This window comes from Sciurus carolinensis, chromosome 12, assembly GCF_902686445.1.
Source record: "Sciurus carolinensis chromosome 12, mSciCar1.2, whole genome shotgun sequence".
Classification (NCBI taxonomy): domain Eukaryota; kingdom Metazoa; phylum Chordata; class Mammalia; order Rodentia; family Sciuridae; genus Sciurus; species Sciurus carolinensis.
In genome coordinates, this window is record NC_062224.1 from 3,995,284 (window position 1) to 4,117,179 (window position 121,896).

Sequence of the window (121,896 nt, forward strand, 5' to 3'; positions counted from 1 at the left end):
TGCCTCACCCTCAGCTCCCGCCTCTGCAAGGAGACCAAGCTGTCCACCCTGCTTAGAGTCACCGGGAGACGGTGCGAATGCTGCATTAGGTCATAACGCGTGACCTAATGTAAAATCTCTAAAAATGAGATTGAGGCCAGCCTAATTCCAGGTGTAGGGGAATCCGGGGGATGACGGCCTTTGCTTATTTAATAAGCCTGTGGCTGCAGCCTCAGAGCCAGGCACGCTGCGGAGGGCAGCTGTGAAAGATGTAAAAACACTTTGCAGATTGCAAGGCTCTTGGGCTGAGTCCTTTGGAAAGTCGAAGGCATTGTACAAAGAAAAATACCGTCATTTTGCTAAATGTCAATTCAGATTACACCCTAGTGCTTTCATTTAGACTATAATCCACAGCAGAGACAAACCAAGAAAGAAAATGCCCTCGCAATATTTTGTTGACTATAAAAAAAAAATAATAAAGGTAGTAAGATTGCACGACCTTACCTACACGTATGTACACACAACTCTGGAGAAAACACAGTAGGGTACTCGCAGAGGCCCTGTCGGGTGGGGGAACTGATGGTTTTCATTTTCTTGCTCATATGTCATTTTTACCTTTTCTACAAAAATTACCTATGAATTTTTTCAGTTAAAAATAAAGAAACAAAAGATCTTCATTTATTCATTCATTTCACAGAACTGAGTTTGGATTTGAGAGTATTCTTTGGAGGTGATCAGGTTTCCTGAGATGAGAAAGCGGAGGCCCAGGAGATGAGGTCATGGAGCAAGGGGGCCTCTTCCTCCGAGTCTGGCACCATCTTCTCTCTCTTTCCAGAATGTTTGTGGAGCTTTTGCTTATTCGTCTAAACCCATATGCTCTGTAACTAGAGTCCCATCTTTAATTATCTTTCTGACTTTTTGATCTATCTACTTATTCCAGTATGGTGTATATATTTAATTTTTTCCTTGTATTTTAGGTGTTCAGCTGACTTCTCGGGTTATTTGACTTTTCTCTTGCAAGACTTCTAAGGTGAGAGTTTTTATCCCAGTCAATGGCTTCTTTAATTATTTTCGTCTCGCATTTCCCTTCTGGTCTCTACCAAGAAATTTCTCAGAAATTTCCAAGAGTAACTCATAATTCCTTCAGGTCAATGTTCCTGAAATCAGAAAGTTTATATTTCTTTGATGTGCACCAAAACGTGAGTTTGAGTTTTCCACATGAGGCCCCTGGACCTCAGTGTTTCCATCTGCTGAGTGGATGCTTTCCCAGCTGCCCTCTGCCCTCTTGTTGGTGAAAGTGTCCTGGAGGGTCTGCAGCCCTCCCTGCCTCCCTGCCTCTCTGTACAGACACTTGACTGAAGGCTGCACGGGGCCAGTGGGTCTGTGGCCAGAGGCAATGATGCCAACAACCTCCCAAGACCTGGAGCCGTTGGCCACACACATGGCAGACCCAGGGAGGAAGAGCCACAGTCTGCACAGTCAAATGTGATCTTGCTTTGATCAAGTGGCTCCTGTGACATGCAGCTGCCCTGCTGGGGCTACTTGCAGTATAGCTGGGCTCTTCATATGTGGTTCCCAAGAAGAGTGTCAATCACAAGTGTCAACACATACACTTATTAAATGAATTGATAAAATTCACATTATTGATGAACGAATGGATGCAAGCTCCCAGCTTCTGAGGACAAAGAATAGGGCTGTCCAGTAGAAGTACAAAGCCATAAAGTGGAATTACATATTTAATTATTAATATTAATTATTAATATTAATAATTTAATAACTTAAATTATTTTAGCACTTTGTACATTGCAAAGCTCTTAGGCAGCAAGTCCTTTTTAAAGCTAGAGGTGTAATACAAAGAAAAATATTGTTTCTAAACCTGCATTTAGAAAATCTGAACTCACTCAGGTCTGCACTATAACACACCTTGCAATAAAGACGATACCCTGATGCTTTAAAACAGTAAAAACACATGAAATTAATAATGTGAAACATTATTAAGAATTTACTGTCATGCACTTATCAGAGAAAACATTTGGCCTTTGGTTTTTTTGGGCTTGGCCTATTTCACTTAGCATGATATTTTCCAACTTCATCCATTTACCAGCAAATGCCATTTTATTCTTCTTTATGGCTGAGCAATCTTTGTTGTGAATTCCATGATCTAGCTATTGTGAATTGAGCTGCTATGAACATTGATGTGGCTATGTCTCTGATAGTATGCTGATTTTAAGCCTTGGATATAAACTGAGGAGTAGGATAGCTGGGTCAAATGGTGGGTCCATTCCAAGCTTTCTGAGGAATCTCCACACTGCTTTCCAGAGTGGTTGCACCAATTGCAACTCCACCAGCAGCGTATGAGTGTCCCCACATCCTTACCAACACATCATTGCTTGTGTTCTTGATAATAGCCATTCTAATTGGAGTTAGATGAAATCTTAGGGTGGTTTTAATTTGCATGACAATATATAACGAGGGGGGGGTGGCAGGGAGAAGAGAAGAATGAAGAAACTTTGGATGGTGTAGAGGAAAATGGGGTGGGAGGGGGTGGGGGACAGAAAGATAGTAAAATGAAACAGACAGTATTACCTTATATATATATATATATATGTATATATATATATATGTATGTATGATTACATGAATGGTGTGAATCTACATTGTGTACAACCATAGAAATGAAAAGTTGTACCCCATTTGTGTACAATGAATCAAAATGCAGTCTGTAAAAATAAAAAACGATTTTAATAAATGTGATATTCACATCACATAAATGAAAAAAAGAATTCACCGCACTCAACATTGAGCATTGTTGTTACCGAGGTCTGTTACCTTCGTCCTTTTCTTCCGAGGCCTCAGACCCCAGGGTGCATTGTGCACCAGGGAACCCTCAGTTCTGACTTGCCACGTCCAAGTGCTCAGGAGCTACGTGTGGCCCGAGGCCTCCCCCGTGGACAGCACAGGTCCAGATGTCGCCGGACAACCTGCCAAGGAGGGGTCCAGCCACACCTGGAACTCCCGAGTGGACTTGATCTTCGTGGTTCAGGACACCCATAGGTGGAACTGGTGTGGGAAGGGACGCTCTCTGTGCTGAGCATCCTCACGGACACTGCCGTTTGGTGTGTAACCCAGCGCTCCAGCAACACTGGGTGAGAGGAAGTGACACAGAGACAGCACTGGTGGGTGGCATGTGGGAAGCTAGAGTAAAATAAAGGAAAGGGGAAGGGAAGAACAGGATAACACAGAATAAAGGGAAGATCGGTACTGAACAAGGAGATGGAGAGGCAGAGTGGATGGTGAGGGGAGGCAAGGCAGAATTATTTCTGTAAAAAAATCATGTCATGTGCATATACAGGATAGGGAGCCTCATCTTTAAGCATAGGTAGAAAGAACCAATTGAATGTAAATTAACAACCAAGCAAAAGGAAGTCTAGTAGAGGAGACGAAGGAGAAGGGGAGCGGGGAGGGAGGATGGAGGGAGCAGGGGCACATGAACCGAAACCGAATTCCACGCACTTATGAGTTTGTCAGGAGGAACCCAACTACCACGCATAACTCTAAAGCTCTCATTAAAAAAGAAAAAAGAAAATAATCCTCAGCCATGGTCTCAATAGGAATCTCAAGGATAATGGCAGCTTTAGGGTAGAAACATTTTCTGTTACTGTGGGTACTAACTGGTGTACTGTACTCACAGACTGAGGGGATCAGAAACTCAGCCCTTGGAGGCAGGTTGCCTAGAGGATCCAGCGGGAAGAGCCCAGATCCTGCCCTCTGCAGAGGAGTCGCCTCACGGGGAGACCAGGATCTGCAGTTCTCCAGCAGGCACACGACTCTCAGCAGCGTCCAGGCGCCCCTGACGCTTCCAAGAGGACTCGAAGGACACACCTGTGGATGTCAGCGTCCCCGGATCACACAGACGCCCAGCATTTCCTGTAGTGGAGATGGGGAGAGTCTTAGTTTTACACGAGATGAAACAGAAACAGAGGTATAGGGTTGGCTCTACCTGAGACGAGTTTTTGAGTGAGATATGGAAGCAGAGCTCTGTTTTGGTGGCTCTCACATCCTCTAACGGGAAATCCACTAAATTCGCCAAATCATGAGACAGTGCGGGAACCAGCAGGCGGTATTGTTTGGAGACAGATCTCCGCGGCTCTCTTGCGTGTGTGCGTACCTCCTGGGTGGGCGCACTGGCAGCTTCGTTCTGGGTCACTGTCCATGTGTCTGTGTACAGAAAGTGCCCATAGAAGAGGGGACTGGTCCCTCTCTGGGGCAGGGAACCCACCGTTTGCCTCCCAGGGCGATAAATGCATCCTCCTCTGGGTGGAGGGTGTGCCTACAGGGTTTTAGAAGACAATATTCTCAACTGAGGTCACTCGAGATTGACAGAAGCCTACCGCCGTGCTGCAGACCTGTGGGATTCTTTGCATTCGTACTAGAATTGGGGGAAAGGGGAAGCCAAGACCAACATTACCTGGGTGCTGCACTTTGCTATGAGCAATTGAAATTTTTGTCTCTGAAGAAAGAAAAAGGTCCTGACCTTCCTGCTATCAGCATCCTCTCCTCTGAGGGGCCTTGGGAGTATTAAGACTTCCAGAAAATTGCTGCGGTCTCCTAGTGATCATAGGAAAATGAAGAAAATAAAGTGGGTGTTGTAATCCCAGACCTGGGCAACGAGGATTCTTATTAGAAGGCATTTTATAAACACCCCAAATTGGAGTTCTCTGAAAGCCACTGTGGCTACACAGGCTGGGACCCACCCCATGTGCTAGGAGAAGCGGGGAGGGGTGTCAGGCTGAGGATCTTCTGAGCAACCGAGGTGACCTCCTCCGTGGTGGCCAGTGGGGTCCCCAAACTCTCGATCACTGAGTCCTGATGGCTCACGAGACCTGCCCTGCTGGTTAGGGCCTCCCCACTGCCGAGGACTGAGGAGGATGAGGCCAAGCAGCCCACAGGGCTTGCGGCCAGACTGCCCCACCAGGTGGGCCACCCCCATCATCTTCCAAAATCAAAACTTTGAAATGAAACTTGATTCAGTGCTTCTGCTGGTGGGCGGGGTCTGCACACGCTGCGGGCCCCCGCAGCCTGGAAGTGCTGCAGTTCTGGATTGTGGGCGATACAGCCAGTGTCGCCCCGGAACCCAGAGCTCACCCCCTCTCGGGATTCTTGTCTCATAAACTAAAAAATGAAATCCACAGATCAGGATGAGTGAGGATGAGCAGGACTTAGTGAAGAATAGAAGTACAACGCTCACCATATGAGAGGCCCCAGGAGCAGAGTTCCTCAGCTGTGCTAGTCTAGCGGGTATGTAGCATGAGGGTCCCTGCTATGGGTCCAGAATTATGCTAATTAAGGTTTGGAAAAGTACTAATGCTCTTGGTCCCACTTATAATAATTAGGGTTTGGAGACATACTAACCCCATTGGTCAACCCTGGAGTCTGGACTTCTAGTCAGGTCTGTCCAACTTTCATTTTCCCACCACAGGTCAGGAATCAGGAGGTTGAGGTCATCAGATGGTGTGTGCTTGCAGGTTCTAGGTCATAGCACTGTGTGCAGCAGACTTCTGCAATAGGCATCTGTACCATGCCCAGGCCTGCCACCGAAGGGTGACAGGTCAGCGTGCCTTGGCTTGCAGTGCCTCGGGACCCCCACGCGTGCATGGCAGGCTGCACACTAGCTACCATTCCACGGCTCAGCCACTCTGCTGTCACTTCTCAGCGGGGCCCGGTAGACCAGCCACATGGCTTGGTTGCTGGGGAGCTGTGTTGCTACTTTGCTGTGGGTCACAGGCATTTCCTTCTCCAAAATCCTCCACGTATCTTAATTCACGTAATATTTGCCGCCACATCAGTTAGAAAACACAAGATTTCCAGATTAGGGAATTGAGGACCAAAGAGAAAAAACAACTTGTTCAATATTGAAACTGTATTCCCCACAACTGCTGGCAGGTGAGACCAGAGTCTCTCCACTCCTGCTAGCAGGTGGGGTCTGCATAAACTGCAGGTCTCTGCAACCAGAAGCATCGTAGCTCTTAATGGTCAGCCATGTCCTTCAATGTTGCTGCCGACACCATTGGCTTACTTTCTGAGCTTTCATCTTATGAATTCAAAGAATGAAATCCACAGACCAGGAGGAATGAGTGTCATGGAAGAACTTATTGAAGAACAGAACCAGAACTCTTACAGTGCAAGACAGGACCCCACAGCAGCCAGTCTAGGGGTTTATATAACACCTGGGTCACTGCTGTTGGTCCAAACTTATACTAATTAGGGTTTGGAAAAGTACTAGCACTGATGGTCAGCCCTGAATCCCGTTCAGGTTTGCCTTACTTCCATTTTCTCCCCGATTCAGGAAGCAGGAAATTGGGGTCACTGATTTGTACATGCTCAGTGGGTTATCTGGAGCTGCAGAGTTGCATGGAATGCACTTGTGCAAACTGCATCCCCACTGTGTGCAAGCCAGGCTGCTGCCCAGGATGAAGGATTGGCTTGCCCGGCTCACCAGGATGCAAAGTCACCCTGGGCCAGGTCGGCCTGTCTCCCTAGGCCACATCTACCCACTTCCATCCCCTGCCCTGGCAGGTCTTCATTTGGAGTCTGCTGAGCAAATCACACCCAGCCTTGTCCTCATCCTTCCCCATCCCACGACTGTGCAGCTCAGGTCCACTTTACTAGGTGGTGAATCTCTGGAGGTCAAGGGGCTCATACTGCCTTGGTTTCCTCCCAGGTTGCCTGGTGCCTTGCCACACAAGGTTCTGCCTCCCACCTGCAGGTGTTCCAACTCCCTTGCTCTGTGCCCTGCACTGAGTAAATCTTCAACAGGCACCGTGCTTGCAAGCAGCTACTGCCTGCCTAGCTGGGCTCCTTGCTGGCCAGGCCTTTGTCATAACATCTCTCAGAACCTGCCATAGTCACCGACATGAGTTGCATTTAAGCAGGCGGTGAGGTCCGTGTGGCTGTCAGCCTACAGCGGCTGGGCCCTCAGGTCCCATCCCAGGCTGCTCACAGAGGTGGCAGCTGCAGCCTGGCACCTACCCCTTTACGACTTACTATTGCAGGGTGGGCGGGGGTTGGGAGGATCCAGACCAAGGCCTGCCCTGTGCACAGCTCAAGCTAGGATGCCAGTGCCAAGCAGTCAGCGGGAGCAGGTCTTGCTGAAGCAGAGCCGGGCTGGCTGTCACTGCTCCAGGGCTCACCGTCCTTCCTGGACTGACCAGAGTCCAGGGCCTGGTTGCACATTAAAGGACAGCAGGGCAGTGGGGAGTTGTCATGGTAAAGTCATTGACTCCAGGGGCCACTGTATGTCCGAGTGACCAGCAGAATCAACGTGGTCTTATCCCAGCCTGGGAGCTGGTGACCACCTCCTGGCTCCTTGGGCAATGCTACCCAGGGGCCCAGAGCCGACACAGGGTTTCCTAGGCCAGCTCCACCCTCTCTAGCTGTGAGGCCATGCAAAGGCCCCTAACCTCTCTGAGTTCCTTTTAATTATTCACGAGTCGGAGGGAACAGGGAGGAAAAAACACTACATGAGAGAGTGTTTTAAGCCTAACATCTTAAAAACGTTGCTTTGGTTTGTTGGCATGTTGGCTTCCTCTAGCACCTTCCCACCCAGGGAATGCAGGTCTGGCCCTGCTCACTCCACGTGCTCAGATTCTGATCCTTGGGGCCAATCACGGCCCTACTTGCTCTCCATCTTCCTGAACCCTCTGCTCTCCCATTTTCGGCTCTTTTTCTTGTCACTCTCCACTTCCTGCTGTCCTTTGAGCTCTCCCTAGTTCCACACCTCCTCCTCCATGCCTTTGAGGTGATTACCCACCTGAGAACCACATGTAGTGGCATAGAGGAGCCAGAGAGGAGGAGCCCGGCAGTCCACATCCACCCAGCACGCTGGCATCCACCTGTCCACTAACACACGGGTGGCTCTGGGTCACTGTCAGCACCCCTAAGCTGCCTACCTCGGTCAGCCCCCTCACTTCCAGCTGGTGGTGTGAGGAGGGAATCCTTCTCTCCACCCCACAGTGCTTCCCAGGACAGCCCCTGTTAGCAAGTGAAAAGCGAACCAGTCTGACAGGCACAGCTCTAGGCCCCCGGGGCCACACAGAAAAGGAATGGGAAACCAAGAAAGGAGGGTGGGTGCCAGCTGGACACCTGGAGTGGCCCAGGAGAATTGAATGAGCAAGGGAAAGCTCTGCCTGCGGAACCCAGCTGGGGCCTCCTCCGTGGAGACGACTCTGACTTAGTCGTCCTGGTCTTCCTTATGGAAGGGTGACCTGCTCTGTCTGTGGGGTTCATCCCAGGTCTGCAGTTACTCAAGTAGCCCTACACCACAGAGGTGCGCCCCGGGGGCCTACTCTGGTCTACGGTGGGCACCTGCGTTGCGGACGTGGGCTGAGCACGTCGTCCAGGACTTCATTTCTTCCTCACGTTGGCTCTCTGAGGTCCACTGCCAAGTCTGGACAGGAAGCAGGGTGGTGACCAGCCAGGGTTACCCCACGCAGGGAAGCCAGCATGTCCCGCCCCAGTGCACACAGAGTCCTGGGTCGCTCAGCACTCTGCCTGCCTGGGGGTCCCACCTGGTTCCAGAAACTTCTCCAGCTCAAACATCTACACGGCTCGCTGACAGGGGAAGGAGCTGGCTGCTCACTGACCCTGCTGGTGGACTCTCACTGGGCTGCTGAAGATGGCCCCCTGGGGCTTGCTTGTGGAGGGCGTCAGGGCAGAAAGCTGGCTGCGTTCCAGCGACCGGCTGTGCTGAGGCAGCACGTGCTGGTCAGGCCACCGCTGCTGCGGCCGCAGTGTGGCTCTGTGCTCTCACCGTGGGCAGAGAGGCAGCTGCTCAGCCTCCACGACTCCCTGAGTCTCCTCTAGTACCACCAGGGAAGAGCCTGGCTCCCCCTCCTGCCCTGCTAACTCCTTCTGGTCGGTTTCCCGTTATAAGAGGCCAGCAGCACAGCAATCCTCGTGGAACTGCTGTCCCGGCTGCTTTCCTATCATGGAAGCAGGACTAGCACACTCCATTCAGGATCTGCCTCTGCCTGCTCCTGCACCAGGTCTCCATCTGTTCTAGAAGGTCATCGTCTGTTCCCGGGAATCTGTCCACGCAGTGGCCTCTGCTAGTCAAATCTTCCAGCCCAGAACCCCAGGAGCCCAGTGGCTGCCCCCGAGCCCTGGGGCTGGGCTTCCTCACCTGTTCTCTCCCCCCTGCCTTGGTCCTCAGGCAGGGACACAGGAGGGCTAGCCTGCCAAGGGTGCTCACTGGCCTCCAGAGCTCATTCCCCACTTCCCAAGCCCAAAGCGGTCCCTGAGCTCTGCAGGCAGAGGAAGATGCCAAGGTGCTCTGGGTGGGGGAGTCCCTGGTGCCCAGCGCTGGCCTGCCTTCCTCCCCAGGGGGCCTCCTTTCTCTGTCAGTGGACCTAAAGGGGAGCTAACATAAAGTAACTCACAGCTGGCCACAACAGGAACATGGCAACACATCGGGTAATGTCGTGACTCCAAAGACTATTTAAGATGAATCGCTGGGTTTGGGGGTGTAACTCAGTGACAGAGCACTTGCCTACCACGCATGAGGACCTGGGTTCTATCGCCAGTATTACAAAAAAACAAAAGCAACAAAAACAAATCAATCCCTGTACAAGACTGGAGATGCCCTGAAATCCATGAATCATAACTGAAAACTCATTGAAATTTCCCTGAACTTGAAAATAACTCCAGAAAGCCACATGACTAACACGTTACAAAACTGAAAAGACCACTACTGAACTTCAGTGAGAACGAAGAAATGGGATCCATCATGCTAGAGAGAATAATTCTATTTCCTCCACGGAAAATCATACTGTAGCATCGATCTTCCGTGAACACCAGCGTGAACCCACAGAACACAGGGAGCAGGTATGTAGAGATGACTCGGGTAGGTAAAAATAGCACCTTGCTCTTCCAGATCTCCTGACAGTTGGAATCAATCAGCTTCTTAGGATGTGTGTACTTTGTTGTCTTAAATGAATAATTACTCGAGTACCTGATTTGGGGTTTGTGATTTTGTTTCTTTTCTTCAAGAGAATCTCCAGTGTTGAATAAGCTTTGGGACTCACAAACCTGGGGCTGTGCAGACTCCTGAACAGCTTTTGCCTCTCACCTCTGTCCCCTGTGCCCTGCAGCTGCAGGTGAGACTCCTGCACGGTTCACTGGAGCCTGGAGACCTCACACTGCAGGTGGCCAAGCGTGCCGTGTGCAGGAGGATCTGGTGCAACCACCACAGCTAATTCCCCTGCAGAGGGCAGGTTTCACACCCTGCACAGATGGTGCCGCCGTCTCTGGAGAGCCGCAAAGAACCTTGACAGTGCCAGGCAGCCCACACCCCTCCCAAGAATGCCTGGTGAGGACCCAGTTTTCTCTGCACCAAAACTCGAATCACTTTCAATGACATCCCTAGAGCAGAGCGTGACGCTGATGTGCTTCCTGGGATCCACTTGTAGTAACAGTTCCGTTCTGTCTTCAGACGAACAGGAAACAGTTCAGGCTCTTGACCTCTGTGGATCCCAGCTTATACTAAGCCACCTCCTTCTTTAAATCCGAGAACCACTTAATACGAAGTTTCAGTGGAAGTGTTGAATCATTAAAGGAGCATTTCAGAGCTCTGACATCTGCCTTCTTGCCTGGATTCTGGTTAAGGAATGTCCAAGATGTGGAGTTTACTTGAAAAATTCTACTTGAATCCAGACCTAATCCACTTATTACCAAAGGAATGCCAAGGGTCTAACAGCTTCAAGACAACAGTTGCACTTTAAAAAAAAAAAAAAAAAATCAATGAATTGTGTGGATTTTGACTCAATTAAGTATTTTTTTAATCTGGTGTGCTTAATAGTCTTTCACTTGAGGAGTTGCAAGCATGAGATTAAAATAATCAGTATGAAATTCATGTATATTTCACAAAAAGTCTAACTTATCATTAAAATAGGAACTTTTAAAACAAAAATTCAGGCCTTTACATGAGAAAAAAGTTAGCCTGTGAAACACTCTTGTCATTTACGTCATTTCACCTACTTCTGAATCCCAGGATGCCTAAAACCTTTGAAACTCAGCACCCGAATTCTAAGATTGCAATTTAGACCAAAAAGTCCACAAAAAGTGGAGGCTTTGTTTGGAAGCAGTACAGCAAAGCTACAGTCAGCCCATCAGCTGCTCATTCAGCAAGAGCCCAATACCCCACGTGCTCTGATGACTGGAACCACAAGATCCCCTTTCTCTTTCCCTAGGTTTGGTAAAACAGGACACATCAGAGCCCAGAGCAGGGCAAATCTCTTTCCTGGTGGCATCTGGAGACCAGGAGTCACATGATACTAGGGCTTGGGCTTTTACAAGGTACAAAAAGTAATTCTGTGGCTGCTGTAACCATTGAAGGTATTCTCATCTGACAACTCACATCTCTGAATGCAAGTCAGCTCTGCTGGTTGATGGAATTCCCTACTGTTAGGTAAAGGTTTTCATTGTTGAGGTGACCTGCCTGCCTCATGGACTGAAATTCCTTTTAGTTAGTGGGCTCCTTCTAGAAGACTCTTACTATTCTAGACTGAGCAGGCTGTGTTTGGTTATGGACTTCCTAACCATAATTCATTTCTATAGCCAGAATCAACAGAAAAGTACAAAGTGTTTTTTCCCAAGAAAATATTGGCATGAGTTTGTTTATTGGAATGAGCTACTTGCTGCCTTGAGATTCTAGTCCCCTGAAGTGAAGCACAGGTAGGTGCTAGGTAGGGACATACAGGTGCTAAGTACTAGGGGTACTAGGTAGGGAGAGTGGGGGAGTTGGCAAAGACCTGGGACCCATGTCCTGTGGTCGGTAGTCTGGAGCAGCTTTGCACAGGGTTTCTAGACACCTGAGTGCTCATTCAGGGTACAAGGTTCAAAGCTGGGCAAACTACCTGGTGGAGCTGGGTCTCAGAGACCAGCTGAGGAGCAAAACAGACCCCTTATTTATCCTGCCTTCTTCTTGCCTCTCAACCATTTAAAAGGAAGCATAAACAAATTCTGGGGACAGATAATTTCATGCAAAGGGCATATTTGTTGTCCAAAGTGTTAATGTTTCACTTTGAACTGCACACATGAAACAATCTGAGAAGATCTATAACAATATGGCAAGATATCTGTCTGGCCTTCCAGCACGGGAGCTCCCCCCACCCCATTTGGGGAATTCCCTGTTTTATGAAGTGGCAGCTCCCACCACAGGAGCTCCAGGCTCCAGATTGTCAGCTTCCCAGTCATTCCTGGTGCCAAGAGGTGGCACCCGTCCAGGCTTTGCCTATCAGAGTCTCCTGCCCCAGAAGCTGGACATTCAAAGAAGCACAGACTGTGTGCCTGATCTATGCTGAGGACTACTCACCCAGCATCCTTCACCCCGCCCCAACTCCAGAGGTCAGCCAGGTCAAGCGAGTCTCTCTAGGCTTCCTCCATAGAGGGGCGCTGTGTGGGGCGTGGGGTGCATTTCTGGCCAAAGAGAGGCAGGCGGAAGTTCAACTTGGGATTTCAGGTGATCCCTTGCCATCCTGATTCAGAAACCCCTGCTTTTGCCTTCTCCCCGCTTCTGCCTTGAATGTGAATATAATGGCACAGCCTGCAAGTCCCCATGAGGGGACAATTTAAAAATTAAAGTCACTATGCAATGGTCAAGAAGAAAGAGCCAATCAGAATCCCTGGGGAATTTTTTGGACAGTTGATACAATGTTTGCAACCATCAATGTCTAAGTAAGTCAGAAAAAAACCATGTATTGATATTCTCCTATTAGCCAGATTTTTTGCTCCCTGCAGCTGTCTTCTTCCCTAAATGCTGTGGGCTGTTCCCAGAGTCCAGCATCTGTACTGTCTGAAGCACAAACTACCAACCAAGAGCCAGTGGTGGCCTACAGAACCCCCTCTGCAGTGTTACTCAGGAGCATCCCTCTCAGTCTCCAAGCTCCTCCAGCCCACGGATTTTGTGAGTTCCATAGTGTGCCTTAAAAGAATTATTTTTCTACTTAAATTAGCCAAATCTTATTCCTGTTGCTTGCAATCTAGGACCCTGGGAAATACAAAAGAATGATACCTGGAGTGTTGGCAGCAATACAGCCTCAGAGAGTGGGGGGAACTGGATGGATTTCTGATCTGGTTGGGTCTGAAGTCAATTCAGTTCATGGCACAAATGATCACTGTGGTCACCTGCAGTGAAGGTCACCCAGTGCTATGAAGATCCCACTGGAATTCAAACTTTGAGGAACAGGAGTTGCTGCCAGACAGCTGCATGAAAGGCACAAGAATTCCCACAAAGAACTGTGGGGAGAAGTGGCCAGTGAGTTGAGAAGTGAATAGTAAGGTCTTAAATTCTAGTTTAAGGCACGGATCCAAAGCCAAGGACTTTCAGTGACTATCTAAAAGAATTCCTTATGTTTCGCAACCATAGCCAAATCCAAAGGGACAGCCCATGGGTTTCTGATACAACATCTGCTAAATGCACAGCCTCCTCTTGTCTTTTCCTTGACTGGGGGATCGATGGACAAGAGTGAGATTGGGAGGCTGGACATGGAGCAGATAGTGCTGAGACCTCAGAGTAGGCAAAGCTTCTCTTGTCACAGGAAGCGTCCCTTCTACCTCCCCACTTTTTATTGTCTTCAGACACAAATAGAGTGTGATGCCGATGGAGCCTGTGATACAAAGACAAACACTGATGGAGACTCACACAGCCAAGTAACTGCAAGATTTTGAACTTGACGTTGGAAAAGGGAATGGATTCTGAAGGTGCTAAACCAGGAAAGGAGGGAAAGAACACTGATTTTAGCAAGTGAGGCTACCGCAGGGTGCTTCCTGGAGCAGAGGAGCATTCCACTTGCCTGGTTGGTTGGTTGCATGAAACCTGTACTTCCCGGCAGCCCATGCCACCCGAGAGAGGCCAAGATGCCCGACATTCTCCAGCATAGGAACCCAAGGAAGCAGGAATGCTGGTGTGGATACACCCTGTATCCAAGCCCCCAGCTGCTCCCCTGAGAGAGACCTGGAGACCTTCCCTTGTCAGTGGGGAGAGAAGTGTCCCTGCATCTCAAAAGCCAAGGCTATTGGATGGACACATGGCACTGTTGAGGGTCGCTGTGTTCAATGGGCTCCTTCTTATTGCCAGAAACTTAATGGCATGGTCAACAGTAAGGGAGAGGCTGCCATGGCAGCAGGCAACATGGTCATGGCTAAAACTAACTGACCATCATCCCCTAAGACCAAAATAGATGGGCGACCTCCATGATCCTGTTTAATCTATATGGCAGTCAAAGGAAAACTCTTGAAGAGATACGAGGCGTCTCAACAGTGTTGTAATCACACCCCGCTCTTGGACTTGAACTTGAGTGCTACAGTCACTTCCGCATTTAACTTTTTGGTTGGCATGGAAAATGGAGGGGCCTTAGAGAAGGAAAGCCGGCATCAGAAGGCTCCTACAGGCTAACCCAACAGCCCACACTGCCCCGCCCCTGGAGGAAAACGCTTTTCTCTCTTTTCCCGTAAGTGGAGAACTTCCAGAGCTGCCTTATCTCATTTGATAACATTCCTTTTCATCTCACCCACAACCTAGGTCACCTCTGGCTCCATGCCACCGTTGAGACTGCAGCGATCTTAATGACCACAATGTTCCTCTTCAGGACACCAAGGTGCCTAGCACACCAGTGACATCATGCCACAAGGACCTGCAGAGCAGGGCGCGCAGCTATTCTGGATGTGAAAGTCGTGCACGTGGCCGTGCGAGAGTGGGTGTCCGGAATCCGCAGGGGCCTGCAGTTCACTCCCGCTCCCAAGGGAAGAAGAGGCCCAATGCTTGCAGGCCTCATTGTGGACGCAGCACTTGTCACAGAGGGCGTGCTTCTCTGGCCCACTTATGGGGTGACTCAAAAAGGTGCTCGTGTGGAGAAGGGGCCCAGAGGTCGAGGAGACTTTCCACCTTGTTCAGCGGCAATGCATCTGTTCGGTCATCTATGACTCATGGTGTCACGCTCCCCAGCCACCAAGCCCTGCAGCCAGCCCACCAGTCTCTGCTGAGAAGCAGCAGGGGAGCGAGAGGTGGCAGAGGGGCAGCGCAGGCTGCCACGTGGAGCCTGCTGTGAAGGTGCGGTGTGTACGCTGGCCCGCCACCCGCAGCAGCCTGACCCGCATACTAGGCGGACGCCCCTGTAGACCTGCCCTCCGCGCAGCGCCAGAAGACCCACTGAGCATGCGCAATTCAACGACTTCACCCTCCAGCTTCCTGCTTCCCAAGCAGGGAGAAAATGGAAGTAAGGCGAACTGAGTGGGACTCCAGGCTAATGGCATTATTCCTTTGTCAAACCCTAATTAGCATAAGTCTGGACAAATAGCAGTGACCCAAGTGTGACTAGCACACCCAGGTGGGGAAATTCGGGTGTTTAGTTCCCTCTCGAACTCTTAAGAGTTCTGTTCCTGTTTCTATTTCTGATAAATCCTACTCATACTCACTCATTCTGGTCTATGTATTTCTTTTTTTTGAAATTTGGTTTAAAATTTAAATTTAATTTATTTAAAATTTAATTTTGGTTATAGATGGACACAATATCTTTATTTTATTTTATTGTGGTACTGAGAATTGAACCCAGCGCCTCACACATGCTAGGGAGTGTGCACCCCCTGAGCCACAACCCCAGCCCTGGTCTGTGTATTTCACTTTTTGAATTGGTAAGACAAGAACCTTGAAAGAAGAAAAAATTGATGGTGAGCTGGTAGGTCTACTATTAAGAGCAGCAACTTTTCTCCACTGCAGAGGCCTGAAGCTTGTGCAGCCTCCACTTGCTGGCAAAGCAGGGAGTCAAGTTTTTCTGGTTTCAGTGGGGCCTACTGTTGCTCAAAATGTCAGACCAAAAGGAAGAGGAGGATGGGGCTTGTGGCGAGCCCTGTGAAGAGAAGCACAGTGCCAACTACAAAATTTGAAGAAAATACACACCTTCTTTCTCAATCAACTACTTTTGAGAAAAAGGTCTGTCTTGTTACTGGATTATAGAAGAGACTGGAAGTCTGATCAAGGAACTTGAATGGCCAGGTAGCTGAGCTGCCCATCCTGAGATGGATGCTATTGTAACCCATCAAACCTCCAAGTCAGGTTCACCAAAACACTGGACATTTTTCAACATTCAGGTAAATAGGGCAACCTGCCCTATGATTTAAATCATTTTCTATTCCCAGCCAGCCCACTGTTCATCGAATTGTAGACACAGTGAGTGCACAGGCAGGCACCCACTTGATCCATGTTCTGGACAATCCACCTCCCCTCTCAAAGCTGGCCTGCTTCTCACCAGCATGATCCAACAGTTTTGAGTCTTCCAAAATGTGCTAAAGTTAAGCGTGGTCCTAGATGACTACCTGGAAGGAGGTTAAATGAACCTCTTCTACTCGTGGCTATCAGAGACTTGTCCTCACTGTGGTACAGCGCTTTTGAACTTGGATTGACTTTCCTTACCCACCAGGGCCTACACTGGCATCCTCAGACTTGCCCAGTGAATGAGCATCTTATTCATCACAGTACTGCTCTGCCCAACGACCTCGTTTTACACTAAAAGAAGAACGATGGTGAGCTAATTTCTGTCCCTCAGTAGCAGCTGGCTTTGCAGAATGACAGGATGACCAGCTCTAGCCTCAGCCACAGTGCCTGGTGGAAGACGCTGCCAGGAAAGGGAGTGTCACCAACCTACGGCACAGACTCTCCTGAGCTGGAAGCTGACACAGAACACATGCCTGTAGGAACCAAGCAAGAGCGCCTGTCACTAACATACCCAATGACCTACTTGCAGATTTTTTGTTTCTGTTGCTTCTCTCTCCTCTGGGTTCAGGAGGTGTTGGTAACAAGAAGGAATCCCTCCACTTTGGGGATTTGAGCATAATTTCCATTGAAATGAAAATTGAGAAGCTGGCTATTTCAGACTCCTCCTGACAGTGGGTGAATTTCAAGTGCTGGCTGTGGTGACAGGGTGGCTGTGATGGTGGGGGTAGCTGTGACTTCAAGGGGCAGTAGGGTTCTTCTTATATGATGGGTCAAAAAAGGGGAATGGATAAACTCCAGCCATGGCTGTGAGTCTTGCTACCAGCATGTCCAGCAGCAAATAATAAACTCAGATCCCTCAGAAATGAGGGCTGCTCCTAGCTAGGTGAGATGTCTGATAAAGGGGAAGGGAGATTATGTGATGTGCCTTAGGAGCCATAAAGACCAATTAGTTGCCTTCTGATCAGTCACAAAACAAGACTAACTTCTACTTTTCTTCCCTGTGTATCATGCACGTCTATACAAAACAATCACCCTTTGCTGTTTAGTCCTTTTCTGTTTTATATAGGACAAACCTAGTGATGGATATCTTTTTTTTTTTTTTTTTTTTTTTTTTTTTTTGTGGTACTGGGGATCGAACTCAGGGCCTTGTGCTTGCAAGGCAAGCACTCTACCAGCTGAGCTATCTCCCCAGCCCTGGATATCTTATTAGCTTGACCCATGAGATACAAAATGTTGAGATGGGAGGCGACAGGTGAGGAGTGACCATCACTCAGAGCTGCCGAGTTTGGAATTGGACACAGAAAAGAAAGAACAAATGTGTGTTTCAATTGTTAAGAGATAGTGCATTATATTAAATGGAAGTATCTTTGTTGTACATCATCTTTATCTTTAGAATTGTAAGGATGGCAAGAAATACATTGACACTTGGTAGTCAAAGAAGAATACTGACGTAGACATCTGGCATTCTTTTTGTTCGCTTTGAAGGTGCAATAAACATTGCTCATTCCTCCCCCAAATCCATTCTTCCTTCATGAATAAGAGCAGTACCGTGGCCGTTAGCTGTGCACGGTACGGTATGGAATAGAAACATCTCCTGATCTCTCTTGTAGGTAGCCGACTAATATGTTTAAGCTCCATCAGTGAGCTGAAAGTGGATGCATTGCGTGCTACCTCTGGGAAGTCTCCACAAACAGAAGATGGGTACCCTTTAGTCCTCCTCTGTTTTCCCTAATGCCCACCTGAGATTTGGACACAGTAGCTGGAGAACCAGTAATCATCTAGATCATGAGGTAGTCTTGTGAATAGAACCCAGGTGCAGTGCAGGAGAAATTTTAGAGTTGGACTTCTGATGGCAAACTATATTCTTTCCATATAATAAAATGTGGACAGATGTTTCTCCGATGTCCCAGGGGAAACACTGGTAAAGAAGGCAAGTGCTTGGGAGAAGAAAGTTCCCCAAGGAGACTTGCAAACAAGTCAGGTGACTAACAATTAGGCAAGGGTGGTCTGGAAGCATGGGTGGCGCTCACCTGATCTCAAGCAAGCGCATGTGGCTGGTGTGGTCTGTATAGACCTTCTGGAGGAAGTGACACCTCGCAAAGGGAGAGCCTGGGAGGAAGGTGTGGAAGGGTTGTCTTGCCTAGGCAGTGTCAGCAGCACCAACACTGCTTGTCCCTCTTCAGGAGGTGAGTCAGGGGTGCGCTGGGGGAGGGGTTTAGCATTTATCCTCAGAGGAGGAGGAGCAGGTGAGGGTTTTTAAGCATGGAGCCACAAGGGTAGATGTATTCTTTAGAAAGTTCATCCCAGCTGCTCTGCAGAAAGGGACGAAGGGAGCAAGTTCAGAAGACGGGACTAACTCCCTTCTTCTCTTTCAGTAGTGACAGGATAGGAGAACTAGACAAGGAACTCCACTCCAAAGGAGCACCCGGCCTTGTTCACTGGGGTGGGGTGTGGGGTGGGGGTGGAAAACAACAGGTGTTTCCGAGGAACACCCGATCCTGGCTCCACCAGTCTCTCAAGACAAAGAACACACTATTGGTCAGGAAGTTGAGTTTCATTTAAGATGAAAAAAGGAATCACAAGAGATCGCTGGAGCCCTAGAAATTCTGGACTCTTTCTTCTGTTTACTCGAATTGCTTGCCTAGCAAGCTTCCACCCTGCAGCCTGGCTTCTCTGCTCCGCCCAGAACATTCTCCAACTCCCAGTACTCCCAGCGTAATAGTAGTGCGGCGCCTGGGGGAGTAAACTGAGTCAACTTCTCTGTCTGGGAGGAGTGGACAGGCCGCGCCACCGGGTGGGCTGGACCGACCTGGCAGGCTGCGCTCCCCAGTGCCGACACCCGGGCGCCTCCGCCACCAGCGGGTTCTGAGCCGGGGGGGTGCAGCCGGGCCGCGGGGCGCGTCCCAAGGGTCTCTGCGAGAAGAGCCCAGTCACCGCGGCGAGCACCGGCCCTTTCCTCATCCGGAGGTGCAAGCGACCCCAGTCACAAGCCCCGTCTTTGGCATTCCTGGATTTAGAAATGACCATCACTCCAGACGCTGTCCAGTTCGTAGCCACAGGGTCCTTTCATTTCTAAAGGGGGTGGGGAAAGAGCTGGCAAAGTGTCTGCTTTAAAACGAAAAGAACTCCTGCAAGACCAGTTGTCATCAGCAGACTACGAGGAAGAGAGCGCGGCCCCCACCCCTGGCGCGGCGCGGGGCGGGGCGGGGCGGCGGGTCCCCCGGACGTGCGGTGCTACAGGTGGGCGGCGGGCTGGACCCTGCGCGCCGTGCGGTGCCCGGGAGGGAGCGGGCGCGCGGTGCGGTGGCCGGGATGGGCGGGCCGGGCGCGCCGTGCCGTGCGCGGGCGCGCGGTCCTGGGGGCGCGGCGCTGCCAATCGCAGACAAAGGCCGCCCAGGGAATCATGTGGTGCCGCGGGAGGAAGTGCCGCTTGTTTTCTTTCCTCCGGCCTCGGGGCTGCGGCGGAGCGCGATGCGCGGAGACCCCCGCGGGGGCGGGGGCGGGGAGCCCCGATGAGACCCGAGCGCCCCCGGCCGCGCCGCAGCGCCCCCGGCCCGATGGAGGCACCGCCCTGGGACCCGGCGCACAACGACTCGCTGCCGCCCACGCTGACCCCGGCCGTGCCCCCCTACGTGAAGCTCGGCCTCACGGTGGTCTACACCGTGTTCTACGCGCTGCTCTTCGTGTTCATCTACGCGCAGCTCTGGCTGGTGCTGCGCTACCGCCACAAGCGGCTCAGCTACCAGAGCGTCTTCCTCTTCCTCTGCCTTTTCTGGGCCTCGCTGCGGACCGTCCTCTTCTCCTTCTACTTCAAAGACTTCGTGGCGGCCAACTCGCTCAGCCCCTTCGTCTTCTGGCTGCTCTACTGCTTCCCCGTGTGCCTGCAGTTCTTCACCCTCACGCTGATGAACTTGTACTTCACGCAGGTGAGCCGCGGGACGCAGCCCCGGCGCCGGGCGCCTGCAGGGCTCTCACCTGGTGGAGCAGCCTGGACCTGGGGGTGGCGGCCGGGGGCGGTCTCCTTCGCCGCGCAGACGGGAAAGGCGCTGGTTCTGGGGCCCTCTGAGCCGGTTCCACCTGCCTCCCTCCCTCCCTCCTTCTGAGTAACCCGCTTCGTTCCCGTTCCCGAAAGTGGCGAGGAGACGGAAGAGGAGGGCTGGGGCCGCCAGTCCCTCGCCCCCTTAGCTCAGCACCACTTGGTGGGTACCTGAGCGCCTCTGCGCACCGTGCGAGGCTGCATCTTCTGCATGCATGAGATTCGGTACCGATGGAGGGTACACACCAGGGAGGCTTGACCTCTACAGTACCCGCCTCACCCCTGTCTGCCTGTCTGAAGGCCCCTGAGCCCGACCTGAGAAGGTCATCTACATATCGGCCCCACTTTGAGGCCGGACACTACCTTTTTTGAGTAATGGCAGGGTGGACCCGGCCTGGTTTTGATGAGGTGTTTTGAACCTCAGGCTTAGGAGCCTTATTGAAGTGTGACTGACCAACTCATTCCACAGGATTGCCTAACAGCAGTCTGGGGTCACACCCAGCTCCCCAGCTGTGGCAGGAGGTCAGGCTTGCTGTCTGAGCTCATCTGAGAGGCCCCAAGAAAAAACCATAAAGGTTAACCGGGGCTCTTTTACAGGCGCAGGATTCATTTTATGAGGCATATTGTTAAAAAGCTAATAGGTTGCATGTGAATTCATTTGGCTGCTGATTTACCTGTTGGCTTAATGAAAGTGCACTAATTAATGTAAGTACTTTGCAAGTACAATGCAGAGCCTTGCACAGAGGTTTAACAGCACTGCCACCATCATCATTATCTCTATTCCTATTAGCATTCCAAGTATGAAAATGTCCATTCTTGCTAGGACACTGCCCAGGGAAAAGGCTCCAGCTGTGTCACCTGGTGAGGGTAATGTGAGAGCTGTCTCCTGGGCAGAGGCCACACACACGCAGACCTTCCATGCCTTTTAACAGCTTGTCTTTCTCAAAATAAAATGTCATTGAGTAAAAAAGAAAGAAAGAAAAATAATTGCTCTGGTGTAGTGACAGTCACCAACTGAAAATTTGGAGGAAATATTTTTGGCTTAAGATGGCAGATGTGATGTTTAGTTGATATTAACATTCAGTGGGTCTGGCTGAGAGCCTTCTCATGCGTCCGGTGTATCAGCATATTTTCCAGTCCAGGAGTAATGGTATTGTCTGTCCAAATATTACTTTTAAACTTGCAAATTGATTCAGGCAGTGGGCTACATTGCAGACACTGGGCTTTGTAATTGGATCCAAATTGGGTGGTTCCTGCCAGATGCAAAAAGTAAGTTGGTGTTCCCTTCAAGAACTGATGATAGCAATATCACACATTGACATCTTGACTCCTGACCCTTTTGGGAAGGAGGAAGAATGTGAGGAACTGCCATGGGTCTCTGGTAATCACATGCAAATCCTGAACTTAGAGCCGGATCAGGGACTGGGCTGCACAGTTTTTGCACTGTCTGCTGGTTGGTGAGTAAATGCTGAGCAAGGGAAAAAGTGACCAGGCAGACAGAGCCACTCTGGCCAGGAGGCCCAAAGTCATGGCCCTTGTCTTCTTTTTGTCTCCCAGGCAGGCAGGTGTTGTAGCAAAGGGCGTTTTCCTGAAGGTCTAGGGAGGCAGGCAAGAGGTGGCGGCACTTAGGGCTGCATCTCAGACCCTGGCAGGCAGAGCCGTTCCTGGCTTCCAGACAAGAACGCTGGAACTTCCGGGGGTGGTGGGTGGCTTTAAGAGGCTGACCCCGTGATGCCAGCCCAGCAGTGCCCCTGCTCTCCTGCTGTTCCCACACACTTACTGTCCTGTACAGCATTCTTAGCCATTGGCAGCACCTAAAATGGGGAGCTCCATCTCAGACCAAGGCAATCTGATTCGGGAGGGGGAGGGTGGCGCGCACTGTGCGCTAGGCACCGTTCTGAGCAGAGTGTCTTCGTGCTTCACAACAACCCTCTGAACAAGCCCTGATATTGTCCATTCTACAGACAGGTTAGTGATTCAGCCAGGACTTACACCCACATCTGTGACATTGAATGTAAGGCTTGTCTTTATGGTGCATCGGAAGTCTCTCAGAATGGGAAATGTACCCAGACTAAATGCAAACACCTTGTTCTCCAGGACCTTAAGATTTGGGGAGATCCAAAATATATCTATTACAATTAAGTAGGGGTTCAGTTGCATTTAGGGCCATAGAGACTGTACATCTGGTGTAGTTAAGTGGTGGTTTGGGGGCAGCTGGGTAATAAAAAGTATACATATGGCATTAACTCATGATTCAAGGGATGGCAGGAATAGATTTTGAAGCCCTGGGGGACTGGAGCAGGCCCTGAGTCTTCACAGAGGTGGGTTCTGAGGCGGGAGGCCGGCTGGGAAGGGAGGGAGCAGTGTGGCAGAGGTTTGGAATTGGGAGCTTCCTGGAGGCAGGGTCCAGGAGGTGGAGGGGGCTTTTTTCTGTCCTCACATCCTTGGGGCTGGTACACTTCCTCATCGTAACCCCTCCAGTAGCCCATAGGAGGGCGCCCTTACCCTCCCCCTGGGACTCAAAGATGAGGCTTTGCACCCCCCTGTGCGGTGGATGGGTGTGGAGCCGTGCTCTTCTGCCACCCCTGCGTCCCCTGCATCCCCATGATGCCTCTGTGCCTCACATACACACTGCACAGCTGTGGACACCTGCGCCACCTGCCCGTGGCCCACATCCTGCAGCAGGCTGATCGTGGAGCAGGCTCCCCTTGCTTTACTTTCCCCCACATTCCTGTTTTGAAACTCTTCCCCGTTAAACCTCTTCTTCAGCCCCACTGAACTCTCGGGCAGATCTGCGTGTTCCAGTCACACTCGGTTATTAAATCGTTCTGTCCAGTTTAAATCTCCTTTCCGACTCTGCCTTTCCCATGAAGCCGGGGGGCTACGTCGGCCTCTCCTCCACTCAGCTGCACAGGTGACTGGTATTCACCAGGTCTCCTCCTGGGCCCACCCTCCCGCCCCCTCTCCTTCCCTGCCTGGGAACCTGCTGAAATCCCAGGTGGAAGCAGGCGCCACCCTCCAGGCTCCTCGTGCCCAGGCTCTGCCAGGCCTCCCTCTCTCACCCTTTGCTCTGATGCCCACGCCCTCTAGGCCTGCAGGTTCCAGCTTGGCAGGTGCTTGTCCAGGCTCCCTCGGTGACCTGGCCTGAGGTGCTCCTGCCAACAGGCTGATGAGCACCCTTTCCTGTCTCCACTCAACCTTCTAATGAGCCCGGGTGGTGGGGAGGCGGCCAGTGGCAGGACTGGTTCTGCTGACTCTCTGCAGGCCCTCTGTGTGCAGCATGGGTGTCGGGCACACAAATTTCGAGCTCTTTCGGGACGTGGAGCATTAAGGACCTGTTGTTTCCAGCAGTGGGCCCTGGCTCCAACTCTGGGCACAGCTGAGCCCAGGCCGTCCTTCCCCTGGGGAAGTGGCGGGACCTGGACGCCTGAGGCCTCGCGCCGTGCTGCGCTGCCAGGATGTTGGATGGCCTTTCCCGTGGGGCCATTGGAGTGGGACAGCACATTCAAAACCAGGGCGTGTACAGGGTCTCTGCCCACCGGGCCTCATGCCCTCCATCACCAGGTCTTGGGGAGGTGCTCAGAAGCCCACGCTGCAGCTGCTGGGCAGGCAGATAGTGAGCGGGCAGGTCTGCTTGCACGGCGGGGGGCAGAGGGGCGTGGAGTGGCCATGGGCTTCCCAGCACCTCTGTGGCCACGTGTCAGTTGGGTGGAATGGGCCCAGCCCTGCTCAGTCCAGCCCCCTGACAAATTCCTGCCCTTGCTGGCCAGTGGTTTGAGGCACACAGTGGAGAGGTGCGGCCTCTCAGTGGCAGAGAGGTGCTGTGACCTCCTCACGCCTCGGGCCGATTGCAAGCTGACGTCTCTTGGGGTCTGGGCGCTCCTGGTCTCTGCTAAGACTTTCACAGGCTTCCACTTGGCTGGCGCAGGGATGGTTTGTTAGTCACGTGCTCCTGTCGGCTGGTACTGGGGGCCCCTGGGACACTGCGCTCGTCGGGAACGGTGGTTTCATCCTGGTTACCTGAGGCTCATGGTGGGTGCCTGAGGTTTATAGGGGTTGCTGGGAGCTCCTTAAGGGCACAGGGCCTGCAAGGGCTTGTGTTTGGAAAAGCGGGGAGCCTGTGGGCGGTACTGGGTTCAAATCCTGGCTCTGCCGTCAGTGACTGCCCTCCCTGAGGCTGCTGCTTTACCAGGGCCGCGGGAGCCAGTGTTTATCCTGTGGATTGGAGGCTCCAGCAGACGCCGTTCGGACTGGAGCACAGAACTCGCTTGTCCACGTCCTGATGCCTCTGAGCCCAGGTTCTTGCGTAGTCGCCCTGCCCTGCCCTGCCCCGGCCCACCATGCCATCAGGATGACTTGCCCCTCCACGTCGCAGTTCTCCTGTTTGCTGAGTGACCTGCTCTCAGCACACCCTGGGGAGGATATGGCCAGTCGGCCATCGGCTGCCACCCCTGTAGCCCCTGTGCCTGCTGCACATACCACGCTACTCATCCTGTGGACCTGGACAAGGAGGCCACTGAACGTTTAACCAGGGGCTTTGTCTCCACCCTCGACCCCAGAAGAGGGAGGTGGTGGTGTTAGGAATAGAGGCTCTGCTGTGGCCCCTGGCAGTCAGTCCGTCAAGAACTGCTTATCAAGTACCTGTCACGTGCCGGGCCCTGCGCGAGGCCTGGGAACAGGGAGGCTCCAGGCCTTTGCTGATTGTGAAGAAGTAGGGTGCGCTGGCCCCGAGGTGTCTCATCGAGGAGCTGGGACCACAGAGGCACATGGGGCAGGGACAGTGCTCGGCCTGACCTCTAGCACCATACCCAGGCCCTGGCCTGGCACCGGCTGCCTTGGTCACTGTGTGTGCTGCTGGGTGTGTGCATGTGGGTCTGAGTGGCCAGTGGAAGGACTGGCTCTGCCAACTGCGAGTCTGTGTGTGGATGCGCATGCATGCACATGTGTGTACTGTGCCTGTGTGTGCCTGTGTGTGTACCTGTGCCTGTGTGTGCCTGTGTGTGTGTACCTGTGCCTGTGCATGCCTGTGTGCCTGTGTGTGTGTACCTGTGCCTGTGCATGCCTGTGTGTGTGTGTACCTGTACCTGTGTGTGCCTGTGTGTGTGTGTGTACCTGTGCCTGTGTGTGCCTGTGTGTGTGTGTGTACCTGTGCCTGTGCATGCCTGTGTGTGTGTGCCTGTGCATGCCTGTGTGTGTGTGTACCTGTACCTGTGCATGCACATGTGTGTACTGTGCCTGTGTGTACCTGTGTGTGTACCTGTGCCTGTGCATGCCTGTGTGTGTGTGTGTACCTGTGCCTGTGCATGCCTGTGTGTGTGTACCTGTGCGTGCCTGTGTGTGCCTGTGCCTGCCTGTGTGTGTGTACCTGTGCCTGTGCATGCCTGTGTGTGTGTGTGTGTACCTGTGCCTGTGTGTGTTCGTGTACCTGTGCCTGTGTGCCGGTGTGTGTGTGTGTACCTGTGCCTGTGCATGCACATGTGTGTGTACCTGTGCCTGTGTGTGCCTGTGTGTGTACCTGTGCCTGTGCATGCCTGTGTGTGTGTACCTGTGCCTGTGCATGCACATGTGTGTGTACCTGTGCCTGTGCATGCCTGTGTGTGTGTGCCTGTGCATGCCTGTGTGTGTGTGTACCTGTGCCTGTGCGTGCCTGTGTGTGTACCTGTGCCTGTGCGTGCCTGTGTGTGTGTGTACCTGTGCCTGTGCGTGCCTGTGTGTGTGTGTGTACCTGTGCCTGTGCGTGCCTGTGTGTGTGTACCTGTGCCTGTGCGTGCCTGTGTGTGTGTGTGTACCTGTGCCTGTGCGTGCCTGTGTGTGTGTGTACCTGTGCCTGTGCGTGCCTGTGTGTGTGTGTGTACCTGTGCCTGTGCATGCCTGTGTGTGTGTGTACCTGTGCCTGTGCGTGCCTGTGTGTGTGTGTGTACCTGTGCCTGTGCGTGCCTGTGTGTGTGTGTACCTGTGCCTGTGCGTGCCTGTGTGTGTGTGTACCTGTGCCTGTGCATGCCTGTGTGTGTGTGTGTACCTGTGCCTGTGCATGCCTGTGTGTGTGTGTACCTGTGCCTGTGCATGCCTGTGTGTGTGTATACCTGTGCCTGTGCATGCCTGTGTGTGTGTGTGTGTGTACCTGTGCCTGTGCATGCCTGTGTGTGTGTACCTGTGCCTGTGTGTGTACCTGTGCCTGTGCATGCCTGTGTGTGTGTGTGTGTGTACCTGTGCCTGTGCATGCCTGTGTGTGTGTGTGTGTGTGTGTGTACCTGTGCCTGTGCATGCCTGTGTGTGTGTGTGTACCTGTGCCTGTGCATGCCTGTGTGTGTGTGTGTGTGTACCTGTGCCTGTGTATGCCTGTGTGTGTGTGTGTGTGTACCTGTGCCTGTGCATGCCTGTGTGTGTGTGTGTACCTGTGCCTGTGCATGCCTGTGTGTGTGTGTGTGTACCTGTGCCTGTGTATGCCTGTGTGTGTGTACCTGTATCTGTGCATGCTTATGTGTATGCACATACCTGCCGCATGCCTGTGTGTGTGTGTGTGGAGAGGCTGCGTGTGGTCTACTCGCCCTGCACCTGCTCTGTAGAAGGAGCTTTGCGATTGTGCAGCACGGGTCCCCAGGCCTCTCTTCTGCACAGCTGCTTATTCTCTGCTGGTTGTCTGCTCGGGTGCCTCAGGACCATCCCCTGCCAGCTGAGAGGGGCTACTTTTCTTTAGTACACTCAGCGTTCTGGGAAGGAGTCGACTTCACAGCCCATCAGAAACCCAGCTCTCGACCTCTGCTCCCAGCGGAAGCAGGGCTCTGTCACCCCGGAACTCCCTGCAGTTGGTTCCGTTCGCCTTAGCTCTTGCAGCGTTGGCTGTATTTTTTTCTCCTTTACCTTTCTGTGGTCAGACAAGCAGAGGCAGGGACAGACCACTGTCCTAAGGCCAGTACCATTGCCCAGGTGTCTTTAGGAGCCCAGCTCAGGCCATGGCTGACCACAGATGCTGTCCCCAGGCTGTCCTTCCCAGCAGCTGCTGGACTCTGAGTGAGGGGGAATTGAGGGCAGGGGCGGGGCAGCAAAGGAGGACTGACCAGAGAGGACTGTCACTGCGAGGCTCTTGGGGTTTGGGAACAACCCAGTCATGGCATCCAAGGGCTGCTTCCGTCAGCCAGCCCCTGTGACCTTGTGTTTCCGTGGGAGAAGGAAGCCTTTCTCTGACCGAATGCCTGTTGGTTCTGACCTTCCGGTGGCCGATTCTTTTAGGACAGGAATAGCCATGGCAAACAATTCCAGCAGTACCTGGACACGGGCATTACAGAGGTTTGCAGAGGCTCCTAAATGTCGCTTTTTATTTGTCCTGCTGCTGAAGTTTAGCATCTTAACCTGTGAGGACAGACAAAGCCTGAGCAGGTCACTCCGCCAGAGGGTTGATGCCCTCCAGCCATGGGCGTGGGACGGGTCATGCTGCAGGACTCCGGCCAGCTCTGGGCCTGTGAGCCACCTGCGGTCTCTGCGTGTGTTTTTTTCCTTCTTTTTAAAATAACCTTTGAATGCTATTCTTAGCTCACATTTTGAAGATGGAGTTGCCCTGGGGCTGTGGTTTCCAAGATCCCACCCGCCTTTCCTCTGTAATCTTGCTGGCAAGTGCTCCAGGCAAGTCAGAGGCAGGCTCTGGCTCCTCCCTGGGCCGAGGGGGCACCCATGCAGGGGTGCCCGCCTCCCCGCCCCTCCCCCCTGGCAGCCGCAGCGTGGCTGGACCTGTCCTGGAGACTTCCATGGAAGGAAGCACTCAGGTCCTCTGTGCCTGGCTTCTCTCACTTAGCACGTTGTTTTGAGGTCGTCACATGGTAGCTTGTGACTGAACTTCCCAGGCCTCTTCTTCTGTGGCTGATGGACAGTGGGGTGGTTCCATTGCTGCCTCTGTAGCCGTGCTGTGCGCAAGCTCCAGTGCATTCCCACCTCCGAGGAATTGGCTTTGGCCTGGGAGGACGGACTGCGTAGCTGGTTTCTCCTCGTGCAGCTGGCTGGTGTCCCTCAGCAGCGGCCTCTTCAGTGGCGACTCCAGACGCGGGGTGTGGGATATTGGGGGCTTTATTCCTTCACCTCCATGGTTCTCCCTCAAGGACGCTTGTTTAAAACAACAGTGGCTTTGATGTTATTTAAGTATAAGTCAAATCCATGTGCAGTAAGTCTTGTTAGGATTAAAAAAACTGCAGGAAAATGAAATAAAAATATTTCCAAAACCCAGATATCCACCAAGAGAGGCTGGGGGACAGAGCTCGGTCAGAGCTGCTGCCTGTAGCTCAGGCCATTGCGAGTTCGCCCCATCACCCTGGCCCTCCTGCTAGAGGCCATTTCTTGGATGCTGCTGGCATGGGGATGTCTTCTGACAGAGCTGGGTGACCAGGTCAGCTCCCCGGCTGGTCTTGGGTTGTGGTGGACAGTGTGAGGCTGTTTCCTCCTGCACCTGCTACAGGTGGGCTGGAGCCTGGGCCCTGCCCACATTGGTTTGGGGCAGCTCCTGGGGTCCAGACCAAGGCGAGGGTGAAGAGTGGCGGGGCGGATGTCTGCTTGGCGCCCCCCCACCCCGGGCCGAGCGCAGCACAGGAGGGCCTCCTCTGTGACAGCCTGTCACTTCCTCCCGAGTCCTCCCTGCTTGGGATCAGCCATCCTACTTCCTTTCCTTGTTCCGGACAGGGTGAGGACTTGTCCGTCACCCTCCTGACTGCTGTCCCTTAAAGCCCTGCCTGCAGTGAGTTAGGGGCAGCGCTGGGAGGAGCCGCGCTCTGCTGCACCATGCCACTCCCCCCACCAACCCAGGTTCCCATGGCCCTTCTCCCAGTGGAAGGACTCGGGAGCATCGTCTAATACCACGGCACGTTCGGCAAGGGCACAGGTGCTCTGGAAAGTCTCTCTTGGAAACCTCTCTTACTTCTGAAGCAGAACGTCGCTTGTGGGAACAGGGGGCTCAGACATTTTTCACTGCTAACTTCCTTGGTAGATTTTGCATAGTTTGTCCTCAGGGATCCAAAGGCTACTGCCTCTACTGAACTGGTAGGGCCAGCATGGCACTGCCCCCTTCGAAGCCAGGCGCAGGGTCACCTGTGGGGCTCCCCAGGGCAGTGGACTCAGGTCCTGGAACAGGACCTGGAAGCTCTCAGGAGGCCAGAGAAGGCTGAGGATACCCCGGGGAGCTCTGGGGTTTGAGTGCAGAGGATGTCACGGAGGGCCCGTGATCACACATGGAGGAAGCTCCCCCAAGGGCGGTTGTGTGTTCTGAGTCAGCACAGGACCAGGAAGTGAGCAGGACCCGCCCCTTGGGCTCAGGAGTGGAAGCTGACCCACGAAGACCCAGGACCTGGGCGGCCCCAACAGAGACGCGGCGCACTGTGGCTTTGGGCTGCCCGGCCCGGCGTGCTTCTTTTCCTTTAATGGGGTCCGTGTCTCCGGGAACCCTGGGTCGTCTCTGGGTGGGTTCGTCTTTAGGACGCTCTTTGAGGAAGTTCCAGGAGGAGAGTGGCTTCACACCAATTCCTGTGTGCGCACGGACGCTGATTCCAGTTGAAGCAGTGCTGTGGGATCCCAGCCCCCCGCCCCGTGTCCCCTGTGCACAGCGCCAGCCCCGGGGGAGAGCCGCTGGACCAAGGTTGCATCTGGCCACACGTAACTGGGCCGTCCAGACACAGGGAGCAAAGAGGGCGTTCGTTTTTCACCCAGTAAGAACCGAGGGGTCCAGGGTGGGAGCAGCGCCCCCTTCCCTCAGGGTGGGGTCCTCCTGGTGTCTCAGCTCACTGCAGTTGGGAGGCACTCCATCCCCATCACCCCACATTCCAGACGGGGAATGTGAGGGGGGAAAGCAGAAGGCACGTTTCTGGAAGGCAGTGTCCTCAGAAATCCCTCGCGGACCTCTGCTCGTGTCTCGCTCTGCCAAGAGGCGCCAGGTTGTGGCTGCTCGCTGCGGGGCGTCCCGAGAAGGCAGCACTTAGCCCGGTGGCCCGAGGCCCTGACCGCGTGGGGTTCTGGAATGGTAGGAAGGGGAGAAGAGCGGGGCGTCAGAGGTCAAGTCAGAGGTTCTGCCACACGGCCACTAAGTACTGCCCAGTGAGCAAGACCCCACCTCCCAGGCGGGCATGGAGGACCTGCATGGGACACCTGGCCATCTGCTGGTGACCAGCGTCCCCATCACCGGTTGCATGTGGAGAAGAAAACGGGAGATCCCACACAGCCCTTGACTCCTTTCTTCCTTTGCGGCAGCTTCCCGGAGCTCTGGCTGCCGGCCCGTGGCCAGTGGAGTCTGACTTTACTGGGGGCTTGTGAGAGTTGGTTGGTGTGACCCCCAGGTGGGTGGAGGGGAGGGATATGGCTGTCCTCGGCTCCCAGCGCCAGCTGCCCTGTCAGCCCCCGGCCGGCTTCTCCTGCGGGGCTGTGTGCACGGCAGGCCTGGCGGGTCGGTCGCTCAGTGCCTCGGACCCTGGAGTGTGCGTGGGCGGTTCGCTTGGCCAGTCCTTAGTCCCAGGACCCGCAGACGGTATCTGACATTTGGAAGGAGAGAAATGACTGACAGCAAGGAGGCAGTCCTGCCCTTGGCCTCTAGGAGAGACCACCTCCAGGCAGAGCCCTAGGACCGCCTCCTTTTCTTCAGGGAGTCCTGCAGAAAGGGAGGGTCCTGTGTCTGGACTTCAGGGACGCTGGCTGTCCTGCCCCACTGCACGGCTGACTCATGACTGGCGCTGGGGAGACCAGGGCCTCGGGGCTTGCCCAGTTCCCCAGTGTCTCAGGAAGTGGGCAGCCAGAGGAACCAGAGCAGGTGCTGAATGCGCATCTGTGTTCCTCACCTTTGTGAGCGTTAGAGTTCCTTTTATGGTCAAGAAAACATCAGGCAAGTAGTTGCGAATTGAGAATCATGGTTGGGAACGTGTGAGGACAGACAGTCCCAGCAGCCACGGCATGGGGACAGCAGACAGAGTACTTGTCAGGGTCGGGTGTTTGTCTAAGTGCTCTTCATAGTTAATTCACCTCAGTGTCTCAAAAGCCCACAGAGTGGGTGCTGTTATTAGTCTCCTTTACGGGGGAGGTAGGTACTTGCGGCATAGAGAGGTGTGGTGACTGTCTCAAGGCCACACAGCTGATAATTGGTGGAGCCAGGATTTGAGCCCATGTAAGGCAGCTCTGTTGGAGGTGGATACGCGGCATGGCCTGTTTAGATGGTGGGACCTTTGTGAACATGCGGGAGCAGAGCCATGTGTTTCCACAGAGAGCTGTTGTGGGAAAGCCGGCAAGTTGCAGAGGGCTGTGGAGGCTCTGGCACCTCTGTGAGCAGAGTAAAGCCCTGTGAGACGTCCTGTAGGTTGTCTGAGTCACACACCTAGCAAAAGACAAGCCTGCTGGGTATAAAAACACCAAGGTCGAGAGGGTGGCCACTGTGATCACCTGGGAGAGCGTAGAGCCCAGCGGGGCTGGACCAGGTGGCTGCGCCATTTCTGTTGAAAACAAAGCAGGGGGCACAAAGTGCAGCGCTCTGGGCTGGTGAGGCTGAGTGGGGGTCCCCTGGCTTAGCAATTCCTTTCTGTACGATGGTGATACATCGTACAACGTTCAAGGGGCTGGGGTGCAGCTCAGTGGCAGAGCGCCTGTCTAGGGTGTGCCAGGCCCTGGGCTCCCTTCCAGTACCAAGAAAAAAAAAGTCCTATCATCAGTCTGCCGCATTTTCAAAGGTATTTGCATATATGCATTTAAAAACCGTGTGAGAGAGGCTGTTTCTTTGGCCTTGAGTTTGCTTGGCACACTCCATTTCAGACCCCCTTGTTCCTGGAGGGTCTCCCCTGGGGGCCTCAGCCTGCAGGCAGGACCACGAGCCCATGGGTCAGGGTGTGAGAATTCAGTGTCCCCGTGTCTGTCCTTTTCTGGGGGCAGCGTTTCAGGAGGTGGGTCGCCGACGAGGGCCTCTGAGGAGGTCACTGTGGGGTTTACAAAGCAGAATGGCCACACAGAGGGACTCTGAACCCCATGCAAGCCTGGAAGCACAGAGCTTCATTCAGTCGGGCTGCCTCGGGGACAGCAGAGGTTTCTTGTGCTGAGCTTCACTGGACGCATGTACCCACAAAGAGCAGCGTGGGACGGTGCTGCCAGAAGCAGCCGATGTGACCTTAGTGAACATAATTGTAAGACGGCAAATGCCAGCTTGAAGTCACAGAAAACATGGGCGGCAGGAGCTCAGAGGGTGGGGAGAGGTCGGCCAGGCAGCGGGCTGTGATTTACGGGGTCAGGAGGAAAGTTCAGCGGCTCACGGGCCTCTCCGCGTCCATAGGAACAAATACGTCAGCGGCTGTGCTCGGGAGGGCTAGGTACAGGGCTCGGGGCTGCTGCTGGGGCACCGCAGCCACCCGTGGCGGGGGTGAGGAGGCCACTGCGTCACCTCACAGGGTCCCCAGGCTCCCTCCGAGGCAGGCCGGGGCCTCTTCCAGCGGCCACAGGGAAGCCCAGTCAGGCTGCCGTCACGGCCCCCGAGGGCCTGCAGGGCTCTAACTGGGACTTTAAGGAGCAGGGGTCGTGATGCCAAGACCAAAAGGAACTTGCTGGGGCAGCGGGAGCTGGATTTGCAGGGCCTCCTTGGGAGCTACTGCTCAGCGTGTCCCTTAAGCAGCTCCTGCACCTCCCCTGTCCTCTGTCCCTGTTACTGCCACAGGGGAGCCCCTGGAAAGACCTGTGCAGACTTCCTGGGAGGGGAAGAGAGGGGAGGAGGCAGGGCTCTGTTCTCACCATCCATTTCTAAGCCCCTGGGAACCTGCAGCGTGACCTCGCCATCCCCCCGTCCGTCCTCCCTGCGGCCTCAGTTTCCTGGCCTGCTGGGCGCTTGCTTCCCTCCTCCCTCCCCGGGGTGCCCTCCGTGGGCCCTGCCTCCACCTGCACCACCCTCCTTGGGTCACCCAGACTTAGGAACAAGGTTCCCGCACCCTTCAGTGACCTCTTGCCTGTCAAGCACTCAGTTTTCAAGAGGAGCTGCGCCTAGAGTCCACTGGCCGCTGCCACTTCCGGCGCCGCAGCCCACTGGCTGTCAACTTCCCCCAGGGCCTCCCTGGCTGCCCAGAGAGAGGCGGAGTGTTATCCTGCCTCACCTCCTACGGGTCGCCTCCACCCAGCAGAGGGGCCACCTCCCGGACTTCCTCCCTGTCCTTTTATTTTTAGCGGCTGACAGCTGTACTATATTCTCAGAGATTGCCACCATCTCCACGGTCAGTTTTAGACATTTTTTACGGATTAGCAGTCACTGCCCACCTCCCCTAGCCCCGGGCCCAGGCTGCCTCCAATCTACCATGCCTCTGATTTGCTTTGAACACACACCTGTGTTCACCTTCTCTGTTGGTCATGGAGCTGGCCATTTGCTCTGGCCCCACCCGACTCCTCTCTTTCTGTCGTGGTGTTAAGTTTTCTACTGAGGATCCTTAGCATCTCTTACCAAGGGTGCGCACGTTCCTGGCCTGGCCTGGCCTCAGGCTGCCTCCGGGCACCATGAGCCCCTTGTACCATGCATTTCTCTTGGAGATCGACAACATATTCGCTTTTCAAAGAGAATTCCTGGAGGGAAAATAAGTGCATCCCTAATGGTTTCTAAGTCTGTTTGTTCACATGACATTATTTCCAGTAACATTTATTATTAATTTCCAGTTCTGTCGGAAAAGCTTGAGAAACAGTAAATTCTTACAAGTGGAATTAGGGCAAAGCCTGTGAATGTCTTACAGACTCAGACTGGACCAAATCCTGATGAGCATCCCAGGAAACCCTGTCTTTCACTGAGATCTAGGAAGGGAGAGAGCTGCAGGGGCCAGGGACTGCGGGAAGCAGAGAAACGCTTTCTTTATAAAGGAGTGGGGGAGGCTGGTGGTGGCAGGGCGGGGTGGGTGGGCTACACTGCCCACGGGACTGGCCGCCTGTTTTGTAGCTCTTGACGGGGATACCATTCTGCAGGTCCGAGGCAAGAGACACAGCATTGTCCCAGCGGTGGGAAGGAGCAGAGACTGCATAGGAGCCATGGATGAACCCTAATCCACCCAGGCCCCCTCCTTTGTCCTCCTGTGACCAAGAGCTACATCTGCAGCAGGTGCCAAGGAACAGTAAAGAGCTGATGTGGCCAACCCAAGGTTGAGCCCACGACCTGCAAGTCCAGCTGAAGCCGGAGCCCTTCGGCGACTGCTGCTGTGGTTCTGGGTGTGTGGGTCCTGCTTCTCCAGGAACGCCACGGGCCCCCCGAAGGCCAGGCTGCTCACATCCTCTTCCTCATTCCTGAGGGCACTTGGCACAGAGCCCAGTCCCCAGGACATTATTCCCTAGCTGTCCCCTGGCTGGGGCTGCCACTCCCTTGGAGACCCCGGGTGATGCCCTGGGGTGACACAGTTGCAGTACAAGGGTGTCAGGTAGAGTGGATGAGTGAGTTGGAATGAGTCCCCTGACTCTAATGAGCCCCACCGTGGCGCAGTCTGGAAATAAAACCCTATATCTCTCTGACAAGGTGGAACGAGTTTTTAAAAAAGGATAGTGTAGTTTCTTCTCCTGGCTTTGATATTTTGAAGAAGCCTCTGTTACTGAAAACGAGATCCCCCTGTCCTGTCCCACAGGAGAGTCACGTATGAATCTGTTCCCTGCTCCTTAGTGAGGCTTAACTTTCCTCCTTACTGTGGGTGGCAGGGACATACCTCAGGTGATGCGGCTGGCCATCAGGACGCGGGCAGGGACACTGGCTCTGCCACTGTGGTGCCACTACCAGAGCCCCTAAGACCTTAGTGGATTTCTGGGTGAACCCCTAGTTCCTACCTACTTCCAAAGGGACTTAGGATGGCCACAAAGCTCACGTCAGAAACCCCATCGCTCCTCCAGGTGGCTGGCCGGCTCACCTGCAGAGCCCCGGGCAGGTGGAGAAGCGGGAGGTGCTTGCCTGAAACCTGTGGGAATACCTGCGACCCACCCTCAGTGCGGGCCTGGAGTCCTCTGTGGGGGCACGTGAGTGTGGGTGGGGTGTCTTCCCTGGGCCCCCTTCTCCCCCACCTGGTGACACCACTGACTGATGGCAGCTCATTCTCTGGGCTGGCATTCCCCAGGAGCCGTTGCCTGGCACGGTCGGGATCACCTGGAGAACTTACTGAACTCGAGATCCCTGGGCCTCTCCCCAGCCTCCGGACTGGGATCTCCAAAAGGGGGGCTGGGAGTTGGTTTTTCACAAGTTCCCCAGGGGATTCCTCTGCACCTGAAATTCCGAGAACTGCTGAGAAGGTCATCAGAAGAGTGTTTTCTAGAATGGCTGTTCCTGTTCCCCATGTGTCAGCCCACAGTCTCTGAATCCGCAGGCACCTGGGATCCACTAAGGATTTCCTGGGGTTCCCCTCAGATACCCATCCAGCAAACCAGTTGCTCCCACTTCCTCCTCAGAGGAGGGACAGCTGTACCTAACTGTGCCCACTGTGGTTCCAGGGCTGCCTGTGCCCCGCACACACCAGAGCCCAAGCTTCTGCTGGGCGCTCTTTTACTTTGGCCCCAGGCGATATGCATCTGTCCCTTAGAAAAATACTTGCAGGGACTGAGCAGATCCTCAGAGGAGGCCATATGCAGAGTGCTGAGCAGAGGGAGGCCCGGTGACTGGGGGATTCCTGGGGGGGGGAGGGGACAGGAGGGTGATGCAGGTTGGTGGCGGGGGGGCTCTGGGGAACAGGGAACCTTGTGGCCTAGGGAGGTCCAGAGGCCAAGGGCAGGTTTAGAAGGTCCATGTAGAAGTTCACTTAGCAGCAGGGAATGAGTCCTTTTTGCCCAGCTTTATTGAGATGTAATTGACAAAAGTGTACTTCGGGGTGTGCAATGTGAGGTTTCGATGTGTGTGTGTGTAGTGAAGAATTCCCACCACCGATGATGGACACTCCGACATTGTACATGGTTACTCTCGTTTTCTGTGCTGAGAACGCTTAAGATCTACCTCTTAGCAGAGTTCGAGTATGTAACACAGTACAGTTGACTGTCTCCACCATGCTGGGCTAGGTCTCCAGGACTTGCTGACCTGGGGGTGGAGGACGTCCACTGAGCGGAACAAGCACCGCTGTCACCACTATGTGGGACCTAGGAGCCAGACTCACAGAAGCAGGAGGAGGGCTCTTGGGCGGGGGGTTTGGTCACAGGGCCCAGCCGCTGGGAGGTGGGTCTCCTGAGCCTCCGTGGATCACCTCTGAAGAGAGGGCCTCTCCCCTCACTCTTTCATCCCCCTTTCCCTCCCTCCGTGCACCCACCACCTTAAGCCTGGGGGTCCAGGGAGAGCCAACACAGGAGCCCATGTGCTGTTGCTCTGCCGGGCTCCCCAGGGGCCTGGTGAGACTGGTCTACGCATCTCCTCACTGCCAGGCAGTGGCAGCCGTGCCCGCCTGCAGTGGGAGCCTGGGTGGGTTCCTGCTCTCTGCCGCCTCTCCACCTTCTGGAAGGCTCTGCCAGGCTGAAGGCCACACCCATGGGCATGAGTGCTTCAGCAGTCCTGCGGGCTTCTGGCGCTCCCAAGGGTACTGAGCCGTCAGTACTTCCGCGCGCCCGAGCTGCTTTGTTATCTTGACCGCAGACGTGCAGGACTGGGTAGGTGGACACACTTGAGCGATGCTACTTTGGTGCCAGTGGGAAGGGTGGACTCTTGATCCCAACCACGCACGTAAAAGAAGCGAGGCGCCTGGCAGGAACTCGTAGCTGCCTCCACTTTGGGTTTTTTTTAAACCATTTTTAAATACCTCTACCTCAAACATTTAAAACCACACGCACAACTTGAAAAGCGGTGCACGTAACAGAAGTTCTCACGGAAGGTGGCATCTGTGTCGGGCACGGGCGCAGGCCTGGGTGTGAGGGAAGGCGGGCACCGGGCAGTGGTGGCTTGGTGTCGGTGTCAGCCCACTCAGCGTCCTTGTTTCCTGTCATTGCAGGTGATCTTCAAAGCCAAGTCAAAATACTCTCCAGAATTACTCAAATACCGGTGAGTGCCTGGGACATTCCCTCCATGGCAGAAGGTGCACGCGCTGGCGCCTGACCCCGGTTCCCATCCGGGAAGCACACGTCACCCCTCTGTGAGCCCCTGGGGTGGTGATGTTTGCCTGTGAGACCATCTGTCTTGCTCATGAGAGTCGACCTCTGAGTTGGGACTTACTGGGTCTCGCAGTGGGTGCACTGTGTTCAGCAAGAGCTGTCTTGGCTGAGCAAGGAGGAAGTAGACGGGAACCAGTCAAGCCCTCTGTCCACACTCGAGGGGCACTTGAGAGGTACAGGGCCTCCGCAGAAGAAGCAGGTTTCCTGTGGGCGCCCATGCAGGGCCAGGTCCCCTCCCTCCCCACCTTCCCTGGTCAGGTGCCACCGCGGCAGCGCCCCTCCCTTACAGCCCCATTGCTAGCTGCTGAACCCCTCCTTCCCTTGCCCTGCTGCTTACCCTCCTGCCAGCCTCCTGCCGGGGTGCATCCACATCCAGCAGAGATCGGTTTTGACCCCTCAGTACTCAGAGGCGGGAGCGTGGATGAGAAGTGTACGCTCTGCTTGTAAAGATGTCCTGAGCAGCACAAAACCTCGAGGACCAGGACAGCAGCATGTGCACCTTGCCCGTGGCGTGGCCCATCTCTGCCCAGGCTGCTGTGGACTTGGGAGGCTCAGACATTTTTGGAAGAGTGGCTTTGACTGAGATGCCCAGGAGAGGATTAGGGGACCCCTTCAGTGACACACCCGTCTTATGGGAAGAGGTGGCACCACCTGCTTTCCTGTGGGGAGGGCCTGTAGCTTTCCCCAGACTTTCAAAGATCGGCAACTCCCCAAAGCCAAGAGCCAGTGGCTTAAAGAATGGTCAGGCTTGGCTGGAGGGCAGTGGGGGAAAAGGCCTCCGGGGGAAGGGCTGAGTTTGGGGGCCCTGCCCAGAAGCCTGGTTCTGGAAGGCAAGTCACCTTCCCAGGTCAGGATGAAAGATTATTTTGTTACTTGAAACATAAGCTAAAGTGTACATGTTGTTTACTTAAATACAGTTGGTCCTCCATATCCATGGGCTCCATGTCCATGGATTCCACCAACTGTGGATCAAAAACATTCAGGAAGCCAGGCGGGGTGGCGCACACCTGTAATCCCAGCGGCTCAGGAAGCTGAGGCAGGAGGATCTCCAGTTCAAAGCCAGCCTCAGCAAAAGGAGGTGCTAAGCAACTTAGTGAGACCCTGTCTCTAAATAAAATAAATAATAGGGCTGGGGATGTGGCTCAGTGGTCGAGTATCCCTGAGTTCATTCTCTGGTACAAAAAAAACCCAGGAAAATGGTTGCATTTGATCTGAACACATACAGACATTCCCCCTAAACAACACAGTCTAACAACTATTTGCATAGTGTTTGCCACGCAGTAGGTGTCAGAAGTCCTTCGGAGATGATTTAAACCACGTGGCAGAGGTGCAGGTTCTGGGCAGGTACTGCGCACTTGAGCAGCCATGGGCTTTGGTACCTTGAGGGTCCTGGAACAAGCTGCCTGTGGACATGGAGGGATATGTGTGTAATCTGAATTATGTTCATCAACACTTTAAAATTTCGAGTTTGGTGTCGTCCCCCTCAGACTACATGCAAGGCAGTGACTTGACTTTCTCTGAGGCGCAGCGAGTTGCATGGGGCCAGCGGGCAAGTCCAGGGACTGCCGGAGCTGCCTCGGCTTGTGGTCTTCCCATCTTGCTAGCTCCCTGCACTGCGTTTTGGAGAGTCAGTTTGCATTTCCAGCAGACTGTTCCGCTGGAACTTCAGAGCTCACTAGGTTGGTCCTGAGGAGGCTGAGCATTCCTAATCTGAAAATCCAAAACCCCAAATGCCCTCAGAACTGAAGCTTTTTGAGCACTGTAATGCCTCAGGTGGAAAATGCCACACTTGACCTCAAGAGAGGGGTCACCGTGAGAATGTAGCCATGCTAAAAACGCTGTAGATTACCTTCAAGCTATGGATATAGGTGTATATGAAGCACAGTGAATTTTTTGTTTGTTTAGACTTGGGTTCCATCCCTAAGATATTGCATTAGGTACATGTGAATATTTGAGAATTGAGAAGTGTCCAAAACCTGAGACACTTCTGTCCCTTGCATTTCAGACAAGGAATACTTGTAGTGAGTTCAGGTAGTGGTTCTCCCGCTTCTGGTGACAAACCAGCCAGCCTTTCCTCCACCCCCTCGACCAGAAGTACAGATCAGCCGGGGGCCTGGAGCAAGGAATGAGCGAAATCTGGAATGGGCGCGAATATTCCACCTGGATCGTGGAGCTGATTCCATCCTGGAAATGACCGGTTGAGGCTGGGCAATTAAATGTCTCCCAGAAGTGGGTTATGAAAAGCCAGTAAAGAGGAAATTGCTAAAAAGCTTTCGGCCTCGTGTATGGGACTGGGGTTGGGGGGCAGAGTACCTGCCAGAGGTCAGCTGTGCAGACCCTGGAGACTGTTCTCACTGTGAGGGGGACTCGCAGAGATGGAGGGAGATGTGGGTGGGGGAGTGTGGTGGGATCCAGATGTTGAAAGTGAATGTTTGGGTCAGAGAAGGTAGAAATTGTCTTGAAGCAGCAGTGAGAGGCTCCAGTGGGAGAAGCCTGTTAACTCAGACCTAATAATTTAGTCGCCAAGGTAATGCGGTCCCGGGAGTCATTCCTGCTGAGGCGCAGTCTTTGTATCCTCTGTTGAACTCCCCATTTCTCTTAAAGTAGATGCCACTACAGACGTTTCAAGCCATTGTTTGTCCCCAAGATGTTTGGGTCTGTGGCTTCTCCACAGGCTGGCTTCCCTAAGTCAGTCATGACTCATCTGAGATGAAACATAAGCCATTAGTCTGGAACTCGCTTAAGCTTCCCATCCCAAGCCTTTCCTGCAGCAGGTCTGTGTTGGAAGATAATTTATGTCAACCCAGCTGAGAACCATTTTATTTTTTGACGAAGGGCCCCCTTTCCTAACACTCGAGCTGGCTCAGAGTTTCGCTGGGGCTGGTGCCAGCTTGATTCAGTTCTCCTCTTTCTCATTCTGTCTTTTCATCTCTTTGGCTCAGGAACCGCAGTGCAGGGCAGGGGAGTGTTCAGGAGCACTTTGATTTTTAAGGGTTTCAAGTGTTTTCTCTCCGCCTCTGATTTTTAACAAGTTCAAAATGTAATGAGCCTGGTTTCGCATTTCCCTGTCTTAGGAAATTTGTGACGTTTGGAGAGGAATTCAAACATCTGTAGTCCATTGATTTTTCCACCCCCTCCTGGTAGCGGCGATGTCTGGGCCGTGCTGTGCATGCCCGCCTCCCCGAGGCCAGCGGGCAGTGTCCTGAGTGGTCCCACACACCCCTCTCCTGGCTCACCAGCCACGCTGATCCTTCTGGTCTCACAGAATGATCCCCCCGGACGCTGGCTCATCTGATTCTCTTCTTTCATCTTTTCTCTCATTTTGCCGGGGTGGGCTGTTTATCCTGACTGATTTGTGCTGATGAGAAGTAGTTTCGGGCAATGTCACAACTCCGTCCTCGTGGAACATGCCTTTGGACGGCTCCTCTAGCCTCCTGCCCCACACACTGCCCGCCCCAGGCCCTCTGCCACAGTGCAGCCCACAGGGAAGCTGAGATGTCCCAGGTTTTGTGAAAGTCAGGCATGCTCGTTAGAGAGACACTATCAAACAGAAAATCTGTGCACACAGGTTGAATGTCTCTTCTTCAAGGGCTCAGGATCAGAAGAAGTGTTTCAGATTTTGGACTGTTTGCATAGACTTCCGTGCTTGAGCATCCCTAATCCCCAAATCAGAAATCGGAAATGCTTGAAAATCTGAAACGTTCTGAGATGTCACGTTGGTGCTCACAAAATTTCTGATTTCAGAGGTGGGTGTGTGGCTCGGTGGCAGGGCACGTGCTAGCAGTTGAGAAGCCCTGGGTTCAATCCCAGCACTGCAGAGAGGGGAAAAAAAGTTTCTGATTTCTCAGAGCCTTTGGGATTTCAGGTTTTTGGGTTAGAGATGCTCCAGCAGCATAAACGTACAAAAAGAAAGAAAACAAATCTACAGAGCCCTTCCCCCCAAGGCGGGCCCCCCACCCCAAGGGGACGCTCTCACGCAGCCATCACAGGTGTTTACACACAGTTCCCCGGACAGAGCTGCTGCTGTTCACCTGGTAATCTGCTGTTCTGCATTCTGACTTACATGAGATCATACATATCTTTTTCCAAATTGTTTCCAATCTCCCAACACAGCCTCTTTCTTTAAGATGATAACAGACTTTTGTTTAGCAGGCTACAAAGCCTCCGAGGCTCAGAGAATAGGATTCGATAGGAATCAAGGGGGCGTGGCTGGCAAGCAGACCGATCAGCTTGCCTGAGGATGGTGGTTGGAGCTTGTCCACAGACCACCTGCCTTCGGTGACTGGGCTAGGGTTAGGGTTGCTTAGGGCTCAAGTGAGTTAGAAAAGGACATGAGTTCTGGCCAGAGCCAGGAGGCAGTGTGGCAGCCGTGAGGCTGGCAGAGGAGGCTCAGATTGGAGAAGTGGGTGAAGAATCTGTTGACCTGGACCATGGCTTGTACAGGGGGTGGGAATCAGAGGCGACCTTTACAGCTCCGTGAAAAATCATGGCACATCTCACAAAGGAGGAAACTCAGGCATGTTAGGAACGTCAGGAGCTGAGTCTCGGACACGCTGGCGTGAGGCACGGGGCCTCCTAGTGCAGGCCATTGGGGCCTGAGTTTGCTGAGGGCAGAGGCAGGGGCCCGAGATGAGTTTCGAATTTGGTCGTAGAACAGTTGTGATGGAGGATGGAGAGAGTGCACTTCCTCAGGCAGAGCCCGGGACAGGACGCTGCCTTAGGAGAAAGAGCAACGGAGCGCAGGGCTGCAGGGGATGGAGGGATCCCCAGCAAGGCTGGCAGGCCTCTGAATCTAGAGACCAGATGGCAGAGCTATTTGCATGCTTTGTCACGAGGCCAGGAACGGTGATAGCGGGAGGAGGTGAAGACTACAAGTTGTCAATCAAGCAAGGCAGACCGGGGCCCATTGTGGAGGCCCTGAGAGTCGAGCAGGGACAGAAAGCAGGGAAGGGAGGCTCTGGTCCTGCTGAGTCCCCCAGGAAGCAAATCATCTTCCCTGCAGAGAAGAGGAGGAGACCGCAGCCCAGAGTGGCCTAGAGACCCATGTCGTGTCGCAGCTTGAACTCGGGTCTACCACCTACCACGCCACGTCTTCTCCTTGTGCACAGGCAGAGGGAAGGAGAGGGGATGACGGGGTGGAGTGGAGGCTTGGGCCTGGCGTGGAAACCCGGGTGGGAAAGGGAGCGCTGGAAGCAGCTCTGGCAGCAGTGGTGCCTCTGCAGTGGTGCCCAGGGACGCTGGGTGGGGCCGTGTCTGCCCTCCTTGCCCTCTACCCCGGGGGTGCTTTCCCCGGGTGCATGACTATTTTGATAAAAGGGGAATAAGAATTCACATCTGCAGTTTAATCATTTGAAACCACCACTCTGCGGAGTTGCCTGGAAATGTCCACGGCCACTCTGCTGCCCCAGGGGCTGTGGTACCACAGACGCACTGTGTGCGCGACCCTCTTGCTGCACCAGGGGGTTCTCCACTTTGGCAGTGCGTTCTTCACAGAAGCTCAGCAGAGCACAGTGAAGCCTGGAAAATGGGTTTCCAGGAGCCAGAATGCAGATGGGTGACTCCCAAGTGGCCCTGATGTCCCCTCCCAGGAAACACAGAGGAGAACAGACAGAATCTGCAACAGCTTCCTCTGAGCCTGGCAGTGCCCGGCACTCCACGGCCTTTCAGAGATGGCCTTGAGCGCCTGCCTTGCTCCAGAGAGGAGTCGGGGGCTGGCCTGAGGTTCCGCGTGCATTTTCTGGTTTCCTGACTCTGACCCAGAGCACATCACAGACTTCAGGAAGAGGACAGAGGCTCCCTGTGGCGAGAGGATCCTGGTAGAGACCAAGGAATGGAAAGCAGAGCCCTCGTGGGCGGGAGCGGGAGCATTCTGTGCCTGGCTCAGCCAGTTGTGGTGTTTGGGCTGGGGAGCCGGGAGGGGTCTGCCCCAGTCTCACTGGGGAGATGCTGGAGTGCAGAGGGAACAGCAGGCTGTGGCAGAGGGGAGAGCAAGTGGATTCAAAGGGCCTGATCAGTGACCGTGACCTGGAGAGGAACTTGTCCTTGGCAGATCATGCAGTTCCCTTTTCCAAGGACTTCTTCAGGTTTCTACTGGAATAGCCTTGAGTGCATCGTGACCCACAGTGGAGTCCCTGAGACACCACAAGCCCCCCACGCACAGCTCCAGGGGAGGCCTGCTGGGGTGGCAGCTCTCACCACGCCTGGGTCCAGGTCCCCGGGTCCTGACAGTGCCGCCTTCCTTGGCCAGGGACCCGGAGCGCCCCAGAGTGAGCTGCATCTCTGGGCGCCACCCAGGTGCTGAGCTGTGCCCCTCGGCGGCTTCCTGGGTCTCCGGCCCGGTCACCTTGGTGCTCCTCCGCTCCTCAGCCCTGTGTGTCCCGCACCTCCTGCCCCTACCCTGTGCTCTCGCATCCCCGACTGGCTGCCTGTGCCTCTCAGCCCACGGGCCGCACACCTCGTCCCTGCCTGCCGGGCGCACTCGGTCTTGCCACCGCACCTTCCCCAGCACCCGAGCACAAGCCCGATGTGGTGCCTACGGCCCTTCCTCTCCTCCTGGAAAGACCCTCCCCCAGCAAGGGACCGTCCAGGAGCCGTGACGGTGTTTCCAGGAGACAGCAGGGCAGACTGTGTTCAGATGCCCGGCAAAAGGTGCTTTGTGAGCCTTTCTCTCGCTCTGGGAACGCGTGCAGGGAGCCCCATCCCTCCTGTGCATGTGGGGGCGAGAGCAGTCTGAGCCTGGGTCTCGCGGAACCTGTCACCTAGGTGGAGGCAGGTGTGGGCAGGTGGTGGTGCCCCCTATTGTTAGGAGCTGTGTGAGTCTGGGAAGCTCAAGTTCAGGGACCAGGGAAGCAGACGTCAGAAGTCGTGGGTGCGCAGGTGTAGGGGGAGTTGGCACAGCTCCGGGGTGACGCTGCCAGGCCGAGGGCTGCAGCTGCGGGAGTCAGGCAGGCCCAGCACTGGGTAGGGCCCAGGGTCCGAGTCCTGGGAGAGACTTTGCTGGTAGGTATAAAGTACTCATTTCAAGACATAAAGTCCCCTTCAGCTCGGCTTGAGTGAGCGGGGTTATTTCACATGGCAGCTGCAAGCAGGAAGCCCATGGCTGGGCACTGGCCTCAGCCGTTCTCCCTCTGTCCTCCGAGCTGCCCCGTCATCAGTGAAGGCTGAAGCTGGGACTAGAATCCGGGTTTCCAGCGTCCTGGTCTGTGGTGGCTTTTGAAGACATCATCATCCCTCTCTAGCTTCAGAAATCTTTTGGTCGAAACTTTTTGTTTTCTGACTTGACTTACGGACATACTCAAACCAGTCCTTCTGCGCTCGAGAGGCTGATCCTCATCTGCACGCCTCCTGGGTGTGCCCACTTGCAGTGCGTGCATGTGGTGGGGACAGTAGGGCCCAGGGAAGTCTGAGGCTGCTGGTTTCAGCGTCAGCCGTCCTGAGTCATACTGACTGCACACAGGTCTCAGGCAGAGGGTGCGTCCAAGAAACTCCAGTTTGAAAATAGCCGATGAAATAGTTGGTTATATCTGTGTAGCTGTGGCACATTGGCAGTCACATTAATGGACTCCATTAATGACTTTTGGACTCCATTAATGACTTTTTAGAGGATAAAGTGCATTGTTCAAATAACAGCATCACATAAGTAGCCATTCTTTGGTATCAGGGGGACTGCTTCTGGGACCTCTCTGATACCCAAATCCATGGGCACTTGTCTCTCCTCCCACTAGTTTAAATCATCTCTGGATTACTTAAGATACCCAAGATAATGTAAATGCTATGTATAGTTGTCACATTGTATGATGGAGAGAGAGATTCTGTATGTGCTTAGTAGAGACACAAAATACTTGGGCCTTCGTGTGGTTGAGTCTGGGACGCACACCCAGTGGATAAAGAGGACTGACATCCTCACAACCAACCTGAGGTAGGAATCACGTGGCCTTATTTTCAGGTGAAGAAACAAGGCTAAAAGAGGTTACGTTTTGCCCAATTCACCCATAATTGGTCTAACGCTGCAAAATGGCCAGTGCTCACATCAGATCCTTGTCTCTGTGCCTGAGCTCTTTACTCCCCTGTCCCCATCCCTGTGCACAGGGTTCTGGGGCCATTCACGTGAGCCAGCCAGCACCTGAGAGCTCTCTCCAATCCTCCCAACCTCCTGGAGATGGCGGACATCATGAAGGACCCTTGGGGGCAAAATACGGGGTCCCTTTGTCATTTGTATCTGGGGATGTCTACTGTTCAAAGCCAAGCTCGTCAGTGTTACCTTTGGTGCCTCTATTTAGCCATCAGCCAAAACAGCACGACTTCCCTCTGATGCGCACCCAGCGTGCGGGAACTGGCGCCTTCAGTGTCCCTCTTATTTTTTCCAGGTTGCCCCTCTACCTGGCCTCGCTCTTCATTAGTCTCGTTTTCCTGTTGGTGAATTTAACCTGCGCTGTGCTGGTGAAGACGGGCAACTGGGAGAGGAAGGTCATCGTCTCTGTGCGAGTGGCCATTAATGACACGCTCTTCGTGCTGTGTGCTGTCTCTCTCTCCATCTGTCTCTACAAAATCTCTAAGATGTCCTTAGCCAACATCTACTTGGAGTCTAAGGTAGGGTGGGACTGCGCTCAAGATTCCTCCGTGAAATCTATTCCAAAAGTCGTTTCCTGGTTTGCAAACAGGACCCAACAAATCTTTTTCACGCCTGTCCTCTGGCAAATGATTAACCATACAGTGGTCACCAGAACACAGGAGTGGGAGTTCAGGGAACTTTGTATGCAGGAAGCACTCCACTCCAGATGGCTCAGGGTGTGGTGTGCAAGTCTGGTTTGCAGATAGAGAATTTGACCAGCATTTTAAAGGGCGGAAGGATGGACTGGACCAACAGCACTAACGGCAACGGTCAAGTGTACAAGCTCTGTGGAGCAGGCAGACTCTAAACTCTACTTTATGGATAAGAAAACTGAAGCAGGGAGAATTTAAGTAGCTGGCTACAGTCCACACTACTAGCAGGTGCCAGCCGAGAGCCACGCTGGCAGCTGGGGCCAGGGTCTGTGGCGTCAGGCTGCTGTCGTACTGCTGTGGACGCTCAGAGCCAGGTGGATGCTGACGACCTCCAGCAGCCTGTCCTTAGCAGTAGGAGTTGCTCCTGAAATTCAGAACATCCCTCTCTTGACGGTTATTTAGAGACAGCTGGACATGAGCAGGAGCAGGACATGGCCTGTTATTTTCTCCATTGCTGAGCTTCACAGCCTAGACTCTCCTTTTTCTTCTCTCCTGTTCCCAACTAGAAAGAAGGGCAAATATGCTCTAGTACAACAGTGCTCCTGGTCAGCCGGGTCCCTCAGATCTCCCTCATTAGCACACTCTGAACCTCAGCCCAGGAGCTTGGTGGGCATGAGGCTGGGGGTAGCACTGGGCCCTGGCCCCTCACCTTTCCACTCACCAGATGGTTGAGTGATGGCTGGCTGCGCCTCTGCTTCTGAGATGCAGTGCCCAGGCGTCCTATGGGGTACCTGTGACCACCTTTTCTTGGGGCACATCTGCCAGGATATGTCTGGTCTAAGAGGGCAGCTTGTCTCCCACAATATCATGTCTTCAGAAGGGATCGGATTAAAACCTGTGCCTCTAATTTCAAAAATATGAAGCCCTCGTGAGCGTGCTGTAATATAGCTGATTTTGCAAATCTTGCAAGTTAGTGTGAATTATTTATAAATTCTGATGAGTTTCAGACTTGATTTTACATTTATGGTTTCATCTCCCATGTTGGGGCTATTTCAAGGCTTTTAAAAAATAAAACAAATTTTTAACAGTTGCTGTTAAGTTGTAGATTGTCTAAATGCCATTTAGTTCACTCATATGACACGCAAGCTAACAAAGAACTGGAAAAATATTAACTTGGATTTCATTAATGACTGACAAATGCAAAACTAGAAAATCAATTTTAGTTTTTTTGTTGTTGTTGTTTTGTTTTTTTTTTTGGTAATGTTAGCTATTAGCTAGGGCCCTTTAACTGACTTTAGAAATTGATAGCACTCTCAGATGGGGGGAATGGGGAGTCACAGATTTGTGTGAAATTCCAGGATCACACCAGGACTCATACTTGTAGCCTGGAGGGCTGTGGATTTTGAGGGAGAACTCACATCTGGGGCACGGTGTGCAGCGCATTCTCTCCTAGCTGGTCCCCCCAAGACTGTTGTGCCTTCAGCCTGACCCAGCCTGGGCTCACCTGCCGTGCAGTGGCCCTTAGGTTGAAGAGGAGCTTTGTTGTCTTCAAAGTCTTGACCTTGGGCAAAGGGCTAAACCTGCTAAAAGCTCTTCCAACCAAGGCCTGGGTCTTATCCGCAGGGGGTTGCCTGGCATGGAAGGCGAGGAGGGGGAACCCGGGAGCCTGGGCTTGGGCTCTGACAGAGCGCTGAGGGTGCTGCTGCGGTGCCTCAGCAGGTGAGGGAGGGAAGGGCCAGCGTCCTGGACCTGGTGTGGCCCACCCCTGCTGGCTCTCTTCCAGGGCTCCTCTGTGTGCCAAGTGACTGCCATCGGTGTCACCGTCATCCTGCTGTACACCTCGCGGGCCTGCTACAACCTGTTCATCTTGTCCTTCTCTCAGATTGAGAATGTCCACTCCTTTGATTACGACTGGTACAACGTATCTGACCAGGTCAGTGGGGACACCACAAGGGGTTTGCTTTGTGGCACTCCAGGTGGCAGAGGGTAAGCCCCTCGCTTATGCTGAATAGCTGGGTGACCTTAAGAAAACCTCTCGTGTAGCACCTGCATCATCTGTCAGATGGGAACACAGTGCCTGCCTCGCTCCTGCAACGTGTCTGAGCAAGCTAGGTGAGCTGTGTGTGTACATGCACACAGGCACACACCTGAGTACACGGCGTGGGTACACATACTCCATTCTCCTTTCCCCCTCAGGGTTCTTGTCAAGAAGTACTTAAAATTTTAGCATGCTCCCATATAAGACGGTGTTATTAAGGGATAAAATTTGCTAAGATAAATTATATTCAGGTTCAAGAAAACATCCAAAACTATGAAGTTTTGAGAGTTTTTTAATGGAGTGTGTACACAACAGTGACAAGGATATTATGGTTTAGTAAAAGCTCACTGCACCAGTGGCCTAATATGATTCTCTCACATACATTTTGTAAATTTATAAGTTACAAACTGTAAAGCAAACACACACACACACACACACAGGTAGTGACATGTCTGACATCCATGCTCATAATAGCTCAGGAGAGTCGAGGAGACTGAACTGGCATTCACTCTTGACAGATCCTGGCTTTTGGTGTTAGACCTGTGCAGAGTGCCAGGACACAAACATGAACAGACTCCTCTGCCCTGTGAGTTCATGGTCCTCAGGCAGACACACACACACATGCCATTCTGGTACAGAAATGTATCTCTCTACTAGAGAACTGTTGGGTTGATTAGGCAAAGGCTCCGTAAGTTTCCCTGGAATAACAGTGCACACTTAACTACATGTAAATCCATTGCTGAAATCTCAGCAGTGCTCAAAACTGGAGGTGAATTAAGACAGCGGGGGAAAGAATAAAATGACCATGAAGAGCCAGTCATGAGGACAAGGTGAAATGTTAACTAGAGGTCCATGCGAGGTGTCATCATTGGGCAGGACTGAACAGCAGCAATAACCCAGCATCCAGACTGAACCCAGAGCCACAAATGCAGGCTGGGAGAAAGCTGGGCCAGGCACTGGCAAGGTGTGTCTTGTTTTAACAAAATCCAGCATATAAAAACCTAAACTAAATAGTGACCAACTAGAGATGTATTCCCAACGCACAGAGGATTTGCTTATTGTAGAGTGTGTGTTAAGCATCCTAACTCGTGTGCAGATGAGTGCACTCAGTGTTCACAGTGCTGTGTGGTTATCACCATCCACCGCTAGAACTTCTTCATCTTCCAAACTGAAGCTCCATTAAACAACCAAAATGTAGTCTTAACAAAACATTTGTTTTTCTTTTGGTCAAGAGCTTGTAATTACCATGGATTTAGAGGAGGATTGGTTTTAAAAATGTTTTTGTTCTTAAGAGATATTTTGTTAGGATGGTCTAGACTGGCATGCTGCAGCCCAAATAACCCAGGAGCAATAGAACAAATGCCTAGTTGCACATGTTCTTGGTGCTGACTGGGAAAAGCTGGCTGAACAGGTGAAATGAAGGATGCAGAGTATGAACAACATCCTCTGGAGAGCAGGACGAGCAGTTTTGGTTTCTTTGTCTTCGACATGATGCATTAGAGAAGGCCAAAGGAGGAAGTTAGGTGCCTGACCCTGTGGAGTTTGTTTCCAGTGCTTTCTCCTTGTTTGAAATGTTCTTTCTGGAGTTTTCCACACCCAGCTCTCCTTTTCTTATGGCTCTTCTGTCTGCTGAAGGGAGAACGCTGTGTCACTGAGCCTGCTGACCACCTCACTGGGCTGAATCCCAGTGCCTGGTGCTACAAGGACCAGACCGCCAAGCTAGCCTACAGTAAGGTTTAAAGGCTTATGTGAGGCTTAGAAAGTGACATGTTTATCCCAGGGATGAGACTTAAGGGGTAACAGTTACGTGCTGCTTCCAAGAACTGGGGAGGAGGCAACCCAACAGTCTACTCAGTTGTTGAAGAAAATTAGCTTAGATATGTGAGCAAGTTAATTTGGACACACAAGTTTTGGGGGATGAAGTAATAAAACATCAGAGATCAGGAGGTTTGAGTATTTTGTAGAAGACAGTTATCCATTCCTGAAATGATTTCAATAACCCTGAATGGCCTGGACCATTACTTGATTTCACTAGGCACATTTTAGGGGAAAGGAATTCTACCCTATTAAGGTTGCGTTTAGGGCAGAACGAATTGAGTCAAACGTATTTCCTCTGCCCGCAGTCTGATGCCATGCCTCCCCTGTCCACAGGCAGACCTGAAAAATCAGCTGGGGGACGCTGGCTACGTGGTGTTCGGAGTGGTGCTTTTCGTGTGGGAACTCTTGCCCACCTCCTTGGTGGTTTACTTCTTCCGAGTTAGAAATCCTGCCAAGGGCCTTGTGAGTATGCCATTTGAGGTTAGCAGAAACGCCAGTTCTGCTTATGAAATGTGCAGTTAGAATCTTTTCCCAGCTTCTGCATAGAGGAGAGAACCGCCTCCATCCCATGGTGATACAAGAAGTCCCTTGGCTATTTTGGGACTTTTCCCTAATGTGTTTATTTTATGAAAGAAATGCATCTTGTGGCCTGGGGAGTGTGATTATTTTTCTTTATGCAACAAAGCTTCACTAGTATTGGAGTCTGGATTTGCTGTGCACCAAATGTGTATGCTTTTCTTTTAGCAAAGGAAAGTTTTTTCACCCTACAGCATGGGGGAAGGGACTGGGGCTAAGTCACTCCTCCAGTTTGGTCATATTTCTGCTCAACCACCTTTATATATATGTCTCTATGGGGGCAGGACAGAAAATGCAGAACTACATAGAGAAAGCTTCTGGGGCTTTGCATCAGATTCCAGGCCACTCAAACTAGTGGTAAGATTTTACCTTCTATTATCTGTAACCGCAGAAAGGTGATGAGTGGATTTTGGTCACTGTGCGTACAGGGTGGGTGAAAGCATTGAATGAACCTGCAGATAAGCTGGTCCTTATTTCATACCCAGACAGCACTGACTTGTTTCATTCCTATTCATCTTTGGATAGTCACTGATGATCCAGGACACAGTGGGTGGGGGGTGAGGCACGCCCTGGTCTCTAGGCCCTTGTATAGAGAACTAGCAGGGGTGAAATTCAACAATGACCATTTCAGAGTTTTTGAGAAATGAACTCAATTTGGGGGCAAAAACGGGATGAAATGACTGGAGACAGGATATAGAAATAGGTTAAGAACCTTCCCAGTATGATTGCTTCATTGTTTTATCTTACTATGAATGCCCACAGGATTATATAGATTTATATCCAAGTAGGACTACGAAATTTGGCTAATTTAGGCATTTTTAATGAGGGATTAAACAATGACAACTCACTGTTGAGAGCAAGACTGATGGATTTTATCCATGCTGATGCACTGATCACCCCAGCCTAAAGGAACAGCCTCCATCTGGATGAGGGGAACTTTGGTCTCCTGTAAGGAAGCGATCTGACCATCCTAATCTCAGGTGATGCACAGTATTTGGAAGGATGCTGAATGATTACCTGTCTTTCTAGACCAACCCTGGAATGGTCCCCAGCCATGGATTCAATCCCAGATCTTATTTCTTTGACAACCCTCGAAGATACGACAGTGATGACGACCTTGCCTGGAACATTGCACCTCAGGGACTTCAGGGCAGGTAATAGCCTGGTTCACATGTAGGGCTCATGAGGAGGCAGACGGCTGCACCCCTGATATGGTTCCTTCACGAAAACCATGCAGCTAGAGGAAGTGCGGGACTGGGTAACGAATTATTTGACATAAGTGAAATATGAATGGAAAAGGACCGACACAAAACTTTAAACAATATTCCATGGATCAGCACGTCTGTCACAGCTGTGCTGTGCAGACGCAATCGATGGTTTAAAAGAAAATCAACTGCAGAATTTCCAGAGCCTACAATAGGCTAAGGTATACTCTCACTCCTCAAGAGGGAAAGAGAACACTTGGTCATGAAAACACAGAATGGAACATGAGTTGGGAAGGCAGACTAATCAGATGTTCTAAAGTCAGTCGGAGACTAAAGTTAATGGAATTTTTTTATTAATCTAAATTATACACCATAAAGGTCACATTTTTAAAGGTTACATTTTTAAATTTGATGCTGATTCTCAATTGAAGATTTCATTTAAGGAAGAGAATCCGTATTGGTGTTAATTTAGGTGAATAAAACTAAAGTGTCATATATATGATAACTACTGTGTCCTGGACACTGTTAAAAGAGATTCACAAGCATCTTAGTCTGATGAACCAGAGGCATCTGGAGGTAGGATGACTTGTCCCAGGTCACACAGCTAGGAAGTGGTTAAGCTGGGCTTCCGGCATTCTCTTTGGATCTGTTCTGTGAGCTTCTCTACCATGTAAACAGTGTGTATGTACCTTGGTTTTCCATCTTAGTCTCACCTAAGCTGTGGTGTACCTCCATGTGAATTTTAACAGGAAGAGGGTCCTTTCTTGAAAAACCACTTGCAAATTTGACCCAGAGTATTTCTTGAAAGGGCAGTTAACTATAATGAGTTCAAGCAGTCATATGTGGAGTAAGATAACATGACCTGCCATCTGCCTGTAATGATCTAATTTCTAGTGAGCTGGGAAGCCAAATAGAAGAGGAGGAGGAAGGGAAGGCCCAAGTACCTGCACTCACTGCAGCCATAGAAGGATGCACCCTGGATTCCAAGCCCCGTGTGCCCTCTGCAGCAGGACAGTGGTGGCTGCTTGGATTCCCTCCTCCTTTCCTTAGCATCTTGGTGTTTCAGCTATGCTCAAAGCCCAATGATCTGAATGTCTCGGGGGTTGGGAACCAAAAGGGCTAACCTAGTGCTTGCTGAGCCCCTCCTGTTCCTGGGAGAAGGGAATGCTTACCCCACGCAATTCTTCACGAGTTTAAAGACTTGCCCTATTTCAACGTGAAGCTGATAAAAAGATATGTCCCCTCCCCACCAGGACTGGGGATGGAACCCAGGGCCTCAGATGATGCTAAGCAAGCCCTCTGCCACTGAGCTCGACTCCCAACCTCAGGCTTGCTCTTTTACACCTTATGAGCAATAGGAAAAGTCTTTAGAAACTCTTAAAAGCCCTCTGAAGAGGGTCCTTGCCTTAGGGATAGGAGAACTGAGAAAAAGCTAGAGAATACACTGGATCAGGGGGATCAGGGAGGAGAGAAATCCTGATCAGACGGAACAGAGACAGTGGCTGGGAACAAGGAGAAAGCAAGCCAAAGCACGAGGACTTCTTGAGCCTGGTTTTCCTGCAGGTCACTCAGACCAGAGCTCCCCATCTTCCTGCACGCTCCCACCTGGTTCCCTCACTGAGTCTCCTGTTAGCTCACCTGCCCTGTAAGCTAGCTTGCTGCTGCAAGGCCTTGGCCCCTCACCTGTGAGAAGTGGCCGAGAAGCGAGGGGTCCTTGCCAGCTCTATGGGGAAGGAAAGACCCCTTCCCCTTCCACTATGGAGAGGAAGATGAAGACAGCTCACTGCACTGCACTAACCATATGCTGGGTACTGCCTAATATGTGTATAGGGGTCACTTCAGTCCCCACAATTAGCCCCATGAGGAAGGTGAGGCACAGTTATTTGTCCAGACACAGTGAGCTGTCGTCCACAGAGGACTCATTCGTTGATGGAAATGTTATACACAGTGCCTGGTTCCAGGTTCCAGTGACGCTGGGCTCTGAATAATCCAATAGACCAGGTACAGGCTACCAACACGGTACACAGGATTATTTTAAATGGGCTTGGTCTACACCAGTTCCATCTCCCTAACCAGACATGTCACACATACAGAATATGATGCTTTAAGCCAGTGAATTTTTCTTTTCTTTTTTTAAAGTTTTGCTCCAGACTACTATGATTGGGGACAACAAACTAACAGCTTCCCAGCACAAGGAACTTCGCAAGACTCAACTTTGGATCCCGACAAACCAAGCCATGGGTAGCATCAGTGACATTTTTACTGAAGATTCTGTTGAAAAGCTTCAGAAAGACAAACTTAATGACCGCTGAGATTTTAGGGCACTTTTCTCCAAGAAATAGGACTTGATTTTTATTGTAGGTTTTTTCCTAATGGCTCAATAGAACCAAGCAATAATTTAGATTCATAAACCCTTATTTTCAGTACTAATAAGCGAGCCTGGCTATTTCATTGGCTATAACTTAAAATCTGTACTTTTATAAAATTGTATTTTATATAACTTAAATAATAACGCTAAAGTATACTAGGGTTTTTCCTTGAGAATGTTACTGCAATATACATTGTAGTTTGCACATCCTTTATGCATAATTCACTTTAAAAGTATAGAATACATGGTCTAATAGTTGAAGGCTTTTGAACTGAAGTTCTTCTCAAATCCTTACCTCTGAAGGTCACACAGATTCCTCCACATTAGTAAACTCCTAAGTTACAATTCATGTCTAGAAAGCCAATTGTGACTGCAGTGTTAAATGAAATGGAATTATCAGTTTTTAAGATAACTGGCTCTTTAGAGTTTTCTGAAGACCCAGGTGTTTGGTCTCAATCTTACATTTTGCCAAAAGTCTGGTACTTCCTTTCATCAGGACACCAATGTATGTACTTCAGTGATAACAAGCTGATTACATTAACAGTGTAGCTGACTGACACTATTAAATCACTTCTGCTATATTCATAGTGATTTTGCATAATTTTTACATTTCAATGAAATTAAACATTACTTCAGGAGTATGGCCAGATCCCACCTTTCCCAACTCGGTGAACATTGACTTCTTAAGGAGAAACCACGAGGTTCCCAAAAAGGCGTTAAATTGGGCTAAAATTCTCTGGAATCAATTTTTCTGTAATCTCCAGCCATGTTTAAAATGCCTCGAACAGCTCCATAAGCAGCTGGCTAGAAGCTGCAGGTTTGAACCAACAATGGGCTGCAATATGCTATTAGGGTGGGGGGCATTTTCCAAACAATTGCTGAAAGTTATCTTCATGAAACACATCTCGAACCAAAAGTGCCATCTTAAAACCTCCAGACTTCCACTGTTTCCTCCCAAGCTGCCCACGGGAGGCTGAAGGTGCCCATCTTCCACACGGCGAGCCTCAAGCTCTAGAGGAAGTATCCCTGCCACAGAGAAAGGACCATTCTATTCCACCTCGCCTGCAAAGTCTCATCTTGGGACAGAGGGAAGGACAAGTGAGAAGGATTTGTGACTCCTACTTCCCACTCTGGTCTTCAGGAATAACTGATCTCTGGACATTAACTTCACAGAGACAACTCTACTTTCCCTTATTCTGATGGTATTTAAAATCAAGATCTCAAGTTCAAATGAGTCATGATTGGGTTTTTCAGAATATCTTTATTCTTGATAATCTCAGAACACTGTCTTTACATACATGGAATAATCTGGGTCACATACCATTTAAAATAGTTACTTGCAGGGAAAATTTTACACTGAAGCAAAGCTTGCACCAATTATTCAGGTTGCCTTAAAATAGTATTATATATTATTATTCTAAACAGCATTAAGAAGCCCCCATTGTGGCCAGTCTCATGTTTAGGGAGTTCACAGGATCAAGGTAAAGTGCACATGCACACACAACGGGGAACTCCAGTGTCCCATGACAACTCCTGCTTGCCTTTGGGCCACACTACCGCTATGCTGGGGGAATGCAGGCAGATGCACCATATCCTACAGCTAAGTCATTTCTTCAGAAAGTCCTGTGCTCTTCACTATTTGGTCAGCTAAGGACAAGTGTATCATAAAAGCACAAAATTATGGCACTTATCCAATAGTACATAAACACTATTTAATTCTCTTGTTATTAGGAGGAAACCCTAAATCCCCAGCACCAAATAACAGAAGCCACAATCCATTTTTATGATAGGTTGGTAGTATTTATGTGAACTATTTTTTGTTGGAAAGGATGTTTTAAGTGCCTGTTCTGCCCCTCCTCCTTTTAAAAAAATAATGTGAAACTTTTAGGAATAATGTCAACCCACACTAGAATAGAAATGAAAACTGTCTGTCAGACTCTCATCCTCTCACAGGACCATGTATCCTGCAAGATGCCGCAGGGACAGTGTAGGAAGGAAAAGTGAGTTTCCCCTGAGCTTCTGGATTTACTTGCCCTGCTAGGTATGCTGGCAAAACTGTTCTTCATGTGGACTATTGAATGCTAAGACAGGCAGAGGAATAATGACTTCTAGTTCTAAAATGCCCAGTGTCCCCTTGTTTTAAAGTAAAATGAAATTTAAACCTTGATAACATGCAAGTTAAAAGTGCCTGGAGAAGAGGCAACACTACTGAAAATTCTGTACCACTGCAGTCCGATGCAGCATGCTGATGTCTCTGTGACTACTGAAGACACGGCTGCCTCTGCAGTGAACAGTCCTACCTGCTCTGTGGAGGTTATCTTTCACTGGCTTGCTTTTCCATTTTATAATTAGGAGTTCTGCTTAGCTGGTGGCACACCTCTGTAATCCCAGTGACCTGAGAGGTTAAGGCAAGAGGATTGCAAGTTTGAAGCCAGTCTAGTGACTTAGCAAGACCCTACCTCAAAATAAAAAGGGCTGGAGATGTAACCCAGTGAAACGCCCGTGGGTTCAATCTCTATTACCACCTCACAAAAAAATTCTGATTATTACAATTCACACATCCATGACATTTAGTTATGCCAACTTGATCTTGCATGTTACCAGACACTTTTTAACACCGTGCTAGTCCCACAGTCATCCGCTTAGATCAAGCAAACTCACTAGTCCCTCCCACATTCCACCTTTCACTCAAATTCATGACAACTGGTCTTTGGGGTCCTTTGCTGTTGAGCCAACACTTGAATCCCTGTTAGAGCATATAAGCATTAACTCTAGAGCTTCAGAAGTGCTGTGAGAAAAATTTTCATTTATATCTACATACTGAACATTACTACAAATTTTTTTTTTTTTTTTTTTTTAAATTCTGGTGCTGGGGATTGAACCCAGAGCCTCTAGTTAGCTAACAGAATGGTAAGTTACATGGTGGCAGGGACATCTGTCACTCATTTGCTGCTGTGCTAGGAAAGTGCTCTGCCACTGAACTATGTCCTGTGTCCCTGTTTTATTTTTTTAATAGGTAAACTTACATTAGAACTAAATAGGTCTTATTTATTTTTTAAAATATCCTTACACCTTAGACTGCTAGATAATATACATACACTGGTATGGAGAAATCTGATATACATTTCTACTTTTTATCCTATGTGAGAATTTTATTAAAAACATTTCCAATTGTGCATAAACTATTTACAACTTCTTACAGTTCCAGACGGAACAGCTGTTCGAATGAATCAGGGTAAACAGTGTTCTTCTCCAAGATTCTATTAATAAACCACTTCAAGTAAGGAAACCTCTGTTAAAAGTGGCAGTGTGCACAAGGGAATGGGATTCAATGTCTAATGAGTCATTTCTGTGCTACACTGGACTGAACTCAGGAGCAACCATATATTAACCCTACTCTTGGCCTTTAGCAGGGACACGTGGAAAGCCCTGTCCTGAGCCCTGCTCAACATGCCTGATGTCTGCTAAGGATGTCCCTGTGCCCCAACCCTCTGGGCCAGGGCGTGGTACCATATCTATGCAGTGCAGAGTAAGGTTGGCTGCTCAGGTCAAGTTATATAGGTTCGAAGTGCTCAAATCCAAATCCAGTGATTCAACAGCTCTTGGCATCTACCTGCTTCTTCCACGGCTGGATTCCCTACCTCTTCCTAGTCCTTGAGCCATGGCTGAGCCCTGCCCTGTATTCCCTGACACTAACACAGTGGTAAGTAATCCTTTCAGTTCCAAATCTGATCTGTCCTTTTGGAGTTGGTTGCATTACCACTCAAAATATTAACTTTAAAATTTCGGAACAGACTTTCTGGTCCTGACTTTAGCCTAGGCAGACCTGGAGTTCAGAGGCCTACTTCCTTCAGCTGAACTGTGACCTCCATCTTTCCAGTTTTCATAAACTCAAAGTCCTCCCTTCCTCTATTGCTTCCTGTGGCCAGGACCTTTTGCTGATCAGTCTCACCTGCACCCCCCCCCCCAGCAGTCCCTCCAGACCCTCTGCAGCCTCAAGCCTAGAGTTCTTTGAAGACATTAAAGTATAAATTGGTACTGGTCTGGATAAACACTGCTTTCTCAGGGTCATTCAGCCTAAGTGACTGAGTATCCACAGAGTGCTTCTCCCTGGTGCAATCACTAGCCCAGAATCTGGACTTCAGGTCTACACAGTTTAGACCTGCTAAGAGAGATGTGCTCTAAAGGCCCCAGGAAAAGGTACACACTTGTAGGATGTTGGCCTGTGAAACCAACTCTGCCCTGCACAGTGGCATCAGGGGAGTGACTTTACCTGTGGAGCCTGATGGCAGTGTCAGGAAGACACCATAGTTCATTCCACCCAGAGTGCCTTCTGATCTAGATGGGATTCTAGGTTGGCTTGTGTCTTCCTCAGCTGACATTTTGTCTTTGGGTGCATTCTCAGTATAAACAGAATAATCTAGTTAGCTAACAGAATGGTTACACGGTGGCACTGTCACTCATTTGCTGCTGAATTTCTAGCTCCTAAAGGTGAGTGAACACTCACATCCGTTCTTCTGGTAGATATTTTTTAAGGTACCTTCTGCACTTGCACTTATATCTATTGCTTATTGATTGTACAAGCTTAGTACTTATTTAAGAGCTCCTCTTTCTTGTCTTAATCTTTTATGGATATCCAACTTTTGGGCAAACCATTCATAATGGGGTAAAAAGGTATGTTAACTTTTCATCCTATAACCAAATATCTGACAAAAGTAACTTAGAGAAGGAAAACAATTTAGAAGAAAGATGTTGAGCTCATAGCAGCAAGGAAGCAACCAGTGGGGAGGGGGAGGGAAAAGAAACCCACCGAGGGCTTACTTCCTCCCACTGGGTCCCACCTCTCAGTGTTCCATTCAGCTCTCAGTAGATGGATTAATTCACTACGAGGCCAGAGCCCTCATGATGTAATCATTTCCTAAAAGCCCCACCTCTGAGCCTTGTTGCACTGGGGACCATGCTTTTAACACATGAGCTTCTGGGGACATGCAGGTCCAAATCTTAACAAAAGGTAATGAGAATTTTATAAGATAATCCTCAAATCATCCTTGGAAACTAATCTTAAAATAGAAGCACCAAGATGAAATTCTGTCCACACGGGCACTGTCTTGTGCCTCTATTTTCCTTCACCTATTTGACAAATATAATACTAAAATAATTAGAGTAGTAAAATATTAATCTTTACCAGTAAGCAGTGACAAGTGCAACCCTTGAGAGAGAACAATGAGGCAGAGTTTTAGCATGTTTTCAGGATTTTTTTAAGCTCACATGGAAAAGCAAATAAGAATAGCTAGAAACACTGGGGGAAATGGAGAAAGAGAGAGGGAAGGAATGAAAGACAACCAGTGCACAGATATTAAAAAATACAGCCTGTATAATTAGAACAGTGTGGTACTGCCACATTTACACACTGATCAGTGAAACAGAACCCAGGTAGAGCTAAAAGTGCATATGGGACTTGAGATATGACACATAGACTCTCAGCCAGGCATGATAGTACATGCATGTTGTCCCAGCTGCTTGGGAGGCTGAGTTGAGAGAAGTGTGTAAGCTCATGAGTTCAAGTCCAGCCTGGGCAAAAAAAGAACCCATCTCAAAAAATAAAATATAGGGCTGGGGATATAGCTCAGTTGGTAGAATGCTTGCCTTGCGAGCATAAGGCCTTGGGTTCAATCCCCAGCACCGCAAAAAAAATAAATAAATAAATAAATAAATAAAATAAAATAAAATAAAATATAGCCTCTCCAACTAGTGAGGAAAAGATGACCTGTTCAGGTAAAGGTACTGGTGCAACTAGGTGGTAATCTGTGGAAAAAATTGGGTTTACCAGGATACATTTCAAGGAATCAAAATTTGAACGTTAAAAAAAAAATACCATAAACGTTCTAGAAGAAACTGGTGAATTATTCCACTGTTCTGGATTGAGGAAGGCATTCTAACTATAACTCAAAATCCAGAAACCACTAAAAAAATTTGTATCAGACTAGATAAAAATATAAAACCGCATGGCAGAACCATCATAAGCAACACTAAATGACAACCAACTGAAAAAAATGCAGCTCATTAAAATTGAAGTGTTGCTACTCTAATAATCTACTATTAGAAATTGGAAAGGAAAATAATCATGTGATAAAAAAGTATACAAAAGATTTGAACACAAAAGCAAACACAAGTGGTTCGTAGACATATTAGAAGGTGTTTAACCCTACTTATAGGAATAGAAACACATTGATCAGTGTTTTCATCTATGAGAATGGTACAATCCAGCATTTTATAACATCTGAGATGGTTAGGTTGTGGGTAAGACGTGAGATGACCTACATATAAGTTCCAAAAGCAACCCAAATGACCAACAGGGGACCAGTTAAATGATGGCACATCCATGTAATGGAATACCAAGCAGTCACTCAAAAATAACAAAGCCATCTGGTAACACGTGAAGGCCACCAAGAAACAGTAAGTGAAAACAGCAAGTGATGTGTTTATGATGTCAATGAGTAAAAATGAGAGAAAACAAGGCTTTATATGTATGTGTTTGTATATGCCTGAAAATGTATGGCTGGAAACACAAGCAACCAAGAACAGAGGTCATGTGCAGTGGTGTGGTGATGGGGGTGCCATGCTGGAAGGTGAGCCTCTGACAAGAGGGCATTTGCTATATAACTTTTGTTATCTTTTGGCTTTTTAAACCATATGAATGTATTACCTATCCAAAAAATTAAATAAAATAAGCATATTTTAAAAGCCTTATGACTGAATCCAAATCAAAAGATGCTAAAAGTCACCATCTTTTAGTTTAAAGTAGCAAGCTACTTGTGCAATGATACAGACCACAATGAGAGCAGAGGCTCTGGTGTCAGATGTTCCAGACTAAGTTAGTGAGCTTCTCCTGTCCTCGGATTTCTTATGGATTTGTAAAATAATCCTACCAGTGCTGCTGTGAAGATGAAACAATGCCTGCCAACACTTGCCATCACGACTAGAAGCAGCCACCTCAGACCACCTGCAAATATACTTTCTCCCCACTCCACAGTGACTAGCAAATCTTCATCTCCTAAAAGAAACACTTAAAATTTGGGGAAAAAACAAGACAGAAGATTGCAGAAACATGTACTTTAATTCACATTTTCTAGAATCTGGTGGGTACAACAGCAAATTATTTGTATTTCTTTTCAAAAATCAAAGCTGCACCTTAAAATAGAGTACATGTGGTCTTATGTGTTGGGTGTTGTATAAGATAATTTCCACAATACCGTGCACCTAACCTGAGTCTGTTGGTGAATAGCTACGGTTTCTGCAGGTACTTCAGTCTGCAAACTGCTGGGAGGTTTACTGTGAACTTTCTCAAGTTTCCAGCTGAAGACAATGCTGATGGAGACCAAAAGAGCTGTCCTTTCTTACATACAATGGTACCTATGCAAAGTTGAAAACATGGCACAGTGTTTCATATACATCATGAGATTACAAAACTGAGTAATGCACAATGTTCAAAGTCAGAGCATTTCACTTGTCAAATCTGAAATCTATTATTCTTCTACCTCATCTTCCTCATAATCCAAGAATCAAAGCAGAAGGAACACAGTTCATCAAATTTAATATATAGTTTGTCTAACTTACAGAGAGATGCCTCTTAAAAAAATGCATGTCACTGAAGGAAGGAATGGTTCCTTTTCTCCTTGTTCATTACATCATCAAGCTGCTACAATCATTTCTGTCAGTTATATGGTCAAGTGCTGGATTTTTACTTTAGGTGATGAGACACAGACAAAATGCCAAAAGATGCTCACCAGCCAATCATTTCCACCATGCCAGCAGTGCTCAGTCACCACCTCACAGCAAGAGGTGAATGAACTGGGAGCAGTTTACATCACAAGGACCATCAAACATTACCAGGCTCACAACACAGGTTCCTATGGTCTAAATAATCATTAGAAATACACATACAAACAAATGTAGGCTGTTCCTACGGACTGATCTATGGTAAAACAAAGGTAATCAGATGAATTTCCGCTGTAGAATACTTCATTTTATTTTCTTAGAAGTGAAAAAATTCATCAAAACCAAAAATAATCTTAACCTAACTAGATCTTTCCAGAGCACTCTAACATTTTCCTAAGTTTGAAACTAATTAAAAATGCAATAAATGGAAATGACCAAGGATTTTCTCTAGTAAATAAGAGTTTAAACAGTAGCTGTTAGCTGTGGAAACAGTGAAGTAACACTAAAAAGATCTTAATATACAATAAAAATAAAAGTGCAAATTTTTCACATTTTCTGAAACTAAATGAACACTAAGTGAAAAATAATTCTTATTTTTACTAGCAAGAAGATGACAAGATATTCATTTTTCCTTAAGGTTTCCCTCCTCACAACCCCCCCCTCACCCCCCCAATGGAGAAAGCTCCAACAAAACCAATCTTTTTATTCAACCTAACAAAAATTATCTCCAACTATGACAAAATCCCACATTTATAAAGATTAGAAATTGGGTAAAAAAATAAATAACTCTAGTTGGACCTTATTCCCCCAATCATACCCTTCCACAGGATGGCCAAAGTACAATTTAAAATATGCCATGAAACTGTCAAAAGAAAACACATCAGACTCTGGCAGCATAAGATACGGGTTTAAGAGCACTTATTATTTACTTCAGGGAACATGGAAGAGTCTAAGGAGAAACTAGACTTCGTACTTGTGATACTTCTACATAGATTCAACCTTTCAAGTTAATTCCATTATATCCACTGACACCTTTAAAAGAATCAAGACTTTTAAACATTGTTTAACAACTAAATCCCAGGATTACAAAGTGACAGTCTAGGACCTGTGAGTCTGTTAGTCCACTAATACAAAATGAGCTAAAGATGGCAAGAGGAGCGAGGGGAGAGGAAGCCTAAAAGAGGCCTGACCTGATCTCCCTCTGATATATATCACCAGAGACAGACTGAGAGCTAGAGGGTTGCATAGATTGTATTCAAAATTAAATCCTTTAAAAATGTTTACTGTAAAATAGCAAATTTGTAAATACAATTAACTGGCATATATTCATAAATCCCCTTCATATTTTATCAAGAAATAATCCATTAAATAAATACGCAGCATTTTTTTTTTCTTTCCTTTCCTCAAAGTAACTGACAATATCTAAAATTAGGAGAGGAACAAGACAGGCAAAGTCAGAAGGTGATCTATTAGTTCTAGGTAAAGAATGCTCCTGCGCCAGCCCCATACACAGACTGGACCCTTGTGCAGTGAGCATGATAGAGCACTTACCTTCACCAACACAAGTCCTTTAGGCAAAAAACAAAACTGCAGTCTCTACAAGAATATCAAAAACCAATGGAACTGAAGCTGAAGTCCTGGGGATCTTAAGGAACCCCTGTGCCATTCACTGAAAGGGCCACTGACCACAAGGACAGCCGCACACTACAGAAGGCAATACACAAAGTGCCAGGCAAGGCTAAAAATGTTAAATCACAGATACATTTTTTGTGATACTAGCCCTAAGCAACATTGGTTCCCTAACTCTTTTCCACAAAAGACTGAACTGTGTTACTAGGATAGGGAAAGTCATTTAAAGTTTGACAATTGGAAATAAAGGATAATAGAATAAAAACAAAACCAACTCAAAACAAATGGAATAGAAAAATACTCAACAGAAACACATGAAATTAAACAGAATTAGTATAATTTACATGTTTTAAAAGTATATACTTCATTTATAAATATTTCTAAATGATAATCTATTAAGGGTCATAAATATTCAAGTGAACATTTGAATTTTCTCTTTTAAGAGTTCAGAATTCTTGAAGTCTTAGAAGATTAGTCTCTCTCTGCTGAATGTCCAAGACTAAAAGGCTTCACCCAGCCACTGTATGTCTCTACTTGGACATAGAAAAGCCTTTATTACCTATTGTGTTGTAATAAGACTTTAAAATTCTGTAACTCTCTTATACTTGTAGAGAGCCTATAGGAGAAAAAGAAAAGCATATTAGTACATATAGCTAGTATAATGTGTACTGGTTTCAAATTCCTGATATTGTTACAGGCCACAATTGAAAGCAAAATCTAAAGTAAAAATAATAATAAGAATACTGAACACTGAGGATTCCAATTTCTAAATCAATATGCTATAATCTCTTATAAAGACTGACAAAACTACAGTTCTTTGGTTTTGGTTTAGAACAGGCAAAGGAAGCCAGTTACTTATTATCAACAGATCAATAGATTAATGATGGAAAGTGATATGAAAATAACTCACAATGATAAAGAATCTCAGATTATTTATGTTTTCCCTCATAAATTCATTATGTACACACCTCTCCAAATGACTATTCCTTTCTAGTTGCTCCCCAAACACACTGATTTTCTTTATGTCATTGCCTGCTGAGGGTAAAGACTGCTTCCTGCTGAGTCCCTCCCTATTCCCTGTACCCATCTACATTTATCAGTGTGTGATTACTGACATACCAAACGAATGAAGCAGAGCTTCTCAGGCCAGGCCCAGGAGTATGAATCAGAGCTTCTCAGGCCAAGCCTAGGAGTAAAACTCTGGGATGGGAATCAAAAAAATAATTCTACAAGCTCAATTCTCTTTAGGTACAATTCAGAGCTGATACAAGAAACAGCCAATGTTTCTCCTTCCCTATAGCTTAGGGTGATGTAATACATAGTATATTAAGCTCCTTTCTTTACTCAAGTACTTCAAAAGTTACCATTTAGTGAGAGCTTAGGGCATATCAGGCAATGTTCTGAGCCCATACATGTAAGATTTCAATAAACATTAAAAATGCTACAAGGTAGATATAATTACATTTTACATTTTAAGAAAGCCAAGGCTCAAATAAAAATTTTCTCAGGGTCACCAGCTAGTAGGTAGGTACTAAATTAAGATTGTTTTGTCCTCCTCATTTTACAATTTAGAAAGGAAACTTGCTAGCAGAGCAGTGATTTTTACTGGGCCAACACTGCTAATAAATGACAGCTAGGATCCCTGGACTTGAAGACCTGATTCCAAGTCTAGAACTCTCTAGCAAACAATAAAGATCAGGGTCTCTATATATAAAGAAGTAAGGCTGCAAGTGTGAGACCCAGGGATATTTTAATAAAATTCTCAATTTTCTCTTCTTCCTAATTTTACTTGGGTTTATAATACATTTAAATTATTTAAAATCCTTTTCATTTCAATTTCATTTTAAATTAATTTAAATTTCATTCAGTTTCTCCTATGTTATCTTTCTACAGGCCTCTTAAGTGGGTAGACTGAATTTTTCATGAAATGCAAATTAACAATGGAGATTCTATTCATCTTATGTTTCAAATCTTAACATACATAATTTTTAAATATAGGAAAGCAACAAGTAAAAATCATTGCTATTTCTATTTTTAAATTAACTGCCTCTCTAACTTAAAAATGCATACTAAGAAAACATAAGCAATAATCTTTGTATCACCTGGTACCTTATTTTTTTGTTCTTATATCTTCTTGAATTTTTGCCCTATCTTCCCAAAACAGCATAGCATTATTTTCTGTGACTTTTTTAAAAATATTTTTTTTTAGTTGAGTTGTCAATGGACCTTTATTTTATTTGTATGCAGTGCAGAGAATCGAACCAGTGCCTTACACATGCTAGGCAAGTGCTCTACCACTGAGCTACAATCCCAGCCCTCTGTGACTCTTTTCCTTCTACTGTTTTGTATTCCCCAATTAGTTGGCACTGCATGTGTCTCTGTAGGTAAATACAAATTATTTTTGATACCACTATGGTATAAACAAACAAGACTATATATCTGTAAACAAATAAATGGGTTGTAAGTGAAAGAAAGAAAAGTACTTGACAGCTTAGGAACTAAAGAGCAGACAAAGGTCAAATTTTTTTTCTTTGATAACTTTCATGACCACTTTTTTTTCTACTATGGTACCTGAACAAATCATGGCCCCTTAAAGACAAGATCATTAGGAGACTATCATCCCCACAAAATTAAGGAGTAAACAGAAAACCTAGCAACTGGAAAACTATTAACTTCTCCTATGACCTATAAAGAAACTGACCTGTCTGCCTGGAAGCTGCTCTAAACCAACTGAGTCCAGGTATAACACAATAATAGCATCTTTCTATCAACAAACCAAAACAAACTGTACTTCAGGGGACAAGATGATCTTTGCAGTTTGTCGAATGAAACCTGCAGGGGAATCAAGCCTCTGCAGTGGAAACGGCTCTTACCTTCCGAAAGCATTTAAAAGAGCAACTATTTCCTGCCGAGTTAGCTGGAAGCCTTTGGATGGACTGTTCTCTGGAAGCTTTTGGATTTCTTTTTCAGAAAATAGTATCTTCAAGGCAGTTCCTAAACCCTGAGTCTAAAGAAAACATTAATGAACTGACAATTAACTTTATATAGTAAGAAGTACTATGAAGATTTCAAGAAACTCACATGAACTGATCTTTTCACCAAAATATTAAACTACACACAGTTACTCCTGGCAGGTTATGAATGAGATAAACTTAGGTAACTATTAAGGAAACCTGAGCTAACACTGTTGGGTCTGTAGTCTCACAAATTACTAAAATGCCTGTTTTACAACCTTAAAACATTACATCAGGACTATAGTGTCTGACTTTTAACCTTGAAAGCATTTATTTTCAAGCAGTGCTGGGAGTAGAACCCAGGGCCTCACGCATGGTAGGCAAGCACTCTACTATAAAGTGTGGCCTCCAGTCCCATTGAAAGCTTTTTTTTTTTTTTAACAGCCCCAGGCAATTCAAATCTTAGAGATTATTAGTGATAAGTCTACTTATTAATTTCTCAATTATTGCACTAGAGCAAAAGATAATTTTTATTTCAGTACAGCCTCCATTAAAATAATTGTCTCTTCATTTTTTTGTAACTACTTATCCTCTTTGAAAGAAAATATCAAACAATTCTTTTTCATTATTCAGAATAACAGATCTACCTAGTAGAGCTTTCACATTTTGTGATTAAAACAAATTCAATGACCAAAATTAGATATTTAAATTTTATAATTGTATTTTACTTTTTATGTAAACATATACAATTTTCTTTTCACAACCACCAACTTCAGAAATAAATCTGAGATTGTATCAATAGACACAGATACAATAAAATTACAATCATTAATGCAGACTACAAAAAACATCTTTATACATGTGCATGTAACACATAGTCTAATGGTATTTTATCATCAATGGAACAAATGGGCTAGATTGTGGCTCAGTGGTAGAGCGCTCGTGTAGTAGCACATGTGAGGTACTGGGTTTGGTATTTTATATTAAAAATATTTAATATTTTTTATGAAAAAAATAAAGTTATTTTAAAAAGTAACAAAAACTGCACTTTGGATCTATTTCTAAACTCTAACGCAATGAACAATGAGGACATTCTAATAAAAATTTTGAACTCGGTGGAAAAATTTAAGATCAAAAGGAAAGATATCACACATACCTGTAATTTCCCCCACAATCTGCATTTGTCACATCCAACACAGTCCATGATACGGGAAATATTCTTGAAATGTAACCGGAATTCCTCCTATCATGCAGAAAATATTTTCAGTCTAATTAAACTTTTAAAATTAAGACAGAACTGGGGAATTAAAGGGTCTAGATGAGCAAGATTAAAAGACAACAGCAAATAGCTCCCCACCATCTCCCCCATTCAATATATATATATTTTTTTACCTTTAATGACTTGGCCCCCTTTTTGTTGCCTGCAAACATGGATTTCTCATCAAAGTGCATGGGAAAGGACCTGATGAAATGACAATATTATAGTAAGTTACAGATGAAAAATGAGCACTCTGTATTAGAGTTTTGGTAGACTTTTCTTCCCTATAAATATTTAAAAGTCATTATTTACTTATAACAAAGGAAGGTGACAAAGAGTTCACATATACACTGTTTAATAGAAGACTAAAGCAAGCTTTGAAATTTTTAAGATTAACATTTTAAAGAAATTACATGACAAAATAATCTAAAAGAAAATTATGAATACACAATACTCGTTTTTAAAAATGTAATACCTAAGTACTTTTTGATTTAACTTTTCCATGCTCACTCATTAACAACCAGTACACTTACGTTTTAGACTAAGCATGATACCACCCAAATTTAAATAGTGATGAACACAAAGTTGGCAGAAAGAGCATTAAAGTAGCATTAAATTTTGATACTACATAAAACCTTAAGTCATATTTTAAAATATAACCTGCTCTCAATAAAGCTTTATAGATGCTTGTATTTAGCATTTTTAGAAATATTTTCTATTGATCATTTATTTTGCCTTCTCAGTTCTTTCTCTTTTATTTTTTGGTACTGGGGATTGAACCCAGGGGCACCCAACCACTAAGTCACATCCCCAGCCCTTTTTTTTATTTTATTAAGACAGGGCCTCACTGTTACTGAGGCTGGCTTTGAACTCTCAATCCTCCTGCCTCAACCTCCCAAGCCGCTGGGATTACAGGTGTGCACCACCGTGCCTGGCTCTTTCCCTAACTTTTAGTAGTCAGTTTTTATTGCCCTTCAAGAACCACCTCATCTGAACAGAGTTCAGGCTTCTTACTTGGTATCTTGAAATATACTCAGTAGAAGGGTCTTGGTGTCAGCATCATCTTCTATATTTCCAGTGTAAAGATCAACGATCGAGCGCTCAAAATAGGGGGCCACCTTTGATAAAGCTCGAAGCTCAATCAAGTATAAAAAGTACAGATTCTTCAGTCTCCTTGGACCTTCTCCCTTTGTTTCCACAGGGTCAAAGCGGCGTTTAAATTCTTTGATATTAGGTCCCCAGCTAGGTGTACCCCAGGTTTCTAAAAAGAAAGAGAAATGCATTACATTCTTTTAGTAAAGAGGACATTTTGTTCTAAAGAATTATTTTCCCCAATAACCTTTACACTAATAGAAGGCAAAACCTCCACTTAAAAATCTAATTACCTTCCAAAAGATAATTTGCACATAGATGTAAATTGATACTGGCATGAAGTCCTGATATAAGTTTATAGAAGACTCTCTTCTCCAGACACAAACCTATTCAGAAAAATATCGAAAAATAAATCATGTCCATTTAGATAACAGAAATATTGACTCAATGAGATTCAGTACATGGACTTTTAAAAACATTTGTTCTTTTCAGCTATACATAACAGTAGAATGTATTGTGACATATCATACATAGATGGAGTATAACTTCCCATTCTTGTGGTTGTACATGGTATGGAGTTTCACTGGTTGTGTATTCATATATGAACATAGGAAAGTAATGCCTGATTCATTCTACTGTCTTTACTATTCCCATTCCCCCTCCCCCCTTCCACTTTATCTAATCCAATGAACTTCTATTCTCCCCACCCTCTTACTGTGTGTTAGCATCCACATATCAGGGAGAACATTTGGCCTTTGGTTTTTTGGGATTGGCTCATTTCACTTAGCATGATATTCTCCAGTTCCATCCATTTCTTGGCAAATGCCATAATTTCATTCTTCTTTATGACTAATATTCTACTGTGTATATATTCCACATTTTCCTTATCCACTCATCTGTTGATGAGCTAGGTTGGTTTCATAGCTTAGCTATTGTGAATTGAGCTGCTATAAGCATTGATGTGGCTGCATCACTGTAGTATGCTGATTTTAAGTCCTTTGGGTATTATGTCGAAGAAGGGGATAACAGGGTCAAATGGTGGTTCCATGGAATTTTTTTTAAAGTTAAGATTCGATGACATTAAAAATAAATCGAGAAGTAATATATAAACAATTAGATTGAGGTTCTCTTACTGGAAGATAACATTAGATTTTGGCTTTAGAATAGCGTTAACTGAATATGATAAGAACTTAATGCAGAGTAAGAGAAAAGGTCTGGGCTCCTGCAGCTGCAAACTCTAAGGATGCGGCTGGCAAGCTCCCAGAAGGCAACAGCACAGGTTTCTATGACTAAGGCTAAGAATTTACTGAGCCAACAGCATGATGAAGTCACTGCTTTAACTTAACAATAACAGTTTTCCCATGTCCCTTCCCTCCTCATGTTTTTTCTTTGAACTTACTTGGTAGTGGAGAAAAGGGTCTTATCAACCTTTTGCCCTAAAACTCTCCAGCTGATTAAATATTCCACTTATAACACTTGAACTCAGAAAACAGACATCTAGAAATTTCAACTAATTAAATGTATGTTGACTATCTGATATATAAGCAGAGTCCTATCAGATGGAGTTCAGCAATGTAATGGAAGATTTTTTTAACTGACCCACCCAGGCTTTTGCTCAAAATTTATTGAGATCAAGATAATCCCACCATCCTATCCTACATTTTAAGATTTTTCTCTTACAATGAGAGTAACATACATTGTGAGTACACTTAATGCCACTGAACAGTGAACTTTAAAATGGTTAAGATGGGCTGGGGATGTAGCTCAGTAGCAGAGAATGTGCTTTGCCTGCATAAGGCCCTGGGTTTGATCCCCAGCAACAAAAATAAAGTAAGAAAGGTTAAGATAGTAAATTTCATGTTGTATCTTACCACAATAAAAGAAGAAAAAATTTAGGAGAGTAGTATCTTTTATAAGTTTTTTTTATTATATGAAAATGTTTTAAGAATCCAGTGGATGCAGAGCAACTAGCCTTTTCCCCTTTTCACCACCCAACAGGGTTTGTTGCTTTGTTTTATTTTGTTAATACCCTCTTCTCCAGGGGGAGATGAGCTTCAACACTGGAAAGGAAGGTATAGTCTCATTTACAGACTGGGCAAATTTTCTTAATTTAACAATCTCTATGTAGGTTACTTTGTATCTTGTCAAGATCTTTCAGATTATCAATTTTTTGTGCCCTACCATAGAGGACTCTGAAGCAAACAGCCTCAAACAGGAAAAAAAATTCTTTTCAGATCACATTCTCTAATTCAGAATTCTTGCTAGAATACTTAAATTGTCCTGGATGGAAACTAAAAGGTAGAAATTAATTAAGTTCTACTATGTAGCTTCCTCCTAAAAATATAAGGTTAGTTTTGAATGTTATAATAGCAAGGGATACAAACTACAAATAGATTTAATGACATACAATATGAATAGATTTAATATAGCATGAAAATGAAAATTTTCATCAAATCTGTTATCGAGTAGCAAAATGATCAAATTTTAAGTTCACTTCACAAGGACAGGCTGCTGTCTCTTCCTCTGGGGAGAGCCTGCTCCTCCCTTGAGTGTGTATTCCTTGCTTTACCCCAAAGGCATCTCTCTTTTGAGACTGCCACCTCCTCCTCCTCCTCCCCCCTTGAATATATACCTACTTACCTGAATAAACCTCTGCCTATGCTTTTGGGGGAGGGAAGGACATTTCAGCTTTCTATTGTAACATTTTATATTTCATTACAGAAAATAAAGGAATACCAAGCATCTAATGCACTGGGATCTATAATGCTTCATCTTTTAATTAGACAAATTTGGACTATATTAACATGGGTGAACATGTTCAGAACTTTCTGAATTCAATATATCTCCCCTCATTTTACAAATTCCAAGGTGAATGCCTCTACTTTAAAAACAGATTTGCTTACTGATCACTAGAAAAATAGTTTGGATGAGCACTACATACAGAATGAATAAGACTAGGGAACAGTTATGGAAACCTAATGACAGTATCTGGCCTGTGTATTCACCCACTGGTTTTTGGCTGACCAATATCCTCAAGCTTTTCATATAATTTTATCCCCAAATATAAGACATAAGCTAATTTCTTTTTAACACTGTCAAAATTTGTTGTCTAGGTAATAAAATCTTAAAACTTAAAGAAACATACTCAATATTTCTTTGTACAAAAAGTCAGTAAACTTAAAAAACAGACATTAAGTTTACCTTCTAGCCATGTATAGAATGATTCTCCTAGACAGAGAGAGAGAGAATTGGGTTAAAATATTTTAAAAGTTCATTTATAAACTAGAATGAATTAGGTCTATAAAATACTTAGTATGAGAGATTAAACAGTTATCTCTAATGTCTACTGATTTGGGTGAAATGAAAAAATAGGCATATGGTTCTAGAAAATAAAGCCCATAAGTAATTTAAGTAACTCTGGAGAAATGTTTTTTAAAAATTATTTTTAGTTGTAGATGGATATGATACCTTTTACTTATTTTCATGTGGTGCTGAGCATCGAACTCAGTGACTCACACAAGCACTCTACCACTGAGCTACAACCCCAGCCCCTGGAGAATGTTCTTATAAATGATATTCTGATTATTAAAATGTCTGAGAAAACATTTCAGTCTCAATATTAAGTAAATCTTAATTCATCCAAAGTTTAAATATCCAAAAGCATGGGGATAAAACAATTAAAAATCTTAAGTTTGTTCTTAATGAAAACAATCACAGCACATTTTTTAAATTCCAGAAAAAATAATGAATTGGATACAAAAATCAAGTTACTAATTACTTCATTTTTCCTATGCCAATAAACCTAGATATATTTCCTTAATTATCTAAGACTAAGTTTCAAGGAATAATTTTAAAAACCCTTAATTTTCAATATAATTCTTCAGAAAAGCAAGTGTACAGACTAGAAAGGAGCTTGACTAACCTGTGTATTAACGTCATAATATCTGTTGCTGGGGTTGAGAATAGCAAAGCATACAAAAATTCAGAGAGTAGGAATAAGTGCAAGAGATCTACTGTACAACATGGTGACTACAGTTAATATCAATGTATCATATTCTTGAAATCTGCTGAGAGGATTTTGAGTGTTGCCACTTAAAAACAATTGAGGAAATATGTATAGTACTTAGACTATTTTAGCCATTCTACAATGTATACACACTTCAAAACACCATGCTGGATATAATAAATATATATAATTTTGTGAATTAAAAAAATTATTCCTGGCCCAATATTGTTCTGGGTAAGAAAACAAACAAACATGGCAGTCAAGAAAGATAAAATTGTTACTGTACTTCCTAAATTTCTATTTTTTTTTTTTTTCAATTGAGGTAAGAGTGACAGAAAACCCAACATACAGAGGAAGTGGGTAAGGGGGTCTAGGAGATAAATTCCATGATGTGACTTCCTTTGCCTCCTGAGTTTTAAGACCTTACAAACATCTCTCTACAGAGTGATTCATTTAACTGTTCTTGTTTATTCAAAAAAACCTAATTCTACAAGATAAATCTCTGCCTTCAATAATTTGGCCTCAATCCAGCGCTTTAAAGGACCAATAACATAGTTTTCCCCACTGCTAACAGGGTGGTCTTCTTATCTCCCAACAGGCTTTTTGACTCTTTCATGCTCACCTCGTAGGTTCATGCTACTTCCTCCAAGCTTGTACTGTCTAATACTACTAGCCCAAATCTGTTCCTTTATTTAAAATTCATATCAAAGCCACCACCGTCAGTAAGCGTTTCCATTTCATTCCAGCAGCATGCAACGTGTTTCACCTGAGGAGTTGCACCACCTTCTGCTTAGAGCAGGTACCACGCGCTTCTTCCCTTGGTTTCATTATTAAGCAGGGTGCGTATTATTCTTCCTGTGCATGTCAGCTCCCAAGGGAAGGCCCAGTGTTCTGCCCATCTCCTATCCTGCCCAGTGCCCACTGCAGTGCCTTTGATCACAGATAAGGAAACTTTCAACTCACTACCTCAGCTGTTTGGGGTACCTTATAATGGATGTTCATTCAGTCACCTGAAGTAAGCAAGTGTTGTCAAGTGTTACATTCAGAACTCACGTTATAAAGTTCAAAATCAGGAAGAAAATAAAGAGGTACTATATTATCAGTAAAACTATGTTAAATTTACTTCATTTCCTCAGAATATATTCAAATAGATTTTAATAACCAGAAAATGGGAAATTCTGAAAGTGAAGCCACTTTCTGTATTATACACTTAGATAACATGGTCTTTATATATATTTTTTTAACACAGAATAACTTTATTAAGAAATAATCTTGTTTTCAGTCACTGGTAGCTATTTTCTGAGGGGGAAAAAAGGATCTACATTTTCTTTTGAATTAAAAGAAGAAAAAATCCAATTTTGACAATTGAAAACATTTCTTCTATTCTTGGAGTCAATATAAAACACAGGAGTTTCAACTCACCATCATCTTCACCTAAAAAAAAGAAAATGAAAATTTCAGAAAATGTCTTCAATAGTTCAGATTCTAGAATGAATCCTATTTATTTTAATATAAGATTAAAACTTCTTATTTGTTAAACTATTCCTTATATCTTAAACCTTGGTCAGTGCTAAGTCATTCTGAAACATGACTTCTTTTTTTTGGGGGGGAAATCACATAATGGAGTTTATTAAGCAAACAGAGTGTCTCCCTGCAGGGTAAGAGAGAAAATGAGAGGAAAAGAAAGGGAAAGAGAAAGGGCGCACGCTAGAGAGTGGAAAAGCGAGGAGGAGAGAGAAAGCAAGTGAGTAGGAGACAGAAAGCAAGAGAAAAGCTCTTTTTTTTTTTTTTTAATGTTTTAGTTGTTAATGGACCTTTATTTTACTTATTATTTATTTATTTGCAGTGCTGAGTATCAAACTTCGTGCCTCACACATGCTAGGTGAGCACTCTACCACTGAGTCACAACCCCAGCGAAACTTGGCTTCTTAATAAGAGTACAAGTTAAAGATTTCCATGTTTTATGCAAAAAAAAGACATTAGAAAGCGACAACCATAAAGAACACTAGTTTCAGTAATTAACAAGGATATACAATCCTTCAACCATGTGTACACAACTTCTCTGAATATGTGTTTCCAAGCTGCTATGCTTCTCTCTAGCACAGCCCTGCATGTAAGCATCAGGGGAGGGCTGCCCCAGGGTGCTGAGAGGCAGGAAAGGACCAGGAGGCTGAGAACTCAGCTCCACAGATCATCTGTGCCAGCTTCATCTAAGGGTCCCTGAGGGGGAAAATGTTCTTGTGCTCAAAATTTTTTAGAAAAACAGTTGTAGAAGCCTAGCTGTTACGACTCAGGAATGGTGCAGAAAAACAGAGCTGAGAAGGCTGAAGAGCTCTCCGGTAGCATTCCAGTGGAGACAGCTTGCTCCCAGGACCCGTGAGCCGTGGAGCTGTTTCATAAAAGCTGTGGCAGCTGGAGCCCTGCCTCTCCTCTGGCCTAGCTTTCTTCTTTTATACTTTTTCCTTCTTTTCTTCTCTTCTGTCACTCTAATGTATCCTTCCTCTCTTCTTTTCCAGCAGTTTCATGTCTGATTTACCATAACATGAAATGAGTTTCTTAGTACTTGGTGGTTTTAAGTGAATTATTTTATTTTTGGCTTTAAAAGTAGAAAAGATAACCTTGGAGAAGCATGGAAGAATTCCTTCCAAACTCTACTGTGGAACAGAAAGCACTCAATATAACTTCTATGTTGCTTCAATTTTTATAAAATTTTATATAATTAAAACCTTTAGGTTGAAAAGAGAAAAGTTCCAAGGCAAAAGCAGTAAAGAGTAAGAAGCCATGCCTTTTTCAAGGTCCAATTTCCTTCTCCAGGCAGTTCAGAATAAATGTGGAGAAGAACATTCCCCACATTTTGACAGTGAGCATCTACCAGCAGCCAATGCATTCAATTCTTCCAAGTCTATCTGGTCCTCAGAAAGGCCAAAAGATACAAATCTAGACCAGAAAATTCAATTTCTTAATCCTGGTCTGAAGAAAATATCAGACTGGCAGGTTAGTAACAGGGTTGCTCCTAGGGTTTGGTTCCTGAGGACAGAATGAGCACATCCCAGCCGATTTCGGTGATGCTGTCAAAGCATCACACCTCAAGCTTTTCCAACAGTCACATTTTTCAAAGTGAAAAGTGAACCTGGCACTGCACTGACATTACCTGCTGAAACCATCTACCAAGAAGCTCTGTTAGTGGCAACAATATCTTACACCATCTCAGTTTTTATATTTGAATGAATTGAAAGTAAACAAAATTTACAATTTAGTTTCACACTGGCCACATTTCATGTGGTCCATGTGGCAACAGGCTACTTTATAGGATGAAGGTCTAGAGCACTGCTGAACGCAGTCTGAATGCCTCGACTCTTCCTGTTCAAAGTGTGTTGGGGGGTCAGCATCCCAGGCAGTGCATGGGAGTTCCTCAGGACCCTGCGCCCCACCACAGGCTTACAGCAGCAGAGCCTGCTCATAAACCAGGCTCCCAGGGAATCTGCACACACACCGAGGCTTGAGAAGCACTGTGATGGGCCACTGGTTCTGAAATTGAGCGGCACCCTGGAACAATCTGGAGAGTTTGTAAAACATGGACACCTAGATCCTCATCCCAAGGTTTCTAAACTTCACTACTACAGAGCATTTGAATTTTTAAAAGTTTCCCAGGAAAGCTCTGGCATATGTGGATCATTCACATGTTCTAATTTATTCTATATAAAGTTTCTATTTTAGGGTTGACCCATAGCAGGGACTCAAAAAATGACAGTAATTATAGAAGACATGTATAGGAATCTTAAGACTTACCTACAAAATAATCTCACACTTTTGTTAATCATTCAAGTTAACAAAAATATAAAAGTTGAAAATCTTTCCTTATATAGTTATGAAGACACTTTATAAACAATTTTTAAAAGCATGAAAATGTATAAAAACCCACCTCGACTTGGGGCCAGAGGATTTAAAGGCCGATAAACAGATCTAGGCCTAAAAAAACACAAAACCCAAATCATAAAATGGTTTGACTTTGATACATAATCTTTTTCCATCAGAAATAATTATTTCCTCTTCCCCTCTCCCTGTTACTTGAAACAGTTCTCTTCATAGATGCTGTTCCACACTCTCCATGCCGAGGAACCCTTATAGCCGGTGTAACGCTCTGGGTTCAGCAACAGATCCACATACTGGGCAGCAGGAGATCTTTCATCTGAACGAGAAACGATTCATAAAAGTCATCCATATCTCAGCACTTGCCTAGAATTCAGCATTATAAAGCAAACAGAACTATGCAAGAGCTGGGAAAATGCTATGCTTTTCAAGTAATTCCCAACCTACATGGTAGAGTGGTTTGCACACATGTAACTGTACTTGACCCAGCATTTGTAAAACTTGGACAAATTACCTGAAAGGAAAAAGCAATTTCTCCCTTTCCTTTGGATACTCAGTGCTCTTAAGAAAAGTAACATCCCTTACCTTATTAGTTTTAGCCACCTAGGAATGAAAAGATCTAACAGAACCATAACCGGTTTTATTATTTTGTATGACTTCTTCTCTAAGTATATACCCAACTAACATGGACTTGGAAACACTGATTTAAGACGTTTATATTAAAAATACAGATTTCCCTGAGTGCAATGGCACATGCCTATAATCCTGGCTCTTCAGAAGGCTGAGGCAGAAGGATCATAAATTTAAGGCCAGCATTGGTAACTTAGTGAAACCCTGTCTCAAAAACAGAAAACTAATAAAGGCTGGAGATGGAGCTCAATGGTAGAGCATCCCTGGGTTTCAATTCCCAATGCTATTCAAACAAAAACAAAACAACCTTCCTGCTACTCTAGAGTCTACATGGGACTTATAAAGCAATTGGCTCAATAAGTTTGTGATTCAAATCTGATTACTCATAGAGCAATACACTAGTTTTTTTTAACTAGTAAAATATAACACTACTAAAGTGTAAAATCATGCCATTTAGACAATTTATGAACCTATTACTTCATTCAACAAATATTTATTAAGCACCTACCAGTCCAGGCACTGTTCTTGGCACTAGCAGTGAACCAGCAAGATGAAGCCCTAGAGCAGCTTACAACCTAGTTGGAAAGGACCATGAACCCACAGGACATATACCATCAGGTGTTTGTCAGTGGTGGGGATGGATGGATGGAAACCATAAGTGCAGAGAGTCAGAGTGATCATGGTTACTATTCTGTCAGACATGAGAGAAGTCTTCTTTGACATTTGAGCAGAAACATGAACCAAAGAAGAGTCAAGCCATGAATAAAGACAATAGCAAAAATAGAGTAGGAGAGGAAGAGCAGTTTACCTTAGTGGATATTAAACTGCCAAATTATTTAAAAACTATTTGATCTTTAGAGATCATCTTCCATTCAAATGGAGACAACAACAACAAAACAGTGGAGAACACAAACATGGATATTTTTCCTAATAAAATAGGGTAAATTTTCTTCGTAGTTTAATTTTAATCCACTGAATTTAGATAACAGGAATAACTAAACAATAATTCTCAAGCTTCACTGACTGTAATAAAAATTATCAGTATAAATCAGTGGGAAACAGATTAACATTATTATTCCAAAGAGTAGTAGCAACTCAATTAGTAAATAGCATGGTTTTATATGTATATGAATTACATAAAATATAAAAATTCCTATTTTAAATATATAATCCTAAAAATCTTAAAGTGGTTTTATATAAGTTCTCCTAAGACATCGCTTCCATTTTAACAATTAAAAAACTAATATTTTAAAAAATAGTTAACATTTATATTAATGATGGGAAATCTAGCACAAACTTACTTATGCAAATAATCCTTGCAACTAAGTAGTATTTTTTTTAATTTAAATTTTTTTTTTTTAGTTGTCTATGGACCTTTATTTATTTATAGGTGGTGCTGAGAATCGAACCCAGTGCTTCACACATGTGAGGCAAGTGCTCCACCCCTGAGCCACAACCCCAGTCCCAAACTAAGCAGTATTTTTATGAAATAACCCAATTTAGGGGCTGGGTCTGTAGCTCAATGGTTAAGCGCTTGCCTGGCATGTGTCAGATACTGGATTTGATCCTCAGCACCATATAAAAATAAACAAAATAAAAGTTCTTGTGCCCATCTACAGCTAAAAAACATTTTAAAAATCCAATTTACTATAAAAATAATATATATATTCATGAAAATGATTAGTCAGAAAACCTATTGAATAATCATGATTAAATTATTTTAATCAAAGAGGTAAAATGATAAATTGGAAAGAAGTGATTATAGTATTAAACACTCAAATATAATTAGAGCAACAACAAAAGAGTAAATAAGAGTAAGCAGTGATATGAGTACTTAATATAGACATAATGTCTTGCTCTATAAGTATCATAATGGAGATTATTTCCTAAATGCTCATTTGTATGTATACACTGGTATACGGAGAAATCTCTCAAATATTTCTTTTAAATTTCTCTGCTGAAATGATATAAACCATAACATTCCACCTCCCATTATTCTTCTCAATTCACCATCCTATAGTAGAAGCCACTGAAACACACTTCATTGTAATGTAGACCCATAGCACAGTTCTACCTGTGAACCCTTTTTAAACATTTAGAAAGTGGCATGATTACTTTAGATCCTTGAAGAATTCAGAAAAACTTCTATCCATTTCCAACTGTGCATGCTTGAACCCAATTCTTGCCTGCCACCAAAAATTTCACAGTACCAAGGTAAAAGGTGAGAAGAGGCCAAATGAATGATTTCAGTCTACAAAGCACAGTTCTATGGAAATATCCTATAGATCAAAAGTTCTGAATCACTGCAGTTACCTTCGAAGTGGTAGTTACCCTGTGGGACAGCATCCTGCCTATGTATTTTCCAGCAGACTCTTGGAAAGAGACCTACTGTGGGGAAATTCAATTATCACCCTCCCAATATTGGAGGGCATCTTTATATGAGTTTGTTGAAACCTCCAGCAAATGCCAGGGTAAACATTTTTATAATATGTTCTCAGACCTATATAATCAAGTGTCTTCAAATGAAGATCCATGGGACATGGTGTGTTGTAATGGAGAGAACACAGATTTTGAATTCAGAGGACTGAATTCTGCTTCAGCCTCTTGCTAGTATGATTTTGGGCAAGTTATTGAGTCCTTTTTAAAATTTTTTTTAGTTGTAGATGGATATGACTTTATTGTTTTAATGTGGTGCTGAGGATCAAACCTAGTACCTCCCATGTGCTAGGCAAGCACTCTACACTGAGTCACAACCTCAGCCCCCATTTAGTCTTTTTGAGACTCAGTTTTCTCAGATACAAAATAATATATACCCATTAAGCTAGCTATAAAGACAAAAGTATTTAAGGCACTTAATACTAGGAACATAGGTTCTCCATATATGCTGTTATAAATAAGTTCTATATAGCAAAATTCAGTGTTTAAGCTGTAACTCAGATTATATTTTTATTTAAATGTCTTACTAAAAAGGTTAAAGTTAAGATAATTACAAATTTTTTTATTACCATCAAGTTCACAAAAGTGATCCTGTGAATCATCATATCTTGCCCAGTCAATGAAAGCTTCTTTGCTTTGATTACTATGGGAAAGAGGAATAAAAAGAAAAATGATTCAATTTGGGATTAAAAATTCTAACAAAGTATTCTAGTATAGTTAAAATAATCATCTAAGGTACTTTTTTATTAGATGAATTTCAAATTTCATTATTAGTGGTCACACAAATAATGAAAACAAGTTATATAAAAAACAGATACAGTAATTTCACAAGTGATTTATATTTCTTAACTACACTAAAACAATTATTATCCCTAGCTCAAAAATAATTTTGAGGCAGGCACAGTGGTGCATGCATGTCTGTAACCCAAGCAACTCAGGAGGATGCAAATCAAAGGCAGCCTGGGCAACTTAGCAAGACCCTGTCTTAAAATTTAAAAAAAGGGCTGGGGATATAGCTCAGTGGTACAGCACCCTGAGTTCAATCTCCCATACCATTAAAATAATAATTTTGACTAAAAATTAATTTATAAATACATAAAACTTATAAATGCAAACAAGCTGCCTTTTTCAAATGACTTAGAAATTATAGTAATGTTTATGTTTTTCCTTAAGTAGGAATCAGATTTACTTTCCGAATTTTTAAAATTGAAATTGAATTGCTTCTATATTGATAGAATCCAAAATACTATTTCTACAACTCTCCATCTAATGTAGTATCTCACTAGTTACACCAAAGTCACCTTCTTCATGGAGTTATCACTCATTTTACATCCTACCTCACATTTAGAAAATCTACGGTAAAGATTTCTAACTTGAGGAACTGAACAGGAACAACTTCATTAATTCTAACTAACTTTGACCTACATTCATTTTTATCTATATTCAGGTCTCTGTCTTGAACACATGATGGCAACATCTATCAAAGAAGCATCATGTTGCTACCCTTCTTTATTCACTACACAAAGGAAAAAAACAAGGTAAAAAATATGTATAAAGTATAAATCAGATAATGTTTAATGTGTAATGTTATCACAGCCAAGAATTTATTTTGCACTTGAGAAACTGCTATATAACCACTACAATGAATAGTTTAAGGTTGGTTGCACTATGTAATTTTTCAATTCAATTTACCATAGGATATTTTTTCAATGGGAATAATTAACAAATTAATGGAAACATTTGTATCATAGCTGATTCAGTTGAAATATTACACCACAAACAAGAATGCCTAAGATCTAAAATGACAACTATCGTTGTTTAATAAGATAAATCTTATATTGAAAATAAGAAGTCAATTCCTTTTTTTCTGGTTAACAATATCAGGGACTTGGAAGAACTTTTTTCTTTAGGCATTGTTATTTGATAAGGCTTTCCTAAGTATTTCAATCTAATACTTGCCTAAGACATTTTAGTGGAAAAGAACTGAATATTCATCTAAAGTTAACAGAGCTTGCCCAGTGTGGTTTATACATGATCTAGAAAGGTCTAGAGGTCACCTACTGCAGCTTTTCAAAAAGACAGTTTGGGGATGGATGCAAAGCTATTTAGGTAAGAATTTCTTGGGCTTAACCCAATGCTTCAATAAAGATGTTGCTCTGAGTTACAGTCACAGTTTTCAATTGGGAAACAAGTAGTTAGAGAAGGAAAGGGATAAAAATTAAAAAGCAGCATGAGAAATCAGGAAGTGGGAAGACAGGGGAATAGATATGATAGGCAGTCTTAATTGTGATGACGTTTTCTGAGTATACACACGTCAAATCGAACTGTGTGCTTTCCATAGTGCAGTGCATTATATGACAATTATACCTCAAAATAAAGCTATTTAAAAATTATATTACCAACTGTTGGAGAAGATATGGAACTAACAACTTTTATACGCTGCTAGTAGTAACATAACTTGCTACAGCAATTTTGGAAAGTCACTTGGCAATAATTTCACTACTAGGGGTATTCCCCTAGAAATGTACACGTGCGCTAAAATGTTTGTGAAATGTTCCCTTAGCAGAAAACACCAAGATATCAACAATAGGATGGAAATACTACAGAATACAATATATCAACAAAAAATAAAATTTTCTATGCTCAAGAACATGAATCTCTGTGCTGTGGTTGTGGCTCAGTGGTAGAGCACTTGCCTAGTATGTGTGAGGTACTGGGTTTGATTCTCAGTACCACATATAAATAAGTAAATAAAATAAAGGTCCATCAACAATATTAAAAAAAATATGACTCTCACAGACATGTTAAATTTAACAAGGTGAACACAAAAGAGTATGTTCCATATTATTCCATTTATATGAACTGGCTAAACCAATTTCTAACGATGTAACTCAAAATCATGGTTAATTTTGGAAGGTGATAACAGCTAGGAAGGTATCCATGAAAATCTTCTGGGTAGTAAGTATATTGTTCTGGATGATAGCTACAGAGGTGGGTTTACTCTGTAAAATAAAACTGAACTTTACACTTATATTTTATTGTGTATTATAAATTTTTAAAAAACTAGTAACTCCAGCAAAAACCTATAAGCAAAATTAAAAGATAACAAAGGATTATTACTACATTATATGCCCACAAATAAGTATTAAGTTAAAGATCCAACCCCCTCAATTGACAAACAATGATGAAGAATACAAACAGCAAATTCTCCTCAAAATATTGCAAGGAACTTAGACCTTAGGTCATCTCTTCACACTCACTCCTTATGATCTTGTTCAGGTTTACAGCTATTAAATATCACAAATTCACTAGCTGACTCCCAGACCCCTCCCCTAATCAGACTTGTATATCCAACTGCTCCAACTGGATGTCTTACAGGGAGCTCAAACCTACCTAGTCAAGGTTCCATCAGCCTTGTTCTTCCTGCAGGTGTCAGCTGCAAATCTCAGTCATCCCTACAGCTCCTTTTTCATACTCCATACCTGATCCTTCAGCAAAGACTGTCAGCTCTATCTTCAAATGTGTCCAGAATCTGACACTTTCTGTGACTTCCACTGCTGTCACCTGTCTAACCACCACAGATCTTATTTGGATTGCTACAGTATCTCACAACCAGGCTTGGGGCTCCCTAAACATACTCCCTAATTCCAGTGCTTAAGATGCCTCGGTCACCTTTGTTTCCACTTCTACAAAAGCAGTATTCCTACAAGTGCTCTCTAGGCTCTACAAGATCTCCACCTCTCTCTCTCTCTGCCTCCATCTCTTGAATTTTTTTAATCCTTTTTTTTTTTTTGGTATTTATTTATTTTTAATTAATTTTTTTTTTTAATTTTTACAGACTGCATTTTGATTCATTGTACACAAATGGGGTACAACTTTTCATTTCTATGGTTGTACACAATGTAGATTCACACCATTCATGTAATCATAAATATACATAGGGTAATATTGTTTCATTCTACTAACTTTCCATTCCCCACCCCCACCCATTTTCCTCTATACCATCCAAGTTCCTTCATTCTTCTCTTCCCTCCCCACCCCCACTTGTTATATATCATCATCCACTTGTTATATATCATCAGAGAAAACATTTGGCCTTTGGTTTTTTGGGTTCGGCCTTATTTCACTTAACATGATATTTTCCAACTTCATCCATTTACCAGCAAATGCCATAATTTTATTCTTCTTTATGGCTGAGTAATATTACATTGTGTATATATACCATGGTTTCTTTATCCATTCATCTATCAAAGGGCATCAAGGTTAGTTCCACCATCTGGCTATTGTGAATTGAGCTGTGATGAACATTGATGTGGCTGTATCTCTGTAGCATACTGATTTTAAGTCCTTTGGGTATAGGCCGAGGAGTGGGATAGCTGGGTCAAATAGTGGGTCCATTCCAAGTTTTCTGAGGAATCTCCACACTGCTTTCCAGAGTGGCTGCACCAATTTGCTGAGTTCCACCAGCAGCGTATGAGTGTGCATCTTTTCCCACATCCACTCCAATACTTATCATTGCTTTTGTTCTTGATAATAGTCATTCTAATTGGAGTTAGATGAAATCTTAGGGTGGTTTTAATTTGCATTTTTCTAATTACTAGGGATGATGAGCACTTTTTCATGTATTTATTGATCACCTCTATATCTTCTGTGAAGTGTCTGCCCAGTTCCTTAGCCCATTTATTGATCGGGTTCTTTGTATTTTTGGTGTAAAGTTTTTTAAGTTCTTTATAAACTCTGGAGATTAGTGCTCTGAGGTGTGTGTGGAAAAGATTTTCTCCCACTCTGTAGGCTCTCTTTTCACATTACTGATTGTTTCCTTTGCTGAGCAAAAGCTTTTTAGTTTGAATCTACCCCATTTATTGATTCGTGCTTTTATTTCTTGTGCTATGGGGGTCCTGTTAAGGAAGTTGGGTCCTAAGTCAATGTGAGTTTTGTACAGGGTAACAAATAGGGGTTTAATTTCATTTTAATGCATATGGATTTCCAGTTTTGGCAGCACCATTTGTTGGAGAGTCTATCTTTTCTCCATTGTATGTTTTTGGCACCTTTGTCTAGTAAGAGATAACTGTACTTATGTGGGTATGTCTCCACGTCTTCTATCCTGTATCACTGGTCTACCTATCTATTTTGGTGCCAATACCACACTTTTTTTGTTACTACTGCTCTATAGTAGAGTTTAAGGTCTGGTATTGTGGTACCTCCTGCATCACTCTTCCTGCCCAGGACTGCTTTGGCTATTCTGGATCTTTTGTTCTTCCAGATGAATTTCATGATTGCTTTCTCAATTTATATGAGAAATGTCATTGAAACTTTAATAGGAATTGTGTTAAATCTGTATAGCACCTTTGGAAGTATGGCCATTTTGATAATATTAATTCTGCCTATCCAAGAACATGGGAGATCTTTCCATCTTCTAAGATGTTCTTCACTTTCTTTCTTTAATGCTCTATAGTTGTCATTATAGAGATCTTTCACCTCTTTAGTTAGATTGATTCCCAAGTATTTTATTTTTTTGAGGTTACTGTGAATGGAGTTGTTTTCCTCATTTCCCTTTCAGATGTTTCATCGCTTATGAATAAAAATGCTTTAGATTTATGCGTGTTGATTTTATATCCTGCTCTTTTGCATTCTTTTATGAGGTCTATTAGTTTTCTTTTTTTTTTTTTTTTTGTTATGGTGAAATGCTTTTAATAACCTGCATTCTCCAGCAATGGGAGGATACATATATGCTCAATACTTAGGAAATTATAGATTAAGGAAATAATTATATATATATGTATGCATAATGAATACACACACACATATATATATATACCCATACCTCCCGTGTGTGTGTGGGCATGCATCACATCTGAAAAGAAAGGTTCAGTCTGGATCAATAAAAGTAACAACTGATGCTGCAGGAGCTGCAGTAACTGAGAAGGAGTGTGGGGTAATAAGGTCTGCAGCCACACCTGGTCCCCAAAGTAGTGACAAAGTCAAAACTAGTCTCTTCACTGCCACTTAAGAGTCTAGTTACAAAATTGGAGTCTATTTGCCTCAAATTTTCCATATAAAGAAAAAAGTATGAATGTAGCAAAAATAATTTTAGTTCATAAAACTAGAGGACAGGCGGCCCTTTGTCCCAGGACACACACGCGGGAAACTGACACTGAGATGCTCACAGATGCCACTGGCCAGTGGAAGGAACACTTGGTTGACACCTAAAAACCCACAGGGCCGGCACCGCCCGCTGCCCAATTCACACAGCAGGAATGACACGAGAGCCACTAACGGACAGGGGAAAGGCTGGCTCCCCCTCTGCTCTCTGAGCCCTCAAGAGAGCCCTTGCTGCCCAAGGTCCACTGCCACCTCTCCACCCGGGTCCAGAGGAGCTGGTGCTCAGGTGCCACACCTTCCATGGTCATTGCCCAGCCTCCAGTGCCCATGGCACACCAGGGAAGGAGTGGCCTCACCAACCAGGTGGGAGTCAGGGTTCTGGCTGCCCAAAGGCTGGAGGACGACGGTCAGGGGTCCGGGGTGCAGAGGTGGGCTCTTGTGTTCACGCTCCTTGCTGCTGTGACAGGACACCATTTCAATATCCCCAAACTTGTGGTCACTGCACATGCTTGTCAAGTACAAAACAGGTGATGTGTGTCCAGCCTTCCTACACATGCCCTCTGGAGCCCACTGACACAGAGATGGTGAGAGGGGGACTGTCATGTCATGGAAAGCCACCATGCTGCAGGCTCCTAATATGTCCTTGTCATTGGTTGAGGTGTCATAGTGCACAGGATGGTTGGTGTGGACCTGCTTCAGTCTCTCAAGCAGGGTCTCCACCAAGGTCTCTCTATCCTTGAGCTTGATGAACTGGAAGGCCATCTTGCTCCTGATGCTGATGAGGATGGGGCTGGGCAGCAGACTGGTGTCCTGCATCTTCTCCATGCTCACTACCTCTCTGAGCGGAAGGACAACATTGTAGCAGCCATCTTCTCTGCTGGCAAAGCAGGTGGAGCTGTCAGAGGAAAACATGCACCCTGCAGTGTGGAACCGACTGAAGGGTGTCCAGAGGAGCAGTCCACCACAGTGTGCAGCTTCTCCTTTCTTGGTAGCCTCTTGGTGATCTGGCTTGGCTCCTGCACATCTGGCTCCAGACCTCATTATCCAGCAGCCTCTGTAGCATCACATCTACCAGCTGCTCCATGATCTTCAAGACCGCATCCAAGATCAGAAACATGGAGGAGTCATGCTCCTTATTCTGCGTGGTGATCCGGATGGTGTCCGCCACAAAGACATTGGATGTCCTTTCCAATTTCTTGGGATATCAACCCAAGGGATTACAAGTTGAACTTCACCTTCCCCTTGACAAAACTGGCCATGTTGTCTTTATAATCAAACACAGAGTATGGAGGAGATTCTGTCCCAGCCAGTTCCAGTGCTGGTTGATTTCCTCTAATGTGGCACCAGTGGCTATGGCCCAGTGAATGTCGCATCCATCCAGGAACTCTCCACATGCTATGGGAGAGTACACCTGTGAGCCAGGAACTTGAAGCAGAACTTGAAAGGGAGTGACCTCGGTGTTGGAATCCAGCACTGCCTCCAGAGCACCCTCTGGGCCACTGGTGAGGTGACCGATCCCCTCGCCGTGCCCGCAGCAAGTGTGGCAAGAAGTAGCTGCTGCTCCTCTGGGCCACCCAGAGCTTCAGGGTTCTTCACGTACTTCCTCGGGCTTGAGCCACATCCCAGTGATCCGGCTGCGCTGAGGGGAGCCGCTTCACATCGCCCCGCCACCCGCAGACCAGGCCCAGTTCGGTGGGCAGGAGGCAGCGGCAGCGTTAGTGCGGGAAACCCCAGCGCTTGCAGTTCCAGGAGCGCAGTTGGTCTATTAGTTTTCTGATGGAGTTTTTTGGATCTTCTAAATATAGAATCATGTCATCAGCAAATAGTGACAGTTTGAGTTCTTCTTTTCCTACTCGTATCCCTTTAATTTCTTTTGTCTAATTGTTCTGGCTAACATTTCAAGGATGATGTTGAATAGAAGTGGTGAAAGGGCATCCCTGTATTGTTCCACTTTTTAAAGGGAATGCTTTCAGTTTTTCTCCATTAAGAATGATGTTGGGGGCTAGGGATGTAGCTCAGTTGGTACAGTACCTGCCTTGCAAGTACTAGGCCCTGGGTTCAATCCCCAGCACTGCAAAAAAAAAAAAAAAAAAGAATGATGTTGGCTGTGAGCTTAGCATAAATAGCCTTTACAATGTTGAGGTATGTTCCTACTATCCCTATTTTTCCTAGTGTTTTGAGCATGAAGGGTATTGTATTTTGTTGAACATTTTCTCTGTGTCAACTGAAATAATCATATGAGTCTTAAACTTTTAAACTTAAGTCTACTGATGTGATGAATTACATTTATTGATTTCCAGATGTTGAATCAACCTTGCATCCTGGGGATGAACCCCACTCGACCATGGTGCACTATCTTCTTAGTATGTTTTTGTATGCAGTTTGCCAGGATTTTAAGTATTTTTGCATCTATATTCATCAGATATCAGTCTAAAATTTTCTTTCCTTGATGTGTCTTTGTCTGGTTTGTGTATGAGGGTGACATACTAGCTTCACAGAATGAGTTTAGAAGGGTTCCCTCCTTTTCTATTTCCTGGAACACTTTAAGTATTGGAATGAGTTCTTCTTTGAAGGTCTCACAGAACTCAGCTGAGAATCCGTCTGGTCCTCGGCTTTTCTTGGTTGATAGGCTTTTGATGACTTCTATTTCATTGTTTGAAATTGATCTGTTTAAATTGTGTATGTCCTCCTGGTTCGGTCTGGGAGGATCGTGTGTCTCTAGAAATTTGTTGATGTCTTTGATATTTTCTATTTTGTTGGAGTATAGATTTCTAAAGTGGCTTCTCGTTATGTTATGTATTTCATTGGTGTCTGTCATGATATTTCCTTTTTCATCACCAATTTTAGTAATTTGAATTTTCACTCTCCTTCTCTTTGTTAGTGTGGCTAAGGGTTTATCTATTTTGTTTACTTTTTCAAAGAACAAACTTTCTGTTTTGTCAATTTTTTGAATTGTTTCTTTTGTTTCAGTTTCACTGATTTCAGCTCTGATTTTAATTATTTCCTGTCTTCTACTACTTTTGGTGTTCTTCTGTTCTTTTTCTAGGACTTTGAGCTATAATGTTAGGTCATTTAGTTGCTGACTTTTTATTCTTTTCTTGAATGTGCTCCATGCAATGAATTTTCCTATTAGTACTGCTTTCATAGTGTCCCAGAGATCTTGATATATTGTACTGTCATTCTCATTTACCTCTTAAGAATTTTTTAAATCTCCTCCCTGATGTTTTCCGTTATCCGTGCTTCATTTAATAGCATATTACTTAGTCTCCAGGTGTTGGAGTAATTTGTTATTTTGACATTGATTTCGAATTTCATTCTATTATGATCTGATGAGCACAAGGTAGTACCTCTATTTTTTTGCATTTACTAAGGGCTGCTTTGTGGCATAACACATGTTCTACTTTAGAGAAAGATCCATGTGCTGCTGAGAATTAAGTGCATTCGCTCATTGATGGACTATTCTACATATGTCTGTTAAGTCTAAATTATTGATTGTGTTACTGAGTTCTATGGTTTCTTTGTTTAGTTTTTGTTTGCAAGATCTATCCAGTGGTGACAGCAATGTGTTAAAGTCACCCAGAATTATTGTGTTTCAGTCTATTTGATTCCTGGAATTGAGAAGGATTTGTGTGATGTACATGGATGCACCATTGTTTGGGGCATAAATATTTATGATTGTTATGTCTTCCTGATTTATGGTTCCCTTAAGCAGTATGAAATGTCCTTCTTTATCCCTTCTAACTTTGGCTTGAAGTCCATTTTATCTGAAATAAGGATGGAAACTCACGCTTTTTTACTGAGTCCATGTGCATGGTAGGTTTTTTCCCATCCTTTCACCTTTAGTCTGTATATGTCCTTATCTATGAGATGAGTCTCTTGAAGGCAGCATATTGTTGGGTCTTTCTTTTTAATCCAATCTGCAAGTCTATGTCTTTTGATTTATAAATTTAGGCCATTAACATTCAGGGTTACTACTGAGATATGATTTGTATTCCTAGTCATTTGGGCTTATTTTGGGTTTTTAACTTGACTTGGTTTCTCCTTTGATTGGTTTTTCCTTTAAGGTAGTTCCTCCCTTTGCTGACCTACATTGTTGTTTTTTCATTCCTCCTCATGAAGTCTTTTGCTGAGAATATTCTGTAGCACAGGCTTTCTATTTGTAAATTCTTTTAACTTTTGTTTATCATGGAAGGATTGTATTTCGTCTTCAAATCTGAAGGTTAGTTTTGCTGGGTATAGCATTCTTGGTTGGTAACAATGTTCTTTCAGAGCTTGAAATATGTTGTTCCAGGCCCTTCTAACTTTTAGGGTCTGGGCTAAGAAATCTGCTGATCTCCATATGGGTTTCCCCCTATATGTAATCTGATGCTTTTCTCTTGTAGCCTTCAAAATCCTATCTTTATTTTGTATGTTAGGCATTTTCATTATAATGTGCCTTGGTGTGATCTGTTTGATTTTGTGAATTTGCTGTTCTGTAAGCCTCTTGTATTTGAATTTCCATTTCATTCTTCAGGTTTGGGAAATTTTCTGCTATTATTTCATTGAATAGGTTGTTCATTCCTTTGGTTTGTATCTCCGTGCCTTCCTCAATCCCGATAATTCTTAAATTTGGTCTTTTCATGATGTCCCATAGTTCTTGGAGGTTTCGTTCATGATTTCTTACCATCTTTCCTGTTGGGTCAACTTTATTTTCAAGATTAAATATTTTGTGTTCATTGTCTGAGGTACTGTCTTCCAAGTGATGTAGTCTGTTGGTGATGCTTTCCATTGAGTTTTTTATTTGGTTTATTGTTTCCTTCCTTTCAAGGACTTGTTTGTTTGTTTTTAGAATCTCTATCTCTTTGTTGAAATGATCTTTTGCTTCCTGAAGTTCCTCTTCCAACTGCTTATTGGTATTATCATTCATTGCCTGCATTTGCTCTCTTATCTCATCCTTTGCTTCACAAATCATTTTAATTATGTATAATCTGAACTCCTTTTCTGACATTTCTTCTACCTTACTGTCACTGGATTCTATTAATATACAATCTAGGTTTGTTTGGATCATTTTCTTCCCATGTTTTTTCGTGTTGTTCATGTATCTTCCCCTCTAGCAGTGCAGATCTGGGGTATTGCAGATTTCCCCCTATAGGCTTATAGTGACTCCGTTCCCAAAACCTCTTTAAGGGGGAGATCAATATTAGCAGTGCCCAGTACAGACAATATGCAGCCCTGTACCAAATAGCCCCTATGAAGACATTGACAGTATTGTCATAATAAACAGAATGAGTTCAATTATTATCTATAGCATAACAAATAGATTTGCAATAAGATCTGTAGTATCTAATGGAGGACAAAGAGGATGGGAAGGGGCGTAGGATGTAACTCTTAGTGGGATAGAAAAAGAGTATATAGAAGTTCTAGATTGTATAAAAAGTGAAAGTATAATCAAAAGAAGTTCATTGTTAGCATGAGAAAAGGGGGAAAGAGACTCAGGAAACAGGTAAACCAAAGGAAAATAGAACAAGAAAAGTAAAGAAATAAAAACTTAAAATTTTTCAAAAAGGAGAAAAAAATAAATCTACACTATAACAGTCATATAGTACTGAAACCTCCCAGTCTTCAGTAGCCTGATGCATGAGAGGTACCTGACAATGAGCTTCCAGTCTCCAGTAGGTGTCTCAGGATGGGATTTGCCCCACCTAAAGATGGGAGCTACTGCTTCCAGGATAATCCAAGATGGCCACTCTGGCTCCCAAATGTGTTGGCAAATGGGGAGCTGCTGCTGGAGCATGGGCATGGTCAGCCAGGGTTCCTGGAGATGGGGTGCAGTTGGTCGGGCAGGGGTCCTAGAGGCAGGGTGTGGCCAGTCGGACTGAGGGGTCCTGGAGATGGGGCTCAGTCAGTTCGGCCAGGGGTCCTACAGGTCCTGACTGTTGTCTCAAAACAGCGGCAGCCATGTGTAACCAAACCTGCAGGTACTGTAACAGTGGACTTCCAGGCAACAGCAGGCAGCTGGCAATCCATGGTGGTCTGCAGTCAGTCTGCTGGTTACTGGTGGATGATCGGCAGGTGGACCTCGGGCAATGGGTGATGGGTAGGTGAAAGGCAGGCGATGGGCAGGCAAGAGGCAGGCAAATGGTGGATGATAGGTGCCAGTCAGTGAGCAATCTGCACTCAAAAAGTAGTCGATATGCTTGCAGACTGCAGGTGATCACAGCAGACAAATGGGGTAAACAGCAGGGGATCCATAAGTAGCAAAGACTGCCTCACAGAGAATCAGATATCCTTTGCTTGAAACCTAAGTTATGGAGCGACAAGGAACGCAGCGTCCCTCTAATCCACCATCTTGGATCTCCCTCTTGAATTTTTTGACCTTGTCTTCTACTTTGCCCTTGATCCCTGTATGCCAGCCACACCAGCGTTCTCGTGGTTCCTCACAATCTAGGCACGACCCTGCCATCAGCCTCCTCAATAACACTTCATGTACTACCTGGGATGCACACCCCCAGGCAGCCATATAGTAACTTCAGCCTCCACCTTCTTCAGCACTGCACTCAAATGTCCTGTTATCACTCTGGTCTTCTCTGACCACCCAATTTCATATGGTATCACCCCCTCTACTCTGAGTCCTCTCCATTCTTCTTCCCTGCCTCACTTTTCTCCCTGGCACTCACCATCACTTTACTTATTTCTCAATATTGTATTTATTGCATTATCTTCCCCAAAAAGGATTAAGTTACATGAGGGCATAAGTATATGCTACTACTTTCCTAATAGACCAGAACAATGCCTGGCACCTTGTGGGCATTCACTTGTTGAAAAAGAAACAAATATCCAATAAACATATGAAAAAAAAAAGCTCAAACTAACCAGCAATCAAACTATACATTTTAAAAAAATGAGGTACAATTTCAGTCAACAAAAATCACCAACTTTTAGTAAGAATGTGAAGGACAAAAACAATCTCTCTGCTCTGGAGGTAGTACACAGGCACACAAGTACCTGGAATGTCATCAGGCAATCTCAAGAACAGCTGCAAAAGGACAATTCTAAGATTAAGCACTTTCGCTACCAGGGTACAACAAAAACATTTAGGAATGCTTAAGGTAGCAGGGTTTGTACAAAGAAAAAAATCTAAACAGTCTAAATGTTCATCAGTAGAACAGATAACCAATATGTAGTATGTTTATATGATGAAAACCATCAGTTTAAAAGAATGAGAGAAATCTGTTTCAACATGCATAGAGCTAGAAAGCAAACTGACAATGAAAAGTTGCAGAATGTTATAAGTAATACTCTATCATTTATGAAAGAAAAAAAAGGCCATTTGCATAATATTATGTTATTTATAAATATAAATCTAGATGATAAAAACATGAACTGGATATATAACAAATTCTTGAGATTATTTATAAGAAAAAAGGGAAGAAATAGGGAACAGAACACAAAGAATTTTAAATTTATATATAATGTTTATTATTTCTTAAGGAAACTGATGAAATTACATTGCTATACTGTGTACATGTACAAATAAATAATAATGAATTCCACTATTAGGTATGATTATAAAGCAACAATTAAAAAAGTATAAAAAAAAATAAAACATGGCAGAAAATGCCAAGGTGTATTCATTTGTAGTGAGGGATATAAAGGCACTTATTATATCATCCCTTTTACTTTTCTATATTAAGATTTTTAATATTAAATAAACTACTAAATTTATTATGAGTCTGAATCAATTATAAAACAAATACAAATCTAAACAAATGGAAGTTAAAAAGAATTTCTGCAATAATCCATTCCTAACTATGGATTATATTCAATTATTTTACACTGCATAAACTATTTATAAATTATATTGGCCTCAAAAACAAATGTCTGCTTAAAGCAAATAACAAAATTAGCAGAAAAAAAAAAATCAATGAAACTTATTGTTAAAAACTTATCATTCAAAATGTAACATCGAATAGAATATGTAAACTGAACTATTATTTATAAAAGACTTATAGTTTCAAGACCCGTAAGCCCTGCTAGCTGAGTAATCTAAATTTCTACTTTTTAACATATTTGCTATTTATGATATATCACAGAAATTTAAGAACAAATAAGCCAAGAAAGAGGCAAAACTATTATGGAATTTAAGGAGAAATTTTTCTTCCTTAAAAATATATTAGCGAAAAATTTAATGTTTAGCAAAAATGATTTTCCAAAATCTTAAGAGATAATTAATATTAAACTAAATAAGAGAATATCTTTTTAATACTAATAAGTTAAACTTGCCTTAATGTGTTGTTAATTGCTCCCAGTTTATTAGCTTGCTCACAATCTTGTAATTCTTTGGTATTGTTTGCCACTTTCAAGTACTGCAAGGAAGTTAACAGTAAGTTTAAGAACAATTATATCTTTCTCCTTTTAGCTTCTACTGGCAGAATAATCTGTCAATATAGGTACACTAAATATAGACACATCCTATTGTCAAAATACTTGACATATATAAGAAATACTAATAAAATGAGGCACCAATTTTTAGTATTAAATAAGCGAAGAGTAACATTTTAACAATTGGCATTAGTGTGTTGGTGATGACAGAGGAAAACTCATTTGGGAAAGAAAGTTAATAATAAATATCTAGAATTACAAAAATGCATAAACTCTTAAAATTAGCAGTCATTAATGAGATCATATCCACGGTAACAAAAACAAACAAAAGGCAGCACCACTTCAGAGAGTTATTTGTCATTGTCTTATAATGTTGAGATAGGCATGCCCTGTGGTCCAGCAATTCTACTGGATTGTAGTTGCAGAACTAGAGGAACATTACCTATGTGCACAATGGGACAAAGTACTAGGGCATCATTTTTTTGTAGCAGTAAAAAATGGAAACAATTGAATGTTCATGTATAGAGGACTTTTACTCTGTATAAAAATTATACAACTGACTACTACATAGTTATTAGAATGAGTGAACAAAATTCACATATATCAAGAGAAAAAAATTCAAAACCCTAAGACTAAATGAAGGCTGGGCACTGTGGTGCACACCTACAATACCAGCTACTTGGGAGGCTGAGGCAGGAGGATCAAAAGTGCAAAGCCAGCCTGGGCAACTTAGTGGGACCCTGTCTACAAAGGGCTGGGAATACAAGAGTTTAGTGGTAGAGGCACCCAGATTTGCTACCAAAAAGGAAAAAGAGAGAAAGAGTGAAGGAGGAAAGACTGAGTTAACCATACAAACTATATAGAGAATAAAATGTTTTTGACATGAAGAAACAAATAAAATATTTAAATTTTTAAAAAAATTTACACAAAATAATCTATATATTACTTGTGGATACAAGTGTAATTAGAATATAAAACCACAGAACACTTCAGAAAAATGGTCAGCCCTGGGGAGGGAGGAAACGGAATGGAATTGGGAAGGTGGTGTGGCTTTCAACTGCCTTTACATGGTTTTATTAAAGATTTGAAACAAAACTATGAGAATGTGAGCACAGACAATACATGGGCAAGAAATCAAGAAGAAAATGGAGAGGATGCACAAGAAGAATGCGGAAAGAGGGGATGATGATCTTCATTACACATGTCCAATAGTGAAAAACTAAAAGTAAACCATTACCCAGAAATATGAATGGGAAAAAAAAAATCAAGGCATACTCCTAAGAACAAAAAGGTAGTCTTTAAAAAGGGGCAGTTTAACAACATCTATGAGTGCACTCTGCTTTAAATATCCTAATTTTTTTCTTGATCCAATAGACTCCTGAATCTAACAGGTAGACTAGTTGAAATAGAAGACTAAAAACACCCATGTAACAAAACACTTGTTGAACAGGTGATATAACACTAAGTTACAGTTCAGAATTCTTCTAAAGGTTCCACAAACAGACCTGAAATAACTTCAAAAGAAGCTAGGAATGTAGGACCTCTCTGCTTGCTGCAAGGTTTGGGGAGTTGGAATGCAAGGTTTGGGGAGTTGGAATTCAAAGGCAAAACATCTCCATGCCCAACTAACCGTGTTATGGTTTTCTGCTGCAACAACTGTCAAGTATTATAAATGATAAGTGTCACTATGTAAAGCAGAAATTTTCAAGGAAGAAGTGACTCACCTTATTAGAATGCCCGGCTTTAATTCCAACTGGAATTTTACTCTTAAAAGAACAATAACAATTTAGAAAGTGATTCAGAGTATTTTCTTCTATGGGGAGCAAATACACATTCATTCAAATTCTGTTTTCATATTACCTCTTGAGATAAAAGCAAAGAGTTACCCCAATTTACAGGCTTGTATTTCAAAGTACAGAGTCAAACATCAGCTCTAATAATTTCTTATGCTATTTCTTCTATATAATTCATATCATTTTTAGGGTAAGAAAACTGACACTTTTCCATAAACTTTCTAACTACAGAAAAGGAAGCTTTAAAAAAATTCAAAAATATTTGATATATTTTGTTCAACTTTAATTTCTGCTCTGAGATAACATTTAAAGTTTAGACAATTTTGGATTACAAGGAAATAAGAGTCAGTTTTCTGACACAAAGGCAGGAAACACTAAGGTTTATCAATCTACATAATCTAGGATTTACCAATGGAAAAACTGTTAGGTCCAACGTTTTTTTCCCCACAAAGCTAATAATTCATGTTAGGCTTTGATAAATCAATCTATGAAGTATTTCCAAATAGAACTTGAAACAAAAATCATACCCAAAAGAAAACAATCCCAGATTGATCCTTTGATCAACTCAGGACTGAAGTCTAAACTTGGCTACTTAAGGGCTAGCAAATAACTGCAAATTACCTATTAATAAGACTATGTAGATAAAAATGTTACTTGCTGCCAATATTTTATCATTTAAGCATTTTTTCTAATATATCTAATAGGGGGTAGGAGAGAAAATTATGAAACTCAAGTCAAATCTAGATAGTCAGAGTTACGGAATTCTGAATTTACATTCTGGAATAAACATTAACCGAAAGTGTCCTCTGACTACTGTATGTATTCCAGTCAATATAGTATGCTAAAAGTTAAAAGCTTTTTAAAAGATTTGATGTAGAACATAATGACTTTATCAAATCTTAGATACAAGTCATGCATAAATTGCCATGAATAACATAAAACATCCAAAAAAGAATTATTAAAAGCAATGGTAAATTAAAAAAAAAAAAAAAACACTAAAATCAAGCATAGAACTTGGACTTGGTAACTGCCACTAACTCAAATAATATGAAGTAGTCTGTAAACTACAAAGTGACCCTCACAATCAAATTAGATCTCAAATTCTAGAAAGCAAACTGCATCACAAGTTTGGGTACAATATGAAATGCCTAATAAATTTTTCCCCAAAGACAAACAAATACAAATATCACCTTATGTGAAGAATCAATAAGAAGATGTGTATCTCCGGGGAAAAGGAAAAGGAATGGAGGAACCGGGATCTTTAAATGTATATGTGTTTTATTTCCTATGTTGGGGGTTCTTACACAATTCAACACTTCAGTTTCTGTTATGGTTCAGACATGTGGTGTCCCCTAAAAGCTCATGTGTAAGACAATGAAAGAAAGTTTAAAGGTGAAATGATCGGGTTATGAGTGTTCCAATATAATCAGTGCCATTGCTCCCCTAATACGGATTAACTGGGCCATAACTATAGGCAGGTAGAGAGTGTGGCTGGAGGAGGTGGGTCAACAGGGGCATGACTTTGGCGTTGATATTTTTTCCATGGTTAGTGGAACACTCTACTTCCTGATCGCCATGTCTGAGCTGCATTCCTCCTCCAAAAACATTCTGCCATGGTGTTCTGCCTCACCTCAGGCCCAGAGCAACAGAGTACCTCCAAAACCATTAGCAACAAACTGGAGTCACTGAGACCTCTAAAACCATGAGCATCAAACTTTTCCTTCTCTAAAACTGTTCTTGAGGTCTTCTGGTCCCAGCAGCAAAAAAGCTGACAAAACAGTTTGCTATTATTAGAAACTTAACAAAGGAGGATAATCCATGGTAGATAAGAGAGTTAACCTGAAAAGCAAACAATTTAGCAATACATAATCTGTATCAAAGTCAAATAATGAACTCTCACAATTCAGCTGTAAGAAAACATCTCCATTTAAAAATGGGCAAAGCAGGGCTGGGTGTGCAGCTCAGTGACAGAGCACTTGCCTAGAGTGTACAAATCCTGGCGAGATCTCCAGGACCATGGAATAAAAAGAAACAATACCAAGGTCCTGTTCCAAAAGGAGAGTTTAAAGAGACATAACCGCCAAATGTAATATACAATTCTGACTGAATTCTAAACAAAAATGTAAGAAAAAAAATTTTTTTTACTTTTTTTGCTATAAAGTACAAGCATATTCAGTCAGTTGGCAATATTTAATTCAGGTTTATAGGTTAGACATCAGTATTGTATTAATGTTAATTTTCTGATTTATTAATTTTGTGGTAAGTAAAGTTTCCTTTTTACCAGTGCCTTACAATTATGCATAATAGTGGGATTCATTGTTACATATTCATACGTGCAACACAACATAACAGTATAATTTGGTCAATTTCATTCCCTAGCACCTCCCAGTGACTTGGAAGGGTAACTCAGAAGGAATGCAAGCTCAAGGCAGGTCTTGGCAATTTAGCAAAACACTGTCTCAAAATAAAAGTAAATCAATTTTTAAAAAAAGAATTTGCCAGGAGAGGTGGTGCACACCTATACCCAGCGACTCTGGGGGCTGCAGCAGGAGGACTGCAAGTTCAGAGTCAGTTTCAGAAACTTAGTGAGATCCTGTCTCAAAATAAAAAGGGCTGAAGATGTAGCTCAGTGATAAAGCACCATTGGATTAAATTCCTAGTACAAAAAAATAAATTTTCCTTTTAGAATGGACATTGGTCCCAAAGCTTCTTTTTTTTTCCTTTTACTATTTTTAAGGGCAAAAAAATTGAACTCATTAAAAAAAGTAAAAGGTGAAATAAAAACATAGCTTATAACTAATTACTACTGAAGGAGAAGAATACAACTAATTATTCTAGATATCAAAATCTAAGGACTAGTGAGGAAGCTCAGTGGTAGGCCCTGGGTTCCATCTCCAGTACTAAAAAGGAAAAAAAAAAAAAAAAAAAAACCGAAGTCTAAAATGTCGCATTCTGTTGGTAAAAGGTATACCATTTATAAACAAGGCATTTTTGAACAAGACCAGATGAAAACACAATTCCAAGCCTGAAATTTCCCTACTTTAACCCACTGAAATTTCCATCCTAAATCTGAAGTACAGGATGCAGTACTTTTTTTTACCTTTTGGTCTATGAAGCAAGACACAGATTCAATAGAGCATGAAATAAAAGTCAATGGTATATCCAGTCTTCTATCCAGGCTTCTTATTTTCCTTTCTTCCATTTTAGAATCAGAGTACACATACTTCTGATCCACAAGTACCACTAAACCCATTTTAGTGACAAGTATAGAATAAATGTTCAATAATCTGGTTATAAAGCAGAGTTGAAAGCATGTGAATTTTTAAAGTACAAATCCATTGACATTAGTCTAAAATAAAGAGGTTTATCTAAAGTCCAAGAAAAAGCAAGTTTTTCACTATTGTTTTATTTTTATGTATTTATTATACCTCTGGACAGGGTTCCACATGACAGTCTTTTATTGAACAGTGGCCATCTTCTGCCCAGAAAGGACATGGTCGCTTCAGATTAACCTGAGAGAAAGAACAAATTAATTTCGGTGAATGTGTATTGTAATTACAGAATGTTTGCCAAATGTCACTGACTACCAGTGACAAGGTGGTGAGAAGGAAGAAAAAGCTTCCTTTCCTGTGGCACCTATATAGTTCAGATTTTAAATTACTAAGTTTTTTCAGACACTGAAATGCAATATCAATTTTTGAAATATATGGCTATTTAGTCCTGTGACACTTGAAAAAGGGAACAACTTTCAAGTTCACTCTCTTCTGAAGAACACTTGACAGCAATTTAGGACTATTTTCATGGTTCTCTTGTGCATCCAATCCCTAAAGGAATGTGTACTGAGATCTGCTAAGTGTCAATCACTGGGCTAGGATCCAGGAAAACAAAGAAGCAGAAAAAGAACTTTCCTTCTGGAACTTAAAATATACTGAAGGAAACAAATTGAATTAGTGTACATTTATTTAATTGCAAGTTTAGCTAAGTGCTATGAAAGAAAACCCAGAGTTATGTAACAGTGAGGCTGGTGGATGGTGGCCTCTGAGGACTCACGTAACATTTCAGGAGAGAGAGAAGCTAGAGAAGCATGCATCTGGATAAGGCAATAAAGATCGTGGATAGTTTTGGGAACTGAGAACCATGAGTTGGGCTCATGTTTAGTGGGGAACAGGAATAAGGACAGAGGGAGGCCGGCAGGTCATGCAGGACAATTTAACCATGATAAAAGCTCTACATTTTCATATTCTACACATAACCGGAACCTGGTAATTCAATAGGACTTCAACAGGACAGAAGAACTGCCTATGCCAAAAATCTAGGGCTTACTCATTTTATTCCTTTATATAATTCATTATCTACTTTTCACCACCTCCACTATTGCCACTTATCTCCTAAGTTACTCTAACAATCTCCCTGCTCCTACCACCGTCTATTCCACACACCACTTATTCCACAGCTCACAAAGCAAATCATATCCTATCAATCCCAGCCAAAAATCTTTCTCTGACTTCCCATATCCCTTAGACCAAATTCAGTCAGCAGCAAGCTCCACAGGGTCCTTGCCTATTCTGGTCTCTCACCCACCTCTCTGGCATACATACACCTATAATCCCAGATACTCCAGAGGCTGAGGCAGGACAATGGCAAATTCAAGGCCAATCTAGGTAACTTAGAATTGATCTCAAATATAAATTTAAGAAAGGGGTAGGGATACAGTTTAGTGGCAGATTCAACCCCCTGTACCAAGTAAATAGTGGGGGCAGAGTTGATGTGAGTGATCAAACTCAAATTGTTATCAACTTAAAATAACCTGCTCTTGAATTTTGTGTAAGCCCCATGGTAACCACAAAGCAAAACCCTTCACAGATACACAAAAGATTAAAAAGTAAGTATTCAGTGCATACCACTACAAAAAATCATCAAACCACAAAGGAAGGCAACAAGAGAGGAAAAGAACAACAAAGGATCTAAAAAAATTACCAGAAAACAATTAATAAAATGGCAACAGCAAGTCTTTACCTACCAATAATAATCTTGAGTTTAAATGGATTTTCTCCAATCAAAAGACTGAGTGGCTGAATAAATTTTTTAAAATGATCTAACTGTATGCCTACCTACATGAGACGGATGTCTGCCCTAAGAACACATACACACTGAAAATGAAGAGATGGAAAAAGACACTCCATTTACATGGTAACTATTAGAGAACAGGAGTCACCACTATACTTCTATCTGACAAAATAAACTGAGTCAAAACTAAAAAAGAGGCAAAGAAAGATCATGATAAAGGGGTCAATTTATCAGTTATAAATATATATGCACCGACATTAGAACACCTAAATATGTAAAGCAAATATCAATAAATCTAAAGGAGGGACAGACTATAATACAGTAATAAGAGACTTTTTCTAAGGCAAGTTAAAAAAAGCAAACACCTAGTTCAACAATTACCACTTCCATTGTTACCACAGTGATGCAAGCCATCGTCTCCTCTCTCCTGGATTACTTCCATTGCCTTTCACTACTTTCCCTTCTTACTCCCCATTTCTTTACAATTTATTTTCAATGTTTCAGAGTGCTCTTTTTAAAAGTGCTTAAATCTACCAACTCACCTCACAATGACTGATAATGCTTTACATGATCTGGTGGCCCTACTCTCCTCCCCTTATTCACTCACCTTGGTGTTCCCCAAATACAGGCACATTGTAATCTCAGGGCTTTTGCTGCTGCCTTTGCCTAGGATGTTCTTTCTCCAGATACCCACTTAGTATGCTTTCTCAAGTCCTTTTGATTTTCCTCAAATGACACCTTCTCAGTTTGCAGTTTTAAGCTACTAAATTTTAGGCTCATTTGTTATGCAATAAAAGTTAACTACTACACAGTGCCAAGATGCGAACTGTGTTAGACACTAAAACAATACTCAGACCTCTTTCCAGGATGAAGGGCTTATAATTACCCCAGCTTCTGGAAGTGTTGCAGGCAGATAACCTCAGCTGAAGACATCCACCTTGGCAAGGCTGTATTCCCCTTTCCTACATATTTAGGTAGACTGTTATTTCTATCTTTATTTCCTGGCTTGCTGAATCATAAGTATGTTTGCATTTAAAACTAACCTTTTCTCTTAGCTTTCTTTGTTGCCACTATTGCATGCAGAGTATACTAGGACTGGTTAAATTTCCTTTTTATTAATTTCATGGGTAGGCAGAATTACAAGAGGAGTAGCTATCATACACATACTCTAGATTTGGAGCTAAGTGCAGTAAACTAGAATAGGGCATTACTCTCTTTTGGGTGAAAATATGAGTGTGTTTTGTCTATATATGGAACAATTTCACTGCAATGGCAGGAACATTTTTTAAAATGTATAAAAGATATTATATATTGATTATTACATATTGGTATTATATATTATAGATTGCTATTTTAGCCTATCCAACTTACATTTTTCCTTCTTCTTTAACAGTCCCTTAATTTACCTTTGAGAAACAATGACTTCTCTTATGTTCATGCAAAAGAGATTATCAACTAAGGTGTTCTTTCTTCTTTGGGCAAAGGGTTTACATGACCCTACTGAGAACAATCAAGGCTATCCCTCCAGAAATTTTGTTGCAAAAATATAGGAAAATGGTTCATTTAATACAAATTTTGGTGGTGCCATTAGAATGATCATTAGTGCCTGCTTTAGTTTTATCTTTTCTGAAGTATATTTCCTTAGCTTCTCTCTCATTTCTGTAAACTACTCCATATCTTTTCTTAATCAAACTGTTTTTCTAGCCAACAAAAGTACCCTATCTGGGATACCTAAACCATTATTTCTTTATTTGAAAAATATGAATAATGTTAACGTTTGAGTGTGATGATTAAATGAGATATCCACTCCTTCAAATTTCTAAGTGCATCTACTAACCAGGCCTTATAGGGATAAAGAAACAAAGATACAATCCCAAAACAGAAAGGGTGAAAGAGTAGGGATCCTGAAAGGTTAGGTGGAGATGTGTCCTAGATTTCCTGTGAAAACATGGTCTTTGACAGAAGAAATGCTTCCTCCATTGTATTAGACTTAACCACATGACACCATTTTTCAACATTTAGGCAACAATTTCATACAATTCAATCTAACAGCAGGAAGGAAGCATGAGAAAGTACCTCCAAAAACAGATTCATAGATTGAGTGGTGGAAATTAGAAGCACTTTCTCCTTTGTATGTAAAACACCTAAATTAAAAGACATTCTATAATTGCCTAAGCACAGATTACACTTTAGAATAAATTCATAGAATCTGCATTCCTAAGGAATTTTGTATGAAGCAGAAATATTCATCTTTTTTCAGTCTTCGTCCTGACTAAAAAAGTTGATGGGGGATTCCCAAATCTTTACTTTTTTAATTTGTCTTCCTGTACAACCTAAAACTGCCACAAGATAGTGTTTCTTTACCCTCAAAAATATTTAAAGAATTTAGTTTATCTTGAATCAGGATAAGAAGATAATCATCATGCTCAATTTTTAGAATAAACTAAAAATGAAAATCAAATAAATTATAAACCAATTAAACGAATCCTGAGGGCAAGAACAAATGAAAAGACCCAAAACAGCTTTTAAAATAGTGTTCCAAAATTCAAAATAATTTTTCTTAGGAATACTGACCATTGCCATAAAGCCTCCGGCTACCTTAAAGTATCACTGGTATTTTGTGAAGATCTAGAGTAGAACCACTACTAGATTAAGAACCAGGTCTGCACTATGGGTGATGTTGGACTTGTGGCCTCAGCTTGGCATGCCACCTCTCCCAGAGACCTATTCAATCCACATCTTCTGCTGCCCTACTTTGCACTGCTAACACTACTAAGCAAACAACTTTGAGGCCATCAGCACAATCCAAAGTCTAGTAGTATGTCCAGATGACAGGACCTATTTTAAAGGAAGGTGGACAAAGTAAGTCCCAGGCATTTTTAGCTTCTGTAAAGGGAGGAATGGTCTGCCTCAAAACCAAAACTAAAAGCTCAGGAATTTCCCTAACGGAAGAAGAAGGTTCAGATTCTTTTATATTTTTTTTTAATATCTTTAATATTTTTTAAATTGGTGATGGACCTTTATTTTATTCATTTGCTTATATGTGGTTCTAAGAATTGAACCCAGTGCCTCACACATGTGAGTTAAGCGCTCTACCCACTGTGCTACAACTCCAGTCCCAAGGCTCAGATTCTTAATGTTTAATAAAACCAATAGGTTTCCACTACATTTCAATGCATTCAAATGATAAAAGACACACAGGGTGCCAAGAGGAAGCAAAATGGATTTTTCAAAGCATCATAAAATTTACATCTACATAAAGTATTATAGAAATCTTAGTAATCAAAAGAATAAAAAATTACAAACTTACCTTATAATAACGGAAATAGTCTCGCTCTTGCAATTGTTTTATTTTGGGGAAGATTTTGTAGGTGTTGAAATTGTCAATGCTGGTAATATCACATAAGCAATCATCCAGAACTCCAGCCACCTAAAATTCACATATATACATAAAATTTAAATATTTAAATTACTGATATTTCAACCTTAACAGTTCTGCTGTATTATATAAAAGGATATTTTTTATTATTATTCAAGTTAGCCTGTACTTGTTGATCAAGATTCTTAATATTAAAGCACTTACTTTCTACTGTAGTCACTGAAATTAAAAAAAAAAAAAAAAAGAAAAAAGAAAAAAGAAAGGGGCTGGGGCTGTAGCTCAGTGGCAAAGCACTTGCCTAGCATGTGTGAGGTACTGTGTTTAATCCTTAGCACTGCACAGAAATAAATAAATATAAGAAAAAGAAAGATTAGATATACCCATTCTGAAAAACTGACCTTCTTGATTAATGGTCAAAATGAAAAATAAGAATGCTCCTTCCTCTCTCTACACACACATAAAATCTAAGTAGCCACTAAAATCTAAAGGACTCTCTTCCCAGACTGGTCCAGAAATCACAGACTGTAATAACACTGCTGCATCCTTGGGTCCTTTTTAATTTTAAGACAGGTTCTCACTAAGTTGCTAAGGGTCTCACTAACTTGTTAAGGCTGGTCTCCAACAAAAGATCCTCCTGCATCCGGCTACATTCACTTGATTACAGGCATGGACTATCTCCCTGGGTTCACAGTGTTCTTTAATATGCCTCTTCATTTGCTTTTAAAAGCACCCTATAAGTAAGGTACTATTAGCCTCATTTTACATATAAGGAAATTAAGATTTGACAAGCCTAAAACAATTTTTCCGAAGTAAAAATGAAATTTATTCCCAAATTCATCTGACTTTAAAATTCATGCTCCTATCCACTGCTGAAAGCATCCATTAAGCTAAGAAGAGAATTTGGTATTTACAAAGTGAATTCAGAATTCAACTATTCCATAAAACATTCTTCAGCTAAGTTAAAAATGAGACTAACTGACCAATATGCAACCTGGATGAAATCTTTCAAGAATTATCCTGAGTAAAAAAGTCAATCCCCAAAGGTTACAAACAGTATGACTCCATTTATATAATATTATTGAAATGAAAAATTTTAGAAATGGAGAAAACGTTTTGGTGGCCAGGCTTTAAAGACTAGAGTAGAGGACAGAAGTGGGAATAGGGAGTCAGGTGGGGAATGAGGCAGTGTGGCTACAAAAAAAAAAAAGAGGGACTTCTAAAAGTGGTAAGGAAACCCTATCCTATCTTCATTGTGGTGATAGATACACAAAGCTACAGGTGATAAAGTTGTATAGAACTAACATACAAAAATGAAGCAAGCAAAACTGGAGGAATCTATTAAAGTCTGCAGATTCTTTACTGGAATGTCCTCCTTATAATACTGGGTATGTTCATAAGCTGTTACCAGTAGGATAACTGGATAAAGAGCACGTGGCATTTCTCTGCATTATTTTAAAAAACTGCATATAAACTTACAACTACGTCAATTCAAATTTTCAATTGAAAACAAGAATGGGCCCCAGGCTGCTACAGGTTATTCAGTGATCAGGAAGTAGAAACCAGTCCTTGCTAGTTACTTCTCCCCAGGAGTATAAATGTGTCCCCAAACTCTCTACAACATAAAGTTAGAGTTATAGATCTTCAGATAAAGAACAAAGGATCATTATTAAAAATTTGGTTCTGGAGTTCTATATGCTTTATCATCCCACTTCCTAGTTGTCATAACTCCTGCGTTTCATTCCATTATTCTCACTCCTTATAAGACTTCAAATCCTAGCCTAATAACAATGGAGTAAAGGAATCAAAATGCAAACCAAAATACTTTCTATATTTTAAAATATTTTATCTAGTAATCACTATTTTTTATGCCTTTTTCTTGATTTGTTCACTCTGTTCAGTTTAGGAGGCTGAGGCAAGAGGAGGCTTCAGTCTAGGAGTTAAGTGGCAGCAGGGGCAACCTAGTCACACACCATCTTTTCAAAAAAAATTTTTTTTGCTTTTACTTTTCCCTGTAACACCTCTTTAAACAGAGTTGCCCCCCCCCCCCATTTTTCAACTTTAATATTAAAGAAGTATGTGAATTCTTCTTTAATGTACATTTTATTTTGATGTCTCTCCATGATTCATTTTACTGTAGTGCATTCATTCTCCCTTTATGATATGAAAACAATCAATTTATTCATTCTATTGTTGATTCATATAGTAGGCAGAATGGCTCTCCCAAAGATGTCTGTGCCCTAATTTCTGCAACCTTGCAATGTTATTTCACATTATAAAACAGATGTTAATAATATAATTAAGGATCTTGAGATGGGAAGACTATACTAGGTTATTCCGTACAATCGTTTAAAAGTCCCTTCTAAAGGAAGATTCAGAGAAGATGCTGCATTGCTTGCTTTGAAGATGGAGAAAGAAGTCACAAGCCAAAGATTATAGAAGCTTCTAGAAGCTGGGATCCCCTCAACTAGAGCTTCCAGAAGGAACGTGACCTTGCTGATATCTGAATTTTTAACCCTGTAAAACCCATTTTCAGATTTCTAAACCCCCAAAGTAGATGATAGTAAATTTATGTTGTTTTAAGTCACTAAGTTTGTGGTGATTCGTGGCAACAATAAGAAAATAATATAATCCATACTTAGAATCTACAAATGCTACACAAATATTTTTGTACATGTATCTTGGTGTATACATGCAGGAGTTTCTCCACGTTGTAATGCTTAGAAGTGGAGTGCTATAAGTACAATTCTACTTTACTAGGGAATAACAGGCTGAATTCCAATAGTTCTACCAATTTACTATCTCACCAACAATGGATGGGGGTTAATGGTGAGCCATATCCTAATATTTGATGTTAACCTATTACTTAATTTTTGCCAATCTAATAAGCATGGAAGGGTATTTGGCTTACATGTTTGTTTGCACTAATGAGGTAAATATTCATGTTTTAGAAGACATTTGTATTGAGTGCAATGTCTATCTTAGTTCACTTGTCTGTTCAGTTATCTTTTTCATACTGATGTGCAGGAATCAATACTAATTTTTCCCTATTCTATTAGACCTTCTTTATTCTACATGTCTCTGGAGTTCTCTTTAATATTAATTATCATGTTGTCTCTTGAAATTTCCTTGTGAATAGTTTATCTGCATTTACCTTCCACTTATTTATTTACTTTTTCAAAGAATTTACTGAGGACTAACAAACTTTGTATCATTCTACATGCTGGGAACATGGATTTAGAAAAAAACTAAAAATCTCCACCCTCCCGGAGCTTACATTCTCATACAAGAAAGGGGGAAAATAAAGTATAAAGTCTGTCAGGCAGTAAAAGAGTAACACAGAACAAAATGGAATGAAAACAGGGATTGGAGACTTGAAGCTACTATGATTTTTTTTTTTTTTTTTTTTTTTTTTTTTTTTTTTTTTTGCGGTGCTGGGGATTGAACCCAGGACTCTGTACTTGCAAGGCAAGCACTTTACCAACTGAGCTATCTCCCCAGCCCAGCTACTATGATTTTAAACAACCATGTGAAGGAATTTTGGTAAACCCTGAAGGAGGGAAAGGAACAAGGATGTAAATATCTGACAGAAGCATTACAATGAGTTACTGGGAATGTTAAGTGCAAAGGCCCTGAGACAGAAAACCTGCCCAAAGCTTTTGAGGAACAAGGAGTACCACGCAATTGACCAAAAAGAGAACTAGGAGACCTTTTAAGGCTTCAGTTTTTACTGAGTCTAGGGTGTTTCTTCACACCAAACCAAGTCTCTAGCACTCAGAGGCTGACTGGGTATCTAACAACTCAATTCTGATCCCAACTATCCAGAATCAGTGTAGACTCTTTAATTAAGGGGCAAGTCCCAAAAGACTGCCCCAACTTCAGACCAATCTCAAACCCTGGGTCACTTGTTCTTCTGACTGACTACAAATCAGGGTCCCAGGACCTCCATTTTTCAGGTCCAATAATTTGTTAGAATGACTCATAGAACTCAGAAAGGCACTTCAATTACCTTTTATGATTTATTAGAAAGGAAACAACTCAGAAACAACCAAATGAGAGAGAAGCATAGAGCTAAGTATTGGTGGAAAACGCTTTAAGCTTCCACACCCTCTCCCCATGCCACCCTCCCAGTAGATCAATGTGTTCATCTCTCACAAGTCCACCAGCTCAAATGGCTCCAGAGATGAATCACTTGGTCTTTCTGGTGATCATTCTCATCTTGAGGCTAAACAGGGGCTTCACCATAAGTCACCCCATTAGCATAAACTCAGGTGTGATTGAAAGGGACTCCCTGTGAACAATAAATTATCACTTAATACTATCATCACTTAGAAAATTCTAAGCATTTTAGGAGCTCTGTGCCAGGAATCAGACAAAAACCAAATATATGTTCACAATATATCACACTGAGCAAGGGAGGAAGTCACTAGAGAGTTTTAAGCAACAGTAAAAGTAATATAGAGTATCACCTGAGTACAGAGGGTTTTTCTTGTATATATATTAAGATCAGAGATGGGGACATTTTAGATAAGGGGACATGTCAGATAAAGTGACACTTTAGCAGAAACTAAGATATGAACAGGAGGGTGAACCATACGAACACACAAGTGTGTTAGGTGGAACAGTATAAAGATCATGAGGTGAGAACACACTTGCGTATTGGTCAAATTATACTATTATACTGTACACATAAATAATAAAAAAAAGAACACACTTGCAATGTTTGAAGAACAAACAGGCCAGTGTTGCTGGAACATGTGTAAGGGGAAGGTCTTGGAAAGAGCAAATTTGGGGGGAAAGATCAGGAATTTGTTTCCTGATAATCAAGTCTGGGATACTTATTAGTCACCCAATTGGAGATAGTAAAAGAAAAGTTGGATATACACATGTAGATCTGAGAATACTAATCTGGAGACTTAAATCTGAGTCAGCAATACTGATGGTATTTAAAGGCAAGAGACCAGATGAGATAAAAAAAGATAAAGAAATAGTGTAAGATGTGGACTCTGAAGTTCAAATGATTGATAGTCAAGGGCAGAGGAGGAACAAGTAAAGGATACTAAGAAAGACTGGCCTATCACACAGGAAGGACACAAGAAAAGTATGGTAAACGCCACTGCACTTAGACCAGCCACCAGCAAAGTATTGTATCCTGGAGGCAGTACTCCAAGAAAAGTGAATGATGAGCTATGAAAAATGCTGCCAAAAGGTAAAGTTGAGGTTTGAAGAGCAACAAGAACACTGGTAACCTCGATGAGAGCAGTTTCAGAGGTGTGTAAGGGGCAAAAGTCTGACCAGAATGGAAAAAACACTAGGAGGAATAAAGAGAATGCTTCTGAGTTTTTCTAAAGAACAAGGAAAATGGGGCAGAAAAGATGAGTGGGTCAAGAAAGAAGATGAAAACAGAATGTTTTTGTTTTTGGGTGCTGGGGATCAAACCCAGGGTCTCCCATATGCTAGGGAAGTGTTCTACTAGTAAGCTACACCCCTATCCAAACAGCACATTATATGATGACAACAGCAGTCCATCGAGAACTAAAAACCAATGATTCAAAAGAGAAAGGGAACACTGCTGGAACCATGTCCTTGAAGAAGACAGAAATGGGTCCTAATATATGTGGAGGAACTGGCCTTTGACCAGAATACAAATACTTCATCTATGGTAACCAACAGGAAATCAAACCTGTAAGTAAAGAGACTAGTAAGTGGATAGATGTGAACTACTCAGTGGAAGTTCTCTTCTGATTGCTCCAATTCTGTTAAGTTAGGTATGAAGTTGAGTAAGGATAGAAGAGGTGGTGATAGAGGATTTTTTTTTTTTTAACAAAGATAGGAAATGGCTAATTCAATAATTATCTCTTCAAGCCAGATACAATGGTGAACACTTGTGATCCTAGCTACTCAGGAGACTGAGGCAGAACTACAGTCAGGGCAACCTAGGAAGACCCAGTCTCAAAATTTAAAAGAAAAAAAAAAAAAGAGCTTGGCATGCAGCTCAGTGGTAGAGCATCACTGGGTTCGATCCCCAGTACTTGGGGAAAAAAAAATCATTTCTTCAGTTCTATTTTATTTCTATTCAGTTCTATTTTAATCTTTTTGGTCATTTCTTTCAATTTCTTATTCCATATCCATACTTTCAATCTTTTTTTTTTATTTAAACACAGTAAGCAAAGATATTCTACCTGATAATTTCAGATCTAAGGTCATTATGTTTCTGTCTGTTTCTAATACAGATGCTCCCCAACTTACAACATGACTACATCCTGTAAATTAAAACTATAAAGTTGAAATGCCTTTACAACACCTAACCTACAGACATCAGAGCTTAGAAACTATACACTGTAGAATACCAGGTGGTTTTTACCCTCATGCTTACAAGGGAGCTATAGTCCACTGCCATTGCTTGGCATTGAGAAAATTACAGATAGCCCAGGAAAAGATGAAAACTGGAAGTAGTTTGTGCTGAAAGAGTATTGCTTTCACACTACCATAAAATGATTACAGGGACCCACTGGATTTTAGCAACTGTCTGTACCTGATTCATGGGGCCCTGTTTTCATGTTCTTTGTGATTTTTTTTTTACTATTATGTCTATTCTTCCTGACACTTTATCTTCAAGAATTCTTCATGACAAGTTGAAAATAATTTCTCCAGAGGGAATGGATATTTGCTTTTCCTGGTAACCTGGGGGATACAAACTTGGGACTGCTATAAATCAAATTTTCTACTTGGAGCTTTTCCTAGCCCAAGTGATATGAAGTAAGCCTGCAAACCTGTGTAAGGGCTGGCTTATGCTTACAAATTCTCAAGGGAGTTCCCCACTCCCCTCCTCTAGCAAGTTTCTTTACTTTCCTCTTTACTCATAGTGAGATTCATTACTCATCTCTTACATTGAGGATGTAGCTCTTTGGAGTATTGGTTTATGGCAGGGTCTCTCACCACTTTCCTCTCTTTGGGCAGACACAGGTATTATTTCATGCCCAGTCCACCCCATAAAGCTGTTACAACAGAAGTTCAAACCTTCCAGGGTTTGGGAGGAGTCCCCAGAGTAATGGACTGGTACAGCATGATCCGAGCCCCAAGCGGCTGGCTTTCAATTTGCCAGGGAGCTTGGAGAGTTCCTTGATTTCATGCCTCCTCAGAAAAGCCTTTAGGATTTCTAATATACCCAGATGAAATTACTTTTTCTAAGAAGACTATCCTATCACTTATTTGTACTTACATATTTAGCTCATCACACTACTAAGTATAAACAAGGCATGTTTACATTTATAAGAAAATGGGGCATGAGATACACAAATATTTTGTGTGTTCATAATTTTTCCTTGCTTTCAGACTGGGGCTGTAGCTCAGTGGCAGAGTACTTGCTTAGCATGTGTGAGGCACTGGGTTCAATCCTCAGTACTACGTAAAAAAAGTAAGACATGCTGGCCAACTACAACCACAAAAAAATTTAAATAGATTTTTTCCTTGCTTTCATTATATTCAAAATACATATCTCCTTAAATGACTTTATTTCCTTGTGAACAGAGATATTTTTCAAAAATTCTAATTTTTTCCTTCATCTTTACTATTTTTCTGCCAATTTAGTATGCATGCAAGAAGTGAAAGTACTTAGCTCTACTTAGTTCTCTCTCCCCCTCTCTGCTTTTCTATACTACAGAGAAACAAATATACTGAAAAACTGTATAGAGCAGAAAGAAGCCTGTATTAGGGCTCCAGTTTAACATCACTCAAATCATTGAGCGCTCTGAACTTCAGTTACCACTATGGTCCAGGTTCTGAGAGATGTACCCCATACAATAGGATAATATATAACTAAGCATGTTATAGGTTAAAATACTATCTAAAATATAATCAGACACTACATTAAAAAGTACCGCTGGAAATAAAAAATATATTCACTTGAATTCTGTTTGGCAAGATCCTACTTTGAACATGCACAAACCTCTAACCATTGAACTTATATATATTCACTTGGATATAAGAAAATTAGAAGTACAGGTAAAATTATAAAACACTAATTACACATAATTAGTGATAGATGAAGAAACCAAAAATAGTTTCTAGTGGTAAAGTATACAATTAATATATGCTATGTAAAAATAAAACAAGAAATTCCACTTGAGGGCTGGGGTTGTGGCTTAGTGGTAGAGCGCTTACCTAGCATGTGTGAGGCCCTGGATCGGATCCTCAGCACCACATTAAAAATAATAATATAAAGGTATTGTGTCCATCTACAACAAAAATATTTTTAAAAACGATTCTCACTTGAGAAAAAAATCTAAATGTAAATTCCACTCAATTAGTAAGTAGAAAATAATTTTGTCAAAGACAATTTGGAAATTTTACTTTTCTTAAGTCTAGTAGTTAAGTCCAGAAATCCACAATTTCAGTGTTTGCCTCTGAAAGCCCAGTCCAAGAGATGGTCAAAAGAGTAACTGCACTACAGTTATTTGCAAGGCTTACTTACAATGCTGATTTCTGGGTCGTGCTCCAGATTCACTCAATCAGTACTTCTGGAAGCAGGACCAGAGAATCTGCATTTTAACATGCTCTTTACTCATACCAAGAGTTTGCCCCTTTTATTAAATCATTCTTTTACAAATTATTCAAACATGGACACAAATGTAAAGCATTCCGGGATTTAGTGCTGGACACCATAAAGCCAAGAAAAAGTGCCCAAATAAAGAAAAACATGTTTACATAGTTACACTCATAGCTACCGTCAAATTTTCTTAGCAACCAGCATTAATTGCTTCACAGGGCATCTCCCCCTCATTATCAAGCCACTTGAGACCTTTTTCCCCCCTCGTAACAATGCTGCCACTTGGCAGCAGGTGCAGAGAAGACTGCAACACCTGACAGTCTGCTCAAATTCTACAGAATAAAAGACTCTCGGGTCAGGTAACCCTCCGCTCCCAGCACACCGAGAACACCCCCATGCTCTAGGACTCTGCAGAGCGCCCCACTACTGGCAGAGCAAGGGCTCCACGCACAGCGGCAGGCCACCGACCCCCGTTCGCGTACTTGGGAGCACCTCGAGCACTTGGCAGACGCAGGACAGGTGGGTGCAAACAGCTGCTCCCGGCACCTGCAAAGCCGAGGGCTCCCGGGTGCCCGCGTTCGAGGAAGTCGGGTCGCGCTGCCCGCCCACCGCACTCCTCCAGGCGAGCGCGGGGTCCGTTGGGCGGGTCGCTGCCTCGGCCCGGGTGCCTCCGGGGGCAAAGGGGGCGTCACGCTTCCGTGCGCCCTCCTGCATACGGCCGCGGTTCCCTCGCGTCCCATCTCCGCCGCGCTCCGGGCCGCCGAAACCATCGCCAGGACGCCGGCAGGGCGGCTCGGAGGCGTCACCCCCTTCCGCTCTCGACGGCCGCCGCCGAGGGCCGCCCCGCAGGGGTTCGCGGCCGTTCCCCACACCTGTCGGCGCGCCCCCGCCCCGCTCTCCGCTCGCACCTGCGTCCCGGCTCCCGCTCGCTGCGGGCCGAAGGCTGCCGGCCGGCCCCTGGCCGGGCTCACCTGGGCCTCCTCGAGGACACGCGGCAGGAAGCTCAGGGAGACCAGCAGCTGCACCGCGGCTGCCACCGCCTGCCCGGCGCCGGCCTGGCGGGCCCCCCGGCTCATGCTGCCCTCCCCCGCCGCGGCCGGCCGGGCCTGTGGAGGCCGGCGGCCGGGCGACGACCCCAGGGGACGGTGCCGGGCGGCGGAGCCCCTCCAGGGACGGAGGTCTGCACGCCGGTCGGAGGGGGGGACGATCTCCGGCGCCCAGCAGCCGCGACTGAGGTAGAAGCGCCGCGCGCCCCCGCTTCATGCCCCGGCGGCCCCGCCCCCCGCGTCCTCGGCCGCGGCCCCGCCCCCGGCGCGCGGCCTTCTGGGAGTTGTGGTCCCGGCGGCCCCCGCGGCACGGCCAACTAGTGGGCGGAGGCTGCTCCGCCTCCCGGGGCGGGATGCGCGGCGGCCAATGAAGCGGGACCACGCCGGCTCCAAAACACCCGCGAGCGGGCGGGGAGTGGGGAGTCTCCGGACGGCCCTCCGCGCCCCTCCCCGGCGTGCCGGGGGAATGGGGCTGGGGAGTCCCGCTGCTCGCGGGACTCGCCTGGACTCACTCAAGTCCGCCCGAAGCTTTGACCCGCGGCCGGTACCGCATCCTCTCCTTCACTTTCCTGTGGCCTGCTGTCTCCTTCGGCTGCCTGGACCACAGCAGCGTCTTCTCCGGGTGGATTCGGCATCCAGCACCTCCTATTTCAGACTCCCCGGCGAATGTCATCTCTGCCCGGTCCCACCCCTACCGCTGTGGTGACACATGCACATATAATGCACGTTAAAGCACGAGGACAAGACAAGGTTTACTGGGAAATATGGGAGCGGGATAAAAGTACAGGAAGACTTGGAGTGATTAAGACTGAACTTGGATCCCAAATCTAACGCATTCTATTTAGTTATATGGCTTTAATTCCCACCTCAAAGTTTGTTCTAGGATTACATAAAAATATATACATAAAGAGCTTAGTACAGGGCTGGGGTTGTAGCGCAGTGGTTGAGTGCTTGCCTAGCATGTGTGAGGCACTGGGTTCAATTCTCAGCACCACATATAAATAAAGGAAGAAAATGAAGGTCCATCAACAATGATATATATATATATTTATATATATATATATATATATAAATTTAAAAACAGCTTAGTACAGTGTCTAGTACATAGGAATTGTTCAATAAGTGGTAACTGCTATTAGCTTACCAATATCTTTGATTTCTACAAAATTAGCAACACATCACTTCATGTAGTGTGTATTAGTTTCTCATCACTGCTATAACAAACTACCACAAATTTAATGACTAAAAACAAATTTATTATCCTGCATTCTGGAGGTCAGGAGTCCAAAATGGATCTGCATAGCTGTGTTCTCTTTGGAAGCTCTAGGAGGTGATGTTTCCTTGTCTTTTCCAGCTTCTAGAGGCCACCTGCATTCCTTGACTCATGACTTCATATAACAGTCACATCCCCCTTCACTCTGCTTCCATCCTTACATGACTTCTTTTTCCATCCTAACTCCACTGCCTCCTTTATATAAGAATTCTTGTGATTGCACTGAACCCGCTCAGATAATCCAAGATAAGCTCCTTATCTCAAGATCCTTAATTTATTCCCATCTGCAAGGTCTCTTTTGCATATAGGGTAACATTCACAGGTTCTAGAGATGAGAACATGGGCATTTATTGGAGGTGGGGCATTAATAAATCTAGCAAATACCTTCCAGAGCACTTTCACATCTATCAATCCTCAGGACCTGCTACAGAACCTGAGGTACCTAGTGCAAAATGAAAATATAAGGTCCTTTTTCAAAAACTGTGAAGAATATCATGACCAGCAAAGCAGTGTTAAACCAAATGCAGGGCTCTAGTGATTGCACAAGTCACCTGCTCATGAAGTCAGCTCTGTCAATGTTTTTCTCTTCAGTACCTCTTTCTCTTCTGCCTCTATTGTGTCCACATCTTCCCTAACTTAAAAAAAAAAAAATTGTTGCTTAATTCTTCCAGCTACTTTTCCATGTGTCCTCTTCATTTCTCTGCCAAGCCTGTACTTCCTACCTATCCATACCCTTCTTTCCTGCATATAAATGCACTTATTATAAAGTTCATATGCACTTTAGAATAAGTGCATTTATTTTATCAATTTCAACAGACAAGATTTCTTATATGCACTGCATTTAGCATTGATAACACATATTTCATGGGATTTTGCTATACAAAAAATTTTAAAATGAAGGGTTATAAACTTAGCTATTTTAAAATCTCAGGTCTTTAATGGCTGTCTATAGCAAGGACAAACTTGATGACCTGTAGTTCAGAGTCCTTCCAGATTCATTACTGAAGAACAATTGGAGTGGTCAGTTCATGGTAACAGGAAAGCAGACAAGGGACTCTTAACACAGAGATCAGGTAACTTTTTGTCCTGAAGATAATGACAACAACAACCCTTATTTGTTTTCAGTTCAGAAGTCTGCCTCAAAACTTCTGGGGACAAATCAATTTTCTTCTTGGTGAATGAAATTGGAAATAGGTGTTTGTTGTGAGAAGCAAGTGTATCAAAATTCATTCATAGTGATGTCTGCCATAATCTTGTTTTAGTGTTCGTTGTCATGAGTGGTGTGAGTGATTGTTCCTTTGTAAACAGACTGCCTACTCTTTGGTCTTTCTCTCCGTTGACGTCTGTTTTCCCTGAAATCATCTACAGTGAAACCACCGTTGGGAAAGACATCAGTAATGTGCTGTCCCATGCTTCCTGCCAACAAGGTTCAGTTTGACTCTTCCCATCCCTGACACTATGGTTGGAAGTTGAAGCAGAAAAGATATATTAATTTTTTTTTATTGTAAGCCACAAAAATCAGATCTAGCTAAATTTAAAAATAAGACTAGCAAATGAAAAAGCGGGGATTCAATTGTACTGAAGATTTTACCACTCACCTGTGGAAAAGTAAATGTATCGGGACATAGGACTCTAAAGTGGAAAATCTAGTGGAAAGTCTCTTCCAGAGTATTGCCCCTCTACTAATCATTTTCAAATTCCTCCTAGAGTTTAGTTTGGGTAGAGGGAGCAAGAACCTTGATTGACAACACACAAGACTACAAGGAATGGCAAGAGGTAGTTGCCCAAATGAATAAGCTAGCTGCTGCATTCTGTCGTTGATAGAGGAGAAGGGATGCTGGTCGGACAAAATCGGTAGACCTCTCCTTCAGGAATTCATACTCTTACTGAGTACTTCATTCAAATTCATTTTTGTTACCTCAGCTTGTATTCTCACATTTGTTAAATTGTCATAGGTGTCCTGGCCATGGTACATCAGAGAGAGCACACATCAGGACACTAGCCCACCAGAAATAATAAGACTATGCTCTTGTAGAAAATTTAATTTATCATTTTCTAATACCACCCAGGTTAGATAAGCCTAACTACCTGGAACCTAGGTATAAAAAACTTTTTTTTTTTTTGTTTTGTTTTTGGTACTGGGGATTGAACCCAAGGGCACTCAACCATGGAGCCACATCCCCAACCTTTTCTATTTTTTTATTTTGAGACAGGGTCTCACTAAGTTGCTGAGGCTGATTTTGAATTTGCAATTCTCCTGCCTCAGTCTCCAAAGCTGCTGGGTTAACAAGTGTGCACCACCACATTCAGCTGATTACATTACTGAATGGAATTATTTCTGAGTCTCCCACATCTATTAATCTGAGAAGGGTCAGAGCCAGCTATATTGATCAGTACAACTCCCTCACTGCAAACAATGATAACTTAGCATCGATTTGGTTGGGATAGATTGTGGGAGAGAACTAACCTACAGGAACAATCTGAATATAGATGGCAATTCCACTAGGGCCAGTTATGACTCTACTTCCTGTGATTCTTTTTTTTTTTAAACATATTTTTAGTTGTTGATAGAGACGATACCTTTATTTTACTTATTTGTTTTTTTGTGGTGCTGAGAACTGAAACCAGTTCCTCACACATGCAAGGCAAGCGCTCCACCACTGAGCTACAACCCCAGCCCCTTCCTGTGATTCTAAGTGGAGTCAAACAGAAGAAGCATGGATGATCTGCGCATACTTCCCTTTTGGAATGGGTAGTGTCCAATGTACTTAAGACTAATCTCATTCGTACTGGAAAGGGAATCACACAGACCCTATGCATAAAAACAGACTTACAGGTATTGTAGATTTACTCTGTATTGCTCTCAAATACAAATGATTCTTCCCATCCCTGTTATCGCTTTATTCTTCTCCCCTCCATCCTATTCTGTGCTCCCCTGTCTTCTCCCAGAGGATGGCCTGATCATGTCATGCCTGTAGTCCCTCTTACTGACAACACTCAGCTCTAACAATCAACAACTGCATTTTCCTGCATCTGTAGGTAGTAGCGCCCTTCTCGAGTGTGAAGTTTTAGAAGACCCTCTTCTTCTACATTCTCTTTATTGCTATCTCCATTCCTATGAGTAGTTGTCAATAAATGTGTTGATTAACTGATTAATATCTATAATCTCAATTTATCTTAGATGTTATCTATCTCAGAACCAATCCTGAATGTGGGGCCCCTGGACGTTCCCTGTGGAGGTCTGGGAAGTGCCTTTTTAGGAAGGAATATTCTGGAACAACCAAGTAAAATGAAACTAGCAGTCATTAAAGCAAGGGGTTATTGTTCCTTAAATAGAAGTGGATTTGTGGGACCATTAAAAAGAGTCAAAGATTTGTCACACAGGAGGAGGCCAATTGCTGTAGACTATTACTTCAAAAGTTTTCCTCACACACTACTTGGTATGTCTGTAGCTGATGGGCTTTGATGCAAAGGCTTAAAAACTATCTTGAATAGATGAACTGAGATGGTTAAGAAATTTTGTGAATTAACAAAATCACATTAAGCATTTACATTTCCAAGATAGCATCATGTATGTTGTGTTTCTTTGATGACTTTCTGGCTTGGTTAACTTGTGGTTCTAAGGAAGAAGGAAATTATTGATGAATGGCTGTAAATAAAAGTCAAGGTAATGGGGTGGAAATTTAATAACACCAGCCATTTTCTCTCTGATAGCAAGCTGAATTGTGATTAATGGACTGACAGAGTGAGGGCAATTTATTGTGTTTGAACAACTGTGTTTGTAGATAGTCCTATGTGTCAACAACTGACCACAGCAATATTTTAAAAACTGGATTTCCATCTGAGAGTTAGAAGGGAGTTTTTGCTTGGTGATCACATTTCTGAATTTTACTGAGGGGATTTCTTCCCCTTTCCTTTTAACAAGTAATAGGGATTAAAAATAATTCAAATCAAAGAACTTGGCTGGCTTATGGCTTTTAAAAGTCATTCTACCTAAAGTTTTCCTTGTTTTTCTTTAATATTTACTCAGCTGTGTTACTCTCAAGTATTTTCACTGAATGGCATTAAAGCTGATAAATTTGAATTGGTTAAAAGTATTGCCATTTCTGAAGGCGTTGACAAGGTGACATATGCAGCTTGGATAAAACCTTCTTTTATATAACAAACATATCATGGAAAATCCAAATCGAGAAAACTAGAATCATAATTCTGCCGATTTCTAATCCCCATCTAACGTCTCTAATGCAAAAGCCTTCGTTAGTCACAAAGTTGAATATACCACTGCCCACTGGGGCAACGTGACTTCTACACACTCTTCTCTCCCCAGCATTCCACACGCAGGGCCCAGGGCTGACCACAGTGAAGGCCAAAACCATGAGTTTCTACAATGTGAAAATGAGCATCACAGGAAACAGGATCAAGGCCAAGGAGGTGGGGACTGCAGACAGGGGCAGGCAGAGGAGGCCAGGGTATCGTAGGTGGCTGGGGGAGGGGGTGGTTCAGTGTGGGTATCGCCTGAGTTCTTTCCTTCTGCAATCTGTACCCTGAGCCATTGGGAACTGGAGGGAGTTTCCGAATTCAACTGTTTTTCCAGGAGTTTAACAGGTATGTGTGTGTGGAGTCCAGTCAGCTGCCGCGCCCTTGCTTTATGCTGCTTCTCTGGGGGACACACTCATACCACCTGCCCCCAGTGCCTTGGGGTCCCCTCTGCAAGCCCTCAGGCCCTGCCAATGTTACTTGCAGCCTCTCTCATTCTCGCTCACTTGCCAGCGTCTTGACTTGGATCTGGATTCCACTTGACCCTAACAGAGTCACCTACACATCGGTTTCCATTTAACATGATTTCCATGTTTCTATTTATGGACTTCTGACGCCTTCTCAGAGTCTCATTCTGCAAGGATCTTTTCCTACTTGAAAAGGACAACCATCCTGCATTTAGAATGTCTCATCAAAAACCCTGTGCTTTTTTTTTTTTCCTGGAAAAAGGATACAAGCTTAGTAATACTCTGCAAGGCACTTAGAAGGGTCTCTTACCTGATACCTCTGACAAATGGAATCTCAGTGGAATTCTCCTTGTTTGTGACCATCCACAATCACCCTCAGGAGTGGAAAGAGCTACCATAGTAAAGCCACATTCTAGGGAATCATCTCATTCTCCCAGAATGAAAAGGACCAATTATACCTCTCCTCTTCCCCCATGAGTGCAGGGATTCTTTCTGTTCTATCCCATAAAATCATCAGGCTATTTCTTTTCTTTTTTTCAGTGGGAGGGACTGAACCCAGGGCCTTGCACATTCCAGGCAATGCTCTGTCACTGAAATACACTCCCTCATCGGCCTATTTCTCTGAAAAGTCTACCTCTTTTTACCAGTCTGTAGTTGTACAAGGTCATAAAACAATCAGAAAACTCAAAGAAAATATCCAATTATTTCAGAGAATTCTTTGTAACTGCTTGAGAGAATCTACACCCCAATTTTCAGGATCTTTTTTAAAATCTGAAATTCCTAGTCTATGGTGCTTAAAGTATCCCTGGGTTTATCAATGAGTTTGATGTTTTGTTTTATCATAGAGACTAACAAAACAAAACATCAAATTAATTAGCATGACTCTTCACCATACAAAATAATTTGCTATAGAGGTCCTCTTATCAAATTCCTTCTTTGTGCTTCTAATAAATTTACTAATTTATTTTACAAATGGCTCTAAGATTTTTAAGAACAAAAAGAACATTTTGAAAATCAAGAAGGTCTGCTTGTTCACAAACATGTTTACATCAGAAAGCTTTGTGAAATCATTTCTATTTTAGACTTAATCTTTTAAAGCAGTTTTAGGTTCATAGGGAAATTAAGTGGAAAGTACAGAGAGTTCCCACGTGCCCCTCCTACACACGCACAAGCCTCCCTACTGTCAACACCACTCCCAGAGAGGTACGTTTGTTACAGTCAGCTAGTCAACATTGGCAAACCATTATCAACCAGCTTTACTTTAGGGTTCATTCCTATGTTGTTCGTTCTAGGATTTGGACAGATGTCTGAAGGTGTGTTGGTGTCCACCATTATAGAATCATTCAGTACAATTTCACTGCCCTAAAAAAATCCCCTGTGGTCCATCTATTCATTCTTCTCTCCCTAAAGGAAATCATTTTTAATGTCAACTTTTCTATCCTTAAGTTTATGTCACCAATGGAAAAGTCTGTACAGCTGGAATTAATTCTAACCATATAGATTAAAACAGAACAAAACATCCAGTCCACTACCCTGGAGTGGTATCTCTTTATTGGACCTGCACCATATGCTTTCAAGAGAAAAGTTGAAGAGTAGTTGTGTCCAGTTACCTTACTACACATTAATGATTAGCAATTCAGGCTTCTGACCAAAATGATGAGCCAGGAGGGTGGAGATTTGAAATCTTGCAGCAACTCAGTTTCCCTGAGCTAAGTCAGAGATAAGAAAACTGGGGCTGGGGAGATAGCTCAGTCGGTAGAGTGCTTGCCTTACAAACACAAGGCCCTGGGTTCAATCCCCAGCACCGCAAAGAAAAAAAGAAAACTGTCTTCAGCACTGTAGAGTTGTGGAAGAAAATCGAGACACAGTGACTACTGTACTCTGAATGCTGTGCCACCCCCCCCACACACAATTTATTCACCCTAATGTGATGGTATTCAGAGGTGGGGCCATCGGGA

General features: G+C 44.3%; 2 protein-coding genes across 5 annotated transcripts; one reads left to right on the top strand and one right to left on the bottom strand.

Annotated features, from left to right (window-relative positions):
- The first annotated feature begins 19,473 nt into the window (after positions 1-19,473).
- On the top strand, positions 19,474-59,971 carry Gpr137b (G protein-coupled receptor 137B). The gene is made up of 7 exons (XM_047520566.1): positions 19,474-20,172; positions 37,187-37,236; positions 45,713-45,935; positions 47,833-47,982; positions 50,239-50,367; positions 51,511-51,635; positions 53,826-59,971. Exons 1-7 carry the CDS (start codon positions 19,759-19,761, stop codon positions 53,929-53,931), a joined length of 1,197 nt encoding a protein of 398 aa, XP_047376522.1. The 5' UTR covers positions 19,474-19,758; the 3' UTR covers positions 53,932-59,971.
- Positions 59,901-114,170, bottom strand: Ero1b (endoplasmic reticulum oxidoreductase 1 beta). 4 transcript variants are annotated; one of them, XM_047520562.1, is made up of 17 exons: positions 113,804-114,170; positions 104,282-104,401; positions 99,333-99,416; positions 95,836-95,877; positions 94,013-94,095; positions 80,218-80,291; positions 76,781-76,901; positions 76,635-76,681; positions 74,135-74,146; positions 71,908-71,934; positions 69,000-69,092; positions 68,629-68,875; positions 67,749-67,818; positions 67,513-67,599; positions 66,276-66,409; positions 63,962-64,018; positions 59,901-61,467 (listed from the first exon to the last, which is right to left on the bottom strand). In XM_047520562.1, exons 1-17 carry the CDS (start codon positions 113,969-113,971, stop codon positions 61,452-61,454), a joined length of 1,482 nt encoding a protein of 493 aa, XP_047376518.1. In that variant the 5' UTR covers positions 113,972-114,170; the 3' UTR covers positions 59,901-61,451. The 4 variants fall into 4 exon arrangements, with proteins under 4 accessions (XP_047376518.1, XP_047376520.1, XP_047376521.1 ...); XM_047520564.1 differs by having other exon boundaries at positions 59,902-61,467; positions 113,867-114,170; XM_047520565.1 differs by lacking the exon at positions 59,901-61,467 and having other exon boundaries at positions 63,140-64,018; positions 113,867-114,170.
- Positions 114,171-121,896: the final 7,726 nt, after the last annotated feature.

Bases quoted from the DNA above. Each gene is read 5' to 3' on its own strand.
- Gpr137b (XM_047520566.1), top strand. From the start codon at position 19,759: ATGAGACCCGAGCGCCCCCGGCCGCGCCGCAGCGCCCCCGGCCCGATG. The intron at 45,936-47,832 runs GTAGGGTGGGAC...GCTCTCTTCCAG, and splicing joins ACATCTACTTGGAGTCTAAG to GGCTCCTCTGTGTGCCAAGT. The intron at 51,636-53,825 runs GTAATAGCCTGG...CTTTTTTTAAAG, and splicing joins CCTCAGGGACTTCAGGGCAG to TTTTGCTCCAGACTACTATG.
- Ero1b (XM_047520562.1), bottom strand. From the start codon at position 113,971: ATGAGCCGGGGGGCCCGCCAGGCCGGCGCCGGGCAGGCGGTGGCAGCC. The intron at 99,417-104,281 runs GTAAGTTTGTAA...TCTTTCTCTCAG, and splicing joins ACTATTTCCGTTATTATAAG to GTTAATCTGAAGCGACCATG. The intron at 95,878-99,332 runs GTATAATAAATA...TGTTCTTTTAAG, and splicing joins ATGTGGAACCCTGTCCAGAG to AGTAAAATTCCAGTTGGAAT.